This window comes from Papaver somniferum, unplaced genomic scaffold (assembly GCF_003573695.1).
Source record: "Papaver somniferum cultivar HN1 unplaced genomic scaffold, ASM357369v1 unplaced-scaffold_57, whole genome shotgun sequence".
Classification (NCBI taxonomy): Eukaryota; Viridiplantae; Streptophyta; class Magnoliopsida; order Ranunculales; family Papaveraceae; genus Papaver; species Papaver somniferum.
The window spans coordinates 1,463,209-1,607,387 of NW_020648415.1; the positions used below are offsets into that span (position 1 = coordinate 1,463,209).

Here is a 144,179-nt window from a genome sequence, read left to right on the forward strand (position 1 = left end):
AATCTCCCAGCACTCCGACATCCAAACTCTGTTCTGGAAATGTCATAGTTAATTCATGAAATGGCAAATCCATGAACTTTTCACTGTTAATATCGAAGCAAATTATAGTTTCTACACGAGTAGCGGTATCACCTGACCAATGAGTAGCTTCACCTAACCAATGAAGAACGCCATTCAGAAGCGCACCAGCAGTTTCATCAGAACACGCATAAGGGATGTTTTGGCCTCTACTCCATGAACCATCTGTGTATGAATAAACTTCAGAAAAATCGTTAAGCTTGCCGTCATCACTAGACTCACCAGTTCCAATGCATACCAACTTGTAGTTATCAGTTTTGGCATCGTAACCAAACCCATAGGAAAGGTGTTTTACGTCCGCCGGTGCTCTTACGATTTCCTTGTACTCTCTTGTTGATGGGTTCCAAAGAAATAATTCTTCACTAGGAGTGGTCAATAATAAAATCAAGCCATTGCAAGATCCCATAATCCAATGGTTATTAATGTCGTTATTGTCGTTTGGGTAATCCAGCAGAACAGCTCCATCGTGACAGAAACTGTCATGGCATAGATTAAACTGAATCGAATAGATTGATTGAATTAATTGAGTGCATACAATTACATGAGACTGTTCTTATATACAAGAACTGAAGATACAAAACAGGAAAGATCTCTAACTTGGTCAGAAAGAAATATACAAGAATATACACAGAAGATATACAGTAACAACCTATCTATATCTGGAAAGAAAGATATCTTGGATATCTTGTAACACCCCCCCGCAAACTCAACATGGGATAGAGGACATGTTGAGTTTGGAGAGCAAAAGCTTGAGACGCACAGAGGACAATGCCTTAGTGAAAAGGTCAGCAGGTTGCAACTCAGAAGAAACAAAGGATAAGGTTATAGTCCGTTTCTTGTACTGATGACGAACGAAGTGGCAGTCAATCTCAATGTGTTTAGTACGTTCATGAAAGACATCATTATGAGCGATGTGAATAGCAGCCTTATTGTCGCAATATAGTGGAGTGGGTGCTGTCAGATGAACTCCCATATCCCCTAGAAGCCAGCACAGCCAAACTATTTCTGAAGTTGAATGTGCAAGAGATCTATACTCTGCCTCAGCGCTAGAGCGTGAAACTACATTTTGTTTCTTACTGCGCCAGGATATCAAAGAATTACCCAGAAATAAACAATACCCTGTAGTTGAACGTCGATCTTGATGTCTCCTGCCCAATCTGAATCTGAATATGCACGAAGACAGAGGTCAGAAGTGGATGAGAATTTAACACCTTGATACAAAGTGCCTTTGATATAGCGTAGGATCCTGAGAACAGCTGCATAATGAGTTGATCGTGGAGCTGCCATGAACTGGCTAACAATATGCACTGCATGACTGATGTCTTGTCGAGTAATGGTTAAGTAATTAAGGCTTCCCACAATCTGTCTGTACAAAGTAGGATTAGGAAGGAGTTTCCCATCAAAAGGACTAAGCTTACTATTCAATTCAAGAGGTGTAGCTGCAGTTTTATTATCCGTTAATCCAGCACGCTGAAGAGTATCTGAGGCATATTTCACTTGAGAAATAAAGCACTCATCAGATGAGCGATTAACCTCTAAGCCAAGAAAGTAACATAAAGGACCCAGATACTTCATTTCAAAACATGAGCTAAGATGAGTCTTAAGAGCAGTAATACCTTTCATGTCATCACCTGTAATAACCAAATCATCTACGTATAAGAGAAGAATGACCATACCCTGTGCAGTTGAACGAGTAAACATGGCTGAATCGTATGCACTTTGAGTGAATCCAAATTGTAGAACAACGTTGGAAAATTTCTCAAACCAAGCACGAGGCGCTTGTTTGAGTCCATACAGTGGTTTACGAAGCTTACACACTTGGTTAGAAGGATGGGTCATTCCAGGTGGAGGTCGCATATACACCTCCTCTTGAAGATCTCCACGAAGAAAGGCGTTTTTCACATCCATCTGATGTAAATTCCATTTACGAGCAACTGCAACTGCAAGCAGAGTACGAACTGTAGTCATACGAGCAACAGGTGCAAAAGTTTCTTCATAGTCGATACCATATTCCTGAGTGTATCCCTGTGAAACTAAACGAGACTTGTACCGAATAATCTTACCTTCTGAATCAGTTTTGACCTTATATACCCATTTTCTCCCAATGACAGACTTTCCTGGGGGAAGCACAACCATATCCCAAGTGTGTGCTTCCTTGTGTGCAACTAATTCTTCGTCCATAGAGTTTTTCCAAACTGGAACTATAGATGCTTCCCTGTAAGATGTTGGTGCATGCACAGATAAGATGGAAGATAGAGAACAGTGATAGTCTGCAAACCTTATTGGTGGTCGACGATTGCGTGTTGGTAGAGTATCATTAGCAGGATCCCCTTCTTGAGAAGCAGTGTCAGGATGAGCCATAAAGTGATCTGGTGTAGCCTCTAGATTTTCAAGAAACATGATATCTGTGGTGGGATTGGGAATGACAGTGGACTGAGGAGTGAACTGAGGATTGGGAATGATAGTAGACTGAGAATTGGGTGACTGAGAGATAGTTGAGGACACATCCTCAAAGGGATCCAGGTAAGAGAACTGCTCGAAGCTGGAGGATTTACTAATTGGAAGAGACCAAAAGGGTATACTTTCCCAGAAGGTAACATGTCTAGAAACACGTAGCCTTTTACTCTCTGGATCATAACAACGGTAACCGTTCTGTTCTATGCCATAACCTAGGAATACACATATAGCATTCTTCTTGCTTAGTTTGGTTCTTTCTCTCTCAGGAAGGAGGACAAAACACGTTGATCCAAACACACGAAGCTCAGAATAGTCTGGTTTCTTGTTGTATAAACATTCATATGGAGACATTCCTTCTGTAATTATGGATAGAATACGATTGATTGTGTAGACTGCAGTCAATACTGACTCACCCCAGAAATTAGATGGAACTGATGCTGACAGAAGTTGTGTTCTAGATGTTTCTACGATATGGCGGTGTTTTCCCTCAGCTATGCCGTTTTGCTGTGGAGTTTCAGTGCACGATAACTGAAGAAGGGTACCTTCTGTTGCGAGAAATTATTTGAAAGGAGTTGAGATAAACTCTCCCCCTTGATCAGCTCTGAAGGTCTTGATGGTTTTTCCGAATTGAGTTTTGATCATTCTAGAGAAGGTTGTGTATAATTTTAAGAAAATCTGATCTAGAACTGAAAAGATATATCCATGTGAAACGAGAAAAATCATCAATGAAGATAACATAATATAGTGCTCATCCCTTGGAGGTAACAGGAGATTTTCCCCAGACATCTGAGTGAATGAGATCAAAAGGTTCCACAGAATGAGTGATTATGTTATTGAAAGGTAGAGCAGATTGTTTTCCGAGCTTACATGAGATGCAATAAGGTTCTTTATCAACCTGAGTTGTTCCCAATAATCCATTATTGATCATATAAGTGAGACGAGAGAAAGAAACATGGACTAACTTAGAATGCCATAACATAAAATGAGACACAGATGGAGATGCAGTTGAAGAGAGGGAATTGGCAGTTGTAGTGGAGGCAAGCTCACTCTTTGACAGTTGAGGAGAGATCAGTGTTTCAAGGAGGTACAATCTTCCTACTCTACGGCCTATCCCAACAAGCTTCTCTGTCTTGGGATCCTGTATCACACAACCAGAAGAGAAGAAATATTTGTTAAGTCCTTGATTGCATAATTGTCCAATTGATATAAGGTTCATTCTTATCTTTGGGACAAGTAACACATCAGAAACATGTATCTTATCAGAGATTTTAATCTGACCAATGTGACTAACATTTAGTTCAGATCCATCTGCAGTTTGAATTGTTGGTGTAATAATAGGACTCTTGTGCTCAAATATGCTAGAATTGAATGTCATATGGTTAGAGGCACCTGAGTCAAGGAACCATCCATTTGAGAAGCTACCTATGGAAGCAGATAATACAGATGCTGTTGTAGCATTATTGTTACCCATTGAGAGTGCTTGCTTGAGCATTTCTTGTATGTCAGCTAGATTGTTTGGTGTGGATGCAGCTGCGTAGCTGGATGGTGCAGGTGCTGTGTAACTGGATTGTGCAGGTGCTGCATAACTGGATGGTGCAGATGTGTATCCAGTTCCATTAAACTTTCTTCGTTCTCTCATATTTCTGGAAGTAGGGGATGTACAGTTTCCTACTGTATGCCATGGTTCCTTGCAGTAGTTGCACTGGATTGGAAAGCTTGATCCTTGCTGGATTATTTGTGTGTTTGAGCTTTGTGATCCACTTTGCACTGATGGCACGGTGCAGTTCTTGGCTAGGCGGCCTGGTTTCTTACAGTTGTAGCACTGGATTTGTGAGAAATCACGATGAGTTTTCTGAGAGTTGAGATGAGTGTTAAAGTTTGCACGTGAATTAACTGCAAACACTGGTGGTATATCTGGTTTGATTCTTTTCCGAGTTTCTTCAGTGATGAGTTCTGACAGTCAGGCTTCGATAGACGGAAGAGGTGATCGATGGAGGATTGAGGCTCTCACAGTCTCAAATTCATCTCTTAATGCCATTAAGAGCTGAACTAATCGAGACTCTTCTCTGTAATTTTGCCATAACTCCATATCAGCTGTCCAGTTCGGTTCCATTGGTGTTAACTGGTTCCATATGATTGACATCTCAGAGTGAAAATCTGAGACAGATTGTTCCATCTGTTGTTTCATAGATCGAATATCCTGTTCTAGCTTATAACGTTGAGAAAAGTTTATCTGGGTATACCTTTTTTAGAGAAACTCCCATGCATCTTTGGCAGTCTCAAAGCTTGTAAGTTGCATGCTTATAGATGTTACAACTGTGTTGCTTATCTAGGTTAATATTTTGTGATTATTGATCTCCCAGCTCTCTGCAGTTTCTTCTCCTGCATCTTTTCCTTTGTCAGTGATAACGACTCCGTTTGCAGGCTTCTTAGCTTTGCCGTCAATATATTTCCACATGGCTTTTCCCTTAAGGAAACTTCTCATTAAGAAAGACCAATGATTGTAGTTTGTTCCATCAAACTTCACAGTAATGGGTTGATAATCTTCACGTGACATGTTGGGCTATGATGAAGAAGATATGACACTAGGGTTTGAGTTTTATGATTCTGATACTGGTTACTGGTTATCATTTGTTTGTTGCAGCGGAAACACGGTTTGATTTAGATCTTGATCAGCTCTGATACCATGACAGAAATTGTCATGGCATAGATTAAACTGAATCGAATAGATTCATTGAATTAATTGAGTGCATACAATTACATGAGACTGTTCTTATATACAAGAACTGAAGATACAAAACAGGAAAGATCTCTAACTTGGTCAGAAAGAAATATACAAGAATATACACAGAAGATATACAGTAACAACCTATCTATATCTGGAAAGAAAGATATCTTGGATATCTTGTAACACGTCGCACCTGCTTGACGTCGGTGATAATATTGAAGCATAATCTATGGAGTAAAATATATCATCAGCCTATTCGGACTTAGCATCATTGACTCCGATCATAATTTTTGTGTTTGTAAGGTGGTTTTTGTTGATAAGATTAAGATGATCCTTTGCGAACTTACGGCTAGAAAGTAATTCACACCAGCTTTTGCATACGGACTTGAAACATAACATGGATTTCACAGGTAACCTTAATAAAATCTCTTCTTGGATCTCCTCCGGAAAGCATGATCTTGACATTGTTGTTTGCAAATTGTTCAATTGCTCGCTTTAATAGGGTGCTCGCTTTAATAGGTGATTTAATAGGGTGCTCGCTTTACGTAGTTTACCCGAAATCTCTTCCAGTCAATTGCTCCGAAACTTTAAGCAAATCGAATTTACTTGTGGCAAAAGTTAACTATCAAACCCACTTTGTTTGTGGCGAAAGTAAATTGTCGAATCCAACGTAAGTACGTAACCCCTTGAAAAAGAGTGATTTGTGAGTCTCGGCCACTTACATTCGAATCCCATTATTGAGGATTAAAAAGGCTTGGTTTTTTTTGGGCTTCATTGGGTCATCAAATAGCAATAGCCAATACCCCTATCCGGATATTTTCAACAATACCTAATATCCCCTCATTTGATTTGAAATAATAAACTTGATTAACATCACTAATCATGATTAGTGATTCAATTAAGACTAATTCATTTATTTAAGTTAAGTGATGGAGATGAAAATCAAAATAACAAAAAAAAAAAATTAGACGGAAGAGGAGAAGAATAAGAAGAAGAGAAGAAAAAATTTGGGGATTGGAAATGAGTGATTCAAATAAGACTTTTGATCATCTTCTAAATAGATAACATATTAATACCCATCAACAACGATCAATTCTTTGCCGATTTTGCACAAAACCATGCAATTTTTTCTCAAACTCAACATGACCAACCCAAGAAGAAGAAAAAATCCAAGAAATAAATACTCAAGATAACCAGGTATACCTCTAATCTAACTCCAATTTCAGTTTTGAAGGCTAGAGTTGCAAGAAGTTTCGATTTTTTCCTTCCGAAAACCCTACGTTTCTAACCGTCAGGTCTAAGCACAGCTTGAAAACCATGAACTCCTGGCCATTATTACATTCAACGGCTAGTTCTTGATGAACTCCCAGCCGTTACTAAATATTTACGGATGGAACGATAAAAGGTCCTGACCGTAAATATAAATTTACGGCCAGATTTTTCGTATGTGCATGGGAATTATTAAGTGTTATATAATATTGTCGGCGACGACTGGGTTTCCTGGCCGTAAACATCGAATGCTATTTAATGTTAACGGCGCCGGTTGGTATACCCAACTGTAACTCTTTCAACGGACTGGTTACCTGGAAGTTTTCTTTTCACGGCTCGTTTTCTAGGCCATAAGTTGAACCATCCAAACATTGACCCATATAACTCCTTTTCCTTCAATCTTTCTCTTTGAGTTGAGTTGATGTGAGGAGATGCCTCAACAAACTTGTAGCTTCCAATTAATTTTGGGTAGATTTTGTAAGTATTATAGAGAAGAACTTTGATTTTTTTTTTCTTCCTTATTCTAAGGGTAGAAGAAGCTTAAATTGAAAGGTTAGTAATTCTATTTCATGGTTTTTTTGATTCAATTTTACATTATTATTGCAAGTAGAAGTTTCACTTTACATTAGATGGTATCAAGAGTTTTGGTTTCTTTTTTTGGGGAAATTGTGGAGAAGATTTAATTATTAGCTTGGGGGTTTGAATATTTGTGTGTGCTATTGTCAAATTGGGTTCATTCTCCTTGTGATTTTCATTATGGCTCCAAGGAAAAGAGTTAATCAAGGTGAAATTTCTATGAAAAAAGAATTAGAGGTCTTTAAGCATGAAGTGTTTGATGAAATGAAACAAAGAATGGATGCAAAATTTGAAGATTTTTTTTCAAGATTTGGTAACTTAAATATCATCAAGATCAATATAGAACTCAACATCATCATTATGAAGAAGAAGTGACGGGTGAGGAGACCACTTCTTTTCATAGTCATGTTCACCCACAAGGGAGACGATAAAAGTTTGAAGAAAGACCGAGATACCACAATGTTACTACTTCAAACCGATGGGAAGGTGGACTCAAAGATGATATTCAGGAATTCCAAGGGGGTTTATCTCCGGAAGAAATTGTTGATTGGTTAGCAACGGTTGAAGAAATCTTGGAGTTCAAGGAAGTGCCCCAAAATAAGAAGGTTGGGTTGGTTGCAACTAGATTTCGAGGAAGAGCCGGCGCTTGGTGGCAACAACTTCAACAAATGAGGTTGATAAGAGGTCAAGCTAAAATTGAATCTTGGGTGAAGCTTAAGAAACATACGAGACTTGCATTTCTACCCCATAATTATACAAGACTTATCTATCAACAACTTCAAAATCTTAGGCAAGGGTCCAAGTCGATTAATGACTACACCAAAGAGTTCTATCAATTGATTGCAAGGAACGATATTAACGTAATGGAAGAACAACCATAGCAAGGTATATATGATGTTTGAGAATGCAATATCAAGATACTTTAAACTCATTTTATATTTATTCGGTGTCGTAAGCTTATCAAAGGGAATTATCTTTGGAGAAGCAATATCCAAGGAGAGTTTCACATACCAATTGGAGTACTCACACTCAAGGAGGTATTAAAAATACTATTTCTCCAATTCCAACAAATCGATCTCCAACTACTAACATTCCATCAAAATCCAATACTTATAAACAAGTCTTTCAACGTAAATGTAACAAGTGTGGAGACGAAGGACATAAAGCATATGATTTTAGGAAGAGTGATCGTCCGGGGAAGAACTTACTTGTTCAAGGTGATGATGAAGGTGATGCATATTTGGATCTTATGGAGCCACCAATATTTGATAAAGAACCAAACGAAGAAGTGGAAGATTTGGGATGAACAGAAGAAGATGCAGGTGATGTATGCAATGGATTTTTAACATATTGAACTGAATTATCATAAGAAGCAAAGAGTGAATTAGCAGTTGATTCATCAGAGTTTGGGGATGCAAGGTTACCTAAGGAATCTTCAAAGGGATAAGAAGAAAATGATAATCTCCTATTCACTAATACTGGTTCTTCCCCAGTAGTTTGATTAGTTTGAACCGTTTCCAATTCCCTTTCATGTTCCATAATAATATCAGCTGGAACTATTGAGTTTAAAACCCTTCTAGTTTCCTAGTTACCAGACTCACCCGATTCAGAACTCTCACCATGGATCGTTATAAAATTTTCTGGCAGATTAAACGGGTAAGTTCTTTTTCCCAAGATAGAAGCTTCCGGCATATCATCGTCATATACAGGCCTTAAGACCTCACAGTTATGATCAGAGTGCAATGGTACATTAATAGTAGGTACGACAATAGAATGAGGTTCACCAAAGAGCTCCAAAAGGGTTTCCCTATTTCCTGGTATGGACAAGAAGGGTTCTACAGGTTGCATAATGCCATGAGCATCTGGGTTGTCTTGTGGGTTCCATATCTGAATGGGAGTGTCGTCTAGCCAGTAGATATCATCAGAAGGACCCGGGGAATGCATTGAGATATCGTAAATATCTTCTAACGGACGTTTTGACGAATAACACAGTTGAAGATTTTGTGTCCTAAGCGAAAGCAGAGGGTACAAAACTTTGATGGTAGGTGAAAGTAAGCTCTCGAATCGGGAAGTGATCAACCTTTATCAAAAGTTTCATGATTAAGGGTCTCTCAATGTTTACCCATACTAGTACTCTTGGTTCGCAATCGAAACTCCCATTTTCAACTCTACTCACTATTCTTATTCTTCTGACTATTAAACCTATGCGTTCTCCTCGTCTGTGTTCCTGTTTGGAGTTTGATCAGATACTAGCCCAAAGAGGTATTTCCTTTACAATATCGGAAGAGATTTGCATTCCTGGATATGCTGATCTTGCAGATAAGACATTTCCATAAGGATACCACGACCCATTGAGTGCTATCCATTTTAAATCCTCCTCAGCTCGGAAAATGATAATAAACAAGTTCGGATCTACATCAAGAATTTGAAAACCAATGTTGAGACCCCAGAAGTGACGAAAACTCCTCTTATATCTTCAGTTGTATAGATTTGAGTGGAAAAAACTCTGGCCAAAATACTGTTCTCTTTAATACCAAATTCTCTCATTAAGGTAGGTGGAGTTGGTAGAATACCCGCATTCGTGTAATTAGCATATTTCTGAGCTACAGAGAGACCACTTAAATGTTTGTATAAATTGTAACTACTCATAATGACTTAGAAGTAAGCTAGGAGAAAGAATAAGGGAAGAGAGCATGCAAAGAAAAATGAAGGAAGATAAGGTTAGAGGAGGGTATGCAGGCATTTATACAAACCATTATGTTGTTGTTTTTGTTTTATTATTTTTTTTTAAAGAAAGAAGTTGTCCATTTTCTCCTAACAACAAAACAAACCTCGAACAACTAACCTTAAACAAGTGAAAAAGAAATCTGTTTCTACACTACCTCGAACAATCAAAACACGATAACCACATTTAAGATAAATCATTCAGAGATTCCATCAGAATACAATTAATACCTTGGTCTCTACAGCAAGAGTCAAAAATACGAAAACTAAGACAACATTTATAAGTTATGTAACTAGGTCAATGTCTAAGTTTGCAATGATGAACACTGAATTGCATCAGTACAAAAATTGTCTTAGGCTTACGTCACAATGACGAAGTAGAGCTCTAACTAATTTACTTCATCTCTATCCTAATTAATAATTCGGCGAATCATTCACGAATTTTTAGGGTACGTATATTTTATGTGATATCTGAATTATTCGCGAATAATTCGAATTCGCGGTTTATTCGGTAATGTAATTCGATAGTTGTCTGTAGCTATCCGTTTCTAAACTACCTCGACCAATCAAAACACTATTTTATGAGATATCCGAATTATTCGTGAATAATTCGAGTTCGCGATTTATTCGGTAATATAATTCGGATAGCTGTCTGTAGCTATCTGTTTCTAAATTATCTCGACCAATCAAAACACGACAACCGCATTTAAGACAAATCATTGAGAGATTCCATCAGAATACAATTAATACCTTGGTCTCAGTTGGACTGAGTCCACCCGATTCACACCGTCCATCCCGTTCCCTTCCTTTCTGAATTCCTCAGGCGCACTCCAACCACTAGGCTAGCTGCTGTTTGGTGTCTTATACTTCATATATTACACATATAATCATATTCTTTGCATAAATCCAATTTTTTACACCACATAAAAAATTATCATATTCTTTGTATTTTATGTTGATTTGCTATATTCCGAACTTGCAGTGACGAATTAATATCCTTAAAACGAATTATACACGTAGTATGTCATTCCGAATTACTGTCGTATCACGAACCGTTGACCGGATTGTTGACCGAATTTGATATTTACAAATCCGAATAATACTCTTACGTATCATGTTCCGTACATTTCCCGAACTACGAATTGCTAACTAGGATCTCTATTGCATTTCATGACGAATGTTACTCCTCATTTGGGCTAATTTATGAACTTATTTTAGGGACAGGATCCGTTGACATGATTATAATGACATAATCTGTTGACATGGTTATCATTTTGTCTACTAAACCCAACCAACAATGAATTTGAAGCTAATAATTTGGCGACATGTTCGTCGTATAAAACTCTACGTTCCTATTAGAAATGAGAGTATTCTGAAATCCAAAACTTCACCATCCACAAATTTTAATTTCAACCGTTAATTATCAACGATTGATATTCAAAATAGTAGATGGTGGTCTTATACATCTCGTAGTGCTCTCATTTTTGGCGGGGGTGTAGAGACTTATAAGAAAAACATGTCATCGAAAAATTAGCTTCAAATTCATTGCCGTTCGAATTGGTAAAGAAAATGATGCTAAAATGTCAAGATTATGTCATTATAACCATGTCAACGGATCTTATCCGATATTTTATGTATTTGTTTTTGAGGAATTGATGATCTTTTTTCTTCTTTTTATGCGTGTTACAAAATCATTGAGTAGGTGGGCACCATTGAAGTTTGTACCTCTATACATACAACCCCGTGTGTAAGCAATTACATCCTTTTTCATTTTGAGAATCACTAGATTCACTTCTTGAGTCTATATTCAAAGTGGGAAATGAAGCTTTTGGTTGGCTATTTGACTTGGGTAGTTGGGTTCATACTTAGATGTATCCCGGAGATTTGTTATTGGCACATGATAATATTTTGTATAGTTTGTATTTCGATTTTTAATTTGTCTGGCGGATAAAAGTCTTTGCTTGTGATGTGACATTATTCCAGAGAGACCAGAAATATTCTTCAAACCTTAGCGGACCAAATGTTGATTGATATTACAAGACTATGTCCAAGGATAAGGGGTAACTCCATTACTTAAATACACCCAAGAAGAAAACAGCCTTGAGTCGCAAATGGCAATTGCTTCCTGAAAGTAAACACCAAAACCTCCCTTAGTTTCATTTAGTACTTTGGACGTAAACAACCCTGACCTGATATTTAAACCTCTCTCAGTTATTGACAATGCCTTGTTGTGAAGTCATCTTCTACTACTTCGACTTTGGTTTTTATAGTCCACAGTTGCTGCTTCCTAGGCTAGCCTCATCTTCAGTACATTCATTTACTATTCGCCAAATCCGTTTAAACACAAATTGTTAGAAAAATCGGCTGTTCTTGGCACAAAAGAGCTGAATGAAAACACCGGCTTCGACCAGAAGGCAACAGTGGTTGAAAACACCGGTTGCACAGTTAGAAGATTTTGGTCCCTCATAGCATCCATCTTGATTTTATTGTTAGATTAATATATAGTTTAATTTCCATGTAAATTCTAAGCAGCTTGATCTGTTATAGTCGCGTGTTCTACTGACAAAAATGATTTCTCTAGTCCAGTCTTCATGTACCGTTGAAATTTGTGGTTGGGTTAAAGCAAGAATTCAACAAAAAAAGAAGGATCATCAGGAAAAAAAACATGGGTTGTCATAACCTAGTACTTATCATCTTCATCTATTTGTGTTGTTTTTCAAACTTACTGATCACCATAAAATACACAAGTGCACAGGATTCTACTCAACTTTGTTCAGGAAATAATTACACAGCTGGCAGTATATTTGAAGCTAATCTCAACCTTGTTTTCCCTGCAACCATCAGTAAGAGATACTATAACGCCACCGTTGGCCAAAGCCCGGGTACGATTTATGGGTCTGTACAGTGTAGAGGTGATGTTACATTAGATGCTTGCCAAAGTTGTGTTCAAATGGGTGCTCCAAAGATAATAGAAAAGGGTAGATGTTCAAATTTTAAACAGAACTCATCTAAACAATCAATTATTTGGTATGATAGATGTATGTTAAGGTATTCAAATGAATATTACTTCAATATTATGCAAGACTCTCCAGAAGTTCGTCGGTGGGATGTTACTAATGTTTCCAATCCGGATCAGTTCGTCGGTGGAATATTACTTCAATATTATTCAAATTTAATAAATGATTTAGTAGGAGAAGCTGCTTGTAGTTTTTCTGCTAATTTTGCTACTGGAGATAGAAATATCACTAATCGTACCAAAGTATATGGATTTGTAGAGTGTGCTGCAGATGTACCTTCAAGAAATTGTAGTAAATGTCTTTTTGGAGTTATATCTAACTTGCCAAGTTGTTGTGATGGAAAAATTGGTGGAAGAATTCTTAGACCCAGTTGTAATATAAGATATGAAATATATCCCTTCCTTCAATCTATGAATGCTCCTCCTTCACCACCTTTATTATCATCTCCTGCTCCTCTCGCGTCACTGCCTCCGTTGTCAAGTACTTCACTAAACTGTAAGTATTACCGCTTTCCTCGGTTGTTTCTCATGAAAATTATGCGGAATATTGTTGCTTCCCATGAAAATTATCAAATCGAAACTTTCACTCTGCTCCTAATTGAAAAATGGTCATATTCATGCAGCAAGCTTCAAGCCAGCCATGCTTGTGATTATTATAGTCGTTGTTTCTTTCATGGGTGAAAAACAGATATAGGCTTTTTTCAGGGTGACAGCCATAGGCCCATTTTTTTGAAAATTACAAATCTAGGCCGATTTTGACCGTTTTATTGAAAAAACGGTTAACGGTGGTTATCCATCTTTTTTACACCGTTAGTGTAAGATAAAAAGACTTATAAGTCCTTCAACTCTTTGAGTTTATTGTTAACTCGTGAGTTTCTTATTGACTCGGTTTGGTTACACATCATCATTACACGTCACCATATGTACACGGTACCATCTAAATCAGTCACCTGGATTTCTCGGTCAACTCGCCTGAACCGGATTTCTTTCTAGTTCTGACCGTTTCCTGGTAATTTCCAGGCCATAATTTAAGGCCATTCTTTCAGATCTCAGGCCTGAACTCGCCCCTGTATAACCACCAATATCATTTCTGCAACAGCCAACCAACATAAATCTGATGCAACTATTCAAACATCTCCTTTCAGACCATTGTAGCATTCGCTGCATCTCAGCACTATCTGTAACTGCACATCACCACCAGTTCGAGATACCCACCACATCTGAATTCTCTTCCTTTCTTCCTAACTCAATAGCACATCAGCCTCACCTCAACTGCAACCACAAGAATCTATCTGCAGTCCCATTTCAGCTTCTTATTCCATAACCAACACCATTTTCTTGTTCATCTGAGTCAATCAACAACAACATTATTCGTGTTGTCTTGCACCTGCAACTTACACTCCAACTTAGTTCACAACCAGCACACAAGCAACACATTGCGATCTCAGTACCATCATCTCAATTCTCTGTTCTTCATTTACCAGTCCATTGCAGCATCACCATCCTACAAGCTCAACAACACAAACCCACTGCAACATAAACTAACTCCTCTAGATGCAATTGCAAATATGTAGCTTCAGTTCATACTTTTAGCAGAGGAGCAACATACATCTTCTCATCTCATTCCAATAACACCAGTGTCATCTTCTATACAAGCCAAAATTCATCTCAGAACAACTCAAACCCCAATCCTCATTCTGTTAAAAACCAGAATCACTGCCAAAATCTTCTCAGCAGAAAATACAACATCAATATGACCCATACTTTCCACTTCCGACACAGATCTGTGCTCTAACTTATAAATTCACCACAATAGCAGCAACAGCTCAATCTGGTTCATCCTTGTCCTTGGCTTCAGAAATTATCAAAACCCCAAATCAACTCTTTCACATACCCATCCATTCATATGTTGAGCTTCAAATTCATAAAAGATTCAGACCCTAACTGTGATTCTCAATAGCAAACACGTTTACGAGAATCCTCAATCCGCACTTAACTCTCCCATTTGAAAACAACCCTAATTCTTATTCTGATTCTAAACAACACCTTCAATTCCTTCGAATGGATATCATAGAGACGGATCATCGATTGAACAGAAATAATGAAACACAGATAAAGAAGACAAAGATTTAAGTAGTTCGGCACTAACGCCTACATCCACTGACAGAACCCCGAAGGGTGATATATATTGATCTCCAGACTATATGAAACTGGGATACTTTTACATATACATTAGGATTCCTATTTATAGGAATGACTAGATGATTAGTAAACCTAAACCTAGAAGATAATAACAAACTCATTTGACTTGACTAGGTAATCTGACTATACAAACAGATTTACTTGCTTGACTACAATGACTTGGCCTTCTTCTGACTTTATCTTCACTCTACGTGAATACAAGATGCACGGTAACCTCGGCTCTTGTATATGACGAGATATTCCAACACCCCCCTCAAGCTGAACACAGAAAGTCTTTGAAGTGTCCAACTTGAAAAATCTTGAGTAGAAATGCATAATCTGGTAGCATAAACTTCAATTAAAGTCTTGTAACTTGGACTTCACTATCATTAAAATTCACTTAATATTCAATCACCAACATTAGTGAAATACAACAACAAGCAGCAAAGGACTTCCATAACTCCAGCTTCAAATACTCAGTGTGTTGAAAACTGATTTGATTGCCCAATAGGCTTAAAAGCTCTGACGTTAAGCAACAAACTCGTCTTAACGGACCTTGATCTTGGAAGAAGCCTTTAACTCCACCGTTCAACATTGACAAAATACTACAGACGATAAAACTCCATGGGAGATACTTAAAAGAGTTTGAGAACAATAATTTATTGGAAGCATGGGCTTGATTCGAAAAGCAATCATGCCCACCGAAATGGATTAAAAATCTAATTTTAGCCTTGACGAGAAATTTGATCAAGTCAGTCAATAGATAAGAAACTGACTAGTAGAAAGAAAATATAACACGATCATATGTTGTAAAAGGGATCGACCATACTTGATGTATTCTGGAGTAGCAAGAAGCTTGCAGGAAAACGTTGATTGGTCGTCGAGATAAGAACACGAAAATTGAATTGTTCTCAAAATTTATGTTGGATTAATACCCAAAGAAACAATGATTCTTGAGATGATAAAACATCAAAAATGATGATGAGATTTAATAAAACTCAAATAACAAGTTTAATTATAAGAAATAACAGTCAGTCATCGAAATATAATGATAGACCTCCAACTGTTTAAGAGAGTTTTCTTGAATGAAAACTAATTTCTCAAATGTTCCGAGAAAATCCATATAGTGATTAATGGGGATAAAAATGGAAAGTTCCTAATTTGCATCAAAAATCAAAAAAAGGAAACTGAGTCTGAATCATACAAGCTAGTCCAAAAAAATGTTAAAGGTCAACTATGAATGTAGAAAGTTATGTCTAACTTCAGTAATTGCTGAGCTCATTACCAAGATAGGGAATAGATAGATGCCTGAAGTGGAATAAATGTATCATGGATGACCAAATTAGGCTGCAACAAAAACACAGAAGGTAGATTCAGTGATCTCCTTGCTTAGAGAAAAAAAAGGGAAACTGTGAAGCAAAATGAATGATTCTATTTTAACATTGCTTTCATGTGACAAGAATCTATGTAGAGAGGAAGTCCATTATGATCACACTAGCATCCTAACAAAATAAGCTGAAAGGCAGAAACTTATGAAACAACATTGGGCAGAGATGCAACTCAACAATGATAGGAGATGTAAGCTTTTAGTTATAGCAAAAAAGTAAACTGAATAACGTATTGTGTATATAAGATTTAGCTTACAATAGGTTCTGATTCAGAATTAAAAATAAACATATTTGGTGACCAAGTAATTCACATCTAACAGGATAAAATTCAGGTTACTGTTAAGAGATTACTAAAATATTCCTTCAAAAGAAAAGCACTCCAACGATAAAGAAAAAGTAAATGCTACTCACATTGGCACCACGATCCAGAAGAACTTTAACATTATCGTGTTCACCAGCAGCGGCAGCATGATCTAGCGGTGAGCAAAAATCATTTGTATCATCCACATTAGTACCTTTTTTAAGTAACAAGCGTATGACACCTTTATGCCCTGCCACACGAAAAAACATCAGGACCTCGTTTAAGTTATTGTGTCCAAATAACACATTTGGAAAGTTACCAGATCAGCTGGACGCAACCTACCTTTCATAGCGACGAGAAGCAAAGGACTTTTATTTGAATCATCTAATATTTCAGGATTAATGGCAACTGCAAGATGAAACTTAGCTTATATAAAGACAACTCTCTTTATTGATGTTTAGAAAATCTCTCAAAACTAAACACAAGCTCTAATCTTGCTCATATGATCAACCACAACTTTGGTGATCATATATATATAAAACTATGAATTCTTTTTCCTAGTCCTATTACCTTATTACATGTCTTTCCTTTTCTTAGAACTAGATGACTTCTAATTCCCTTATGATTACATCAATTTCCTAATCTTGTCCTAACCAGCTTGTTAGTGACTTCTATGTTTTGAATTTTAACCAACATTCTCCCCGTTAAGCTTCAACCTTACCCGTGACATATCTTGTACTCCAATTAGTTGTATCATTTCTTCAAACTTGATCCGAGCTAATGCCTTTGTCAATATATCTGCTTTCTGCTCAGTTCCAGGTATGTGTTCTACGTTAATGACCTCCTTCTCGATGCATTCTCGTATGAAATGATACCTTTTTTGAATGTGTTTCGTCTTCCCATGAAACACTGGATTTTTAGTGAGTGCAATTGCAGACTTATTATCAATTTTAATGAGAACTTTTTCAGGTTCTCTTCCTTTGATTTCACCCAACAGTTCTTGAAGCCATATTGATTTTTTAGCTGCTTCTGTTGCAGCCATAAACTCAGCTTCACAGGATGAGGGGGCAACAGTGTCTTGCTTCTGTGAACACCATGTAATTGATGCTTCTCCTAGATAAAATATATGACCAGTTTTACCTTTTCCATCATCTTGGTCAATATTATGACTGCTGTCACTATACCCAACAATTCCTTTTATTCCTCCTCGACCATACTTCAATCCACAATTGATTGTTCCTCTTAGATATCTCAATATCTGCTTTATTACATCACCATGAGACTTGCGTGGACTCTGCATATGACGGCTTGCTACTCCCACAGAGAAAGCCAAATCTGGTCTTGTGTGTAATAAGTATCTTAGGCATCCAACATTTCTTCTATAACTCGTTGAATCAATCTCTGCTTCTTCTTGTGCCTTTGAAACTTTAAGTCCAAACTCCATTGGTATCTTAGTTGGATTACAAGTTTCAAGTCCTGCTTCTTTCAGAATTCTCCTTGCATAAGATTCTTGTTTAATCTTAATCCCATCTACTCCTTGATGGACTTCTATGCCAAGCTAATAAGTGAGATTTCCGAGGTCTGACATCTCAAACTTTGATGACATTTCTCTCTTGAACTCATTCATCACCTTAAGGTAGTTGCCAGTCAAAAATAGATCATCTACATAGACTGCAATCACAAGAAGCGTTCCCTTTTCTTCTCTTCTGTATACAGAAGTTTCTTTAGAGCACTTAACAAATCTGATTTCTCTTAAGATTTGATCTAACTCTGTATTCCAGGCTCGAGGAGCTTGTCTTAGACCATATAGATCTTTTGATAACTTATAAACCTTATGCTCTTGTCCTTTTACTTCAAAACCTTCTGGTTGTTCAACATACACATCTTCTCGCAATTCACCATGTAAGAATGTTGTCTTAAAGTCTAAGTGGTGAATTTCCCATGAGTTTGATGTTGCTTCTGCTATTAAGAGACAAATTGTCTCTAGTCTAGCCACTGGTGCGAAAACTTCATCAAAGTCTATGCCTGATTCTTGAACGTATCCCTTAGCTACAAGTCTTGCCTTATATTTGTTAATAGTTCCATCAACATTTCTTTTAACCTTGAAGATCCACTTGAGGCCAATCACTTTTACCCCACCTGGATTATCAACTAGAAACCAAGTCTTATTTCTGTTGATTGAAATAATTTCTTCTCTACATGCTTGTGTCCATTTAGTCGAGACCTTTGCTTCCTAAAAATTCCTTGGTTCATCATTAACAGAAAGTAGCATAACCTCACATTCTTCTGCAGCTTGAAGAACATAATCCTCCAGATACTGTGGCTTTTGAGTCTGTCTTGTTGATTTTCGCAATGGTGGGATAGCTTGAGCTTCTTGGTTTTCTTCTTCTTCTTCTACGTTATTCTCAGTGTTTTCAATATTCTCTTCTTCTTCTTGATTATCAGTGTTGATGGTTATGGGTCATTCTCCTTCATCAATTACTTGACCCCATCTCATGTGAAGCATTCATGGATCCCTACTTGGTCCATCATTAGTTTCTTTCCAGTTCCAGTTTGCTTTTTCATCGAATACCACATCTCGACTCACTATTACTCTTTTCGTTGTTGGATTGAATAATCTGTAAGCTTTGGATCCAGGATCAATTCCTAGATGCACAAGAGTCTGAGATCGATCATCTAGTTTCTTAAGAGTTGCAGAGTCAACTTTTGCGTATGCTTTGCAACCAAACACTCTTAAATGATCTATGTTTGGTTTTCTATTTCGCAAACTTTCATACGGAGTCATGTCTTTCAGAGCTTTCGTAGGTATCCTGTTTATTAGGTATTTGGAGTGTCGTACAGCTTCTCCCCATAGATAATTAGGTACCTGCATAGCCTTTAAAGAACTTCTTGTCATCTCCATTAGAGTCATGTTTCTCCTCTCCACCACTCCGTTTTGTTGTGGTGTAATAGGACCACATAAATCAGCATGAAGAAGCTCTAATGGCTTTGAGGCTCTGAATGTTGTTTCTTTTGGAAAACCTTGACGCGTTTGTTTCCCAACTAAAAATGATTCACAGATCCTTGATTCATCGTTTATCTGTGGTATCCCTCGAACCATCTTGTTCTGAGACATAGTTTTTAAGGTTTTGAAACTTATGTGTCCTAAACTTGCGTGCCACTTCCATGTCTGATCTTCCACTCTCATATTCAGACACAATGGCCTTCCAATCATGAGACTTATCTTGTAAAGTCTATTCTGTGAGTGTGATACTCTAACTAAAAGTCTTCCACTTGGGTCATGAACTGTTAGATAATCTTGTCGCATTCTAACATCACATCCAACTTCTGTAGCTTGTCCTAAACTTAGAATGTTGCTTTGTAAGTTTGGGATGAAGTAGATGTTTGTGACAAACTTAGAATGTTGCTTTGTAACTTAGAAGATCCATCCCCAAACTTCACTTGTCCTTTGATTTTCTCATTGAGTTCAGAAAAGTAGTGTCTTTTACCAGTCATGTGATTGCTGGCTCCATTATCTAAATACCAGATTCCTTCTTCTCCATCCTTTGATTTGTAGTTCTTTGGTATTAGTTTCCCTTTGTTTAAGAATACAACTTCGTGCATGAAAAGAGTTGTATCTGCTTCCCTTGTTTCATTCTTATTTGCTTCTTCCATCTTTTGTATTCTTTCAAGGCATACATAGGAGAAGTGTCCTGGTTTATCACATCTGTAACAAATAATGTTTGATCTATCCTTCTTTTCTTTCCCTTGGTTTTGATCATTCTGACTTGTTGTTCTATCTTGTGAGTTAAACCTTCCTCCCCTTCCTCGGCCTATGTTTACTCTACCACCTCTTCCACGACCTCTTCCTCTTGTCGCAGAGTTTTGTTGGTAAGAGTTTGTGTACAAGAGTTTTCCTTGAGTTTCTCCATTGTTTTCTTCATCAAGGATTCTCTCTTCATATGCTTTCAATCTTCCAATTATATCTTCATAACTAGTCTTCTTTAAATCTAAGACTTGTTCGAGAGAAGGTATGATATGAATATAGTTGGATCTTGGTAAACTATTGAGAAACTTCTTTACCAGTTTATCTTCATCAATGTATTTTCCAAATGACGCATCTTTTGAGGCTATCTCTGATAGCTTTCCTGCAAAGCTATCAATAGTATCAGTGTCTTTCATCTTCACTCTTTCAAATTCAGACATTAAGGTTTGCAGACGGGGTTCTTTAATTCGATCAGCTCCGAGATTACGTGCCTTTATTACATCCCAAATTTTCTTTGAAGTTTCCTGGTCACCAACTTGTAGAACAAGACATTGTGGTATTCCTTGAAAGAGTAATCCTATAGCGATGTTGTTCTTATCTGGGTCCAATGTATCAGGATCAATTGTTTTCCAAACTTTGTAGATTTTCATCAGTACCTTCATTCTCATGTCCCATACTGTGTAGTTTGTGGCGTTGAGGATTGGCACTTGTATTGATGGTGGCGTGAATTGTTTTGCACCCACAATGGTGGTTTCGTTTTCCATGGCTCAAAAACAAGCTCTGATACCAATTAATGGCAACTGCAAGATGAAAGTTAGCCTATATAAAGACAACTCTCTTTATTGATGTTTAAAAAATCTCTCAAAACTAAACACAAGCTCTAATATTGCTCTTATGATCAACCACAACTTTGGTGATCATATATATAGAACTATGAATTCCTTTTCCTAGTCCTATTACCTTATTACATGTCTTTCCTTTTCTTAGAACTAGATGACTTCTAATTCCCTTAGGATTACATCAATTTCCTAATCTTGTCCTAACCAGCTTGTTAGTGACTTCTATGTTTTGAAGTTTAACCAACAAGGATTGACACCCATTTCAAGAAGATATGCCACAGCGGCCAATCCCCTTCTATGGCTGCATAGGACGGGGGAGTTTCACCTGCAAAACACATCACGGCAAAGTGGTTACCGATTTTTTAAGATATGAACTTTAACTTTAATTAGTACTAGAAGTCACTATTAAAGTAATGACGTAGGTCATACATTCGCACCGCCTTTTGTTACTTAAAATTACGTTAAGCCACTGAGCAATGTGTTAACTTAGACACTATCCAATCTAAAACCCCCACCTCATTTTCATTAGTCGTAGACATGAAAGAAAACAGAAACAAAAACTCAAAAAAGAACATCGTTTGGATCCATTTACTCAGATTTACCCATTATTATTCTTATCAACTCCAATTTCCATTAGTACTAAAGATTATGCAGTAACCATTGAAAATCTAATGAAATAACATAATTAAAATCATACCTATCTCTTGAATTAGTACTCCCTCCAGCAACATCATAATAGATAGATACCAATGCTGGAATTTCATCTCTAAGAACATGATGTAGTGGTGCTGTACATTCTGATCCAAATCAAGATCATTAAAAAAAAATCAACTATACAAAAGAAATCCTTCGAAAAAAAAAGATTAGAAAAAATAAATTAATAAAAAAATCATACGTATGAGTTTCCTGAGTTCGCCAACATTAGCAGCATTGATAAGAGTTTTCTTACTTCTTATCCGCATTCCGATTTACTTGATCGGTGTGTTTCCTCTTTGTTTATACATCTAAGATCTTTCTTAGGGACATAGGAGGAGAAGAATAAGAGGAGGAGAGGAGGTAAGAGGAGGAGAGAGGGTTTTAACAAAAGGGGCGCCAAGGATATACTCCTATTAATTAAAGATTGCAGAGGGGCGACTGAGAGTTATCCAAAGAGTTATGGAGTACTCCACACGTTACTATGAAACGCGACTGACTAGACTGACCTAGGTTGAGATCTATTTAGAGTAGACTCACACCCTATTAACTCTCAGTCGCCTCTCTGCAATCTGTAATTAATATATCCTTGGCTCAATTCCTAGCTCATGCTGGTAGGTCTATGTTGGCAAAGCATGTAGGCCGAGCTATGTTACTCTACCAAATGGATACTTTCTTGATTCCTAAAAGCATGTGCAATAAAATCGACTATGACCTCAGAAGATACTGATGCGTGGAGGATTTGAATTCAAATAAGAGAAAATTACATATCATTGTTTGGGAAAGTATCTGCAATACAAAGAAAAAGGGCGGATTGGGTTTTAGAATAAGTGAGATAAACAATTTATCCATGATGGCTAGAAGTGTATGGATATTAATTGAAAATCCAACATCTCTTCTAGCACAAGTTCTAAAAGAAAAATATTATACAAACTGTGATGTCTTGAATTCTAATTGTCCTGATAAAGCTTTATGGGTATGGAAATGCCTTCGTACCACAATGAACAAAATAAAACCTTTTATTTCATGGGTTGTGGGTAAAGGAAATTTCATAGACTCTTGGTGTGATAATTGGATACCAGGGAAAAGAGTTGATACACCAAAAGCAAACTCAATCCCTGACAAGAACCTAAAAGTGAGTGATCTAATTAATCATGACACGAGAAAATGGGATATAGCAAAATTAAATGTTGTTTTTGATTAATCTTCAAAAGAGATGGTTGAAAAAATCCCACGTAGCTCAGATTCCTCTATTGACAGAAGAATTTGGACTCCTTCAATGTTTCTTACAAAGTCTGCTTATTCAGTCCTAAGTGTGAGGGGGGATGACTCTAAATGGAAAGCAAGCTGCAAGGATCCAATTATTTGTATGGAAGGCTCTAAAAGTTGCACTATGATAATGTTTTTGATTGTCGTTGTTGTAATAAGGATTCAAACTCTAAGACTTGTGAAGACTAAATTTAACGGTTTAAATAAAATAATAAATAAAAGAGAGATTCATTAGGACTAGGATTCCACCGAATTCATAACACATGGTTCAATTTATTTATTTTCAACAATTAAAGTTCAATAAATTAATAAAACATCGACTCTTGTTTTGCCAAAGTAGATCCTCAAAACATTAGTTATAAACGTAAGCATGGGACATCAAACATCTAAGCAAGCTTGACTCATCTAATAAAATGATAACTAATTAATTCGAATCATAAATCAATTTAAAATAAGTGCAAAAGTCATGCAGAAAATAATAAAAATTCACCCATGTGTGAAGTTCGGCTTCCTCCGTCGACCCAATGTTGGGGTTTAGCTTCTCATGATGAAAACACACGCAAAAAATATAATTAATAGCTCAAATGGTGTTTACAATGGTGAAAATGAAGAAAAATTAAACGCAACAATTTTGCTCTACCAAAACTCCCCCTCTTTTCCCCTTGTTTGGTCCTATTAGCACCCTATTTATACTCAACAACCCATTACTCAAACATCTTTTCAAAATATTCTTCCATAACTCCACCATATCTTATCTTTGATAAAAAATATCTCAGGAATAATTTCTTTCTCCACTATCACACATCTTCCTCTATTTGCTATAATAAAATTCTGGGGATATTATTATTTTTTTATTTATAAATACAACCACATATTTTCTTTCTCCTTTTTAATAAAAACAAACTCATCAATATATTATCTCTTTTAACTTCAAGATATGAAAACTTCTTGTATAATAGGCAACAAGATATCTTTGCCTTAAATCTTTGAGATATCCCATAAATTATGTGAATCTGTTTCAAATGAAGAAGAAGAGGGTGCCTCTATCCATTTGTTCATTTGTTGGGTGTCTTTAACAAGTTGGGTGACTGTATCTGAAATGATGGGTTCCTTTATCAGTTACTCTGGCTGCTTTTACACTTTTTTCGATCTATTTTTCCAAAAGAGCTTATTTCCTTGAAAAGACTTAAAACAAGTTTGTTAGTGATAAAATGAGTCCCAGCTAATGTATTTATGGGTGAAAATGCGTCGCACTTTCGTGATTATCAATTTCCCCCACACTTACATTTTGCTAGTCCTCGAGCAAAACATAAAAATTGACCCGCTACACAGCTAGTCATATAATAAGATAGAGAGAGAGAGACCCGCTACACAGCTGGTCATAATTTTTTTTTTAAAGACCCGCCACACAGCTGGCCATAACATGTAAGAAAAAATGGAAAGACCCGCTACACGGCTGGTCATATAATAAGATAGAGAGAAAGAGACCCGCTACACAGCTGGTCATAATATGCAAGAAAAAAAGAAAAGACCCGCTACACAGCTGGTCATAACCCTAACAACTACAAAAAAAATTTTTTTTTTTTATACCCGCTCAACAGCTGGTCATAAATTACCTACAAACCTTCAATAGACCCGCTCAACAGCTGATCATGATTTGCAATGAAACTCCTGAAACACTAAAGTAAAAAGTTAACCACTCCCTCAGACTTAAACTTTACATTGTCCTCAATGTAATTGAGTCATCCAATGCAAAACTTAAGATGGGAAATTCATAATGGAGAAAGTAAACAAAATATAAAAATAAATAAGATAAAAGTACACCTACTGGAATATACAAAAAGGATCCCCAAAAATTGACTGTCTGAAAATTTGGGGATCAACCCAAAATACAGTATTTACAAACGACAGCTTCATAATTATGCTATGAAAATATGGTGACATTGAAACTGTCAAAAACCAAGATTTACCCCTAAATCAAGTTTTTACTGCACAAGGAAGTGCGTAAAGAACAAAATATGGGGACTCTATTGAGACTGGGGAAATATCAATTGATTCATGCACGATATCAGGAATAGGCAAGTCCTTTGGGTACTTAGATGCAAATTAATCCAACAATACTTTAGAAGCACAAAATTCTAACCCTAAATTAGGCAACTTTTGGAAGTTTAGGGGTCTAGAAACAACCTCTAAGTCGGGTGAATGATCTTGTGAGGTAGACTCATCTATGGAATTAGGCAAATCATCCACATAATCATCCACAGGGTCATCTATATGTTCTGTTTGGAACAGAGAGTCACTACCAGATTCATCATCATCAGTAAATAATCTTTGACATTCAAGAACTCTCAATCTTTGTTCCAAACTAGGCGGTGTGTGTTTGTAATACTTCTCATATATCTCTAGAGGATATTCTTCACTTACCTCATGTAGAGTAGAAACTCCATACCATTGCCTACTCATATATTCAGCAAGCGTCATCTCAGATGAGGTTTCCTGATAATTTGACTTTTTACGCATATATACCGCCAGCGTCATTGTAGGTGACGTCTCCTCAGAAGAAGTCATCATTCTCAAAAATTCCCTGAACAGAAATACAAAAACAAACGCATAAAAATGAGAAAAAAATCTAAAATGAAATGAAAATACTATACAAAATAAAAATAAATAAACCTAAAAAATTAATCTAAAGACAAATCCGTGTCGGCGCCGCCAAAATGATAATGTTTTTGATTGTCGTTGTTGTAATAAGGATTCAAACTCTAAGACTTGTGAAGACTAAATTTAAAGGTTTAAATAAAATAATAAATAAAAGAGAGATTCATTGGGACTAGGATTCCACCGAATTCATAACACATGGTTCAATTTATTTATTCTCAACAATTAAAGTTCAATAAATTAATAAAACATCGACTCTTGTTTTGCCAAAATAGATCCTCAAAACATTAGTTATAAATCGTAAGAATGGGACATCAAACATCTAAGCAAGCATGACTCATCTAATAAAATGATAAATAATTAATTCGAATCATAAATCAATTTAAAATAAGTGCAAAAGTCATGCAGAAAATAATACAAATTCACCCATGTGTGAAGTTCGGCTTCGTCCGTCGACCCAATGTTGGGGTTTAGCTTCTCATGATGAAAACACACGCAAAAAATATAATTAATAGCTCAAATGGTGTTTACAATGGTGAAAATGAAGAAAAATTAAACGCAACAATTTTGCTCTACCAAAACTCCCCCTCTTTTCCCCTTGTTTGGTCCTATTAGCACCCTATTTATACTCAACAACCCATTACTCAAACATCTTTTCAAAATATTCTTCCATAACTCCACCAGATCTTCTCTTTGATAAAAAATATCTCAGGAATAATTTCTTTCTCCACTATCACACATCTTCCTCTATTTGCTATAATAAAATTCTTGGGATATCATTATTTTTTTTATTTATAAATACAACCACATATTTTCTTTCTCCTTTTCAATAAAAACAAACTCATCAATATATTATCTCTTTTAATTTCAAGATATGAAAACTTCTTGTATAATAGGCAACAAGATATCTTTGCCTTAAATCTTTGAGATATCCCATAAATTATGTGCATCAGTTTTAAATGAAGAAGAAGAGGGTGCCTCTATCCATTTGTTCATTTGTTGGGTGTCTTTAACAAGTTGGGTGACTGTATCTGAAATGATGAGTGCCTTTATCAGTTCCTCTGGCTGCTTTTACACTTTTTTCGATCTATTTTTCCAAAAGAGCTTATTTCCTTGAAAAGACTTAAAACAAGTTTATTAGTGATAAAATGAGTCACAGCTATTGTATTTATGGGTGAAAATGCGTCGCACTTTCGTGATTATCAAATTCCCCCACACTTACATTTTGCTAGTCCTCGAGCAAAACATAAAAATTGACCCGCTACACATCTAGTCATATAATAATATAGAGAGAGAGACCCTCTACACAGCTGGTCATAAATTATTTTTTTTAAAGACCCGCCACACAGCTGGCCATAACATGTAAGAAAAAATGGAAAGACCCGCTACACGGCTGGTCATATAATAAGATAGAGAGAAAGAGACCCGCTACACAGCTGGTCATAATATGCAAGAAAAAAAGAAAAGACCCGCTACACAGCTGGTCATAACCCTAACAACTACAAAAAGAAATTCTTCTTTTTTTTTTCTTTTTTTTTATACCCGCTCAACAGCTGGTCATAAATTACATACAAACCTTCAATAGACCCTCTCAACAGCTGATCATGATTTGCAATGAAACTCCTGAAACACTAAAGTAAAAAGTTAACCACTCCCTCACACTTAAACATTACATTGTCCTCAATGTAATTGAGTCATCCAACGCAAAACTTAAGATGGGAAATTCATAATGGAGAAAGTAAACAAAATATAAAAATAAATAAGATAAAAGTACACCTACTGGAATATACAAAAAGGATCCCCAAAAATTAACAGTCTGAAAATTTGGGGATCAAACCAAAATACAGTATTTACAAACGACAGCTTCACATTTATGCTATGAAAATATGGTGATATTGAAACTGTCAAAAACCAAGATTTACCCCTAAACCAAGTTTTTACTGCACAAGGAAGTGCGTAAAGAACAAAATATGGGGACTCTATTGAGACTGGGGAAATATCAATTGATTCATGCACGATATCAGGAATAGGCAAGTCCTTTGGGTACTTAGATGCAAAGTAATCCAACAATACTTTAGAAGCACAAAATTCTAACCCTAAATTAGGCAACTTTTGGAAGTCTAGGGGTCTAGAAACAACCTCTAAGTCGGGTGAATGATCTGGTGAGGTAGATTCATCTATGAAATTAGGCAAATCATCCACATGATCATCCACAAGGTCACCTATATGTTCTGTTTGGAACAGAGAGTCACTACCAGATTCATCATCATCAACAAATAATCTTTGATATTCAAGAACCCTCAATCTTTGTTCCAAACTAGGCGGTGTGTGTTTGTAATACTTCTCATATATCTCTAGAGGAGATTCTTCACTTACCTCATGTAGAGTAGAAACTCCATACCATTTCCTACGCATATATTAAGCAAGCGTCATCTCAGATGAGGTTTCCTGATAATTTGACTTTTTACCCATATATTCCGCCAGCGTCATCGTAGGTGACGTCTCCTCAAAAGAAGTCATCATTCTCAAAAATTCCTTGAAAATAAATACAAAAAGAAACGCATAAAAATGAGAAAAAAATCTAAAATGAAATGAAAATACTATACAAAATAAAAATAAATAAACCTAAAAAATGAATCTAAAGACAAATCCTTGTCGGCGCCGCCAAAATGATAATGTTTTTGATTGTCGTTGTTGTAATAAGGATTCAAACTCTAAGACTTGTGAAGACTAAATTTAAAGGTTTAAATAAAATAATAAATAAAAGAGAGATTCATTGGGACTAGGATTCCACCGAATTCATAACACATGGTTTAATTTATTTATTCTCAACAATTAAAGTTCAATAAATTAATAAAACATCGACTCTTGTTTTGCCAAAATAGATCCTCAAAACATTAGTTATAAATCATAAGCATGGAACATCAAACATCTAAGCAATCATGACCCATCTAATAAAATGATAACTAATTAATTCGAATCATAAATCAATTTAAAATAAGTGCAAAAGTCATGCAAAAATAATACAAATTCACCCATGTGTGAAGTTCGGCTTCCTCTGTCGACCCAATATTGGGGTTTAGCTTCTCATGATGAAAACACACTCAAAAAATATAATTACTAGCTCAAATGGTGTTTACAATTGTGAAAATGAAGAAAAATTAAACGCAACAATTTTGCTCTACCAAAACTCCCCCCTCATTTCCCCTTGTTTGGTCCTATTAGCACCCTATTTGTACACAACAACCCATTACTCAAACATATTTTCAAAATATTCTTCCATAACTCCACCAGATCTTCTCTTTGATGAAAAATATCTCAGGAATAATTTCTTTCTCCATTATCACACATCTTCCTCTATTTGTTAGAATAAAATCCTGGGATATATATTTTTTTATTTATAAATAAAACCACATATTTTCTTTCTACTTTTCAATAACAACAAACTCATCAATATATTATCTCTTTTAACTTCAAGATATGAAAACTTCTTGTATAATAGGCAACAAGATATCTTTGCCTTAAATCTTTGAGATATCCCATAAATTATGTGAATCTGTTTCAAATGAAGAAGAAGAGGGTGCCTCTATCCATTTGTTCATTTGTTGGGTGTCTTTAACAAGGTGGGTGACCGTATCTGAAATGATGGGTGTCTTTATCAGTTCCTCTGGCTGCTTTTAACACTTTTTTTGATCTATTTTTCCAAAAGAGCTTATTTCCTTGAAAAGACTTAAAACAAGTTTATTAACGATAAAATAAGTCCCAGCTAATGTATTTATGGGTGAAAATGCATCGCACTTTCGTGCTTATCAAATTCCCCCACACTTACATTTTGCTAGTCCTCGAGCAAAACATAAAAATTGACCCGCTACACAGCTAGTCATATAATAAGATAGAGAGAGAGAGACCCGCTACACAGCTGGTCATAATTTTTTTTTAAAGACCCTCTACATAGCTGGCCATAACATGTAAGAAAAAATGGAAAGACCCGCTACACGGCTGGTCATATAATAAGATAGAGAGAAAGAGACCCGCTATAAAATGAGTCCCAGCTAATGTATTTATGGGCGAAAATGCGTCGCACTTTCGTGCTTATCACACTACCAGTAAATAAAGTCCTATATGATAAAATTAAAAATTCACATCTCCGAATACATTTGTCCTAAATGTAAATTGAAGTCAGGATCAATTATGCATGCGTTAGTTACATGTAAAAAGTTAACAAACCTGTGGCAACTTATGAACATCAAAGTGGTCAATTCCAAGATTTTATCTTTATCCAGTGGGTCAAATTCTGGTTGCAGCTGAATCCTTATCAAGATCAATCTTCAACACTGGAGCAGTTTCCTTTGATCGCTGCTATTACATGGTCCATCTAGACAAACCGAATTGGAATTGTTCATGGTGATAATCAAGAAGAACCGATCACAATAATTTCAAGAGCTAAATCTATGATGTTAGATATCCCTAAAATACCTTTCATCAATCGAATCTCTGCAATAAATCAAAGGAAACTGCTCCAGTCAGTTAAAAACATCAGGACCTCGTTTAGGCTATTGTGTCCAAATAACACATCTGGAAAGTTAATTACGAGATCAATTGGAACGCAACCTACCTTTCATAGCGACAAGATGCAAAGGACATTTATTCGAATCATCTAGTATTTCAATTTTCAGGATTGGCACCCATTTCAAGAAGATATGCTTCGCGGCCAAGCGCCCTTCCATGGCTGCATAGGATGGGGAGTTTCACCTGCAAAACATGCCATGACAAAGTGTATAATTGCACAACCTCATGTTTACCGATTTTTAAGAATATAAACTTTAACTTTTCAATTTATGTACTAGAAGTCATTATTAACGTAATGTGGTCAAACACTCACACCACCTTTTGTTACAATAAAATTACATTAAGCCACTGAGCAGTGAGTTAACCTTGGACCTACTATTCAATCTAAAACCCCCACCTCATTTTCATTGGTCATAAACAAGAAAAAAAAAACAGAACAATACCAAGTCAATAAAGAACATCGGTGGGAGCCATTTACTCATATTACCCATTATTAAGCTTATCAACATCAATTTCCATTAGTATTAATGTTTGGATCCTCTTACTCATAGGTAATCGGATTTACAAAAGCCAGAAAACAGAAAACTGAAACCCCCGAAACAAAACTAACATTTTTGAAGATCATCCAATAATCATTTCATAAAACCCCTAATTACACTTTCATCAACAATCTCTAATTAATCAACTCTTAAAACCCTAACAGAGACATGGGGGAAAATAGAGAAATCAAGCATCAAGAAGCATCAAATCTAATGAAAGAAGACAATTAAAAGTATACCTGATCCATTTTTGACATCAAGTACTCCCTCCAGCAGAAGCATAATGAATATGTTGGATTTGTAATCCAAACACGGTTTACCTTAATCCTGATATTTAGGAATTTTTGAACAAGTGTATGTAGAGTCCCATGACGTTGGACGTGTGAAGAAGGTGTCCTACTCTTTTGGAAGTGATTTACGTATCATGAATGTGGAATGTGGATCCTAATAAATAGGAGTTTAGTTATTGGGTCAGTGTTAACGTGTTCTTATAAACCTATAAAAGGCATAGTATGTTGGTTACAAAAATGGATGCAGAAAGTGTTTAACCAATGTAATTCTTATGAGTTTTGTGTGTGATCTCTCTCTCACTCCTTTCTTGATCCTTGATGGGAAATTCATCATGGTATCAGAGCTGGGGTTGAGAGTTGAGTTGAGGGAGAGGGTTATAGAAAAAGAAGTTTAAAAAGTGTTTAAAGTTTTAAGAAATGTTGAGAGAGGGGTTAGAAAAATTATTTTAAAAATTTTCTTTTTAGAATGTATTCATTTATTTGGTGAGAAAAGTGAAGTTTGAGAAATCGTTTCGGGAAAAGAGAAAAAAATTGGGTTTAGTTGATAAAAAAAATTGTTTTTTGTGTGTTTTGAAAATAAGGGTTTCCAAGTGAAAAAAAAGTTTTTGGGGTTAGAAAACATGGGTTTCTAGCTGTGATGAAAAAAAGTTGAAAACAAGATTTCTAACACAGAAAAAAAAAATCCTACGAATTAGGTCTTTGGATAACATGGGTTTCCATCGAAAAAAATGGTTTTTTTGAGAAAAAAATACTTTTTTGATAAAAAATATTTGATTACAGTTTTCTGTTGAGAAGAGAAAATTGTGAAGATTTTTTGTTCAGAATATGAAGAGGGATTCTAAAATTTTGTTAAAAAAAATTATAGTTATGCGGGAAGATGCCCAGCTAACGATGATGATAATGGTGACCGTGATGAAGATCGGTGATGGTTATGATGATGATGATTGTTGGTGACAAACAATTGTTGCTGAAATTTATGATGATGATGACGATGATGATGATGGATGATGCAAGAATGAATATGATGATCTAAAAAAGACGATCATTATTGTAAGGAGCCTCAAGCTTGTCAACATTATTAGACCGGTCAAGAGTTGATCAAGAGAAGATTTAGCCGTTTATGACTCGATTTGTTTAACACGAACGTTAATTATTAGAAATTAATCTAACAACGAACTAGATACGAAACTAGTACTGTTAGATATAACTCGAAAAGTTATGCGGAATGGATTACTCGAACGTGTCATTCGGACACCGGTCGAAGAAGATATCAACATTTGAGTTTGAAGGGTAAAATAGTCTTTTTGTATTAAGAGCGACCTGGCTACCCTTAACGTTTGGGTGGGTGCATGTATCATGGGTTGCTGGCCTCATCATCAGAAACGTGTGGAGAAGAAATCGACCCACTATCTTTCTCATCTTCTTCTTTATTCTTCTCGTTCTTTCTTCTTCTTCTCCTCTCTTCTTCTGTTCGAAGCCGAGAGACGAATTTTGGGGAGATTTGAGAGATCAAAACTAGAGATTTGTGATCGGTAGAAGGTGGAGAAGATGATGGGGTAGTTGATGGTGATGGTGTTATATCTAGTTTATCTTCGAGCAAAGAAGAAATGATAGATTAAATGGAACTAGAAGCTAGGGTTTTTAGAAAGATGAGTTGATTGAATAATTTTGTAGATCTGAGGGTGAAATCGATCAATTGAAGATGGGTTCTGTGTATCGAAAGAAAAAGAGATGATTTGGGATCCGATCTTTGGATCACAAAGAGGAATTGAGGGATTAAGTTTGTTCTTGAGATGAAGAAAACAAGGGGGTTTGAGATCGAGAAAAGGGAATCAATACTGGATGATGGTGTTGGTGTTGATTCGGTTATTGGTTCAACTCAGGAAATTGAAGAAAGATGTAATTAGGGTTCTTCTCAAGACAGAGAATTAGGGTTTCATGAAACTAAACTCAGAAGATGATTGAAGAACTGGATTCAACTGATGGAGTCAAACTATTGGATTGAGATGGTTTGAGGTTGGTAAGTATGGAGATGGAGTCGAGTTTATGTTGATGCTGTTGATTGAGTTGCTGATTAGAGGAGATTATATTGAAGATAGTGACATGGGGTGCCAGGATTGTGATTCTAGAACTTGGAGTTGGATTCAGTTGGAGATGATGAAGATGAATGTATGTTAATAACAAAATTGAGACTAGAAATAGATTCAGTTGGTCGAGTAAGCTATACAACTGTGGATGGAAGCATCAGTAGTACTTATGGGGTATGGTGGTGTTAGTATGGTTGCAAGTGGTGATTGAGAAGAGAATAGTAATATATTTGTAGCTGAAATTGGTGATGATATGAAGTTTGGATCGGTATAGGTTGGGATAATATGGGGATTGAGTTCTGTTTTAGAATGAACAATGAGATGGATGGCAGGGAAGAAGACTTCAATGGCTTGAAATGAAGAGCATGTATGAGACTTGCCTATGGTGATGGTTTGTTAAGTTCTGAGTTTAAAAGGGGGTGTTAGACTTGAACTAGTGGTGTTGTGCGTGGTCTGAGTTAAGTCGACTTGAAGATTGCAGCTACTGCATTGCAGGTAAGCTAAATTTAGTTTTGTAAATAGGTTACGGGTCTTTGTTTTGAATGAATGTTTTAAAATGGTGTTGTTTGTGAAAGTGGAGTTTGGGTTGAGATGAAAGTCGAAACAAGTGAAGATGTAGTTGTTTGTGTTGCAGATTGAAGTTGAATTATGAATTGTTGTAAGTGAAGTGAGATAGAAAGGAGTAGTTGTATTGTTGAAATGGCAGTAATTTGAGAAAGCCTGCAATTACAGTTCAAGGTAAGCTGTAATTGTATTTGTAACTGATTCTGAAGTTTGTTTAAGAATGATTGAACAGAAGTTGTTTATAGTGTTGTTATAGCAATGGCCTTAATGAGAGCCTGCAGCTGCAGATTAAGGTAAACATATCTTGTTATTGTAAACCAATTTTGAGTTGTAAATTGTAATGAATGAATAGATTGAAGTTAAACTTGAATAGAGTTGTAGAGTTAGAAAGTTAGAGTTACATATGGGTGAGAAGGACCCTTGAATTGTCTGACTGAGCTTATTCAGTCTGATTCAGTCGACTCAGTTAATCTGACTGAGTCGAATCGGCGTTAACTCGCTGAGTTACAGATCATGACCCGAGTTGACTTAGTTGCCCGAGTTGACCTTGACCGATTTGATTACCCTGGACTTTGACCTTTGATTCACTAGTGGAGAATGAGATTTTAACCACTTCCTGGGCTTTGTAAAACCGACTTCCATGGTCCAGGATAAATATAAGTTCTGTGAGACCCAGTTGTTTTTAAGAGAAAAAGGAAAACATGTTTCTTTCACAGTCGTTTTATGAATGGGTATTTCCGTAAAAATTCATGCTTTCCTATGGACTTAAGAAACCACTGTGAGAATCAGAATTTTCTATGACAAAAAAATTGTAAAAAGAAATTTCCCCATCTCTGTAAAAATCTTCTTCTTCTTATCCATTCACTCACCACATCAATCTCTCAGAAAAACCAAAAATTCCCAAATCTCAAGGGACCTTCTTCCATGGTGTCCAGAACTGAGGCTTATTTTGATGAGTGAAAACTTGAATGCAGAACTCTTTTTGACCTACTTTGGTGGGGCACCAATGATTTATATTCCGGTATGTTTGACCACTTACTATTCCAGGGTTCAGTATTGTTTGTATATAAATGTTACAGTTTGGATAGTTCATCATGATTTTGTTTGTATGTGATGAAACCATTTGATCGACTTTACAACAATTAACATTACAAGATTTACGTGACATAGGACCGTTCTAGAAAACTTACTTCCTAGAGAATTATAGACTGCTACGGTCTACTTCCTTTTTATACTAATCTTTAGTTTTCTGTTTCCTTTTGTCTCAGTGACGGCCTTGGGAAAACACCATTATATGGTTGGAACACCATTGAAGATTTGTAAGCGCGGTTGTGACGCAGGATCAGCATTGCCAAGTGTTGTTTGTGCAGCTCCTGCATCTGCTGTTATGCATGTGCTCTTCTTGGTTTCATAAATAGGTATGTTCACTTGTTTTCTACTCAGACCCATGATAACCTTGTAGGTTATAATCAATTTCTTGGATTAACTAGAGGAACTTACCAAAAAGTTTGCATTTGTAGCCTGAATCCTAAACGGAAGAAAGATCCACGAAGAAGTAATCGGGTGTAAGCTTTGGTGTTTGGGGTCATCGGGTACTGTGGTATACGCTTCTCTTCCAATTTTTTTTTTGATCTTTGAACTTTTACTCTATGATTCCAGGAACACCAACGTTTAGTATATTGTTAACAATATTGATATTTCATGTCTAAAAGTGTATCTAGTATCACAAGAAGAATGACATCTTGTGTTTCAACCTTTTTCTCTTGGATGTGGTGACTTTCTTAGTGCAATCTGATTTGCAGTAATTAAATGTAAGACTTCTTTATGAGCCTGATCTTTGTATGCTTAAATAATGGCAAGATGGTAGCGGATTAACCAAGTTCAGAAATGTTTTAGTTGCCTGGAATTAATGTGGTCGTGTGTACCAAGCTAATTTTAGGTGGATACTGCTCATGGGTGCCATTCATCTTTTAAACTTATTTTCCAAAGGTACGCCTTGCGAAAACTTGTGAACTGCTCATGGTTATAAACAATAACATTTGCCAATGCCACTTGTATAGGTAGTATTTGATTTTACAATATGACTTGAGATATTGATTGAGCTATAAGACTTTCAATTGATAAATTTGGTCTATTTTCGATAACATTTATGGATTTAGAATTGATAGATTTGTGAAATGCATGTTCGGTAGAATGTCAACGAACATTTATAATTACTACGCGGACAGCCTTTTTAGAGGCTAGTTTCGACGCGTATAGATGGGGTTTTAGCTAATAGTTTCTTCTCGAGAAATGTATTTTATAGTGTCCTCTACGGTTTTTTAACAGGGCATGTTGTTTGGACTTCTAGTTTTGAAGATGGAGCTTGGAACGTACCGGCAGTCAAGTCAATTTTCTGAATGCAGCACCTGTGCCTGTTTTGCCATCTAATTTTGTGCCATTTAGACTCTGAATTTGGTATGGGTTTTTTCTAAGAATATGTGTAAGGTTGTTTGTTTTTTCCAAAATGATATAATATGTTTGATTTGCATAATTGATTTTCACTTATTATTTCCGTAGTAGTTTTAACATTGGGAACTAGATTTTTAGAAGATCCAATTAAATATATACATCTGGATAAATATGCCATGAACTGTGTGGTAAGTTTACTAGTTTATGTGGTACTCCATTTCTGTTCTGGGAACTGAAACTATATGATGGATTTGGTTTGCTTACTAATTAAATGGAAAATTATAAATGTGAACTATGGATCAAGTGTACTTATTAGTTTGCATTTTAAATCAGATGCAACAAAAAGGTGCTTTGAATCAAATTAACAATCTTAGTTGGACGTAGTAATGTGGGTGTTTGAATTTGGACTTGGAAGGTCTGTAGCTTTTCCATCCATAAATAGTGTTGAATTAACATCCACCTTGCAACTGAATACTAGTTGGATTACAGATATTGACAGACGCCTTGTAGTGCTAAACAAAATGATGATCGACCTGCTGCCAGTATAATTTTTGTTTCGGATTTTGAATTGTGGTTCTTGTAGTAAATGTTGTTGTCTTTGTGATTATTGGTTCGTAGTAGTACTATGAAACATGTAAAAGAATCTATGAAAAAAAATTATCTTTTTTTTTCCATAGATTCTTTTCATTGTTTTTAATTATAATATAACACCTTCATAAGAAGAAGATTTCAGTCCCTAACGTGATTGCATGAAACTTGTAACCTTGCACTTTTTCATCTTAACTGAATCAGGAATCATAACTATGTTTTACTTCTTGTCTGTATAAGTTTCTGAATGCGCTAGATTTAAAACTTACTATCATTGTTTATTTACAGGAAGTTTTAAGGAAAGATGATGCTGGTAATGTGATTGTCTAGTGCAAATCAAATTGGTTGCATTTCATCACTGTTTATTTGCAGGAATTTAATGGAAATATGATGCTCTTGGTAATGAAGATTGCTCAGATAACATAATTTGAATCCATTTCGTAAGCTGCTGGAACTGCTTATATTAAAATGAACAGATTTTAGGCTAAATGAATTTATACTAATAACCTTCCTAATATTTTGATTATTTTCAGGTGGTTGACATTCCAAGAGGGAGCAGGTGGAACTAAAGCTTGATTATATATGGGAATGGATGCAGATATGGACCTCCCTACGAGTTTCAATTGGCAAGTATGCTCGGTAAGGATCTCAATTTGTGAAGTTTGTGGATTTTCTCCTAAGACTTCTACCAATTTACTGTGTATGCTTTTGATCAGGAATTCAGGATCTCAATTACTTAGTGAGTTATGGACGGGATATTTTACATATGAAAATTGAACGTTTGCCTGACACAGTCGTTTTGTGAAAAACCAATCCTAGAATACTGCTGATGGACACAGTCGTTTTTAGTGATATTACTTATTTTCCTGACAGTGTTTTAACTTCCATTTTCCACTAGTGATTGACGTTGACTGTTAGATTGGCCGTTAGATTGACGTCAGTTGACCCAGTTAGACCAAGCCTTAGATTAATGGGCCGGGTTGTTGGACTTGGGCTTAGTACCCTGTATTCCTAGTTTAATGTTTGGACCACTTATGGTCCGATTTAGACTTCGACTTCTTCTACAAAGTTAATTAGACTTCGACTTCTTCCACAAAGTTGTATATATTTTTAAGACTTTGCTATGGACTTTAGAATCAACCTAATTGAATTAGGGAACCATTAGATATGCAAGAATTGGATAATGAAGATGTGTAGAACCATAAATGGGGTTAGAACCATTAGATAAATTGTATGATTCTTGTTTGAGCCATTTTGGCTAGAATCTTAGAGTTTTTGTGTGATTAACAGTTGGTTATTAACAACGATCGATTCAAAGGATGAACCAGTGGATCGTGGATTTCGAGGTAGGCGTGGCTTGTCTTCAAAAGAGGTGGGAATACGTTTGACTCTTTTGTAATCATTATTGTTGTTTTTATAAAAGTTTATGCTTAACAAATTCGTGCATTGTCTGTCCGTGCATTCCATGCTTTGTTTAAAATGCATTATGATAATCCTGTTGATTCTGTGAATCTTTCCACGATTTGGAAAGGACTTGTAATGTGTTTGTTGTCAATATGAATTGTTATGGGAAATGAGAATTTCCACTTGTGGTATATAGGATACGCTCCTTCACATTTATACCTACATTAATTCATTTTTTATTGTTTAGAGTTGGTCATCATGGTCTTGGTGACATCCATAGCTATTGAGTGTGGTTAGCACGAATATTATACATTGTTTGAAAGAAGGAGTTTGTTCCATATACATGTATGTTTATTTCAGTGACTTAGTCACTGTTCAATGTTTCGGAAAAACATGTATTGTTTACCAAATCTTGCCTATGGTTACTTAGAAGTTAAATGTTAATTATTCCCACTTTCAGTTTCAGAGACAGATCAGAGTTGCGCAGCCAAAACTCCGAGAAGTTGACTTCGTTACTTGATTATATTTTAATATGTTTGTTTTGTTGTATATTCTACTTGTAAACCAAATGACTATTTTATATGTATCATTTGAGAGGAGTTCTTATATATATATTTCTGAGCGGGGTTAGTTTTGGGTTAAGTCTTTGTAGAAGATTTCTAAATTGAACGTTTAAATAAATGATTTAGATTTTTAGTACCTCTTCTTTTAGCTAATTTCTTGGATTAGTTAGCTGCTTGCTTAGGGGGCGATAAAAGTTGGTATCAGAGCTCACTATTAAATCTTATATGGGAAAAGATAAAATTAGCCAGTGCCAGTTAGTGAACTAGATTAGTTTAGAACTGGGTGGGTTTCTGAGATGAATCTTAATAACTAAAAGCTACCAATAATTAAAAGGTTTATTTGATTGATTGATTTGTTAGTTTGGTTGTCTGCATTTGTAGTGAAGTACAAGTCGTAGGGTACACCAGTAGATCTATTAATAAAATTAGGGAATAATTAATCTAAAAAGTATGAACTCGTACATAATCGAATATTAGAAAAATAATGAGATTAATATTAGTGATAAATTTTGAAAGTCACATAGGAACTTATTGAGTACATCTACATACACATAGAGTCGACAATTTATAATCACATAAATGTTAGTAATATTTTTGGGACTTAATAATTGTAAGAGTATTTTAAATAATAGTTTAACCATCAGAGTTAATAACAAAATTATTATAATAGTAACTATAGATGATAATAAAGATAATAATAATAATTTAATATAGTAATGTTAACATTTATCAATTAGTGTCATATTGAACTTAACTTAACTAAAACCTAATTAAAGGCGTATAACTAAAGAAATAATAATAATTATGATAAAATAGATATGGGTTAAATTTTATAAATTGAACTAATGACAAATTAGGAATAGATGTTTTCCGTCTAAACTAGTTAGTTAGTGCAATAATTATAAGGTGTTAGACTTAAGAAAACGATGATATGATATATGAATTAAAAAGACTTGCTTTGTTAATAATCTTACACCGAAATTATTTTAATTTATCAAATGACTTAGTAACTCTTTAAAATGAAACAAATATACATGAAGTAGTAATAATAGTATTCAGATGCTTAGGGAAATATTAGAATTAAAAGAAAAATAAATTTGTATAAGAATAGGATCCTTCTTCGTAAATAGATTTAATCATCTTTTGAAATAGAAAATTAGTATGACGAACTTAAACTGGTAGAATTTAAATTAGTATTATGTTGAGCATAACTTAATTAAAATCTCATCAACAATTGTATAGCGATAAAGTAATGATTAGGATCAATTAGCTATGGAAATTATTAGTGCTTATCTGCGGTTTAAGTTCTACAAAGTTAATTAACAAACAAATTAGAAAACATATATTATGCGTTTAAACCAGATAGTTAGTATATGACTTATCAAATATAATTAAGAACATGAGAACACATAATGCATAACATAAAGACTAAACGTGTTAACGATTTTATACCCGAATATCTTTAGTTCAATACATGATTCAGTAAATCACTAAATTTTTCACATTAAGTGATATTTATAATACTTGGATGCTAGGTACAAAATTAGACTTAAAGGAGAATAAATTTGCCTATTAATAGGATGCGTTATATAATAACAATATCTAAAGACTATTAAAGGCATATTAAGATTTTATGAAGACTCAAATTTAGATTTATTAAATTACCAACGCCAATATTTAACAAGTTATAATATACAAATTCAATATGAACAAATAAAATCTATTATATCAATCCTTACGTGGAAGTAGAATTATATTTACAAGATTAAGGCTTAGTAAAATTAAGCTAAGTAGCTATTCTGGTCATATTTTAGTTATGCTAGTAATCAAAGAAGGGAAATTTTAATAAAAGCTTATGGGACAATCTTTATAGTGAAACTGATAATATAATTGAGACAATAATTTTTGAGAAGATAAGAAAATAATACTATTGCATAATACCAATTATTATAAAATTTAGAATTATTGTAAATATCATTTGGATAAGAATTATAGGATGGTATTAGCAAAATGTAATTTTTACTGGTAGTACAACTTAAGGATTATTTAACAATAATATAAATGTAAGGAAATAAATTTAGATCAAATCAAGCCTAGTGTTATTAATAAAATTAAACTTGATATTAAGATTAATTGCGATTAACTTTTATCGGCCTAAGAATGCCAAATGACTATGAAAAATTGTTAGCGGCTGTTCACTTATATCAAGTCACATAATGAAATAAACAAATAGATACATTGAAAATAGTAAATTAATCCATAATATAATAGTGACATTTGGATAATCGTTATACCATTAAGTTATTCTTAAATATTCCCTCCGTCCCACTAATAAGTGACCCAGTGTATAACTAAATTTAGTGGGACGGAGGTAGTAGTACATAAATCTATGAAAAAAACGGTAACACGGCAAAGTTAAAAAAATATTGGATGTTATAAATTAGCTTGAATTCGAGTTTGGATTATTTATATTGATAAAATAAATAATAATAAAATAAAGTCAAATAAAATAAATTTTGAGGATTAAATTGTCTAGAATGATGTGAACTATTTATATAATTCATCCAGTAAATTTATTGGTTTACACCAGATAAGATAAAAGTTTACAGACTAATTAATCTTAATAAGTTAATAGTTAGTTAATCCAGCACTGGGGAATAATGAAGGTTGTGTTTTCTCTGTTCGTAGGAAGGCATTGTCGGGACTGGCCAACCTTGACAGGGCAACTGCATTCAGAGATGACCGACCATAGAAGTTTGGTATAACCCTTTTGAAAACCGATAGATATAATTCCACTTAGAAAGATTCGTAGGATTCGTCCTTGAAGTTAGAGACATATATCTTAAGAAATAGAACTTAGTCTAAGAAAATTAGACTTCCTTACTTGATAGATTTAAATCGGTGTAATTGAACCTAGAGCCACAAATTTTAGTTGTAGGAAGTTGTTTAGTTTTGTGTTTTGTTTTATGTCGTTTGTGCTTAGACAAGAGATGGTATTATTCTATAAGGTGGAAAGTTTTGAAGACTAAAAGGATGGTTTGATTTTCGAGGACGAAAATGAATAAGGTGGGGAGAATGTAAGGACCCTCAAGTTCGTCAACGCTATTAGACCGGTCAAGAGTTGATCAAGAGAAGATTTAGCCGTTAATGACTTGATTAGTTTAACACGAACGTTAATTATTAGAAATTAATCTAACAACGAACTAGATACGAAACTAGTCATGTTAGATAGAACTCGAAAAGTTATGCGGAGTGGACTACTCGAACGTGTCATTCGGACACCGGTCGAAGAAGATATCAACATTTGAGTTTGAAGGGTAAAATAGTCTTTTTGTATTAAGACCGACCTGGGATACGCTTAACGTTTGGGTGGGTGTATGTATCATGGGTTGCTGGCCTCATCATCAGAAACGTTTGGATGAGTGTTAGATTAACCGTTAGTTTGACGTCAGTTGACCCAGTTAGACCAGGCCTTAGATTAATGGGGCGGGTTGTTGGACTTGGGCTTAGTACCCTGTATTCCTAGTTTAATGTTTGGACCACTTATGGTCCGAATTAGACTTCGACTTCCTCTACAAAGTTGTATATATTCTTAAGACTTAGCTATGGACTTTAGAATCAACCTAATTGAATTAGGGAACCATTAGATATGCAAGAGTTGGATAATGAAGATGTGTAGAAACATAAATGGGGTTAGAACCATTAGATAAATTGTATGATTCTTGTTTGAGCCATTTTGGCTAGAATCTTAGAGTTCTTGTGTGATTAACAGTTCGTTATTAACAACGATCGATTCAAAGGATGAACCAGTGGATCGTGGATCTCGAGGTAAGCGTGGCTTTTCTTCAAAAGAGGTGGGAATACATTTAACTCTTTTGTAATCATTATTGTTGTTTTTATAAAAGTTTATGCTTAAAAAATTCATGCATTGTTTGTCCGTGCATTCCATGCTTTGTTTTAAAATGCATTATGATAATCCTGTTGATTCTGTGAATCTTTCCACGATTTGGAAATGACTTGTAATGTTTTGTTGTCAATATGAATTGTTATAGGAAATGAGAATTTCCACTTGTGGTATATAGGATACGCTCCTTCACATTTATACCTACATTAATTCAGCTTTTATTGTTTAGAGTTGGTCATCATGGTCTTGGTGGCACCCATAGCTATTGAGTGTGGTCAGCACGAATATTATACATTGTTTGAAATAAGGAGTTTGTTCCATATACATGTATGTTTATTTCAGTGACTTAGTCACTGTTCAATGTTTAGAAAAAACATGTATTGTTTTCCAAATCTTGCCTATGATTACTTAGAAGTTAAATGTTAATTATTCCCACTTTCAGTTTCATAGACAGATCAGAGTTGCGCAGCGAAAGCTCCGAGAAATTGACTTCGGTACTTGATCATATTTTAATATGTTTGTTTTGTTTTATATTCTATTTGTAAACCAAATGACTATTTTATATGTATCATTTGAGAGGAGTTCTTGTATATATATTTCTGAGCGGGGTTAGTTTTGGGTTAAGTCTTTGTAGCAGATTTCTAAATTGAACGCTTAAATAAATGATTTAGATTCTTAGTACCTCTTCTTTTAGCTAATCTCTTGGATTAGTTAGCTGCTAGCTTAGGGGGCACTACAATTATAATGAAGACCGTGACGACGATAATAGTTACAATGATGATGACGTTTTCTTTCATGTTTTATTTGCTGATGTATATGCGGTGAAGAAGAAAACAAAATATTAAACGTGTTTGAATTAAGGGAGGGTGTTGGATTTGTAATCCAAACACGGTTTACCTTAATCCTAATATTTAGGAATTTTTGAACAAGTGCATGTTGAGTCCCATGACGTTGGACGTGTGAAGAAGGTGTCCTAGTCTTTTGGAAGTGATTTACGTATCATGAATGTGGAACGTGGATCCTAATAAATAGGAGTTTAGTTATTGGGTTAGTGTTAACGTGTTCTTGTAAGTCTATAAAAGGCATAGTCTGCTGGTTAAAAATGTATGCAGAAAGTGTTTAATCAATGTAATTCTTATGAGTTTTGTGTGTGATTTCTCTTTGACTCCTCTCTTGATCCTTGATGGGAAATCCATCATGGTATCGGAGTTGGGGTTGGGAGTTGAGTTGAGGGAGAGGGTTATAGAAAAAGAAGTTTAAAAAGTGTTCAAAGTGTTAGTTATTGAAGACTAATTATTATTTCCTAAAGTTAGCCGTGGTTATTTAGGGAAGGGGGTTCCTAAACCGACTATAATTCTTGGTGGCCAAGTTTGTAACCCATATGAATAGGTAATTAGGCCTTGTAAAATTGTATTGTGTAGAAAACGATTAAGAGATCGGTAAGATATTTCTTGTATAGCTTTTAGGGCTAAAGATAGGGTTTCGTTGTGAGAGCATATTGGTGAGGAACAAGAGACAAGGTTATCGTCTCGGATAATTGTTGCAGTGTAACCAAGAGTTTGTTGGGATTCACACGATGTTGTAATCGTTTTTCTTCATAGTGGATTTGAGTTGGTGCGGCTCAAAGTGGACGTACACAATATATACAAGTTGTATGTATTGGTCAAACCACTATAAATCTTGTGTATTGTGAGTTGATTTATCTTTCTCGTATTATTATGGTTGCTTGTGCTTGGTTTACTTATTATTCATCATAATATCTCAAGATCCGTTATTCTTCTGTTGTCAGTGATTATTCCCTAAGAAAATCCTGATAACTGGTATCTGAGTTCGGGGTTAGAGCTTTAGGGTTTATCATAGTACGATTGGAGTGGGAGTTATCGGTGATAATAACGAAAGTACGATAGCTAGGGTTAAAAATTTTAATGGGAAGAACTTTACGTTTTGGAAGTCTCAGATGGAAGACTACCTATATGAAAAAGACCTTGTTGATCCATTGGGTAGAATTGTGATAAAGGGAGCACGCAAAGACGATGAAAGTGTTTAATCAGTGTGGAACGTGGATCCTAATAAATAGGAGTGGAACGTGGATCCTAATAAATAGGAGTTTAGTTATTGGGTTAGTGTTAACTTTTTTTTGTAAGCCTATAAAAGGCATAGTCTGTTGGTTATAAAAATGTATGCAGAAAGTGTTTAATCAGTGTAATTCTTATGAGTTTTGTGGGTGATTTCTCTCTCACTCCTTTCTTGATCCTTGATGGGAAACCCATCATCATCTGGTACTCCATCTTTAGAGAAGAAGAAGAGGAGGAAGAAGGGTTCTAGGGAAATGCGGAGGAAGTGAGAGGAGGAGAGAGGGGTTTTAAAGGATTTGTTTACAATTAGTCTTGGTTTGATCCGTTGACTCACTACCAAGTAATGATAATTTAAGACCTTTAAATAGTTTCATTGGTTTTCTTTTAGCTGTATGTACTGTGCCCTATATGATCAATGAATATGAAAAGACTGAGAGTTGCACTACTGAATATTAATATTCTAACCACAAATCTTATCATTTGCAAGTCCAGTGCAGTTCATTATTCAATAATTAAGTTTCTTCATTATCGATTAGTACCAAATAGCTAGCTAGTGAAAAATTATTTGAGAAATGCTGAACCTCTTCGTATTAGCTGAAAATTATTTGATAAAAATCCCATAAAGTTAAAGAACTGTAAAGACAGAAGGAGTCTATAATTAATGCAGGTCACTCACTACTACTAATTATACTTAAAAACTACTTCGGTGATACAGCTAGCCTTGCACCTACAGCCTGATGACCATCCGTTTGTCAGAGAAGAAGGAAGTCCACCAGTGCCTTGCAATAAACCAGCGGCATTCCAGCAAGACGCTATGCTTTATGCTTCCTCATTACTCGTACAGGAACCAAAACCAAGCCACACGTCCTTGCTCTTTCAAGAGATTCGTTTCAGCTCGGATATACTTCGACAGGGCATCTTCATAGTCCTTCATTGCCTGGCGGATATCTGCTGTTTCAGTTGGAGGCCTCTGTTTTGCTTCCGTAAAGATTGCGAGCTTATCATAGTAATTTTCTTTAGCTAGTGACTACAGTTCTTGAAGCTGACTCACCTGGTCTGATATTTCTTCGACTTCTTCTGTGTTTCTTCAGACGAAGGATTGTAGATAGCTGTCTCACTGCTACCACCTTCTTCAGCAGTACTCCACTTGTTGTTTGCAACTTCTGAGGCGTCTTTGCCCTCCATTTGAGATGCTGATTTTCTTTGAATAGTCCTTTTGTTCCTTTTGCCAATTGGTTTCACGTATGCAAATTCTGAGGTGTCTTTGCTCTCCATTTGACAAGTTGATTTTCTATGAGTAATCTTTTTGTTCCTTTTGCGAATTAGGTTCGTGTTTGCAACTTCTGAGGTGTCTTTGCCATCCATTTGAGAAGCTGATTTTCTTCGAATAGTCTTTTTGTTACTTTCGCGAAATAGTTTCGTGAGTTGAAGCCCCAACTTTTTCCTCTCTATCCATTTTTCTCCTCTAACTCTAAGTGATGGATTTAGGGTCTTCATGAAGAGGGAGTTGGAGGAATAAGTATTTAATTTATGGGACGTAAAGTTTTACCAAAAGGATTTAAACAAAATAGCGTAGCAACTGGAGAAGAATAACTAAGAAAATAATGTTGATGAATCAAAGAATAACTTGGACGTAGAAATTCTACAACTTCTTATAGCTTATATGTATATGCTTAAATATTTCCTAATATCGAAAACTAGAAAAAGAATTCAGACTAGACTAGGAAACCAACTGAACTAGGAAACCAACTGTAGAAAAGGAAAACATAAACTAGATATAGAAAGATGTTTGACTGAGTCAAAATAAGTTGACATGGCCAGTTAGGCGTCCTGCATCACCGTTGATGGGCGCTGCTGAAAATCTAAAAATAACTAGTCCATACTAAACTCACCGTTAAGAGTGGTCCAACTCTATGTACTTTTCCTTCAAGCCTCTTCGAAAAAGAAGAAGCCTTCATTTTCAGGTACTCACCAAACGGATCAACCAAATATTTGATGAACTTAAGAATGGTCGGGCGAAACCGTAGCAAATGTAAATCACCATAGCAGAGCTTACAGAAGCATATGTCTAGGACAATGACTCACCATAGCCTACTATTTACGGTAATAAAAACGTTTCCCCAAAATGTCAATCATTCGAGACTTTTTCCATAAGCAAAGATTTAGGTGACGGAAAATGTATCCCAACTCAGAATGATTGATTTAGAAAATAGACTTAAAGAGGTTCAATTCAACGGTTCTTACCCACTAGAAACAATAGTTGATACTTATTTGATTTGTTTAATCCTAATTTCTTCAATATGCACAGTCAAACTCACCAAACTTGTAACCAACCAATAGTTGTGCGCAGTATAAATAAGTCATGGAATTCTGGGTTCATTCTAAGTAACGATTGCAAAAGAGAATGTCGAAGTCATTCATCGATAATGCATGCACCGCTATCTTCTTTGTTCTTCTGATTCAGTTTGCTTTTGCTCACAGTAACAGGGTATTCTTAAACGAGAAATTACCATGCAAAACTTTTACACTATACCTTCACGACACCCTGTTTAATGTTACGAATGCGGATAACGCAACATCGTCTGCAGTAACTAATGCCACGGGTATTAGCAACTTTCAGTTTGGAACACTTATAGTCTTTGATGATCCGTTAACCCTGGATCAACATATTTTATCTAGCCCGGTGGCTAGAGCTCAAGGTTTCTTCTTCTATGATATGAAGACTAGATACAACGCTTGGTTTGCATTTTCGGTAATCTTCAATTCTTCCGACTATGTGGGAACTTTGAATCTTATGGGTGCGGATATGATGAATCAAAAGACTAGAGATATTTCCGTCGTTGGTGGCACTGGTGATTTTTTTATGACGAGAGGGATAGCAACGTTGAAAACGGATGCGGCCCAAGGATTTGCATATTTTAGTCTCAAAATGGACATCAAACTCTACGAGTGTTACTACTAGTCGTTTTCCTGCGCATATCGTTTCATTTTGATTTTCCTTTTGCATGCATGATTACTACTAGTTTATCTTATTGTAATTTCTTATGAATAAGTGCTGATCACTAGTGACTATTTTTCCTTTTAATTTTGTTCCCTTTCTATGGTGGTGCTCCGCCGGGGAAAGAGGTCCAGATACTTGAAAGAGAAGCTTCACAATTGCCAAACACTAGCTAGGATCGACTGGAAAGAAATCCAACCTGATACGTCTTCAAGATGATTTACCAGTTTTCGGGTGTTCTTTTTATTTCCTGCTTCTTTTTTTGGTGGGTTTGCCTTTATGTGCTCTACGTGTATTTCTTCTTTTTTTAATTGAATCTTTTTCCCAGTAGTAAATTTCAATAAAATAAGAAATAAAAAGAAAATGTATTGCAGTGTGGACAAGACAAGCTTGTCAAAACCATCACTATAAAGTTTTTTTGTTTTACACATACTATGACGTTGCAAAAACCTGGTCATTTAGAAGAGACTTGTTATAGGGGCTTCACATACTAATAGAAAGGTTTGACTAATTGGACATGTTGAAGGGTGAATTTGATTTTTGATCATACCGGTTCTAGTCACACCAAATGACCTCACACTTCCAAATATGGTAAGAGAGAGAGTCCTCCTTCCATTGTACCTTTTTTTTTGGTGAGAAAAACTACCTGGGATTAACTTAAAAGTGAAGTACAAACATCAATTAGGGGATCCTTCCTTACAAGACCATCCAAAAAAGGAGGAAAAGAAACCCAATTGTTCTTAATACAGTACTTTCTAGCTCGACGAACAAGCTTATCAGCTAGATTTTTTTTGACACGATTAATATACATAAGTTTAAAACTATTATTACTAGACAACAAACTCATACAATCCTTAAGAACATCACTGCTCCACCAACCCACTTTTGAACAGTCTCCATTCAAAAAATCCACCATTTGAAGACAGTCGCTAAGAAAAATGACTCTAGACAGATTCATCTCTATAGCCCAAGAGATACCCAAAAAAAAGTGCATTTGATTCAGCTCCAACCGCATCTGGAATCAGCCCAAAGTCAGCACGAGAACCCTTTATTATTCCTGCCAAATCACACCAGAAAATACCAACAACCATATTAAAATCCTTGTAAGAGCCATCAATAAACACAAAATTTTCCACCTCAGTTCTGCAGATCTTTTTATGTAAGTTACTATCTCTCACAGGAATGAAAGGTTTAATATATGAGTTTATCATTCTTTTCACATCTAGTATAACTTTATTTAGATCAATAGCAATCTTTCTGAAAACTACATCACACCGCAACTTCCAGATGCACCACATTATAATAGCAGTAATACTTGGCCAGGTAACATTATAAGGAGAGTCACCCAAACCGTTTTCAAACCACATAAGAAAATAATTATCTATCCCTTGCGGATCAGGCGAAATTAAATGCTGAAACGACATACCAAACCAAACATGTGAAGCAATCAGACACTGGGCTAGTAAATGTAACTCAGTTTCAACTTCATTCTTACGAAGAGGGCATATATCATCAATACAAGGATTATAAACACTAAGTAGGGAATTAACAGGCAGCGTATGAGAAAAAAATTTCCACATAAAGAACTTAATTTTGGAAAGACACTCCAAAGACCAAACCTTGCGCCAGAAAGAAGCTTCTTCCCTAGTACAACTTTCATTCATATAAGCCTTATACGCCGATTTGATAGTAAACATACCATTATGCGTATGAGCCCACATAACTTTATCACTTTGATGCAAATTAATCTTAATAGCTCTAATTCTAATAACATCCTCCGGAGAAAATAAACTATTCAACAAATTTAGATTCCAACAGTTGTTGTTCACATCAATAAGATCTTTCACATAACCATAATCTTTATAATTTATATTATTAGAAACAGGTGGAGAAGTAGCATAAGATATCCAATTATCAAGCCAGATATTAGTAGAAACACCATCATTAATTTTTCTAAGTATGTTTGCTTTAATAAAAACTAAGCTCTTTATTATACCTTTCCAAATCCAAGAAGAAGAGTCTGCTGCCATAATCTTTCTGTGAAGAGTGGTCCTTCAACTCTATGTACTTTTCCTTCTAGCCTCTTCAAAAAAGAAGAAGCCTTCATTTTCAGGTACTCACCAGACGGATCAACCAGATATTTGATGAACTTAACAATGGTCGGGCGAAGCCGTAGCAAATGTAAATCACCATAGCAGAGCTTACAGAAGCATATATCTAGGACAATGACTCACCATAGCCTACTATTTACGGTAATAAAAACGTTTCCCCAAAATGTCAATCATTCGAGACTTTTTCCATAAGCAAAGATTTAGGTGACGGAAAATGTATCCCAACTCAGAATGGTTGATTTAGAAAATAGACTTAAAGAGGTTCAATTCAACGTTTCTTACCCACTAGAAACAATAGTTGATACTTATTTGATTTGTTTAATCCTAATTTCTTCAATATGCACGGTCAAACTCACCAAACTTGTAACCAACCAATAGTTGTGCGCAGTATAAATAAGTCATGGAATTCTGGGTTCATTCTAAGTAACGATTGCAAAAGAGAATGTTGAAGTCATTCATCGATAATGCATGCACCGCTATCTTCTTTGTTCTTCTGATTCAGTTTGCTTTTGCTCACAGTAACAGGGTAGTCTTAAACGAGAAATTACCATGCAAAACTTTTACACTATACCTTCACGACACCCTGTTTAATGTTACGAATGCGGATAACGCAACATCGTCTGCAGTAACTAATGCCACGGGTATTAGCAACTTTCAGTTTGGAACACTTATAGTCTTTGATGATCCATTAACCCTGGATCAACATATTTTATCTAGCCCGGTGGCTAGAGCTCAAGGTTTCTTCTTCTATGATATGAAGACTAGATACAACGCTTGGTTTGCATTTTCGGTAATCTTCAATTCTTCCGACTATGTGGGAACTTTGAATCTTATGGGTGCGGATATGATGAATCAAAAGACTAGAGATATTTCCGTCGTTGGTGGCACTGGTGATTTTTTTATGACGAGAGGGATAGCAACGTTGAAAACGGATGCGGCCCAAGGATTTGCATATTTTCGTCTCAAAATGGACATCAAACTCTACGAGTGTTACTACTAGTCGTTTTCCTGCGCATATCGTTTCATTTTGATTTTCCTTTTGCATGCATGATTACTACTAGTTTATCTTATTGTAATTTCTTATGAATAAGTGCTGATCACTAGTGACTATTTTTCCTTTTAATTTTGTTCCCTTTCTATGGTGGTGCTCCGCCGGGGAAAGAGGTCCAGATACTTGAAAGAGAAGCTTCACAATTGCCAAACACTAGCTAGGATCGACTGGAAAGAAATCCAACCTGATACGTCTTCAAGATGATTTACCAGTTTTCGGGTGTTCTTTTTATTTCCTGCTTCTTTTTTTGGTGGGTTTGCCTTTATGTGCTCTACGTGTATTTCTTCTTTTTTTAATTGAATCATTTTCCCAGTAGTAAATTTCAATAAAATAAGAAATAAAAAGAAAATGTATTGCAGTGTGGACAAGACAAGCTTGTCAAAAACATCACTATAAAGTTTTTTTGTTTTACACATACTATGACGTTGCAAAAACCTGGTCATTTAGAAGAGACTTGTTATAGGGGCTTCACATACTAATAGAAAGGTTTGACTAATTGGACATGTTGAAGGGTGAATTTGATTTTTGATCATACCGGTTCTAGTCACACCAAATGACCTCACACTTCCAAATATGGTAAGAGAGAGAGTCCTCCTTCCATTGTACCTTTTTTTTTGGTGAGAAAAACTACCTGGGATTAACTTAAAAGTGAAGTACAAACATCAATTAGGGGATCCTTCCTTACAAGACCATCCAAAAAAGGAGGAAAAGAAACCCAATTGTTCTTAATACAGTACTTTCTAGCTCGACGAACAAGCTTATCAGCTAGATTTTTTTTGACACGATTAATATACATAAGTTTAAAACTATTATTACTAGACAACAAACTCATACAATCCTTAAGAACATCACTGCTCCACCAACCCACTTTTGAACAGTCTCCATTCAAAAAATCCACCATTTGAAGACAGTCGCTAAGAAAAATGACTCTAGACAGATTCATCTCTATAGCCCAAGAGATACCTAAAAAAAGTGCATTTGATTCAGCTCCAACCGCATCTGGAATCAGCCCAAAGTCAGCACGAGAACCCTTTATTATTCCTGCCAAATCACACCAGAAAATACCAACAACCATATTAAAATCCTTGTAAGAGCCATCAATAAACACAAAATTTTCCACCTCAGTTCTGCAGATCTTTTTATGTAAGTTACTATCTCTCACAGGAATGAAAGGTTTAATATATGAGTTTATCATTCTTTTCACATCTAGTATAACTTTATTTAGATCAATAGCAATCTTTCTGAAAACCACACCACACCGCAACTTCCAGATACACCACATTATAATAGCAGCAATACTTGGCCAGTTAACATTATAAGGAGAGTCACCCAAACCGTTTTCAAACCACATAAGAAAATAATTATCTATCCCTTGCGGATCAGGCGAAATTAAATGCTGAAACGACATACCAAACCAAACATGTGAAGCAATCGGACACTGGGCTAGTAAATGTAACTCAGTTTCAACTTCATACTTACAAAGAGGGCATATATCATCAATAGAAGGATTATAAACACTAAGTAGGGAATTAACAGGCAGCATATGAGAAAAAAAATTCCACATAAAGAACTTAATTTTGGGAAGACACTCCAAAGACCAAACCCTGCGCCAGAAAGAAGCTTCTTCCCTAGTACAACTTTCATTCATATAAGCCTTATACGCCGATTTGCTAGTAAACATACCATTATGCGTATGAGCCCACATAACTTTATCACTTTGATGCAAATTAATCTTAATAGCTCTAATTCTAATAACATCCTCCGGAGAAAATAAACTATTCAACAAATTTAGATTCCAACAGTTGTTGTTCACATCAATAAGATCTTTCACATAACCATAATCTTTATAATTTATATTATTAGAAACAGGTGGAGAAGTAGCATAAGATATCCAATTATCAAGCCAGATATTAGTAGAAACACCATCATTAATTTTTCTAAGTATGTTTGCTTTAATAAAAACTAAGCTCTTTATTATACCTTTCCAAATCCAAGAAGAAGAGTCTGCTGCCATAATCTTTCTGTGAAGAGTGGTCCTTCAACTCTATGTACTTTTCCTTCTAGCCTCTTCAAAAAAGAAGAAGCCTTCATTTTCAGGTACTCACCAGACGGATCAACCAGATATTTGATGAACTTAACAATGGTCGGGCGAAGCCGTAGCAAATGTAAATCACCATAGCAGAGCTTACAGAAGCATATATCTAGGACAATGACTCACCATAGCCTACTATTTACGGTAATAAAAACGTTTCCCCAAAATGTCAATCATTCGAGACTTTTTCCATAAGCAAAGATTTAGGTGACGGAAAATGTATCCCAACTCAGAATGATTGATTTAGAAAATAGACTTAAAGAGGTTCAATTCAACGTTTCTTACCCACTAGAAACAATAGTTGATACTTATTTGATTTGTTTAATCCTAATTTCTTCAATATGCACAGTCAAACTCACCAAACTTGTAACCAACCAATAGTTGTGCGCAGTATAAATAAGTCATGGAATTCTGGGTTCATTCTAAGTAACGATTGCAAAAGAGAATGTCGAAGTCATTCATCGATAATGCATGCACCGCTATCTTCTTTGTTCTTCTGATTCAGTTTGCTTTTGCTCACAGTAACAGGGTAGTCTTAAACGAGAAATTACCATGCAAAACTTTTACACTATACCTTCACGACACCCTGTTTAATGTTACGAATGCGGATAACGCAACATCGTCTGCAGTAACTAATGCCACGGGTATTAGCAACTTTCAGTTTGGAACACTTATAGTCTTTGATGATCCATTAACCCTGGATCAACATATTTTATCTAGCCCGGTGGCTAGAGCTCAAGGTTTCTTCTTCTATGATATGAAGACTAGATACAACGCTTGGTTTGCATTTTCGGTAATCTTCAATTCTTCCGACTATGTGGGAACTTTGAATCTTATGGGTGCGGATATGATGAATCAAAAGACTAGAGATATTTCCGTCGTTGGTGGCACTGGTGATTTTTTTATGACGAGAGGGATAGCAACGTTGAAAACGGATGCGGCCCAAGGATTTGCATATTTTCGTCTCAAAATGGACATCAAACTCTACGAGTGTTACTACTAGTCGTTTTCCTGCGCATATCGTTTCATTTTGATTTTCCTTTTGCATGCATGATTACTACTAGTTTATCTTATTGTAATTTCTTATGAATAAGTGCTGATCACTAGTGACTATTTTTCCTTTTAATTTTGTTCCCTTTCTATGGTGGTGCTCCGCCGGGGAAAGAGGTCCAGATACTTGAAAGAGAAGCTTCACAATTGCCAAACACTAGCTAGGATCGACTGGAAAGAAATCCAACCTGATACGTCTTCAAGATGATTTACCAGTTTTCGGGTGTTCTTTTTATTTCCTGCTTCTTTTTTTGGTGGGTTTTCCTTTATGTGCTCTACGTGTATTTCTTCTTTTTTTTAATTGAATCTTTTTCCCAGTAGTAAATTTCAATAAAATAAGAAATAAAAAGAAAATGTATTGCAGTGTGGACAAGACAAGCTTGTCAAAACCATCACTATAAAGTTTTTTTGTTTTACACATACTATGACGTTGCAAAAACCTGGTCATTTAGAAGAGACTTGTTATAGGGGCTTCACATACTAATAGAAAGGTTTGACTAATTGGACATGTTGAAGGGTGAATTTGATTTTTGATCATACCGGTTCTAGTCACACCAAATGACCTCACACTTCCAAATATGGTAAGAGAGAGTCCTCCTTCCATTTTACCTTTTTTTTTTGGTGAGAAAAACTACCTGGGATTAACTTAAAAATGAAGTACAAACATCAACTAGGGGATCATTCCTTACAAGACCATCCAAAAAAGGAGGAAAAGAAACCCAATTGTTCTTAATACAGTACTTTCTAGCTCGACGAACAAGCTTATCAGCTAGATTGTTTTTGACACGATTAATATACATAAGTTTAAAACTACTATTACTAGACAACAAACTCATACAATCCTTAAGAACATCACTGCTCCACCAGCCCACTTTTGAACAGTCTCCATTCACAAAATCCACCATCTGAAGACAGTCGCTAAGAAAAATGACTCTAGACAGATTCATCTCTATAGCCCAAGAGATACCCAAAAAAAGTGCATTTGATTCAGCTCCAACCGCATCTGGAATCAGCCCAAAGTCACCACGAGAACCCTTTATTATTCCTGCCAAATCACACCAGAAAATACCAACAACCATATTAAAATCCTTGTAAGAGCCATCAATAAACACAAAATTTTCCACCTCAGTTCTGCAGATCTTTTTGTGTAAGTTACTATCTCTCACAGGAATGAAAGGTTTAATATATGAGTTTATCATTCTTTTCAAATCTAGTATAACTTTATTTAGATCAATAGCAATCTTTCTGAAAACCACATCACACCGCAACTTCCAGATGCACCACATTATAATAGCAGCAATACTTGGCCAGTTAACATTATAAGGAGAGTCACCCAAACCGTTTTCAAACCACATAAGAAAATAATTATCTATCCCTTGCGGATCAGGCGAAATTAAATGCTGAAACGACATACCAAACCAAACATGTGAAGCAATCGGACACTGGGCTAGTAAATGTAACTCAGTTTCAACTTCATACTTACAAAGAGGGCATATATCATCAATAGAAGGATTATAAACACTAAGTAGGGAATTAACAGGCAGCATATGAGAAAAAAAATTCCACATAAAGAACTTAATTTTGGGAAGACACTCCAAAGACCAAACCCTGCGCCAGAAAGAAGCTTCTTCCCTAGTACAACTTTCATTCATATAAGCCTTATACGCCGATTTGCTAGTAAACATACCATTATGCGTATGAGCCCACATAACTTTATCACTTTGATGCAAATTAATCTTAATAGCTCTAATTCTAATAACATCCTCTGGAGAAAATAAACTATTCAACAAATTTAGATTCCAACAGTTGTTGTTCACATCAATAAGATCTTTCACATAACCATAATCTTTATAATTTATATTATTAGAAACAGGTGTAGCATAAGATATCCAATTATCAAGCCAGATATTAGTAGAAACACCATCATTAATTTTTCTAAGTATGTTTGCTTTAATAAAATCTAAGCTCTTTACTATACCTTTCCAAATCCAACAAGAAGAGTCTGCTGCCATAATCTTTCTGTGAAGAGTGGTCCTTCAACTCTATGTACTTTTCCTTCTAGCCTCTTCGAAAAAGAAGAAGCCTTCATTTTCAGGTACTCACCAGACGGATCAACCAGATATTTGATGAACTTAAGAATGGTCGGTCGAAACCGTAGCAAATGTAAATCACCATAGCAGAGCTTACAGAAGCATATATCTAGGACAATGACTCACCATAGCCTACTATTTACGGTAATAAAAACGTTTCCCCAAAATGTCAATCATTCGAGACTTTTTCCATAAGCAAAGATTTAGGTGACGGAAAATGTATCCCAACTCAGAATGGTTGATTTAGAAAATAGACTTAAAGAGGTTCAATTCAACGTTTCTTACCCACTAGAAACAATAGTTGATACTTATTTGATTTGTTTAATCCTAATTTCTTCAATATGCACAGTCAAACTCACCAAACTTGTAACCAACCAATAGTTGTGCGCAGTATAAATAAGTCATGGAATTCTGGGTTCATTCTAAGTAACGATTGCAAAAGAGAATGTCGAAGTCATTCATCGATAATGCATGCACCGCTATCTTCTTTGTTCTTCTGATTCAGTTTGCTTTTGCTCACAGTAACAGGGTATTCTTAAACGAGAAATTACCATGCAAAACTTTTACACTATACCTTCACGACACCCTGTTTAATGTTACGAATGCGGATAACGCAACATCGTCTGCAGTAACTAATGCCACGGGTATTAGCAACTTTCAGTTTGGAACACTTATAGTCTTTGATGATCCGTTAACCCTGGATCAACATATTTTATCTAGCCCGGTGGCTAGAGCTCAAGGTTTCTTCTTCTATGATATGAAGACTAGATACAACGCTTGGTTTGCATTTTCGGTAATCTTCAATTCTTCCGACTGTGGGAACTTTGAATCTTATGGGTGCGGATATGATGAATCAAAAGACTAGAGATATTTCCGTCGTTGGTGGCACTGGTGATTTTTTTATGACGAGAGGGATAGCAACGTTGAAAACGGATGCGGCCCAAGGATTTGCATATTTTCGTCTCAAAATGGACATCAAACTCTACGAGTGTTACTACTAGTCGTTTTCCTGCGCATATCGTTTCATTTTGATTTTCCTTTTGCATGCATGATTACTACTAGTTTATCTTATTGTAATTTCTTATGAATAAGTGCTGATCACTAGTGACTATTTTTCCTTTTAATTTTGTTCCCTTTCTATGGTGGTGCTCCGCCAGGGAAAGAGGTCCAGATACTTGAAAGAGAAGCTTCACAATTGCCAAACACTAGCTAGGATCGACTGGAAAGAAATCCAACCTGATACGTCTTCAAGATGATTTACCAGTTTTCGGGTGTTCTTTTTATTTCCTGCTTCTTTTTTTGGTGGGTTTGCCTTTATGTGCTCTACGTGTATTTCTTCTTTTTTTAATTGAATCTTTTTCCCAGTAGTAAATTTCAATAAAATAAGAAATAAAAAGAAAATGTATTGCAGTGTGGACAAGACAAGCTTGTCAAAACCATCACTATAAAGTTTTTTTGTTTTACACATACTATGACGTTGCAAAAACCTGGTCATTTAGAAGAGACTTGTTATAGGGGCTTCACATACTAATAGAAAGGTTTGACTAATTGGACATGTTGAAGGGTGAATTTGATTTTTGATCATACCGGTTCTAGTCACACCAAATGACCTCACACTTCCAAATATGGTAAGAGAGAGAGTCCTCCTTCCATTGTACCTTTTTTTTTGGTGAGAAAAACTACCTGGGATTAACTTAAAAGTGAAGTACAAACATCAATTAGGGGATCCTTCCTTACAAGACCATCCAAAAAAGGAGGAAAAGAAACCCAATTGTTCTTAATACAGTACTTTCTAGCTCGACGAACAAGCTTATCAGCTAGATTTTTTTTGACACGATTAATATACATAAGTTTAAAACTACTATTACTAGACAACAAACTCATACAATCCTTAAGAACATCACTGCTCCACCAACCCACTTTTGAACAGTCTCCATTCACAAAATCCACCATCTGAAGACAGTCGCTAAGAAAAATGACTCTAGACAGATTCATCTCTATAGCCCAAGAGATACCCAAAAAAAGTGCATTTGATTCAGCTCCAACCGCATCTGGAATCAGCCCAAAGTCACCACGAGAACCCTTTATTATTCCTGCCAAATCACACCAGAAAATACCAACAACCATATTAAAATCCTTGTAAGAGCCATCAATAAACACAAAATTTTCCACCTCAGTTCTGCAGATCTTTTTGTGTAAGTTACTATCTCTCACAGGAATGAAAGGTTTAATATATGAGTTTATCATTCTTTTCAAATCTAGTATAACTTTATTTAGATCAATAGCAATCTTTCTGAAAACCACATCACACCGCAACTTCCAGATGCACCACATTATAATAGCAGCAATACTTGGCCAGTTAACATTATAAGGAGAGTCACCCAAACCGTTTTCAAACCACATAAGAAAATAATTATCTATCCCTTGCGGATCAGGCGAAATTAAATGCTGAAACGACATACCAAACAAAACATGTGAAGCAATCGGACACTGGGCTAGTAAATGTAATTCAGTTTCAACTTCATTCTTACGAAGAGGGCATATATCATCAATAGAAGGATTATAAACACTAAGTAGAGAATTAACAGGCACCGTATGAGAAAAAAATTTCCACATAAAGAACTTAATTTTGGGAAGACACTCCAAAGACCAAACATTGCGCCAGAAAGAAGCTTCTTCCCTAGTACAACTTTCATTCATATAAGCCTTATACGCCGATTTGATAGTAAACATACCATTATGCGTATGAGCCCACATAACTTTATCACTTTTATGCAAATTAATCTTAATAGCTCTATTTCGAATAACATCCTCCGGAGAAAATAAACTATTCAACAAATTTAGATTCCAACAGTTGTTGTTCACATCAATAAGATCTTTCACATAACCATAATCTTTATAATTTATATTATTAGAAACAGGTGGAGAAGTAGCATAAGATATCCAATTATCAAGCCAGATATTAGTAGAAACACCATCATTAATTTTTCTAAGTATGTTTGCTTTAATAAAAACTAAGCTCTTTACTATACCTTTCCAAATCCAAGAAGAAGAGTCTGCTGCCATAATCTTTCTGTGAAGAGTGGTCCTTCAACTCTATGTACTTTTCCTTCTAGCCTCTTCGAAAAAGAAGAAGCCTTCATTTTCAGGTACTCACCAGACGGATCAACCAGATATTTGATGAACTTAAGAATGGTCGGGCGAAACCGTAGAAAATGTAAATCACCATAGCAGAGCTTACAGAAGCATATATCTAGGACAATGACTCACCATAGCCTACTATTTACGGTAATAAAAACGTTTCCCCAAAATGTCAATCATTCGAGACTTTTTCCATAAGCAAAGATTTAGGTGACGGAAAATGTATCCCAACTCAGAATGGTTTATTTAGAAAATAGACTTAAAGAGGTTCAATTCAACGTTTCTTACCCACTAGAAACAATAGTTGATACTTATTTGATTTGTTTAATCCTAATTTCTTCAATATGCACAGTCAAACTCACCAAACTTGTAACCAACCAATAGTTGTGCGCAGTATAAATAAGTCATGGAATTCTGGGTTCATTCTAAGTAACGATTGCAAAAGAGAATGTCGAAGTCATTCATCGATAATGCATGCACCGCTATCTTCTTTGTTCTTCTGATTCAGTTTGCTTTTGCTCACAGTAACAGGGTATTCTTAAACGAGAAATTACCATGCAAAACTTTTACACTATACCTTCACGACACCCTGTTTAATGTTACGAATGCGGATAACGCAACATCGTCTGCAGTAACTAATGCCACGGGTATTAGCAACTTTCAGTTTGGAACACTTATAGTCTTTGATGATCCGTTAACCCTGGATCAACATATTTTATCTAGCCCGGTGGCTAGAGCTCAAGGTTTCTTCTTCTATGATATGAAGACTAGATACAACGCTTGGTTTGCATTTTCGGTAATCTTCAATTCTTCCGACTATGTGGGAACTTTGAATCTTATGGGTGCGGATATGATGAATCAAAAGACTAGAGATATTTCCGTCGTTGGTGGCACTGGTGATTTTTTTATGACGAGAGGGATAGCAACGTTGAAAACGGATGCGGCCCAAGGATTTGCATATTTTCGTCTCAAAATGGACATCAAACTCTACGAGTGTTACTACTAGTCGTTTTCCTGCGCATATCGTTTCATTTTGATTTTCCTTTTGCATGCATGATTACTACTAGTTTATCTTATTGTAATTTCTTATGAATAAGTGCTGATCACTAGTGACTATTTTTCCTTTTAATTTTGTTCCCTTTCTATGGTGGTGCTCCGCCGGGGAAAGAGGTCCAGATACTTGAAAGAGAAGCTTCACAATTGCCAAACACTAGCTAGGATCGACTGGAAAGAAATCCAACCTGATACGTCTTCAAGATGATTTACCAGTTTTCGGGTGTTCTTTTTATTTCCTGCTTCTTTTTTTGGTGGGTTTGCCTTTATGTGCTCTACGTGTATTTCTTCTTTTTTTAATTGAATCTTTTTCCCAGTAGTAAATTTCAATAAAATAAGAAATAAAAAGAAAATGTATTGCAGTGTGGACAAGACAAGCTTGTCAAAACCATCACTATAAAGTTTTTTTGTTTTACACATACTATGACGTTGCAAAAACCTGGTCATTTAGAAGAGACTTGTTATAGGGGCTTCACATACTAATAGAAAGGTTTGACTAATTGGACATGTTGAAGGGTGAATTTGATTTTTGATCATACCGGTTCTAGTCACACCAAATGACCTCACACTTCCAAATATGGTAAGAGAGAGAGTCCTCCTTCCATTGTACCTTTTTTTTTGGTGAGAAAAACTACCTGGGATTAACTTAAAAGTGAAGTACAAACATCAATTAGGGGATCCTTCCTTACAAGACCATCCAAAAAAGGAGGAAAAGAAACCCAATTGTTCTTAATACAGTACTTTCTAGCTCGACGAACAAGCTTATCAGCTAGATTTTTTTTGACACGATTAATATACATAAGTTTAAAACTACTATTACTAGACAACAAACTCATACAATCCTTAAGAACATCACTGCTCCACCAACCCACTTTTGAACAGTCTCCATTCACAAAATCCACCATCTGAAGACAGTCGCTAAGAAAAATGACTCTAGACAGATTCATCTCTATAGCCCAAGAGATACCCAAAAAAAGTGCATTTGATTCAGCTCCAACCGCATCTGGAATCAGCCCAAAGTCAGCACGAGAACCCTTTATTATTCCTGCCAAATCACACCAGAAAATACCAACAACCATATTAAAATCCTTGTAAGAGCCATCAATAAACACAAAATTTTCCACCTCAGTTCTGCAGATCTTTTTATGTAAGTTACTATCTCTCACAGGAATGAAAGGTTTAATATATGAGTTTATCATTCTTTTCACATCTAGTATAACTTTATTTAGATCAATAGCAATCTTTCTGAAAACCACACCACACCGCAACTTCCAGATACACCACATTATAATAGCAGCAATACTTGGCCAGTTAACATTATAAGGAGAGTCACCCAAACCGTTTTCAAACCACATAAGAAAATAATTATCTATCCCTTGCGGATCAGGCGAAATTAAATGCTGAAACGACATACCAAACCAAACATGTGAAGCAATCGGACACTGGGCTAGTAAATGTAACTCAGTTTCAACTTCATACTTACAAAGAGGGCATATATCATCAATAGAAGGATTATAAACACTAAGTAGGGAATTAACAGGCAGCATATGAGAAAAAAAATTCCACATAAAGAACTTAATTTTGGGAAGACACTCCAAAGACCAAACCCTGCGCCAGAAAGAAGCTTCTTCCCTAGTACAACTTTCATTCATATAAGCCTTATACGCCGATTTGCTAGTAAACATACCATTATGCGTATGAGCCCACATAACTTTATCACTTTGATGCAAATTAATCTTAATAGCTCTAATTCTAATAACATCCTCCGGAGAAAATAAACTATTCAACAAATTTAGATTCCAACAGTTGTTGTTCACATCAATAAGATCTTTCACATAACCATAATCTTTATAATTTATATTATTAGAAACAGGTGTAGCATAAGATATCCAATTATCAAGCCAGATATTAGTAGAAACACCATCATTAATTTTTCTAAGTATGTTTGCTTTAATAAAAACTAATCTCTTTACTATACCTTTCCAAATCCAACAAGAAGAGTCTGCTGCCATAATCTTTCTGTGAAGAGTGGTCCTTCAACTCTATGTACTTTTCCTTCTAGCCTCTTCGAAAAAGAAGAAGCCTTCATTTTCAGGTACTCACCAGACGGATCAACCAGATATTTGATGAACTTAAGAATGGTCGGTCGAAACCGTAGCAAATGTAAATCACCATAGCAGAGCTTACAGAAGCATATATCTAGGACAATGACTCACCATAGCCTACTATTTACGGTAATAAAAACGTTTCCCCAAAATGTCAATCATTCGAGACTTTTTCCATAAGCAAAGATTTAGGTGACGGAAAATGTATCCCAACTCAGAATGGTTGATTTAGAAAATAGACTTAAAGAGGTTCAATTCAACGTTTCTTACCCACTAGAAACAATAGTTGATACTTATTTGATTTGTTTAATCCTAATTTCTTCAATATGCACAGTCAAACTCACCAAACTTGTAACCAACCAATAGTTGTGCGCAGTATAAATAAGTCATGGAATTCTGGGTTCATTCTAAGTAACGATTGCAAAAGAGAATGTCGAAGTCATTCATCGATAATGCATGCACCGCTATCTTCTTTGTTCTTCTGATTCAGTTTGCTTTTGCTCACAGTAACAGGGTATTCTTAAACGAGAAATTACCATGCAAAACTTTTACACTATACCTTCACGACACCCTGTTTAATGTTACGAATGCGGATAACGCAACATCGTCTGCAGTAACTAATGCCACGGGTATTAGCAACTTTCAGTTTGGAACACTTATAGTCTTTGATGATCCGTTAACCCTGGATCAACATATTTTATCTAGCCCGGTGGCTAGAGCTCAAGGTTTCTTCTTCTATGATATGAAGACTAGATACAACGCTTGGTTTGCATTTTCGGTAATCTTCAATTCTTCCGACTATGTGGGAACTTTGAATCTTATGGGTGCGGATATGATGAATCAAAAGACTAGAGATATTTCCGTCGTTGGTGGCACTGGTGATTTTTTTATGACGAGAGGGATAGCAACGTTGAAAACGGATGCGGCCCAAGGATTTGCATATTTTAGTCTCAAAATGGACATCAAACTCTACGAGTGTTACTACTAGTCGTTTTCCTGCGCATATCGTTTCATTTTGATTTTCCTTTTGCATGCATGATTACTACTAGTTTATCTTATTGTAATTTCTTATGAATAAGTGCTGATCACTAGTGACTATTTTTCCTTTTAATTTTGTTCCCTTTCTATGGTGGTGCTCCGCCGGGGAAAGAGGTCCAGATACTTGAAAGAGAAGCTTCACAATTGCCAAACACTAGCTAGGATCGACTGGAAAGAAATCCAACCTGATACGTCTTCAAGATGATTTACCAGTTTTCGGGTGTTCTTTTTATTTCCTGCTTCTTTTTTTGGTGGGTTTGCCTTTATGTGCTCTACGTGTATTTCTTCTTTTTTTAATTGAATCTTTTTCCCAGTAGTAAATTTCAATAAAATAAGAAATAAAAAGAAAATGTATTGCAGTGTGGACAAGACAAGCTTGTCAAAACCATCACTATAAAGTTTTTTTGTTTTACACATACTATGACGTTGCAAAAACCTGGTCATTTAGAAGAGACTTGTTATAGGGGCTTCACATACTAATAGAAAGGTTTGACTAATTGGACATGTTGAAGGGTGAATTTGATTTTTGATCATACCGGTTCTAGTCACACCAAATGACCTCACACTTCCAAATATGGTAAGAGAGAGAGTCCTCCTTCCATTGTACCTTTTTTTTTGGTGAGAAAAACTACCTGGGATTAACTTAAAAGTGAAGTACAAACATCAATTAGGGGATCCTTCCTTACAAGACCATCCAAAAAAGGAGGAAAAGAAACCCAATTGTTCTTAATACAGTACTTTCTAGCTCGACGAACAAGCTTATCAGCTAGATTTTTTTTGACACGATTAATATACACAAGTTTAAAACTACTATTACTAGACAACAAACTCATACAATCCTTAAGAACATCACTGCTCCACCAACCCACTTTTGAACAGTCTCCATTCAAAAAATCCACCATTTGAAGACAGTCGCTAAGAAAAATGACTCTAGACAGATTCATCTCTATAGCCCAAGAGATAGCCAAAAAAAGTGCATTTGATTCAGCTCCAACCGCATCTGGAATCAGCCCAAAGTCAGCACGAGAACCCTTTATTATTCCTGCCAAATCACACCAGAAAATACCAACAACCATATTAAAATCCTTGTAAGAGCCATCAATAAACACAAAATTTTCCACCTCAGTTCTGCAGATCTTTTTATGTAAGTTACTATCTCTCACAGGAATGAAAGGTTTAATATATGAGTTTATCATTCTTTTCACATCTAGTATAACTTTATTTAGATCAATAGCAATCTTTCTTAAAACCACACCACACCGCAACTTCCAGATACACCACATTATAATAGCAGCAATACTTGGCCAGTTAACATTATAAGGAGAGTCACCCAAACCGTTTTCAAACCACATAAGAAAATAATTATCTATCCCTTGCGGATCAGGCGAAATTAAATGCTGAAACGACATACCAAACCAAACATGTGAAGCAATCGGACACTGGGCTAGTAAATGTAACTCAGTTTCAACTTCATTCTTACAAAGAGGGCATATATCATCAATAGAAGGATTATAAACACTAAGTAGGGAATTAACAGGCAGCATATGAGAAAAAAAATTCCACATAAAGAACTTAATTTTGGGAAGACACTCCAAAGACAAAACCCTGCGCCAGAAAGAAGCTTCTTCCCTAGTACAACTTTCATTCATATAAGCCTTATACGCCGATTTGCTAGTAAACATACCATTATGCGTATGAGCCCACATAACTTTATCACTTTGATGCAAATTAATCTTAATAGCTCTAATTCTAATAACATCCTCCGGAGAAAATAAACTATTCAACAAATTTAGATTCCAACAGTTGTTGTTCACATCAATAAGATCTTTCACATAACCATAATCTTTATAATTTATATTATTAGAAACAGGTGTAGCATAAGATATCCAATTATCAAGCCAGATATTAGTAGAAACACCATCATTAATTTTTCTAAGTATGTTTGCTTTAATAAAAACTAAGCTCTTTACTATACCTTTCCAAATCCAAGAAGAAGAGTCTGCTGCCATAATCTTTCTGTGAAGAGTGGTCCTTCAACTCTATGTACTTTTCCTTCTAGCCTCTTCGAAAAAGAAGAAGCCTTCATTTTCAGGTACTCACCAGACGGATCAACCAGATATTTGATGAACTTAAGAATGGTCGGTCGAAACCGTAGCAAATGTAAATCACCATAGCAGAGCTTACAGAAGCATATATCTAGGACAATGACTCACCATAGCCTACTATTTACGGTAATAAAAACGTTTCCCCAAAATGTCAATCATTCGAGACTTTTTCCATAAGCAAAGATTTAGGTGACGGAAAATGTATCCCAACTCAGAATGGTTGATTTAGAAAATAGACTTAAAGAGGTTCAATTCAACGTTTCTTACCCACTAGAAACAATAGTTGATACTTATTTGATTTGTTTAATCCTAATTTCTTCAATATGCACAGTCAAACTCACCAAACTTGTAACCAACCAATAGTTGTGCGCAGTATAAATAAGTCATGGAATTCTGGGTTCATTCTAAGTAACGATTGCAAAAGAGAATGTCGAAGTCATTCATCGATAATGCATGCACCGCTATCTTCTTTGTTCTTCTGATTCAGTTTGCTTTTGCTCACAGTAACAGGGTATTCTTAAACGAGAAATTACCATGCAAAACTTTTACACTATACCTTCACGACACCCTGTTTAATGTTACGAATGCGGATAACGCAACATCGTCTGCAGTAACTAATGCCACGGGTATTAGCAACTTTCAGTTTGGAACACTTATAGTCTTTGATGATCCGTTAACCCTGGATCAACATATTTTATCTAGCCCGGTGGCTAGAGCTCAAGGTTTCTTCTTCTATGATATGAAGACTAGATACAACGCTTGGTTTGCATTTTCGGTAATCTTCAATTCTTCCGACTATGTGGGAACTTTGAATCTTATGGGTGCGGATATGATGAATCAAAAGACTAGAGATATTTCCGTCGTTGGTGGCACTGGTGATTTTTTTATGACGAGAGGGATAGCAACGTTGAAAACGGATGCGGCCCAAGGATTTGCATATTTTCGTCTCAAAATGGACATCAAACTCTACGAGTGTTACTACTAGTCGTTTTCCTGCGCATATCGTTTCATTTTGATTTTCCTTTTGCATGCATGATTACTACTAGTTTATCTTATTGTAATTTCTTATGAATAAGTGCTGATCACTAGTGACTATTTTTCCTTTTAATTTTGTTCCCTTTCTATGGTGGTGCTCCGCCGGGGAAAGAGGTCCAGATACTTGAAAGAGAAGCTTCACAATTGCCAAACACTAGCTAGGATCGACTGGAAAGAAATCCAACCTGATACGTCTTCAAGATGATTTACCAGTTTTCGGGTGTTCTTTTTATTTCCTGCTTCTTTTTTTGGTGGGTTTTCCTTTATGTGCTCTACGTGTATTTCTTCTTTTTTTTAATTGAATCTTTTTCCCAGTAGTAAATTTCAATAAAATAAGAAATAAAAAGAAAATGTATTGCAGTGTGGACAAGACAAGCTTGTCAAAACCATCACTATAAAGTTTTTTTGTTTTACACATACTATGACGTTGCAAAAACCTGGTCATTTAGAAGAGACTTGTTATAGGGGCTTCACATACTAATAGAAAGGTTTGACTAATTGGACATGTTGAAGGGTGAATTTGATTTTTGATCATACCGGTTCTAGTCACACCAAATGACCTCACACTTCCAAATATGGTAAGAGAGAGAGTCCTCCTTCCATTGTACCTTTTTTTTTGGTGAGAAAAACTACCTGGGATTAACTTAAAAGTGAAGTACAAACATCAATTAGGGGATCCTTCCTTACAAGACCATCCAAAAAAGGAGGAAAAGAAACCCAATTGTTCTTAATACAGTACTTTCTAGCTCGACGAACAAGCTTATCAGCTAGATTTTTTTTGACACGATTAATATACATAAGTTTAAAACTATTATTACTAGACACCAAACTCATACAATCCTTAAGAACATCACTGCTCCACCAACCCACTTTTGAACAGTCTCCATTCAAAAAATCCACCATTTGAAGACAGTCGCTAAGAAAAATGACTCTAGACAGATTCATCTCTATAGCCCAAGAGATAGCCAAAAAAAGTGCATTTGATTCAGCTCCAACCGCATCTGGAATCAGCCCAAAGTTAGCACGAGAACCCTTTATTATTCCTGCCAAATCACACCAGAAAATACCAACAACCATATTAAAATCCTTGTAAGAGCCATCAATAAACACAAAATTTTCCACCTCAGTTCTGCAGATCTTTTTATGTAAGTTACTATCTCTCACAGGAATGAAAGGTTTAATATATGAGTTTATCATTCTTTTCACATCTAGTATAACTTTATTTAGATCAATAGCAATCTTTCTTAAAACCACACCACACCGCAACTTCCAGATACACCACATTATAATAGCAGCAATACTTGGCCAGTTAACATTATAAGGAGAGTCACCCAAACCGTTTTCAAACCACATAAGAAAATAATTATCTATCCCTTGCGGATCAGGCGAAATTAAATGCTGAAACGACATACCAAACCAAACATGTGAAGCAATCGGACACTGGGCTAGTAAATGTAACTCAGTTTCAACTTCATTCTTACAAAGAGGGCATATATCATCAATAAAAGGATTATAAACACTAAGTAGGGAATTAACAGGCAGCATATGAGAAAAAAAATTCCACATAAAGACCTTAATTTTGGGAAGACACTCCAAAGACCAAACCCTGCGCCAGAAAGAAGCTTCTTCCCTAGTACAACTTTCATTCATATAAGCCTTATACGCCGATTTGCTAGTAAACATACCATTATGCGTATGAGCCCACATAACTTTATCACTTTGATGCAAATTAATCTTAATAGCTCTAATTCTAATAACATCCTCCGGAGAAAATAAACTATTCAACAAATTTAGATTCCAACAGTTGTTGTTCACATCAATAAGATCTTTCACATAACCATAATCTTTATAATTTATATTATTAGAAACAGGTGTAGCATAAGATATCCAATTATCAACCAGATATTAGTAGAAACACCATCATTAATTTTTCTAAGTATGTTTGCTTTAATAAAAACTAAGCTCTTTACTATACCTTTCCAAATCCAAGAAGAAGAGTCTGCTGCCATAATCTTTCTGTGAAGAGTGGTCCTTCAACTCTATGTACTTTTCCTTCTAGCCTCTTCGAAAAAGAAGAAGCCTTCATTTTCAGGTACTCACCAGACGGATCAACCAGATATTTGATGAACTTAAGAATGGTCGGTCGAAACCGTAGCAAATGTAAATCACCATAGCAGAGCTTACAGAAGCATATATCTAGGACAATGACTCACCATAGCCTACTATTTACGGTAATAAAAACGTTTCCCCAAAATGTCAATCATTCGAGACTTTTTCCATAAGCAAAGATTTAGGTGACGGAAAATGTATCCCAACTCAGAATGGTTGATTTAGAAAATAGACTTAAAGAGGTTCAATTCAACGTTTCTTACCCACTAGAAACAATAGTTGATACTTATTTGATTTGTTTAATCCTAATTTCTTCAATATGCACAGTCAAACTCACCAAACTTGTAACCAACCAATAGTTGTGCGCAGTATAAATAAGTCATGGAATTCTGGGTTCATTCTAAGTAACGATTGCAAAAGAGAATGTCGAAGTCATTCATCGATAATGCATGCACCGCTATCTTCTTTGTTCTTCTGATTCAGTTTGCTTTTGCTCACAGTAACAGGGTATTCTTAAACGAGAAATTACCATGCAAAACTTTTACACTATACCTTCACGACACCCTGTTTAATGTTACGAATGCGGATAACGCAACATCGTCTGCAGTAACTAATGCCACGGGTATTAGCAACTTTCAGTTTGGAACACTTATAGTCTTTGATGATCCGTTAACCCTGGATCAACATATTTTATCTAGCCCGGTGGCTAGAGCTCAAGGTTTCTTCTTCTATGATATGAAGACTAGATACAACGCTTGGTTTGCATTTTCGGTAATCTTCAATTCTTCCGACTGTGGGAACTTTGAATCTTATGGGTGCGGATATGATGAATCAAAAGACTAGAGATATTTCCGTCGTTGGTGGCACTGGTGATTTTTTTATGACGAGAGGGATAGCAACGTTGAAAACGGATGCGGCCCAAGGATTTGCATATTTTCGTCTCAAAATGGACATCAAACTCTACGAGTGTTACTACTAGTCGTTTTCCTGCGCATATCGTTTCATTTTGATTTTCCTTTTGCATGCATGATTACTACTAGTTTATCTTATTGTAATTTCTTATGAATAAGTGCTGATCACTAGTGACTATTTTTCCTTTTAATTTTGTTCCCTTTCTATGGTGGTGCTCCGCCAGGGAAAGAGGTCCAGATACTTGAAAGAGAAGCTTCACAATTGCCAAACACTAGCTAGGATCGACTGGAAAGAAATCCAACCTGATACGTCTTCAAGATGATTTACCAGTTTTCGGGTGTTCTTTTTATTTCCTGCTTCTTTTTTTGGTGGGTTTGCCTTTATGTGCTCTACGTGTATTTCTTCTTTTTTTAATTGAATCTTTTTCCCAGTAGTAAATTTCAATAAAATAAGAAATAAAAAGAAAATGTATTGCAGTGTGGACAAGACAAGCTTGTCAAAACCATCACTATAAAGTTTTTTTGTTTTACACATACTATGACGTTGCAAAAACCTGGTCATTTAGAAGAGACTTGTTATAGGGGCTTCACATACTAATAGAAAGGTTTGACTAATTGGACATGTTGAAGGGTGAATTTGATTTTTGATCATACCGGTTCTAGTCACACCAAATGACCTCACACTTCCAAATATGGTAAGAGAGAGAATCCTCCTTCCATTGTACCTTTTTTTTTGGTGAGAAAAACTACCTGGGATTAACTTAAAAGTGAAGTACAAACATCAATTAGGGGATCCTTCCTTACAAGACCATCCAAAAAAGGAGGAAAAGAAACCCAATTGTTCTTAATACAGTACTTTCTAGCTCGACGAACAAGCTTATCAGCTAGATTTTTTTTGACACGATTAATATACACAAGTTTAAAACTACTATTACTAGACAACAAACTCATACAATCCTTAAGAACATCACTGCTCCACCAACCCACTTTTGAACAGTCTCCATTCAAAAAATCCACCATTTGAAGACAGTCGCTAAGAAAAATGACTCTAGACAGATTCATCTCTATAGCCCAAGAGATACCCAAAAAAAGTGCATTTGATTCAGCTCCAACCGCATCTGGAATCAGCCCAAAGTCAGCACGAGAACCCTTTATTATTCCTGCCAAATCACACCAGAAAATACCAACAACCATATTAAAATCCTTGTAAGAGCCATCAATAAACACAAAATTTTCCACCTCAGTTCTGCAGATCTTTTTATGTAAGTTACTATCTCTCACAGGAATGAAAGGTTTAATATATGAGTTTATCATTCTTTTCACATCTAGTATAACTTTATTTAGATCAATAGCAATCTTTCTGAAAACCACACCACACCGCAACTTCCAGATACACCACATTATAATAGCAGCAATACTTGGCCAGTTAACATTATAAGGAGAGTCACCCAAACCGTTTTCAAACCACATAAGAAAATAATTATCTATCCCTTGCGGATCAGGCGAAATTAAATGCTGAAACGACATACCAAACCAAACATGTGAAGCAATCGGACACTGGGCTAGTAAATGTAACTCAGTTTCAACTTCATACTTACAAAGAGGGCATATATCATCAATAGAAGGATTATAAACACTAAGTAGGGAATTAACAGGCAGCATATGAGAAAAAAAATTCCACATAAAGAACTTAATTTTGGGAAGACACTCCAAAGACCAAACCCTGCGCCAGAAAGAAGCTTCTTCCCTAGTACAACTTTCATTCATATAAGCCTTATACGCCGATTTGCTAGTAAACATACCATTATGCGTATGAGCCCACATAACTTTATCACTTTGATGCAAATTAATCTTAATAGCTCTAATTCTAATAACATCCTCTGGAGAAAATAAACTATTCAACAAATTTAGATTCCAACAGTTGTTGTTCACATCAATAAGATCTTTCACATAACCATAATCTTTATAATTTATATTATTAGAAACAGGTGTAGCATAAGATATCCAATTATCAAGCCAGATATTAGTAGAAACACCATCATTAATTTTTCTAAGTATGTTTGCTTTAATAAAATCTAAGCTCTTTACTATACCTTTCCAAATCCAACAAGAAGAGTCTGCTGCCATAATCTTTCTGTGAAGAGTGGTCCTTCAACTCTATGTACTTTTCCTTCTAGCCTCTTCGAAAAAGAAGAAGCCTTCATTTTCAGGTACTCACCAGACGGATCAACCAGATATTTGATGAACTTAAGAATGGTCGGTCGAAACCGTAGCAAATGTAAATCACCATAGCAGAGCTTACAGAAGCATATATCTAGGACAATGACTCACCATAGCCTACTATTTACGGTAATAAAAACGTTTCCCCAAAATGTCAATCATTCGAGACTTTTTCCATAAGCAAAGATTTAGGTGACGGAAAATGTATCCCAACTCAGAATGGTTGATTTAGAAAATAGACTTAAAGAGGTTCAATTCAACGTTTCTTACCCACTAGAAACAATAGTTGATACTTATTTGATTTGTTTAATCCTAATTTCTTCAATATGCACAGTCAAACTCACCAAACTTGTAACCAACCAATAGTTGTGCGCAGTATAAATAAGTCATGGAATTCTGGGTTCATTCTAAGTAACGATTGCAAAAGAGAATGTCGAAGTCATTCATCGATAATGCATGCACCGCTATCTTCTTTGTTCTTCTGATTCAGTTTGCTTTTGCTCACAGTAACAGGGTATTCTTAAACGAGAAATTACCATGCAAAACTTTTACACTATACCTTCACGACACCCTGTTTAATGTTACGAATGCGGATAACGCAACATCGTCTGCAGTAACTAATGCCACGGGTATTAGCAACTTTCAGTTTGGAACACTTATAGTCTTTGATGATCCGTTAACCCTGGATCAACATATTTTATCTAGCCCGGTGGCTAGAGCTCAAGGTTTCTTCTTCTATGATATGAAGACTAGATACAACGCTTGGTTTGCATTTTCGGTAATCTTCAATTCTTCCGACTATGTGGGAACTTTGAATCTTATGGGTGCGGATATGATGAATCAAAAGACTAGAGATATTTCCGTCGTTGGTGGCACTGGTGATTTTTTTATGACGAGAGGGATAGCAACGTTGAAAACGGATGCGGCCCAAGGATTTGCATATTTTCGTCTCAAAATGGACATCAAACTCTACGAGTGTTACTACTAGTCGTTTTCCTGCGCATATCGTTTCATTTTGATTTTCCTTTTGCATGCATGATTACTACTAGTTTATCTTATTGTAATTTCTTATGAATAAGTGCTGATCACTAGTGACTATTTGTCCTTTTAATTTTGTTCCCTTTCTATGGTGGTGCTCCGCCGGGGAAAGAGGTCCAGATACTTGAAAGAGAAGCTTCACAATTGCCAAACACTAGCTACGATCGACTGGAAAGAAATCCAACCTGATACGTCTTCAAGATGATTTACCAGTTTTCGGGTGTTCTTTTTATTTCCTGCTTCTTTTTTTGGTGGATTTGCCTTTATGTGCTCTACGTGTATTTCTTCTTTTTTTAATTGAATCTTTTTCCCAGTAGTAAATTTCAATAAATAAGAAATAAAAAGAAAATGTATTGCAGTGTGGACAAGACAAGCCTGTCAAAACCATCACTATAAAGTTTTTGTGTTTGACACATACTATGCCGTTGCAAAAACCTGGTCATTTAGAAGAGACTTGTTATAGGGGCTTCACATACTAATAGAAAGGTTTGACTAATTGGACATGTTGAAGGGTGAATTTGATTTTTGATCATACCGGTTCTAGTCACACCAAATGACCTCACACTTCCAAATATGGTAAGAGAGAGAGTCCTCCTTCCATTGTACCTTTTTTTTTGGTGAGAAAAACTACCTGGGATTAACTTAAAAGTGAAGTACAAACATCAATTAGGGGATCCTTCCTTACAAGACCATCCAAAAAAGGAGGAAAAGAAACCCAATTGTTCTTAATACAGTACTTTCTAGCTCGACGAACAAGCTTATCAGCTAGATTTTTTTTGACACGATTAATATACATAAGTTTAAAACTATTATTACTAGACAACAAACTCATACAATCCTTAAGAACATCACTGCTCCACCAACCCACTTTTGAACAGTCTCCATTCAAAAAATCCACCATTTGAAGACAGTCGCTAAGAAAAATGACTCTAGACAGATTCATCTCTATAGCCCAAGAGATACCTAAAAAAAGTGCATTTGATTCAGCTCCAACCGCATCTGGAATCAGCCCAAAGTCAGCACGAGAACCCTTTATTATTCCTGCCAAATCACACCAGAAAATACCAACAACCATATTAAAATCCTTGTAAGAGCCATCAATAAACACAAAATTTTCCACCTCAGTTCTGCAGATCTTTTTATGTAAGTTACTATCTCTCACAGGAATGAAAGGTTTAATATATGAGTTTATCATTCTTTTCACATCTAGTATAACTTTATTTAGATCAATAGCAATCTTTCTGAAAACCACACCACACCGCAACTTCCAGATACACCACATTATAATAGCAGCAATACTTGGCCAGTTAACATTATAAGGAGAGTCACCCAAACCGTTTTCAAACCACATAAGAAAATAATTATCTATCCCTTGCGGATCAGGCGAAATTAAATGCTGAAACGACATACCAAACCAAACATGTGAAGCAATCGGACACTGGGCTAGTAAATGTAACTCAGTTTCAACTTCATACTTACAAAGAGGGCATATATCATCAATAGAAGGATTATAAACACTAAGTAGGGAATTAACAGGCAGCATATGAGAAAAAAAATTCCACATAAAGAACTTAATTTTGGGAAGACACTCCAAAGACCAAACCCTGCGCCAGAAAGAAGCTTCTTCCCTAGTACAACTTTCATTCATATAAGCCTTATACGCCGATTTGCTAGTAAACATACCATTATGCGTATGAGCCCACATAACTTTATCACTTTGATGCAAATTAATCTTAATAGCTCTAATTCTAATAACATCCTCCGGAGAAAATAAACTATTCAACAAATTTAGATTCCAACAGTTGTTGTTCACATCAATAAGATCTTTCACATAACCATAATCTTTATAATTTATATTATTAGAAACAGGTGTAGCATAAGATATCCAATTATCAAGCCAGATATTAGTAGAAACACCATCATTAATTTTTCTAAGTATGTTTGCTTTAATAAAAACTAATCTCTTTACTATACCTTTCCAAATCCAACAAGAAGAGTCTGCTGCCATAATCTTTCTGTGAAGAGTGGTCCTTCAACTCTATGTACTTTTCCTTCTAGCCTCTTCGAAAAAGAAGAAGCCTTCATTTTCAGGTACTCACCAGACGGATCAACCAGATATTTGATGAACTTAAGAATGGTCGGTCGAAACCGTAGCAAATGTAAATCACCATAGCAGAGCTTACAGAAGCATATATCTAGGACAATGACTCACCATAGCCTACTATTTACGGTAATAAAAACGTTTCCCCAAAATGTCAATCATTCGAGACTTTTTCCATAAGCAAAGATTTAGGTGACGGAAAATGTATCCCAACTCAGAATGGTTGATTTAGAAAATAGACTTAAAGAGGTTCAATTCAACGTTTCTTACCCACTAGAAACAATAGTTGATACTTATTTGATTTGTTTAATCCTAATTTCTTCAATATGCACAGTCAAACTCACCAAACTTGTAACCAACCAATAGTTGTGCGCAGTATAAATAAGTCATGGAATTCTGGGTTCATTCTAAGTAACGATTGCAAAAGAGAATGTCGAAGTCATTCATCGATAATGCATGCACCGCTATCTTCTTTGTTCTTCTGATTCAGTTTGCTTTTGCTCACAGTAACAGGGTATTCTTAAACGAGAAATTACCATGCAAAACTTTTACACTATACCTTCACGACACCCTGTTTAATGTTACGAATGCGGATAACGCAACATCGTCTGCAGTAACTAATGCCACGGGTATTAGCAACTTTCAGTTTGGAACACTTATAGTCTTTGATGATCCGTTAACCCTGGATCAACATATTTTATCTAGCCCGGTGGCTAGAGCTCAAGGTTTCTTCTTCTATGATATGAAGACTAGATACAACGCTTGGTTTGCATTTTCGGTAATCTTCAATTCTTCCGACTATGTGGGAACTTTGAATCTTATGGGTGCGGATATGATGAATCAAAAGACTAGAGATATTTCCGTCGTTGGTGGCACTGGTGATTTTTTTATGACGAGAGGGATAGCAACGTTGAAAACGGATGCGGCCCAAGGATTTGCATATTTTCGTCTCAAAATGGACATCAAACTCTACGAGTGTTACTACTAGTCGTTTTCCTGCGCATATCGTTTCATTTTGATTTTCCTTTTGCATGCATGATTACTACTAGTTTATCTTATTGTAATTTCTTATGAATAAGTGCTGATCACTAGTGACTATTTGTCCTTTTAATTTTGTTCCCTTTCTATGGTGGTGCTCCGCCGGGGAAAGAGGTCCAGATACTTGAAAGAGAAGCTTCACAATTGCCAAACACTAGCTACGATCGACTGGAAAGAAATCCAACCTGATACGTCTTCAAGATGATTTACTAGTTTTCGGGTGTTCTTTTTATTTCCTGCTTCTTTTTTTGGTGGATTTGCCTTTATGTGCTCTACGTGTATTTCTTCTTTTTTTAATTGAATCTTTTTCCCAGTAGTAAATTTCAATAAATAAGAAATAAAAAGAAAATGTATTGCAGTGTGGACAAGACAAGCCTGTCAAAACCATCACTATAAAGTTTTTGTGTTTGACACATACTATGCCGTTGCAAAAACCTGGTCATTTAGAAGAGACTTGTTATAGGGGCTTCACATACTAATAGAAAGGTTTGACTAATTGGACATGTTGAAGGGTGAATTTGATTTTTGATCATACCGGTTCTAGTCACACCAAATGACCTCACACTTTCAAATATGGTAAGAGAGAGAGTCCTCCTTCCATTGTACCTTTTTTTTTGGTGAGAAAAACTACCTGGGATTAACTTAAAAGTGAAGTACAAACATCAATTAGAGGATCCTTCCTTACAAGACCATCCAAAAAAGGAGGAAAAGAAACCCAATTGTTCTTAATACAGTACTCTCTAACTCGACGAACAAGCTTATCAGCTAGATTGTTTTTGACACGATTAATATACATAAGTTTAAAACTACTATTACTAGACAACAAACTCATACAATCCTTAAGAACATCACTGCTCCACCAACCCACTTTTGAACAGTCTCCATTCAAAAAATTCACCATTTGAAGACAGTCGCTAAGAAAAATGACTCTAGACAGATTCATCTCTATAGCCCAAGAGATACCCAAAAAAAGTGCATTTGATTCAGCTCCAACCGCATCTGGAATCAGCCCAAAGTCAGCACGAGAACCCTTTATTATTCCTGCCAAATCACACCAGAAAATACCAACAACCATATTAAAATCCTTGTAAGAGCCATCAATAAACACAAAATTTTCCACCTCAGTTCTGCAGATCTTTTTATGTAAGTTACTATCTCTCACAGGAATGAAAGGTTTAATATATGAGTTTATCATTCTTTTCACATCTAGTATAACTTTATTTAGATCAATAGCAATCTTTCTGAAAACCACACCACACCGCAACTTCCAGATACACCACATTATAATAGCAGCAATACTTGGCCAGTTAACATTATAAGGAGAGTCACCCAAACCGTTTTCAAACCACATAAGAAAATAATTATCTATCCCTTGCGGATCAGGCGAAATTAAATGCTGAAACGACATACCAAACCAAACATGTGAAGCAATCGGACACTGGGCTAGTAAATGTAACTCAGTTTCAACTTCATACTTACAAAGAGGGCATATATCATCAATAGAAGGATTATAAACACTAAGTAGGGAATTAACAGGCAGCATATGAGAAAAAAAATTCCACATAAAGAACTTAATTTTGGGAAGACACTCCAAAGACCAAACCCTGCGCCAGAAAGAAGCTTCTTCCCTAGTACAACTTTCATTCATATAAGCCTTATACGCCGATTTGCTAGTAAACATACCATTATGCGTATGAGCCCACATAACTTTATCACTTTGATGCAAATTAATCTTAATAGCTCTAATTCTAATAACATCCTCCGGAGAAAATAAACTATTCAACAAATTTAGATTCCAACAGTTGTTGTTCACATCAATAAGATCTTTCACATAACCATAATCTTTATAATTTATATTATTAGAAACAGGTGTAGCATAAGATATCCAATTATCAAGCCAGATATTAGTAGAAACACCATCATTAATTTTTCTAAGTATGTTTGCTTTAATAAAAACTAATCTCTTTACTATACCTTTCCAAATCCAACAAGAAGAGTCTGCTGCCATAATCTTTCTGTGAAGAGTGGTCCTTCAACTCTATGTACTTTTCCTTCTAGCCTCTTCGAAAAAGAAGAAGCCTTCATTTTCAGGTACTCACCAGACGGATCAACCAGATATTTGATGAACTTAAGAATGGTCGGTCGAAACCGTAGCAAATGTAAATCACCATAGCAGAGCTTACAGAAGCATATATCTAGGACAATGACTCACCATAGCCTACTATTTACGGTAATAAAAACGTTTCCCCAAAATGTCAATCATTCGAGACTTTTTCCATAAGCAAAGATTTAGGTGACGGAAAATGTATCCCAACTCAGAATGGTTGATTTAGAAAATAGACTTAAAGAGGTTCAATTCAACGTTTCTTACCCACTAGAAACAATAGTTGATACTTATTTGATTTGTTTAATCCTAATTTCTTCAATATGCACAGTCAAACTCACCAAACTTGTAACCAACCAATAGTTGTGCGCAGTATAAATAAGTCATGGAATTCTGGGTTCATTCTAAGTAACGATTGCAAAAGAGAATGTCGAAGTCATTCATCGATAATGCATGCACCGCTATCTTCTTTGTTCTTCTGATTCAGTTTGCTTTTGCTCAGAGTAACAGGGTATTCTTAAACGAGAAATTACCATGCAAAACTTTTACACTATACCTTCACGACACCCTGTTTAATGTTACGAATGCGGATAACGCAACATCGTCTGCAGTAACTAATGCCACGGGTATTAGCAACTTTCAGTTTGGAACACTTATAGTCTTTGATGATCCGTTAACCCTGGATCAACATATTTTATCTAGCCCGGTGGCTAGAGCTCAAGGTTTCTTCTTCTATGATATGAAGACTAGATACAACGCTTGGTTTGCATTTTCGGTAATCTTCAATTCTTCCGACTATGTGGGAACTTTGAATCTTATGGGTGCGGATATGATGAATCAAAAGACTAGAGATATTTCCGTCGTTGGTGGCACTGGTGATTTTTTTATGACGAGAGGGATAGCAACGTTGAAAACGGATGCGGCCCAAGGATTTGCATATTTTCGTCTCAAAATGGACATCAAACTCTACGAGTGTTACTACTAGTCGTTTTCCTGCGCATATCGTTTCATTTTGATTTTCCTTTTGCATGCATGATTACTACTAGTTTATCTTATTGTAATTTCTTATGAATAAGTGCTGATCACTAGTGACTATTTGTCCTTTTAATTTTGTTCCCTTTCTATGGTGGTGCTCCGCCGGGGAAAGAGGTCCAGATACTTGAAAGAGAAGCTTCACAATTGCCAAACACTAGCTACGATCGACTGGAAAGAAATCCAACCTGATACGTCTTCAAGATGATTTACTAGTTTTCGGGTGTTCTTTTTATTTCCTGCTTCTTTTTTTGGTGGATTTGCCTTTATGTGCTCTACGTGTATTTCTTCTTTTTTTAATTGAATCTTTTTCCCAGTAGTAAATTTCAATAAATAAGAAATAAAAAGAAAATGTATTGCAGTGTGGACAAGACAAGCTTGTCAAAACCATCACTATAAAGTTTTTGTGTTTGACACATACTATGCCGTTGCAAAAACCTGGTCATTTAGAAGAGACTTGTTATAGGGGCTTCACATACTAATAGAAAGGTTTGACTAATTGGACATGTTGAAGGGTGAATTTGATTTTTGATCATACCGGTTCTAGTCACACCAAATGACCTCACACTTCCAAATATGGTAAGAGAGAGAGTCCTCCTTCCATTGTACCTTTTTTTTTGGTGAGAAAAACTACCTGGGATTAACTTAAAAGTGAAGTACAAACATCAATTAGGGGATCCTTCCTTACAAGACCATCCAAAAAAGGAGGAAAAGAAACCCAATTGTTCTTAATACAGTACTTTCTAGCTCGACGAACAAGCTTATCAGCTAGATTTTTTTTGACACGATTAATATACATAAGTTTAAAACTACTATTACTAGACAACAAACTCATACAATCCTTAAGAACATCACTGCTCCACCAACCCACTTTTGAACAGTCTCCATTCAAAAAATCCACCATTTGAAGACAGTCGCTAAGAAAAATGACTCTAGACAGATTCATCTCTATAGCCCAAGAGATACCCAAAAAAAGTGCATTTGATTCAGCTCCAACCGCATCTGGAATCAGCCCAAAGTCAGCACGAGAACCCTTTATTATTCCTGCCAAATCACACCAGAAAATACCAACAACCATATTAAAATCCTTGTAAGAGCCATCAATAAACACAAAATTTTCCACCTCAGTTCTGCAGATCTTTTTATGTAAGTTACTATCTCTCACAGGAATGAAAGGTTTAATATATGAGTTTATCATTCTTTTCACATCTAGTATAACTTTATTTAGATCAATAGCAATCTTTCTGAAAACCACACCACACCGCAACTTCCAGATACACCACATTATAATAGCAGCAATACTTGGCCAGTTAACATTATAAGGAGAGTCACCCAAACCGTTTTCAAACCACATAAGAAAATAATTATCTATCCCTTGCGGACCAGGCGAAATTAAATGCTGAAACGACATACCAAACCAAACATGTGAAGCAATCGGACACTGGGCTAGTAAATGTAACTCAGTTTCAACTTCATTCTTACAAAGAGGGCATATATCATCAATAGAAGGATTATAAACACTAAGTAGGGAATTAACAGGCAGCATATGAGAAAAAAAATTCCACATAAAGAACTTAATTTTGGGAAGACACTCCAAAGACCAAACCCTGCGCCAGAAAGAAGCTTCTTCCCTAGTACAACTTTCATTCATATAAGCCTTATACGCCGATTTGCTAGTAAACATACCATTATGCGTATGAGCCCACATAACTTTATCACTTTGATGCAAATTAATCTTAATAGCTCTAATTCTAATAACATCCTCCGGAGAAAATAAACTATTCAACAAATTTAGATTCCAACAGTTGTTGTTCACATCAATAAGATCTTTCACATAACCATAATCTTTATAATTTATATTATTAGAAACAGGTGTAGCATAAGATATCCAATTATCAAGCCAGATATTAGTAGAAACACCATCATTAATTTTTCTAAGTATGTTTGCTTTAATAAAAACTAAGCTCTTTACTATACCTTTCCAAATCCAACAAGAAGAGTCTGCTGCCATAATCTTTCTGTGAAGAGTGGTCCTTCAACTCTATGTACTTTTCCTTCTAGCCTCTTCGAAAAAGAAGAAGCCTTCATTTTCAGGTACTCACCAGACGGATCAACCAGATATTTGATGAACTTAAGAATGGTCGGTCGAAACCGTAGCAAATGTAAATCACCATAGCAGAGCTTACAGAAGCATATATCTAGGACAATGACTCACCATAGCCTACTATTTACGGTAATAAAAACGTTTCCCCAAAATGTCAATCATTCGAGACTTTTTCCATAAGCAAAGATTTAGGTGACGGAAAATGTATCCCAACTCAGAATGGTTGATTTAGAAAATAGACTTAAAGAGGTTCAATTCAACGTTTCTTACCCACTAGAAACAATAGTTGATACTTATTTGATTTGTTTAATCCTAATTTCTTCAATATGCACAGTCAAACTCACCAAACTTGTAACCAACCAATAGTTGTGCGCAGTATAAATAAGTCATGGAATTCTGGGTTCATTCTAAGTAACGATTGCAAAAGAGAATGTCGAAGTCATTCATCGATAATGCATGCACCGCTATCTTCTTTGTTCTTCTGATTCAGTTTGCTTTTGCTCACAGTAACAGGGTATTCTTAAACGAGAAATTACCATGCAAAACTTTTACACTATACCTTCACGACACCCTGTTTAATGTTACGAATGCGGATAACGCAACATCGTCTGCAGTAACTAATGCCACGGGTATTAGCAACTTTCAGTTTGGAACACTTATAGTCTTTGATGATCCGTTAACCCTGGATCAACATATTTTATCTAGCCCGGTGGCTAGAGCTCAAGGTTTCTTCTTCTATGATATGAAGACTAGATACAACGCTTGGTTTGCATTTTCGGTAATCTTCAATTCTTCCGACTATGTGGGAACTTTGAATCTTATGGGTGCGGATATGATGAATCAAAAGACTAGAGATATTTCCGTCGTTGGTGGCACTGGTGATTTTTTTATGACGAGAGGGATAGCAACGTTGAAAACGGATGCGGCCCAAGGATTTGCATATTTTAGTCTCAAAATGGACATCAAACTCTACGAGTGTTACTACTAGTCGTTTTCCTGCGCATATCGTTTCATTTTGATTTTCCTTTTGCATGCATGATTACTACTAGTTTATCTTATTGTAATTTCTTATGAATAAGTGCTGATCACTAGTGACTATTTTTCCTTTTAATTTTGTTCCCTTTCTATGGTGGTGCTCCGCCGGGGAAAGAGGTCCAGATACTTGAAAGAGAAGCTTCACAATTGCCAAACACTAGCTAGGATCGACTGGAAAGAAATCCAACCTGATACGTCTTCAAGATGATTTACCAGTTTTCGGGTGTTCTTTTTATTTCCTGCTTCTTTTTTTGGTGGGTTTGCCTTTATGTGCTCTACGTGTATTTCTTCTTTTTTTAATTGAATCTTTTTCCCAGTAGTAAATTTCAATAAAATAAGAAATAAAAAGAAAATGTATTGCAGTGTGGACAAGACAAGCTTGTCAAAACCATCACTATAAAGTTTTTTTGTTTTACACATACTATGACGTTGCAAAAACCTGGTCATTTAGAAGAGACTTGTTATAGGGGCTTCACATACTAATAGAAAGGTTTGACTAATTGGACATGTTGAAGGGTGAATTTGATTTTTGATCATACCGGTTCTAGTCACACCAAATGACCTCACACTTCCAAATATGGTAAGAGAGAGAGTCCTCCTTCCATTGTACCTTTTTTTTGGTGAGAAAAACTACCTGGGATTAACTTAAAAGTGAAGTACAAACATCAATTAGGGGATCCTTCCTTACAAGACCATCCAAAAAAGGAGGAAAAGAAACCCAATTGTTCTTAATACAGTACTTTCTAGCTCGACGAACAAGCTTATCAGCTAGATTTTTTTTGACACGATTAATATACATAAGTTTAAAACTATTATTACTAGACAACAAACTCATACAATCCTTAAGAACATCACTGCTCCACCAACCCACTTTTGAACAGTCTCCATTCAAAAAATCCACCATTTGAAGACAGTCGCTAAGAAAAATGACTCTAGACAGATTCATCTCTATAGCCCAAGAGATACCTAAAAAAAGTGCATTTGATTCAGCTCCAACCGCATCTGGAATCAGCCCAAAGTCAGCACGAGAACCCTTTATTATTCCTGCCAAATCACACCAGAAAATACCAACAACCATATTAAAATCCTTGTAAGAGCCATCAATAAACACAAAATTTTCCACCTCAGTTCTGCAGATCTTTTTATGTAAGTTACTATCTCTCACAGGAATGAAAGGTTTAATATATGAGTTTATCATTCTTTTCACATCTAGTATAACTTTATTTAGATCAATAGCAATCTTTCTGAAAACCACACCACACCGCAACTTCCAGATACACCACATTATAATAGCAGCAATACTTGGCCAGTTAACATTATAAGGAGAGTCACCCAAACCGTTTTCAAACCACATAAGAAAATAATTATCTATCCCTTGCGGATCAGGCGAAATTAAATGCTGAAACGACATACCAAACCAAACATGTGAAGCAATCGGACACTGGGCTAGTAAATGTAACTCAGTTTCAACTTCATTCTTACAAGAGGGCATATATCATCAATAGAAGGATTATAAACACTAAGTAGGGAATTAACAGGCAGCATATGAGAAAAAAAATTCCACATAAAGAACTTAATTTTGGGAAGACACTCCAAAGACCAAACCCTGCGCCAGAAAGAAGCTTCTTCCCTAGTACAACTTTCATTCATATAAGCCTTATACGCCGATTTGCTAGTAAACATACCATTATGCGTATGAGCCCACATAACTTTATCACTTTGATGCAAATTAATCTTAATAGCTCTAATTCTAATAACATCCTGGAGAAAATAAACTATTCAACAAATTTAGATTCCAACAGTTGTTGTTCACATCAATAAGATCTTTCACATAACCATAATCTTTATAATTTATATTATTAGAAACAGGTGAAGTAGCATAAGATATCCAATTATCAAGCCAGATATTAGTAGAACACCATCATTAATTTTCTAAGTATGTTTGCTTTAATAAAAACTAAGCTCTTTACTATAACTTTCCAAATCCAAGAAGAAGAGTCTGCTGCCATAATCTTCCTGTGAAGAGTGGTCCTTCAACTCTATGTACTTTTCCTTCTAGCCTCTTCGAAAAAGAAGAAGCCTTCATTTTCAGGTACTCACCAGACGGATCAACCAGATATTTGATGAACTTAAGAATGGTCGGGCGAAACCGTAGCAAATGTACCATAGCAGAGCTTACAGAAGCATATATCTAGGACACTGACTCACCATAGCCTACTATTTACGGTAATAAAAACGTTTCCCCAAAATGTCAATCATTCGAGACTTTTTCCATAAGCAAAGATTTAGGTGACGGAAAATGTATCCCAACTCAGGATGATAGATTTAGAAAATAGACTGAAAGAGGTTCAATTCAACGTTTCTTACCCACTAGAAACAATAATTGATACTTATTTGATTTGTTTAATCCTAATTTCTTCAATATGCACAGTCAAACTCACCAAACTTGTAACCAACCAATAGTTGTGCGCAGTATAAATAAGTCATGGAATTCTGGGTTCATTCTAAGTAACGATTGCAAAAGAGAATGTCGAAGTCATTCATCGATAATGCATGCACCGCTATCTTCTTTGTTCTTCTGATTCAGTTTGCTTTTGCTCACAGTAACAGGGTAGTCTTAAACGAGAAATTACCATGCAAAACTTTTACACTATACCTTCACGACACCCTGTTTAATGTTACGAATGCGGATAACGCAACATCGTCTGCAGTAACTAATGCCACGGGTATTAGCAACTTTCAGTTTGGAACACTTATAGTCTTTGATGATCCATTAACCCTGGATCAACATATTTTATCTAGCCCGGTGGCTAGAGCTCAAGGTTTCTTCTTCTATGATATGAAGACTAGATACAACGCTTGGTTTGCATTTTCGGTAATCTTCAATTCTTCCGACTATGTGGGAACTTTGAATCTTATGGGTGCGGATATGATGAATCAAAAGACTAGAGATATTTTCGTCGTTGGTGGCACTGGTGATTTTTTTATGACGAGAGGGATAGCAACGTTGAAAACGGATGCGGCCCAAGGATTTGCATATTTTCGTCTCAAAATGGACATCAAACTCTACGAGTGTTACTACTAGTCGTTGTTCTGCGCATATCGTTTCATTTTGATTTTCCTTTTGCATGCATGATTACTACTAGTTTATCTTTTTGTAATTTCTTATGAATAAGTGTTGATCACTAGTGACTATTTTTCCTTTTAATTTTGTTCCCTTTCTATGGTGGTGCTCCGCCGGGGAAAGAGGTCCAGATACTTGAAAGAGAAGCTTCACAATTGCCAAACACTAGCTACGATCGACTGGAAAGAAATCCAACCTGATACGTCTTCAAGATGATTTACCAGTTTTCGGGTGTTCTTTTTATTTCCTGCTTCTTTTTTTTTTTTTGGTGGGTTTGCCTTTATGTGCTCTACGTGTATTTCTTCTTTTTTTAATTGAATCTTTTTCCCAGTAGTAAATTTCAGTAAATAAGAAATAAATAAAAAAATGTATTGCAGTGTGGACAAGACAAGCTTGTCAAAACCATCACTATAAAGTTTTTTTGTTTGACACATACTATGACGTTGCAAAAACCTGGTCATTTAGAAAAGACTTACTATAGGGGCTTCACATACTAATAGAAAGGTTTGACTAATTGCACATGTTGAAGGGTGAATTTGATTTTTGATCCTACCGGTTCTAGTCACACCAAATGACCTCACACTTCCAAATATTGTAAAACAGAGTGTTTCCCTTCCATTGTTCCTTTTTTTTTTTTGTTGAGAAAAACCACCTGGGATTAACTAAAAGTGAAGTACAAACATCAACTAGGGGCTCCTTCCTTACAAGACCATCAAAAAAGGAGGAAAAGAAACCCAATTGTTCTTAATACAGTACTTTCTAGCTCGACGAGCAAGCTTATCAGCTAGATTGTTTTTGACACGATTAACATACATAAGTTTAAATCTACTATTACTAGACAACAAACTCATACAATCCTTAAGAACATCACTGCTCCACCAGCCCACTTTTGAACAGTCTCCATTCACAAAATCCACCATTTGAAGACAGTCACTAAGAAAAATGACTCTAGACAGATTCATCTCTATAGCCCAAGAGATACCCAAAAAAAGTGCATTTGATTCAGCTCCAACCGCATCTGGAATCAGCCTAGAGTCAGCACAAGAACCCTTTATTATTCCTGCCAAATCACACCAGAAAATACCAACTCCCATATTAAAATCCTTGTAAGAGCCATCAATAAACACAAAATGCTCCACCTCAGTTCCGCATATCTTTTTATGTAAGTTACTGTCTCTCACAGGAATGAAAGGTTTAATATATGAGTTTATCATTCTTTTCACATCTAGTATAACTTTATTTAGATCAATAGGAATCTTTCTGAAAACCACATCACATCGCAACTTCCAGATACACCACATTATAATAGCAGCAATACTTGGCCAGTTAACATTATAAGGAGAGTCACCCAAACCATTTTCAAACCACATAAGAAAATAATTATCTATCCCTTGCGGATCAGGTGAAATTAAATGCTGAAACGACATACCAAACCAAACATGTGAAGCAATCGGACACTGGGCTAGTAAATGTAACTCAGTTTCAACTTCATACTTACAAAGAGGGCATATATCATCAATAGAAGGATTATAAACACTAAGTAGGGAATTAACAGGCAGCATATGAGAAAAAAAATTCCACATAAAGAACTTAATTTTGGGAAGACACTCCAAAGACCAAACCCTGCGCCAGAAAGAAGCTTCTTCCCTAGTACAACTTTCATTCATATAAGCCTTATACGCCGATTTGCTAGTAAACATACCATTATGCGTATGAGCCCACATAACTTTATCACTCTGATGCAAATTAATCTTTATAGCTCTCATTCTAATAACATCCTCTGGAGAAAATAAACTATTCAACAAATTTAGATTCCAACAAATTTTGTTCACATCAATAAGATTTTTCATATAACCATAATCTTTATAATTTATATTATTAGAAACAGCTGGAGAAGTAGCATAAGGTATCCAATTATGAAACCAGATATTAGTAGAAGCACCATCATTAATTTTCCTAACTATGTTTGCTTTAATAAAAACTAAGCTCTTTACTATACCTTTTCAAATCCAAGAAGAAGAGTCTGCTGCCATAATCTTTCTGTGAAGAGTGGTCCTTCAACTCTATGTACTTTTCCTTCTAGCCTCTTCGAAAAAGAAGAAGCCTTCATTTTCAGGTACTCACCAAACGGATCAACCAGATATTTGATGAACTTAAGAATGGTTGGCGAAACCGTAGCAAATGTAAATCACCATAGCAGAGCTTACAGAAGCATATATCTAGGACAATGATCACCATAGCCTACTATTTACGGTAATAAAAACGTTTCCCCAAAATGTCAATCATTCGAGACTTTTTCCATAAGCAAAGATTTAGGTGACGGAAAATGTATCCCAACTCAGGATGATAGATTTAGAAAATAGACTGAAAGAGGTTCAATTCAACGTTTCTTACCCACTAGAAACAATAATTGATACTTATTTGATTTGTTTAATCCTAATTTCTTCAATATGCACAGTCAAACTCACCAAACTTGTAACCAACCAATAGTTGTGCGCAGTATAAATAAGTCATGGAATTCTGGGTTCATTCTAAGTAACGATTGCAAAAGAGAATGTCGAAGTCATTCATCGATAATGCATGCACCGCTATCTTCTTTGTTCTTCTGATTCAGTTTGCTTTTGCTCACAGTAACAGGGTAGTCTTAAACGAGAAATTACCATGCAAAACTTTTACACTATACCTTCACGACACCCTGTTTAATGTTACGAATGCGGATAACGCAACATCGTCTGCAGTAACTAATGCCACGGGTATTAGCAACTTTCAGTTTGGAACACTTATAGTCTTTGATGATCCATTAACCCTGGATCAACATATTTTATCTAGCCCGGTGGCTAGAGCTCAAGGTTTCTTCTTCTATGATATGAAGACTAGATACAACGCTTGGTTTGCATTTTCGGTAATCTTCAATTCTTCCGACTATGTGGGAACTTTGAATCTTATGGGTGCGGATATGATGAATCAAAAGACTAGAGATATTTCCGTCGTTGGTGGCACTGGTGATTTTTTTATGACGAGAGGGATAGCAACGTTGAAAACGGATGCGGCCCAAGGATTTGCATATTTTCGTCTCAAAATGGACATCAAACTCTACGAGTGTTACTACTAGTCGTTGTTCTGCGCATATCGTTTCATTTTGCTTTTCCTTTTGCATGCATGATTACTACTAGTTTATCTTATTGTAATTTCTTATGAATAAGTGTTGATCACTAGTGACTATTTTTCCTTTTAATTTTGTTCCCTTTCTATGGTGGTGCTCCGCCGGGGAAAGAGGTCCAGATACTTGAAAGAGAAGCTTCACAATTGCCAAATACTAGCTACGATCGACTGGAAAGAAATCCAACCTGATACGTCTTCAAGATGATTTACCAGTTTTCGGGTGTTCTTTTTATTTCCTGCTTCTTTTTTTTGGTGGGTTTGCTTTTATGTGCTCTACGTGTATTTCTTCTTTTTTTAATTGAATCTTTTTCCCAGTAGTAAATTTCAATAAATAAGAAATAAAAAGAAAATGTATTGCAGTGTGGGCAAGACAAGCTTGTCAAAACCATCACTATAAAGTCTTTTTGTTTGACACATACTATGCCGTTGCAAAAACCTGGTCATTTAGAAGAGACTTGTTATAGGGGCTTCACATACTAATAGAAAGGTTTGACTAATTGGACATGTTGAAGGGTGAATTTTATTTTTGATCATACCGGTTCTAGTCACACCAAATGACCTCACACTTCCAAATATGGTAAGAGAGAGAGTCCTCCTTCCATTGTACCTTTTTTTTTGGTGAGAAAAACTACCTGGGATTAACTTAAAAGTGAAGTACAAACATCAACTAGGGGATCCTTCCTTACAAGACCATCCAAAAAAGGTGGAAAAGAAACCCAATTGTTCTTCATACAATACTTTCTAGCTCGACGAACAAGCTTATCAGCTAGATTGTTTTTGACACGATTAATATACATAAGTTTAAAATTACTATTACTAGAAAACAAACTCATACAATCCTTAAGAACATCACTGCTCCACCAGCCCACTTTTGAACAGTCTTCATTCAAAAAATCCACCATTTGAAGACAGTCGCTAAGAAAAATGACTCTAGACAGATTCATCTCTATAGCCCAAGAGATACCCAAAAAAAAGTGCATTTGATTCAGCTCCAACCGCATCTGGAATCAGCCCAAAGTCAGCACGAGAACCCTTTATTATTCCTGCCAAATCACACCAGAAAATACCAACAACCATATTAAAATCCTTGTAAGAGCCATCAATAAACACAAAATTTTCCACCTCAGTTCTGCAGATCTTTTTATGTAAGTTACTATCTCTCACAGGAATGAAAGGTTTAATATATGAGTTTATCATTCTTTTCACATCTAGTATAACTTTATTTAGATCAATAGCAATCTTTCTGAAAACCACACCACACCGCAACTTCCAGATACACCACATTATAATAGCAGCAATACTTGGCCAGTTAACATTATAAGGAGAGTCACCCAAACCGTTTTCAAACCACATAAGAAAATAATTATCTATCCCTTGCGGACCAGGCGAAATTAAATGCTGAAACGACATACCAAACCAAACATGTGAAGCAATCGGACACTGGGCTAGTAAATGTAACTCAGTTTCAACTTCATTCTTACAAAGAGGGCATATATCATCAATAGAAGGATTATAAACACTAAGTAGGGAATTAACAGGCAGCATATGAGAAAAAAAATTCCACATAAAGAACTTAATTTTGGGAAGACACTCCAAAGACCAAACCCTGCGCCAGAAAGAAGCTTCTTCCCTAGTACAACTTTCATTCATATAAGCCTTATACGCCGATTTGCTAGTAAACATACCATTATGCGTATGAGCCCACATAACTTTATCACTTTGATGCAAATTAATCTTAATAGCTCTAATTCTAATAACATCCTCCGGAGAAAATAAACTATTCAACAAATTTAGATTCCAACAGTTGTTGTTCACATCAATAAGATCTTTCACATAACCATAATCTTTATAATTTATATTATTAGAAACAGGTGTAGCATAAGATATCCAATTATCAAGCCAGATATTAGTAGAAACACCATCATTAATTTTTCTAAGTATGTTTGCTTTAATAAAAACTAAGCTCTTTACTATACCTTTCCAAATCCAACAAGAAGAGTCTGCTGCCATAATCTTTCTGTGAAGAGTGGTCCTTCAACTCTATGTACTTTTCCTTCTAGCCTCTTCGAAAAAGAAGAAGCCTTCATTTTCAGGTACTCACCAGACGGATCAACCAGATATTTGATGAACTTAAGAATGGTCGGTCGAAACCGTAGCAAATGTAAATCACCATAGCAGAGCTTACAGAAGCATATATCTAGGACAATGACTCACCATAGCCTACTATTTACGGTAATAAAAACGTTTCCCCAAAATGTCAATCATTCGAGACTTTTTCCATAAGCAAAGATTTAGGTGACGGAAAATGTATCCCAACTCAGAATGGTTGATTTAGAAAATAGACTTAAAGAGGTTCAATTCAACGTTTCTTACCCACTAGAAACAATAGTTGATACTTATTTGATTTGTTTAATCCTAATTTCTTCAATATGCACAGTCAAACTCACCAAACTTGTAACCAACCAATAGTTGTGCGCAGTATAAATAAGTCATGGAATTCTGGGTTCATTCTAAGTAACGATTGCAAAAGAGAATGTCGAAGTCATTCATCGATAATGCATGCACCGCTATCTTCTTTGTTCTTCTGATTCAGTTTGCTTTTGCTCACAGTAACAGGGTAGTCTTAAACGAGAAATTACCATGCAAAACTTTTACACTATACCTTCACGACACCCTGTTTAATGTTACGAATGCGGATAACGCAACATCGTCTGCAGTAACTAATGCCACGGGTATTAGCAACTTTCAGTTTGGAACACTTATAGTCTTTGATGATCCATTAACCCTGGATCAACATATTTTATCTAGCCCGGTGGCTAGAGCTCAAGGTTTCTTCTTCTATGATATGAAGACTAGATACAACGCTTGGTTTGCATTTTCGGTAATCTTCAATTCTTCCGACTATGTGGGAACTTTGAATCTTATGGGTGCGGATATGATGAATCAAAAGACTAGAGATATTTTCGTCGTTGGTGGCACTGGTGATTTTTTTATGACGAGAGGGATAGCAACGTTGAAAACGGATGCGGCCCAAGGATTTGCATATTTTCGTCTCAAAATGGACATCAAACTCTACGAGTGTTACTACTAGTCGTTGTTCTGCGCATATCGTTTCATTTTGATTTTCCTTTTGCATGCATGATTACTACTAGTTTATCTTTTTGTAATTTCTTATGAATAAGTGTTGATCACTAGTGACTATTTTTCCTTTTAATTTTGTTCCCTTTCTATGGTGGTGCTCCGCCGGGGAAAGAGGTCCAGATACTTGAAAGAGAAGCTTCACAATTGCCAAACACTAGCTACGATCGACTGGAAAGAAATCCAACCTGATACGTCTTCAAGATGATTTACCAGTTTTCGGGTGTTCTTTTTATTTCCTGCTTCTTTTTTTTTTTTTGGTGGGTTTGCCTTTATGTGCTCTACGTGTATTTCTTCTTTTTTTAATTGAATCTTTTTCCCAGTAGTAAATTTCAGTAAATAAGAAATAAATAAAAAAATGTATTGCAGTGTGGACAAGACAAGCTTGTCAAAACCATCACTATAAAGTTTTTTTGTTTGACACATACTATGACGTTGCAAAAACCTGGTCATTTAGAAAAGACTTACTATAGGGGCTTCACATACTAATAGAAAGGTTTGACTAATTGCACATGTTGAAGGGTGAATTTGATTTTTGATCCTACCGGTTCTAGTCACACCAAATGACCTCACACTTCCAAATATTGTAAAACAGAGTGTTTCCCTTCCATTGTTCCTTTTTTTTTTTTGTTGAGAAAAACCACCTGGGATTAACTAAAAGTGAAGTACAAACATCAACTAGGGGCTCCTTCCTTACAAGACCATCAAAAAAGGAGGAAAAGAAACCCAATTGTTCTTAATACAGTACTTTCTAGCTCGACGAGCAAGCTTATCAGCTAGATTGTTTTTGACACGATTAACATACATAAGTTTAAATCTACTATTACTAGACAACAAACTCATACAATCCTTAAGAACATCACTGCTCCACCAGCCCACTTTTGAACAGTCTCCATTCACAAAATCCACCATTTGAAGACAGTCACTAAGAAAAATGACTCTAGACAGATTCATCTCTATAGCCCAAGAGATACCCAAAAAAAGTGCATTTGATTCAGCTCCAACCGCATCTGGAATCAGCCTAGAGTCAGCACAAGAACCCTTTATTATTCCTGCCAAATCACACCAGAAAATACCAACTCCCATATTAAAATCCTTGTAAGAGCCATCAATAAACACAAAATGCTCCACCTCAGTTCCGCATATCTTTTTATGTAAGTTACTGTCTCTCACAGGAATGAAAGGTTTAATATATGAGTTTATCATTCTTTTCACATCTAGTATAACTTTATTTAGATCAATAGGAATCTTTCTGAAAACCACATCACATCGCAACTTCCAGATACACCACATTATAATAGCAGCAATACTTGGCCAGTTAACATTATAAGGAGAGTCACCCAAACCATTTTCAAACCACATAAGAAAATAATTATCTATCCCTTGCGGATCAGGTGAAATTAAATGCTGAAACGACATACCAAACCAAACATGTGAAGCAATCGGACACTGGGCTAGTAAATGTAACTCAGTTTCAACTTCATACTTACAAAGAGGGCATATATCATCAATAGAAGGATTATAAACACTAAGTAGGGAATTAACAGGCAGCATATGAGAAAAAAAATTCCACATAAAGAACTTAATTTTGGGAAGACACTCCAAAGACCAAACCCTGCGCCAGAAAGAAGCTTCTTCCCTAGTACAACTTTCATTCATATAAGCCTTATACGCCGATTTGCTAGTAAACATACCATTATGCGTATGAGCCCACATAACTTTATCACTCTGATGCAAATTAATCTTTATAGCTCTCATTCTAATAACATCCTCTGGAGAAAATAAACTATTCAACAAATTTAGATTCCAACAAATTTTGTTCACATCAATAAGATTTTTCATATAACCATAATCTTTATAATTTATATTATTAGAAACAGCTGGAGAAGTAGCATAAGGTATCCAATTATGAAACCAGATATTAGTAGAAGCACCATCATTAATTTTCCTAACTATGTTTGCTTTAATAAAAACTAAGCTCTTTACTATACCTTTTCAAATCCAAGAAGAAGAGTCTGCTGCCATAATCTTTCTGTGAAGAGTGGTCCTTCAACTCTATGTACTTTTCCTTCTAGCCTCTTCGAAAAAGAAGAAGCCTTCATTTTCAGGTACTCACCAAACGGATCAACCAGATATTTGATGAACTTAAGAATGGTTGGCGAAACCGTAGCAAATGTAAATCACCATAGCAGAGCTTACAGAAGCATATATCTAGGACAATGATCACCATAGCCTACTATTTACGGTAATAAAAACGTTTCCCCAAAATGTCAATCATTCGAGACTTTTTCCATAAGCAAAGATTTAGGTGACGGAAAATGTATCCCAACTCAGGATGATAGATTTAGAAAATAGACTGAAAGAGGTTCAATTCAACGTTTCTTACCCACTAGAAACAATAATTGATACTTATTTGATTTGTTTAATCCTAAATTCTTCAATATGCACAGTCAAACTCACCAAACTTGTAACCAACCAATAGTTGTGCGCAGTATAAATAAGTCATGGAATTCTGGGTTCATTCTAAGTAACGATTGCAAAAGAGAATGTCGAAGTCATTCATCGATAATGCATGCACCGCTATCTTCTTTGTTCTTCTGATTCAGTTTGCTTTTGCTCACAGTAACAGGGTAGTCTTAAACGAGAAATTACCATGCAAAACTTTTACACTATACCTTCACGACACCCTGTTTAATGTTACGAATGCGGATAACGCAACATCGTCTGCAGTAACTAATGCCACGGGTATTAGCAACTTTCAGTTTGTAACACTTATAGTCTTTGATGATCCGTTAACCCTGGATCAACATATTTTATCTATCCCGGTGGCTAGAGCTCAAGGTTTCTTCTTCTATGATATGAAGACTAGATACAACGCTTGGTTTGCATTTTCGGTAATCTTCAATTCTTCCGACTATGTGGGAACTTTGAATCTTATGGGTGCGGATATGATGAATCAAAAGACTAGAGATATTTCCGTCGTTGGTGGCACTGGTGATTTTTTTATGACGAGAGGGATAGCAACGTTGAAAACGGATGCGGCCCAAGGATTTGCATATTTTCGTCTCAAAATGGACATCAAACTCTACAAGTGTTACTACTAGTCGTTGTTCTGCGCATATCGTTTCATTTTGATTTTCCTTTTGCATGCATGATTACTACTAGTTTATCTTATTGTAATTTCTTATGAATAAGTGTTGATCACTAGTGACTATTTTTCCTTTTAATTTTGTTCCCTTTCTCCGGTGGTGCTCCGCCCGGGAAAGAGGTCCAGATACTTGAAAGAGAAGCTTCACAATTGCTAAACACTAGCTACGATCGACTGGAAAGAAGTCCAACCTGATACGTCTTCAAAGATGATTTACCAGTTTTCGGGTGTTCTTTTTATTTCCTGCTTCTTTTTTTTTGGTGGGTTTGCCTTTATGTGCTTTACGTGTATTTCTTCTTTTTTTAATTGAATCTTTTTCCCAGTAATAAATTTCAGTAAATAAGAAATAAAAGAAAAATATATTGCAGTGCGGACAAGAAAGCTTGTCAAAACCATCACTATAAAGTTTTTTTGTTTGACACATACTATGACGTTGCAAAAACCTGGTCATTTAGAAGAGACTTATTATAGGGGCTTCACATACTAATAGAAAGGTTTGACTAATTGGACATGTTGAAGGGTGAATTTTATTTTTGATCCTACCGGTTCTAATCACACCAAATGATCTCACTTCCAAATGTGGTAAGAGAGAGAGTTCCCCTTCCATTGTACCTTTTTTTTTTGTTGAGAAAAACCACCTGGGATTAACTTAAAAGTGAAGTACAAACATCAACTATGGGCTCCTTCCTTACAAGACCATCCAAAAAAGGAGGAAAATAAACCCAATTGTTCTTTATACAGTACTTTCTAGCTCGACGAGCAAGCTTATCCGCTAGATTGTTTTTGAAACGATTAATATACATAAGTTTAAAACTACTATTACTAGACAACAAACTCATACAATCCTTAAGACATCACTGCTCCACCAGCCCACTTTTGAACAGTCTCCATTCACAAAATCCACCATTTGAAGACAGTCACTAAGAAAAATGACTCTAGACAGATTCATCTCTACAGCCCAAGAGATACCCAAAAAAAGTGCATTTGAGTCATCTCCAACCGCATCTGGAATCAGCCCAAAGTCAGCACGAGAACCCTTTATTATTCCTGCCAAATCACACCAGAAAATACCAACACCCATATTAAAATCCTTGTAAGAGCCATCAATAAACACAAAATGCTCCACCTCAGTTCCGCAGATCTTTTTATGTAAGTTACTATCTCTCACAGGAATCAAAGGTTTAATATATGAGTTTATCATTCTTTTCACATCTAGTATAACTTTATTTAGATCAATAGCAATCTTTCTGAAAACCACATCACACCGCAACTTCCAGATACACCACATTATAATAGAAGCAATACTTGGCCAGTTAACATTATAAGGAGAGTCACCCAAACTATTTTCAATCAACATAAGAAAATAATTATGTATCCCTTGCGGATCAGGCGAAATTAAATGCTGAAACGACATACCAAAGCAAACATGTGAAGCAATCGGACACTGGACTAGTAAATGTAACTCAGTTTCAACTTCATTCATACGAAGAGGGCATATATCATCAATAAAAGGATTATAAACACTAAGTAGGGAATTAACTGGAAGCATATGAGAAAAAAAATTCCACATAAAGAACTTAATTTTGGGAAGACACTCCAAAGACCAAACCTTACGCCAGAAAGAAGCTTCTTCACTAGTACAACTTTCATTCATATAAGCCTTATACGCCGATTTGATAGTAAACATACCATTATGCGTATGAGCCCACATAACTTTATCACTCTGATGCAAATTAATCTTAATAGCTCTAATTCTAATAACATCCTCTGGAGAAAATAAACAATTCAACAAATTTAGATTCCAACAGTTGTTGTTCACATCAATAAGATCTTTCACATAACCATAATCTTTATAATTTATATTATTAGAAACAGGTGGAGAAGTAGCATAAGGTATCCAATTATCAAGCCAGATATTAGTAGAAGCACCATCATTAATTTTCCTAACTATGTTTTCTTTAATAAAAACCAAGCTCTTTACTATACCTTTCCAGATCCAAGAAGAAGAGTCTGCTGCCATAATCTTTCTGTGAAGAGTGTTCCTTCAACTCTATGTACTTTTCCTTCTAGCCTCTTCGAAAAAGAAGAAGCCTTCATTTTCAGGTACTCACCAAACGGATCAACCAGATATTTGATGAACTTAAGAATGGTCGGGCGAAACTGTAGCAAATGTAAATCACCATAGCAGAGCTTACAGAAGCATATATCTAGGACTTTGACTCACCATAGCCTACCATTTACGGTAATAAAAACGTTTCCCCAAAATGTCAATCATTCGAGACTTTTTCCATAAGCAAAGATTTAGGTGACGGAAAATGTATCCCAACTCAGAATGATAGATTTAGAAAATAGACTGAAAGAGGTTCAATTCAACGTTTCTTACCCACTAGAAACAGTAATTGATACTTATTTGATTTGTTTAATCCTAATTTCTTCAATATGCACAGTCAAACTCACCAAACTTGTAACCAACCAATAGTTGTGCGCAGTATAAATAAGTCATGGAATTCTGGGTTCATTCTAAGTAACGATTGCAAAAGAGAATGTCGAAGTCATTCATCGATAATGCATGCACCGCTATCTTCTTTGTTCTTCTGATTCAGTTTGCTTTTGCTCACAGTAACAGGGTAGTCTTAAACGAGAAATTACCATGCAAAACTTTTACACTATACCTTCACGACACCCTGTTTAATGTTACGAATGCGGATAACGCAACATCGTCTGCAGTAACTAATGCCACGGGTATTAGCAACTTTCAGTTTGGAACACTTATAGTCTTTGATGATCCATTAACCCTGGATCAACATATTTTATCTAGCCCGGTGGCTAGAGCTCAAGGTTTCTTCTTCTATGATATGAAGACTAGATACAACGCTTGGTTTGCATTTTCGGTAATCTTCAATTCTTCCGACTATGTGGGAACTTTGAATCTTATGGGTGCGGATATGATGAATCAAAAGACTAGAGATATTTCCGTCGTTGGTGGCACTGGTGATTTTTTTATGACGAGAGGGATAGCAACGTTGAAAACGGATGCGGCCCAAGGATTTGCATATTTTCGTCTCAAAATGGACATCAAACTCTACGAGTGTTACTACTAGTCGTTTTCCTGCGCATATCGTTTCATTTTGATTTTCCTTTTGCATGCATGATTACTACTAGTTTATCTTATTGTAATTTCTTATGAATAAGTGCTGATCACTAGTGACTATTTGTCCTTTTAATTTTGTTCCCTTTCTATGGTGGTGCTCCGCCGGGGAAAGAGGTCCAGATACTTGAAAGAGAAGCTTCACAATTGCCAAACACTAGCTACGATCGACTGGAAAGAAATCCAACCTGATACGTCTTCAAGATGATTTACCAGTTTTCGGGTGTTCTTTTTATTTCCTGCTTCTTTTTTTGGTGGATTTGCCTTTATGTGCTCTACGTGTATTTCTTCTTTTTTTAATTGAATCTTTTTCCCAGTAGTAAATTTCAATAAATAAGAAATAAAAAGAAAATGTATTGCAGTGTGGACAAGACAAGCTTGTCAAAACCATCACTATAAAGTCTTTTTGTTTGACACATACTATGCCGTTGCAAAAACCTGGTCATTTAGAAGAGACTTGTTATAGGGGCTTCACATACTAATAGAAAGGTTTGACTAATTGGACATGTTGAAGGGTGAATTTGATTTTTGATAATACCGGTTCTAGTCACACCAAATGACCTCACACTTCCAAATATGGTAAGAGAGAGAGTCCTCCTTCCATTGTACCTTTTTTTTTTGGTGAGAAAAACTACCTGGGATTAACTTAAAAGTGAAGTACAAACATCAACTAGGGGATCCTTCCTTACAAGACCATCCAAAAAAGGAGGAAAAGAAACCCAATTGTTCTTAATTTAGTACTTTCTAGCTCGACGAACAAGCTTATCAGCTAGATTGTTTTTGACACGATTAATATACATAAGTTTAAAACTACTATTACTAGACAACAAACTCATACAATCCTTAAGAACATCACTGCTCCACCAGCCCACTTTTGAAAAGTCTCCATTCACAAAATCCACCATTTGAAGACAGTCGCTAAGAAAAATGACTCTAGACAGATTCATCTCTATAGCCCAAGAGATACCCAAAAAAAAGTGCATTTGATTCAGCTCCAACCGCATCTGGAATCATCCCAAAGTCAGCATGAGAACCCTTTATTATTCCTGCCAAATCACACCAGAAAATACCAACAATCATATTAAAATCCTTGTAAGAGCCATCAATAAACACAAAATTTTCCACCTCAGTTCTGCAGATCTTTTTATGTAAGTTACTATCTCTCACAGGAATCAAAGGTTTAATATATGAGTTTATCATTCTTTTCACATCTAGTATAACTTTATTTAGATCAATAGCAATCTTTCTGAAAACCACATCACACCGCAACTTCCAGATACACCACATTATAATAGAAGCAATACTTGGCCAGTTAACATTATAAGGAGAGTCACCCAAACTATTTTCAATCAACATAAGAAAATAATTATGTATCCCTTGCGGATCAGGCGAAATTAAATGCTGAAACGACATACCAAAGCAAACATGTGAAGCAATCGGACACTGGACTAGTAAATGTAACTCAGTTTCAACTTCATTCATACGAAGAGGGCATATATCATCAATAAAAGGATTATAAACACTAAGTAGGGAATTAACTGGAAGCATATGAGAAAAAAAATTCCACATAAAGAACTTAATTTTGGGAAGACACTCCAAAGACCAAACCTTACGCCAGAAAGAAGCTTCTTCACTAGTACAACTTTCATTCATATAAGCCTTATACGCCGATTTGATAGTAAACATACCATTATGCGTATGAGCCCACATAACTTTATCACTCTGATGCAAATTAATCTTAATAGCTCTAATTCTAATAACATCCTCTGGAGAAAATAAACAATTCAACAAATTTAGATTCCAACAGTTGTTGTTCACATCAATAAGATCTTTCACATAACCATAATCTTTATAATTTATATTATTAGAAACAGGTGGAGAAGTAGCATAAGGTATCCAATTATCAAGCCAGATATTAGTAGAAGCACCATCATTAATTTTCCTAACTATGTTTTCTTTAATAAAAACCAAGCTCTTTACTATACCTTTCCAGATCCAAGAAGAAGAGTCTGCTGCCATAATCTTTCTGTGAAGAGTGTTCCTTCAACTCTATGTACTTTTCCTTCTAGCCTCTTCGAAAAAGAAGAAGCCTTCATTTTCAGGTACTCACCAAACGGATCAACCAGATATTTGATGAACTTAAGAATGGTCGGGCGAAACTGTAGCAAATGTAAATCACCATAGCAGAGCTTACAGAAGCATATATCTAGGACTTTGACTCACCATAGCCTACCATTTACGGTAATAAAAACGTTTCCCCAAAATGTCAATCATTCGAGACTTTTTCCATAAGCAAAGATTTAGGTGACGGAAAATGTATCCCAACTCAGAATGATAGATTTAGAAAATAGACTGAAAGAGGTTCAATTCAACGTTTCTTACCCACTAGAAACAGTAATTGATACTTATTTGATTTGTTTAATCCTAATTTCTTCAATATGCACAGTCAAACTCACCAAACTTGTAACCAACCAATAGTTGTGCGCAGTATAAATAAGTCATGGAATTCTGGGTTCATTCTAAGTAACGATTGCAAAAGAGAATGTCGAAGTCATTCATCGATAATGCATGCACCACTATCTTCTTTGTTCTTCTGATTCAGTTTGCTTTTGCTCACAGTAACAGGGTAGTCTTAAACGAGAAATTACCATGCAAAACTTTTACACTATACCTTCACGACACCCTGTTTAATGTTACGAATGCGGATAACGCAACATCGTCTGCAGTAACTAATGGCACGGGTATTAGCAACTTTCAGTTTGGAACACTTATAGTCTTTGATGATCCGTTAACCCTGGATCAACATATTTTATCTAGCCCGGTGGCTAGAGCTCAAGGTTTCTTCTTCTATGATATGAAGACTAGATACAACGCTTGGTTTGCATTTTCGGTAATCTTCAATTCTTCCGACTATGTGGGAACTTTGAATCTTATGGGTGCGGATATGATGAATCAAAAGACTAGAGATATTTCCGTCGTTGGTGGCACTGGTGATTTTTTTATGACGAGAGGGATAGCAACGTTGAAAACGGATGCGGCCCAAGGATTTGCATATTTTCGTCTCAAAATGGACATCAAACTCTACGAGTGTTACTACTAGTCGTTGTTCTGCGCATATCGTTTCATTTTGATTTTCCTTTTGCATGCATGATTACTACTAGTTTATCTTATTTTAATTTCTTATGAATAAGTGTTGATCACTAGTGACTATTTTTCCTTTTAATTTTGTTCCCTTTCTATGGTGGTGCTCCGCCGGGGAAAGAGGTCCAGATACTTGAAAGAGAAGCTTCACAATTGCCAAATACTAGTTACGATCGACTGGAAAGAAATCCAACCTGATACGTCTTCAAGATGATTTACCAGTTTTCGGGTGTTCTTTTTATTTCCTGCTTCTTTTTTTTGGTGGGTTTGCTTTTATGTGCTCTACGTGTATTTCTTCATTTTTTAATTGAATCTTTTTCCAGTAGTAAATTTCAATAAATAAGAAATAAAAAGAAAATATATTGCAGTGTGGACAAGACAAGCTTGTCAAAACCATCACTATAAAGTCTTTTTGTTTGACACATACTATGCCGTTGCAAAAACCTGGTCATTTAGAAGAGACTTGTTATAGGGGCTTCACATACTAATAGAAAGGTTTGACTAATTGCACATGTTGAAGGGTGAATTTGATTTTTGATCATACCTGTTCTAGTCACACCAAATGACCTCACACTTCCAAATATGGTAAGAGAGAGAGTCCTCCTTCCATTGTACCTTTTTTTTTTGGTGAGAAAAACTACCTGGGATTAACTTAAAAGTGAAGTACAAACATCAACTAGGGGATCCTTCCTTACAAGACCATCCAAAAAAGGAGGAAAAGAAACCCAATTGTTCTTAATTTAGTACTTTCTAGCTCGACGAACAAGCTTATCAGCTAGATTGTTTTTGACACGATTAATATACATAAGTTTAAAACTACTATTACTAGACAACAAACTCATACAATCCTTAAGAACATCACTGCTCCACCAGCCCACTTTTGAAAAGTCTCCATTCACAAAATCCACCATTTGAAGACAGTCGCTAAGAAAAATGACTCTAGACAGATTCATCTCTATAGCCCAAGAGATACCCAAAAAAAAGTGCATTTGATTCAGCTCCAACCGCATCTGGAATCATCCCAAAGTCAGCATGAGAACCCTTTATTATTCCTGCCAAATCACACCAGAAAATACCAACAATCATATTAAAATCCTTGTAAGAGCCATCAATAAACACAAAATTTTCCACCTCAGTTCTGCAGATCTTTTTATGTAAGTTACTATCTCTCACAGGAATCAAAGGTTTAATATATGAGTTTATCATTCTTTTCACATCTAGTATAACTTTATTTAGATCAATAGCAATCTTTCTGAAAACCACATCACACCGCAACTTCCAGATACACCACATTATAATAGCAGCAATACTTGGCCAATTAACATTATAAGGAGAGTCACCCAAACCATTTTCAAACCACATAAGAAAATAATTATCTATCCCTTGCGGATCAGGCGAAATTAAATGCTGAAACGACATACCAAAGCAAACATGCGAAGCAATCGGACACTGGACTAGTAAATGTAACTCAGTTTCAACTTCATTCTTAAAAAGAGGGCATATATCATCAATAGAAGGATTATAAACACTAAGTAGGTAATTAACTGGAAGCATATGAGAAAAAAAATTCAACATAAAGAACTTAATTTTGGGAAGACACTCCAAAGACCAAACCTTGCGCCAGAAAGAAGCTTCTTCCGTAGTACAACTTTCATTCATATAAGCCTTATACGCCGATTTGATAGTAAACATACCATTATGCGTATGAGCCCACATAACTTTATCACTCTGATGCAAATTAATCTTAATAGCTCTAATTCTAATAACATCCTCTGGAGAAAATAAACTATTCAACAAATTTAGATTCCAACAGTTGTTGTTCACATCAATAAGATCTTTCATATAACCATAATCTTTATAATTTATATTATTAGAAACAGGTGGAGAAGTAGCATAAGGTATCCAATTATCAAGCCAGATATTAGTAGAAGCACCATCATTAATTTTCCTAAATATGTTTGCTTTAATAATAACTAAGCTCTTTACTATACCTTTCCAAATCCAAGAAGAAGAGTTTGCAGCTTTATCAATTTCAAGAAGATTCTAGTTAGGAAAATATTTATCTTTCAAGAATATCGAAACAAGATGTTCCGGATTTTGCAATAATCTCCAACCTAACTTACTTATGAAAACCCTGTTAGTGGCATAGGTATTCCTTATACCCAGACCACCACAGTTTTTAGACTTACCAATATCCCCCCAAGAACGAAAGTAAGCAACATGTCTAGGGTCTTTTTTAGACCACCAAAAACTTCTTTGGATAGAATCAATCTTCGTAGTAATCTTCGTAGGTAAGGGAAAACAAGACATCTGATACACAGCAAGACTCGATAGAACATGTTTTGTAACTACAGTTCTACCAGCAATATTCAGATTGGTTCTTTTACAAGAGCTTAACCTAGAGTTGAAATTTTCAATAACAAATTGAAAAGATTTACTTTTTTTTCTGTTAATAAAAAGGGGTGTACCAAGATATTTCTCTGAATTACTCAGAAATTTGATCTTTAAGGTTTTAGCCAGAAGTTTAATATGTTTATGATGAGTTTTGGAACTAGTAATGAAATCCGACTTATCATAGTTTATGGCTTGCCCAGAAGCTTTTGCAAAGACATCTATAACTTTCATAAGATTCCTAGCATAAGTTAAGGAAGCCTTAGAAAGAAGCATGCCATCATCGGCAAAGAAAAGATCCGAAATAGTAGGCCTATCATTCGAAAATTTAAAACCCTGAATAAGATTATCATGCTCAGCTTTTATGAGAAGTTGCGATAAAACCTCCATACATACAATAAAGATATACGGAGAAAGGCAATCACCCTGTCTAATACGAAGGGAAAAACCACTCACCTGGAGAGCCATTCACCAGTACTGAGTAAGAGATAGTACTTATGCACTGATAAATCATTTGACACCAATCTTCAGAAAATCCCAGACACTTAAAAACTGAAACAATAAAAGTTTGTTCCAATCTATCGAAAGCCTTAGAAAGATCCAGTTTAATAGCCATATATCCATTCCTAACTTTTTTTCTTTCTCTTTTTAAAAGAATGAAGAATCTCCCGACTGATTATAATGTTATCATGAATTTGTCGACCTGCTATGAAAGCCGACTGATAAGGAGAAATAATATAGTCCAGGAGTGGTTTAAGCCTATTAGTTTTTGAAATAACTTTATAAATGCAATTAGACAAACTGATAGGTCTGAAATCATTAGGAGTAGACGGGCTGTTTACCTTAGGAATGAGAGTAATAAAAGAATGATTCATTTTCTTTTGAAGAAATTTAGTCTTGAAAAAATTTTGGACATGCAAGACAACCTCAGAGGAAACTTCTTCCCAATTATCCCTATAAAGACCAGCAGGAAAGCCGTTCGGGCCCGGAGATTTCCAAGGTTTCATGTTCTTTATCGTTTTAAAAATCTCCTCCTCAGAAGGTATAGCCACTAAAGACATATTTATCTCATCAGTGACTATAGGTTGGAGGTTACACAGAACTGCATCTAAATTAGAATTTCTTGGATTTGATGAAGTAAAGATTCTTTTAAAATGATTCGAAAAAAGAGAAACAACTTGTTTCCTACCTTCATTCCAGTTTCCTTGCCCATCTTTAACTGTGTGTATAGTACATATTCCTAAGTGTTATGGAAAAAATTTGTGTTTCTATCATACTTCGTGAAATAATCAATCCTAGCTTTTTGCTTATAAAAACTATTTTCTACTTCATACCAATAATCCAATTGTTTTGAATAATTAAGAATGAAATCACCAATAGTAGGGGAATACGACATACCTTGCAGTTTTTCAATTTCATCATTTAATCTTCCAGTTGTGGTCTTAATATGACCAATAGATAAAACATTCCAACGGTTAAGCTAATACTTAAGGTTCTTAAGTTTACCTGCAACTGCAAAACTTGGGGAACCTTTTACTTCTTTAGACCAAGCATTTGTGAGAACACCCTTAAACTCAGGATTTAATTGCCAGCATTTAAATAATTTATAAGGGATATTAAGGTGTTGTTCAAAATGAAAACATTTAAGCAAAATAGGAAAATGGTCTGAATAAATCCTAGCCATATTAGTAATACGAGTATGAGGTAACACTGAGAACCAATCATCATTAACAAAACCTCTATCCAATTTTTCAAATATCAAATCAGCAGGATTTCTAAATCTTCTATTGCACCAAGTATATGGATTTCCAAAAGCAAAAACTTCATTCATTTTCATATCAACCAGCTTAGATCTAATAAAATCTGGGGGAAAAGAATTGTCCATATTACTACCTTGTTTATCAGAAGCATGTAGAATAAAATAAAAATCTCCTAATAATAACCATGGTTGAGTATTTGTTTCATTCATGTCACTGAGAATGTTCCATTGATTTTTCATTCCACTAATGTTAAGAGCTCCATACATAAAAGTAACAATACATTTTTAATTACTGGAGTTATATCACACATGATATGAATCATATTATGAGAGCTGCTAATAACTTCTACACTAGATTTTGCAAAATACCCAAGAGCCAAACCACCAGATTTTCCAACAACAGGGATAATAAACCAGGAATCATATGGAAGGTGATGAGTATCCTAATTGTGTCTATATCTACCATTGTTTCTATAAGACATATAGCATCAAGTTTGTTTTTCTAAAGATATTCGACAGATGCAACCATTTCTTATCCGAGCAACACCCATTTATGTTCCAACAAAGAAATTTCATGATTCAAAGTAGAAAGAAAAAACTATAAAGCTTGCCCAAAAGAAAAGACTAGAGGTATTAAGTTCAGAGTAAAACTTACAAGGTCATGTGCCGAAGGAGGTTCTGCATCCATAGAGTCCGTCGAGTCCACCATCATGAGAATTACTTCTTTTTCAAAATCTTCTTCCGAGATCAAAGGTTCAGGAGGTAGAATTGCTGTAGGAGTAGGTTCAAGAACAATTTCCTTATCAAGACAGCTTCCAATATCTGGGTTACTGAAAACTGAACTCTTTGAAATTAGATTTAAGAAAAAAACTGAATAGAAGCTCATTTCAGTTGAGGAATACACCATAACACCAGAATTTGTGAACACCAGACTGCGAAACAGCAGTACATGAAGCAGACCAGAAAACATTAGACTCCAAATTTTGCATGAAGACCAATCAGTAAAGATAGAATTTGTGTTCGCCGGCCTGAACCAGGTCCTAAGTGCAAATGATAAAAGTTGAAGAACAAGCAGTAAAGATAGAAATTGTTTTCTGAATAACAAAGAGGACCACCATTCCAGATTATAAAGAAGATAATCAGCAAAACAAAGAAAGTAACCAAACTACTACACAATTCTCTCTAGCTGATCTAGACTAGTCCCTTACCCTAACTTAACTCAACAGACCAAAAAAAAACATCAGATATTACACTAACCCATCTCAAGATTACAAACCAAAAAGCGCAGTGTTGAATTAGTTCTAATCTAAACAATTCTCAAGAATAAAATTCACAAAAAATTCCGGGGATAAAATTAATATGCATATAACCAGTTCCTCAGTTTAATTCACTTAAATAATTTGGATTTAAAAGAGATTATCTTGGATATATTCAACCATGAAGAGCATCAATGAGAGACTATAAAGTCCATTATGGAGGTAATTATGAGACTCGAAAAAAACCCCAGAAACAAAATCATCTCAATAAAATCCAATGAATCAAGAGAAGAACAATAAATTAATGTATTTTTTTCTTCAATAACCAAATCCCTACAGAAGTAGGATCTCATAATGATAGAGTAGCATACCCAAACCAATCAATAGAGAAATAGTGACTATAACCAGAGTAAGAAATCTTTGAAATATGCAAGAACCATACTCATAAGAAACCTCCAAATCTGTTCCAAACCCTTTTCTATTCTCATAATCTCATGATGGTGAAACTCGGTACCCTATGTTGCTACCTCATTCATCCCATAACCTAATCAGAAAAAACAATAAAAGACAGTCAGTTAGAAATAAATTTGTAACTGGAAAAAAAAATACTTAAATCAATCAAACAAATTTGAACATGATAATATCAAGAAGAAATTAATTGAAAATAGCAAATAACAAAATTAATTGAAAAGACTAGACATCAGAAATTAGGATTTTGTAAAAATTTTAAAATTAGGTTAACTTTGATAAAACTAAATTACTAAAGAACATTGCAAAGATTTAGAAAACCATAAAGGATTGAGAAGAAACGAAGAGACAGGAGAGATTGATCGAAGAAGAAGATGAGAAAATTTGGGTATGACTAGGTCAGCGTCGCATGACTAATTTCCAGAGCTCTACCTGGAGAGACGGGTTAGATGTGATTTTTTTCCTTGTCCTTTGTTTTATAGGCTTTCCTAAAAACCCTTCTTTTTTACTACATCATGAGACATGTCCTAACACCTCTTAATTACTCTTAATGTCATTCTTTAACATAACCTTTCCCTTCTTCATTAATTCCTCCCTCGTCCTCCCACCTTTATGGGTATTTCCTACTTGGACTTGGGTTTAGTCTCCAAGTCCCCATACCGCAACCCAAGCTCACCTCTATTCTTAGGGGCACCCCCAACTTGTTAAGGGGGGTATTTTTTCATGTATCAACATTAGTTCCCTGACTATTGAATTAATTATCGGATAGTCCAATAGTCAAAGAATCTTTTTTTGGGCGCCTCCCTGTTTTCGCAGCAGATTTCGTTATCTCATTGAATCTGTGATTGTGGGCGACGTTTCGACTCCCCATCGTGCAAAACCTCTCTTATTTTTTCAGTTTCTGACGGTTAATATTCCCCATTAATAACTGCCACGTTCGACCTTGAAACCCCCTATATATAGAGCTGTCAATTTATTTCTCCTTCAATACCTCTCTTTCTTCCTTCCTTCTAAACGCACCCATACGCTTTCCATGTCTAGTAGTTCTTCTAGCAGTTCATCGTCTGACAAAATTAATGAGTCCAAATAGCCTAATAGCGCAGGATCTGAAGAGGAAGAGCGTCCTGATCAGGAAGAGGTCATCTTGCCCCCCCAGCGGATGGTAGGTTATATACGATCGCCGAGTTTACGAGTGGTCCTGCTTTAAAGCGCGCGCTAAGGTTAAGAGAATTTCGCGGAGGTAAGCGCGTTTTCCCTCTATAGGATATTTTTGTTTCTCGCCTTTTAAATCCTCCAGTGCTTCCTTACCCCGCTGCTCCTGGATGGCTTATACAACCTGAATCGAAGAGCATGGATGCTTTTGCATTCAAGATTGTTCCGCGGATGGCCATTCATCATGGCGATTACAACCTTCCCATTATTGATATTCAGTATAAGTCTAAGACTCATCCAGTATGGCCACATTGGGCGGCTCGTATGCGTTCCAACCCTGACCATGTTGCTGCACTGCAGAAGGCCGGCATCGAGGAAGCTATACACTCGTCTCTTAAGCGAGAGGTAAACAGGTGCATCCGCGATATAACGCGGCTCTTATATCGTTGCACCCCTCCTGTTCATACCCTTTTCACAGCATGGGGAGAAGCTACCATCGTTTTGGAGGACGTAGTCGCCCTTACAGGGTTGCCGATTCATGGTAGTCACTCATATGAGGAGGCGGCCGTTTTCGGAACGCTAAATGACGAAGACAAGGAATTGTGTACTTATTTGCTAAAATTCAAAGACGATTCTCGTCATGAACTGGTTCGGAAGACCCAAGTTCCCCTGAACAGGATAAAGGCGAGGAGGCCGCTCACAAAAAGGAGACGCCATCGTCCGCCAAGAAAGGGAAATCCAAATGGGTAGAGAGAGGAAGGCGCCTCCAAACACTCATCCGGTGATCCACTGCTGTCCGGCTCTTTTCGCGCGTATGAGGCGGCTCATGGCTTGTCCAATCCACCAGAAACTGATTCCGAGTGGGTTATCAAGGTTAACCGTCGTTGTTTTTTTCCCTCTGGTTGAACTATTGGGCTTTTGGATTTGTCATGATGTATTCGAATACATACCCCAGGATACCATTAAAAGTGAGCTTGTGCTGATGGCAGTGTTGTTGTCCCGCGAGATTTCTTTTCCACTCGCGCCGATGTTCTTAGGCAGCTTATACCACCACCTTGATCTTTTCTGTCGAGATCTACAGACGGTAGGTTCATCTCATAAGATTGAGACTTACATCCCGGCTTCCTTCATGCAGGATTGGTACTGGGAACATGTTCCTCCGTGAGCGCCAGAGCCTAATGACCTCGTCGTTCATCGTGAAGAAGATGTTAAACAGGATGACGGTTCAGTTAAGAAGCTTCCTGTTATTTATAGCTATCTACGAATGGCTCTATGGAACTTGAAAGGGAAGATACCGAAGGGTGATATAGGCAGGCATTTGGATATAGCCAAGGATTTTGAACCATTCCCTTACCAAGATGGTCGATCAGGTTCGGTGCATTACGATTTTCTCGCTCCTTTTGACACAGAATTGGATTCTTCAAGCCCTTATCGGAAGCATATTTTGGTTCGGCGATGGTTGTGTTACCCGGTTATCTTTCTGGTTTCTATGCCGGTAAGTTTATCTCCATATCATATAATCCTGAGCCCGTAGCTCGACAAGTAGGGTTCGATCAAGGGGTCCCTCATAGGTTCCCTCCTCCAGACAGTTCTAACGCTGAGGACATTGTCGCTAGCTTCAAACGTTACGTCTTCAAAGGGCCAACTCGTTTATCTGATCGAGGGATCGATTTTTCGTTCAAGCATCCCGTCTCCGCGCGGCCCTTGGCGGTTACTGAATGGGATCACGAGTATCATGATCTTTTAAGGTGTCGAGCTCTAAACTTTCTTTTGCGTGAATCATCTCCTCCTCGTGATTTTTTTGTCCAAGATCTTCGGGAACTCCATGCGTCTGGCAGGATCAAGCATGACGATGTTGTGGATGCTGAGCATCGCCTTGTTCCCGCTAACAAAGGTCGCTCGGATCCTGTGGTGACTTCTTGGGCCCCGCCCGAGGGTTATGAACATGTCAAGCCAAAGAAGGGGTCGTTCTCCGATCGAAAACCCCCCTGATGAATGTGAAGACGTCTGCTAGTCCTTCAGCGCCTCAGGTACTCGCTATTTCCTTCGCCTTGAATTTTCCTATTATTCATCATGTTTCCACACTTTATTTTGATTGAGATGGATGGCGGTATCACTTCCCCAGGGAGCCCCTCCTTCCAATCGCCTGGGGTGGAAATCCCCTTGTTACGTGATAAAGGAATACTTAAATATGACCGAGTGTGATTCGACGGAGAATAGTTTGAAGAAAAAGGCTAGACGGAGAATAGTTTGAAGAAAAAGGCTAGACGGAGAATAGTTTGAATCAGTCTTCTGTTCCTCGTCCTTATTCCTATGCTAATACTGCGCCTTTTCAGCCTCGTCAAAGCCATAGGAGGAGCGCGTCGCAGCCCCCGAGGAATGCGAGCGGCAGTCCAACTCCTTCATTTGTAAACCAGTTGAGAGATTTGGGAGTTAGCCTTCCTTCAGGGGCTGGCTGGGTGTCGTTGCGCCTTCGCATATCGTCAATTCACCTTTTTATGGTTGAAACCGTTCGTGGCCAGGGTGAACTTCCGGTGTCTCCCAGTGCCATTCTACAATCAATGAGTCCTTATGGGTCTAGTCGGTCAGTTTTTGGTGGGTCCTCATCCCACGTGGCGTTAGACGTCAATGATTCTGCAGGTAGTTTCTTATTTAATACGTGTCTTTCTTTTTGTTATTCCTCTCTCTTTGCCTTCCTCCTCTCTCTTATTTTTTTCTTATAAATCTAAGTTGGTCTTTCGCGATGGTGAATATTTCTCACTTGTCAGGTTCCACTAGTGACTCTGAGTCCTCTTCTAGTTCCTCAGCGTCTCTCCCTAAGGTTACCGATACTACGCTCGGCTCGTCAATTCCCGAGGTTAGTTTTTTCTTCTCTCCTCTCTTCCATTATTATTGTGTTGTTTCGTTTTTCTGTTTTGACTGATTGCTATCGGTGCTAGGATATGGGTAAGAAGCGGAAGGAAGCTGTGAAGCCCGATATGGACGGTGCTAGGCGCGTCGTTCCCAGTGGTGACGGATCTGTTAAGCATACTAAAGTGCACAGCGATACCTCGTATGTTCCCCCGGAGAAACAAGTTGATGCTCCCGTTACTAACACATCGAACACCCCCATTGTGACGGGAGACCCTGAGGACGCGCAGTTTCGTTTTTCTTTGGTGGTGAGCGTTGCCGAAGCTGAGGTGGATCTTTCTACTCATACCCTCGTCCACGGATTTTGGGTTCCGACTGTTTTGTTGCCAACTATAGGGACATCGTCGAGCGCGGAGGCGGTCATATGGTAAAGGCGGGTCTATTGGGTGTCCCTATCCTATGCTAGATGACTCGAAATCTTCTGGAGATCGCGGACCAGCTTACGCGCGTAGGATATGATCATGTCGATGAGGCGAAGCTACGTAGCTGGGAAGCTTCCGTGCAATCTGCGCTCAATGTTCAGTTTTCCATAGCATGGCTAAGGGAACTGTTGGTGAAGGTGAAGACCCGCAATGATCCTCGCGGTCGCCTTACTAGTCGAATTTATCGGTTGGAGGAGAGGATGCAGAGGTGCTCTAAGGCGACTTCTAGCAATAAGGTGGTGTTGGACCTGCTGCTTATCGACGTTGGTTCGGCAAATGACGAGGTATTGCGAGCCGATGCTGCCGAAGCGAAAGTCCGTGCTGAGCTCGAGGAGAAACGGTGGGAGTTGGAGAGGCTTTAATTTAGTTGCATCGCTCTTATGTTACTTGTTATTTGTTCTTTTATTTCTCTTTGTTGGACTTGATCTTTGTTAGACTTGATGTTTATTGTGGGATATTGGTGTTCAGATTAATTTCTTTTGCTGGTATTTCATTATAGGATACTCTGTTGGTGTTTATGTTAATTTCTCTTGTTGTTGATATTATATTGACTGTTTTATATTCGTGATTATGCATGTAGGGGAGTAGGTAGAATCGTTGTTTTTAGTTTGGGGGTTTTGTTATGTTTGTTTGTAGTAAAGGATTGATGGGTAGCAAAGGATCGCCATTTTTTTTGAAGATCTGTTTAGGGAGGACGTTGGTAAACGCGCCTATTCCTCCCTTATTTGTCTCTTTTTCTCTCTTCTCCCCCTTTTTTTTTGAAGGACTCTGGGTATTGCAGGCGTTTTTCAAATGTTCCTGCTTTCCTTCTCATAGGGGCTATGGGTGGGGCGGGCGTTTATTAAACGCGCCTGTTTTTGGGGTTTTGGGTAGAGCGGGTGTTTTTCGAACGCGCCTCTTTTTATTCAGAGGTGTTCTTAGTTGGACAAGCGTTTATTAAACGCGCCTACTCCTCTCCCTTTATTCCTTTCTTTTAGACGTGTTTGTCAGATGCGCCTTCATCTACTCTGAGGCTTTTATGAATCCGTCTGTCAGTCAGGCGCTTTTGCTTGTACTGAGACTAAAAGTCAGTCGACCAGGCGCTTTTAGCCGCCCGAGGACTGTTCGTTAGTTTGTCAGTCGATCAGGCGCTTTTGCCTGTCTTGAGACCTGTGAATTTGTCGGTCGATCAGGCGTCTTTAGATGCCCTGTGATCTTTTGTGAATTTTTCAGTCGATTAGGTGCCTTTGGCCTCCCTGAGATCTTTTGTGAATTTGTTTGCCCTGAGACCTTTTGTGAATTTTTCAGTCAATCTGGCGCCTTTGGATGCCCCGAGACCTTTTGTGAATTTGTCAGTCAATCAGACGCCTTTGGCTTACCTGAGACCTTTTGTGAATTTGTCAGTCAATCGGGCGCCTTTGGATGCCCTGAGACCTTTTGTGAACTTTCTAGCCAACCGGGCGCCTTTGGCTGCCCCGAGACCTTTTGTGAATTTGTCAATCAATCGGGCGCCTTTGGCTGCCCCGAGACCTTTTGTGACCTTGTCAGTCAATCGGGCGCCTTTGGCTGCCCCGAGACCTTTTGTGGACTTGTCAGTCGATCGGGCGCCTTTGGCTGCCCCGAGACCTTTTGTGGACTTGTCAGTCGATCGGGCGCCTTTGGCTTCCCCGAGATCTTTTGTGGACTTGTTAGTCGATCGGGCGCCTTTGGCTGCCCCGAGACCTTTTGTGAATTTTCCAGTCGATTAGGCGCCTTTGGCTTCCCTGAGACCTTTTGTGAATTTTCAGTCGATCAGGCGCCTTTGGCTGCCCTGAGACCTTTTGTGAATTTGTCAGTCAATCAGGCTTTGGCTTCCCTGAGACCTTTTATAAATTTTTCAGGCAATCAGACGCCTTTGGCTGCCCTGAGACCTTTTGAATAATCTGTTTGCCAAATCATGAGAAATTTTTGTTCTTACCAAAAAGGATAGCGTTTTACAGTTTGCGGAGTCATGCTCCGCGTTGTTCCTCTCTTTCTTTTTCAGGTTAGTGGCGAGGGAATGGGTCGTGCTCAATCGTTTGTTTTGATGTCTCAAGCTCTCTAGCCGCTCACTTGCGTTCGAATATGCTTCGAATGACAAAGCATTCCTCTGGCGGGTGTCCCATTCTTTGGTGGTAATAGCAGTATTTTGCTGAGTTTATATCCATTTTGTTGACATCTACTGTGGTTGGGGGTAGCTGAACTTCTCCTTCAGCGACCCAGCAATTTAGCAGCCTGATCGCGCGTTCCCTATCACAGGGGAGAGGGGGTGGCGTTCTATAATCACGCCTGCTTCCTCCGCTCCTCCCTTGATTTCTGTCGTTGGCGTAAGATTGGTTCCTCCCCTCGTTAGTATTGGGCTTCACGTTGTGCGGCGTTCCCGACACCATGCCAACTGTGGTGCGCCAAGCAGAATATGTAGGTATCTCTTCTACGGAGTCGGCAATCCTCTCAGCTGCCTCTTCTAGTTCAACGAAAGTCTGGAATCTGAAATTAATTAGACCCCTTCTGAAGGCTGGGACCATCCCGCGCACGCAGATTTTTACAAGCGCTTCTTCACTGATATCTTCATGGCAGTCCAGCGTTAGGCGTCGGAAACGCAAGATGTATTTTCCTACTTCTTCGCATGTTCATTGTCCATTCCTGCTCAGGTCTATTGTTGTTATCTTCCTTTTGGCTGAGTAAAACTTTCCAAGAAAGAGCGTGGACAAGGTCTGCCAGGAATCCACACTTTATTCTTTTAGGTTGTCATACCAAGTGAACACCGTGCCGGTGAGTGACTTAGGAAATTCTTTTAAACATAGCTTTTCGCATGTCGCTTTGTCGTTCACTGTTGATAGAAATTGGCTGAGATGTTCTCGCGCGTTTCCTTGACCCTCGTATGCCTTGAACTTCGAGAGACATAGTCTTCGGGGTACGCATATTCTCGAATGTGTGCTGGGTATGGGTTGTGTACCCGTCAAAGTATGTCTTGTTTTATCACGTGATAGTTCTGCTCAAGGTATTCGGCGATCTCTTTTTGTGATGTCATTGTTGTTTTGTCGCCTTTATGTTCTCCTTTTGTTGCCTCCTCGGGGGTGCTTTGGCCTGCTATTACCGCCTGTGTTATCCAGTCTTCAAGCTATTGTCTTATTCGTGAGCGCTCAATCAATTCTTCTTGCATATTTTGTAAGGTCGATGACGCGGATCCCGCTAGCCGAGCCGCCTGCTTGTTTTTTTCCTGTGTTGCTACTCTTTTCCTTTGGGGTTCGTGGCTTGTCGATTGCTTGATAACACCTAAAATTGGTGTTTCTTCCTCTCTATCATCATCTTCTATTATCACCTCATCCAGATCAAGGGGTCGATCAGCCGCTTGGTTTCTTACTACGCCTGAAGTATTCTTGGAACAAAACGACCCTGAACTCGCCGCCGCGGTTTGCAGTTTACAACATTGCCGACTTTTTGTTATACCCAACAGAAAATAGAATTTAGAAAGATGTAATCTTATTTATTATTCATGTGATATTTGTTACTACATTGATTGAAACATAAAATGTAACCCTTTTTCGTAGGAATTACGGATGCACTTAGCACGTGTATCAAGTCTTTGAAATCATAGGCGATCCTAGTGGACCAGTTATAGTCTCGTGAGGGTTTACATAGAGATTTACCCACAAAAACTTCTAAAACTATCAATCTTCGTCCGAGGAATCCAAGTCCGATCCACCCACCATGAAGTCAAGGGAAAACTCCGAGATTTTGGATACCATGAACTGATAGCTTGCATCAAATGCGAATGCTTCCCCCTTTTCCTCCAAGTAGGGAACTTTCACAACTTGATGCTACAAAAACACGACACAAACTTACTTTGTTGGTGGTGTTTAATAGGAAGATCAAACAACTTGGGTTACGTAAAATAAACCACAAAAATACTTATAAATTTTTCAGTGGAGTAGAAAAGTGGCTAGCGTTCAAAATCCGTTTTTGGATAGCTAAAACAGCAAGTATCGCATTTTCAATGAATAGGTGTCTAACATGGATTTGTTGAACACTTCTTCCATTCGGATTCCCAAAATCTTGCCGATATTTGTTGTATACCTTTTCCCAAAAGGTTTCGACATCTACCATTATATAGGACTGATTTTTAATACGAGTTTCGGCGTACCATGCTCTGGTGATGGATAGATCTTCATTTGAATTAAATGATGTCATCGTTGTGTGTATAGGTATTGGGAGAGTTAGAAATAATAGATGATGATTACCCTGGCGACCCTGGTAACTGCAGTCAGGGTAGGAAGTCTACCTATCTACAACCTTGCCGTCTCTGGATAGTCGGCACTGTGACTTAACAAACCATTCATTCTAGACCCTGCCGGCTGAATTATTGAAACTTAACATAGATAAACAAACCATTAATTCAACAACTAGAAATCCAACATTTGTCCAAAATAAGAAAACGTCAAGAATACAAAACAATTTGACTAAGTTAGCCTATGTAAGTGGAGGCCAAGATTTCATCTCCCAATAGATAAATTTATGGCTGTAATTTCTCCCATAAAACTAACATTTAATGACCCATTAATCACTACACCATTTTTTCCGAATCGCAACTAAAATTTGTAACGGCTCAGCAGCCGTTACAACCTAGTCGTAACAGGCCAAAGCCGTTACGAATTTTTTTCCTGATTCATAACAGGGTGCAGCCGCTACGAATCGTAACATGCTAATTTTTACGTGTATTAATCACACGCTTGGTCACACTAGAGCTAGTAACAGATATTAGTTATGCGTGTGCCACTTTTTTCCACCCAAGGTCACTTATGATAGAGGATTATTCCTCCCTTGAAGAGATAAGGGTTTCATCGAGTAAACCCATTTCTTATCTTCACTTTATCTTTCTATCCTCTTCTCATCTCATCGCCTCCACAAAAGATATCAAGACCGATCTCCACAGAAGATATCAGAAATCGACAACAGTTGTAGATTACTATTTTTCCCGTAGTGAGAATTATTGCGGACACCATTGTTACTTGGAGAATCATCAGCATGCACGTTATAATTACCATAAAGGGTCAACCAGGGAATGGGTATTGAGGGTACAATTGGACAGGTTGATGGTAGGTAGGTCTCCTAGTTTGGTAATTGGGGGAAAAAGATTAGGATAATCAGGTTCAGAGATATCACCTTGTTAAGGAATTACCACTATACTAGCTAAAGTAGGAGTACTAGCTCTTGTACGTTTTCTCAGATCAGCTCTTAGATTGATCTTACATTTTAGATTTGATAGAACATCATGCTCGGCAGCTGAAGATATGACTTCTTCTCTATTGATAGCAAGCATCTGAGCCGGAGCAGCAGCTGTTTTGAATCGGGCCCCGATTTGAAGACTCCCGCGGTTGGGATAATGTTGATGGTGGATTTTCGACAATGGATAAAATCGTAAAATCATGGTACTCCATGTTTCCGACCCGTCTTCAGGAACGCGTGTCACGATTCATATTTTATGATCCGTGACCATTTCACGATCTCTGACTGAGCGAGCATTCCTCTCAGAGCTATGATGAATATGTTTCTCCAAAAGCCTCCCCGGATGAGCATTCGATGCTACACACATTTCATCATGACCTCTACGTAGAATCAAATGATTGGGCGGTTCTCTGGACATAATTGTTTGTCGGAGAGCTTGACGCCTTCAGTACGTCGACGCTTCACGTTGTTCACTGATTACATAGAGAGACCCACCTCTACATAAAATAATGATTGGGCGGCTCTCTAGGTATAATTTTTTGTTAGAGGGCTTAACGCCTTCAGGACGTCACGATACTCGTTGTTCCCTGACTATGTAGAGAGACCGTGTATGGAATCTTGATGATTGGGGGGTTCTCTACACATAATTGTTTGTTAGAGAGCTTAACGCCTTCAGGACGTCACGCCATTCGTTGTTTCCTGACTATACACCCTTCAGAACGAATATTATGATTCAACTATCTCATATATCGATTCTGCAAATAGATTCATTCTATCGTGACATTCATCCACTGAGTTCCTAGAAAATAATTTATTATATCTCAGTACACCTTCCCCTGAATCCCCCCACCAGATTCATGGATTAGTAATAGATAACCATTTTATCTCATTACTCCGTTCCTTGAATTCCCTGGATGGATTTCATGGATTAGTAATAGGTACTCAATTCATTTTATTACTCCGTTTCATGAATCATTCTCCGCTGAACTTCATGAATTAGTAATAAGTACTCAACAATCGGGCGACTAGACTATCACCGAGTAAGCCCCAAGAAAATGGTGCAAGTATACTCAGCGATGATGCACGAACGAGCACCCAAATGCACGAATGAGCATTCAAAAATATGGAAAAACGAGGAATCCTACACAAAATAAGTGAGAGAAAATAATAATAATAAAATAGTAAAAAGAGGCGCCTAGCTAGGGACCAGGCCCACTGGACGGCCAGTCATGCCGCCGTGGCTGGTCCCCCACGCCTCTTCCTTTATTTTTTCTTATTTTATTATTTTCATAATCTCATGAAGACTCCTTCATTCGAGCAAATTTCCTTGTTTGAGCAAAACTCACGGTTTCTTCATATTTTCTCTCAAACGATGAAAAATAATAAAAATAGGGGGATCGGGCTACCTAGCCAGCCGGCCGTTCCCTAGCCTTTTCCGGTCCCACACTTTGCAATCCCTTGTTTTCATTATTATTATTTCCCTCATATCATGAAACTCCTCCGTTTGAGCAAAAACCTTGATTTCTTCATATTTTCTCAAATATTGCTCAAACCATGAAAAAACCAAAAAGTCAAATGGTCACATGACCGACTAGGATATTCACAAAAATATTAAAATATTATTATTTTAATATACTCAAAATATTGATCAAACGAGCAAAGTTCTACTTGCTCATTCAAGCAAAATCAAGGGTTTCAGTCATAGATCAAACTCTTCTGAAAATCCAAAATATTGCTCAAACGCATACCGAAAAATACCAAAACTCTCAAGACTAAGACATGGATAATATGTTTGCACGGGCATGCTTCCTTGACCGACCAAGTCCGGACCTAAGGCTTGCAAGGAGCCGATCCCACACATCTTTATAATTTTGACATAATTTGCTGAATTGCTCATATTGGGTCCAAAGTCTTTCCAACCAACTTGGAATTTGCTCAAACGACCATTAGCAGGTCCCACGACCACCAAGGGCCGGTCTCATTCCCTCTTGGTTGGTCCCTCACTTCTCCATAATTAGGTATCATCACCTAATAATCAGACGAGCACTAAATAAATGATTAAACCGGTATTTAATCATCCCTTCACCAATAGGCCAACAAAGGACTTTGGTGCATGCTCACACGAGCACCTGTGCACTACATGGTCTTCCATCATCCATGTAGCCGGTCCCTCCATCACTTAGTGTGTTGATAAAGCCTTTCACTTTGATCAGGTTTATCTTCACCTAGTGAAAAAAGTCATGAAAGTTTCAATCACTTTGAGAATTTCACTGACGTGAATCGGTCTGTGAATAACGTCTACATAGCGTCCTCTGAGAATGTCTCAATGATTGAAATGAGAGTTTAGATTACATAACCATGTATTCCTTGAACCGAAGTTTTCGAACTTTGTTGATCAAGAGAAATCAGAAGGATTGTTGAATTGGCTTTCCAAGTCCGCGAACCCAGTCCGCGAACTGTCGGAAGTTCTCGACTGAGAATTTCTGCTGGATTTTCGAAAACTTGTTTGTGTGCTAAGTCCACGAACCCAGTCCGCGAACTGGCGAAAGTTCTCTTTCCGAGAATTTCTGCTGAGTTTGGAAAACTCAACTGATTAACTTAAGTCCGCGAACTTGTTTGTGAACTTAAGAGGTTATGATCTAAAGATGTGCTCTGAACAAGAAATATTAAATTACTAAGGAATGCGTTATTCAAACCGTGGCTATAATGTTCATGAGACGATTCAACTGAATCAAATCATCTTTGTTTCAATTGTGTCTTTTGTAGTTACATAAGGTCTCATAACAATTGAATAACTCTTTAACTAGTTCATTTGAGTCAGTTGAACTAGTTATGGTGAAGAAGAACAAGGTTAATATGAAATGCTCATATGGTTGACCTTTTGGTTTACTATGTTGAACCAACATGAACGTACACGTTTGGGCATGGTTTTCACGAACCCAGTAAACGTTTACCCAAGTGTGTGTGACAAGCTAAGTTTTCGATCTAACGGTTGAGAAATATTATCTTGAATCTAAATCAGGTTTTCATCTAACGGTGAATAAGGATTGGTTTGTAACTAAGCAAAAACCCTGATTTGAAGGCTATATAAAGGAGACATCTAGCATTGAGAAAACCTAATCCCCACACGTCTGTGTGCTACTAGTGCGCTCGCTAGAGTCGATCTCCATTAACCTTTGATTTTATTCTCTAAAATCAGGTTAACGACTTAAAGACTTCATTGGGATTGTGAAGCCAGACCGATACTACTTTATCATAGTTGTGTGATTTGATCTTGCATCTTCTATCGTACGAGTACAATCGATTGATTGGCTTGAGATCATGGGAGTTCTCCGATAGGCAAGATAACGAAGTCGCAAACATCTTCATCTCACTGTTTGTGATTCCTCGACAATCCGCTTGTGTAGTCAGGAAGGATTGTAGAGAGGTGATTTATTAATCTAGGTTGTTCTTAGAGAATATAAGACCGGATTATCAATTGGTTCCTGTTCACCTTGATTTTATATCTTAAGACGGAACAAAATCTATGGTTTATCTGTGGGAGACAGATTTATCCTTTGATAGACTTTTCTGTGTGAGACAGATCTGTTTATTATCAAGTTTGTGATTTTGGGTTACAACAACTTTTGGTTGTGGGTGAGATCAACTAAGGGAATCAAGTGCGCAGTATCCTGCTGGGATCAGAGGCGTAGGAGTACAACTATACCTTGTATCAATGGGAGATTGATAGGGGTTCAATTATAGTCCAGTCTGAAGTTAGCTTGGAGTACGCTAGTGTCTGTAGCGGCTTAATAGAGTGTGAATTCAATCTGGACTAGGTCCCGGGGTTTTTCTGCATTTGCGGTTTCCTCGTTAACAAAATTTCTGGTGTCTGTGTTATTTCTTTTCCGCATTATATTTTATATAATTGAAATAATACAGGTTGTGCGTTCGTGATCATCAATTGGAAATCCAACCTTTGGTTGTTGATTGACATTGATTGATCCTTGGACATTGGTCTTTGGTACCGTCCAAGTTATTCCTTGTATTTGATAAAGACTCGTTATTGTTTTTAGCTTGAGTAAAAATCAAATCAAGAGAGAGATATTAACTCCTTGAGATATTTTTATCTAGATTGAGTCTGACTGTCTAGTTGATTCTCTAGCAAATTATTTCGAAGTTAGTCCATACAGATTGCTAAGCGAAATATTGGGTGGTGTTGTTAGACCCCCGCTTTTTCAATTGGTATCAGAGTAGGCAAACACGTTTAAGACCTCAGAAGTCTGTGTTTGTAGCGATCTGACTAGATGGACTATAAAGTCTCAATTAAAGCTTCACCAGGATTTAAAAAACTGCAAGAAGAAGTCTGAACTGGTATCTCTTCAAAAATGTTGGATGAACAAATCGGGATCAACCATGATGTTGTTGCAGAAATTGCAATTCTTAAGGATTTGATATCTGGAAATACTCCCTTTAAGAAGTCGAGAAAACACAGTTGTTCCTCTTTCCAGAAAACTCATAGGTCAGATAGTAATCAACGACAGGATGTTGAGAAAACTGATATTACAAGGAACCATGCAGACAATCTTCAAAGCATAAGCTCATGTTGTGATCAATCTGATCATATACAACAAGCGTGCATGTCCTTTCAAAAGAGTCTTAACGTTGCAAGTAATATTTGTAAGAAAGCTAAACAAATGGTTGATTCTCTTAAGGTCCATACAACACTACAAGGAAACTCTAAATCGAGAAGTACTAGTAGTATGGGTGCCTTTGCTTTAGGATCTACATCTCCCTTTCAATGGTTTCTTGATAGTGGATGTAGTCGACATATGACAGGTGATCTCACTTGGTTTGTTTCATCTGTTGACTATGAAGGAGGTCCTGTAACGTTCGGAGATGGAAGTTTTTGCTACATCAGCAAAAAGGGAACGATCAAGCTACCCGGTGTTCCAGAAATTAACGATGTGGTATATGTTAAAGGTATGACCGCTAATGTTCTTTCTATTAGTCAAATTTGCGACAAGGGCCATCGAGTTGTCTTCAATGTGAATGGATGTGACATTGTTTACAAATCCGGGAAAGTGATTTTTCAAGGAACTCGTGGTAAAAACAACTGTTATCTTCTTGATACTCAGTTCAGCAACCGCTGCAATTTGACTAAGGTGGAATCTACACATCTTTGGCATGAGTGTTTTGGTCACATGAATTATCGTCTTCTAACTAAGATCATTAATAAAGAACTTGTTAGAGGCATTCCCAATATCAATGCAAACATTAAAGGTGTATGTGGTGCCTGTCAAAAGGGTAAGCAAACGAAAGTTCACCACAAATCATCACGAGATATTCTCACTAAATCTCCACTTGATTTAATTCATATGTATCTCTTCGGACTAATTCAACAACCCACTGTTGCCGGTAAGAAGTATGCTTTAGTTATGGTAGATGATTACACCATATTTACTTGGGTTGCATTCCTATCTCATAAGAATGAAACCCTTGGTGAATTCAAGATTATTGTTAAAAGGATCCAGAACGAACAAGGTCGCAAACTAAAGAAAATTAGAAGCGATCGTGGCACTGAATTCAAAGACACCAAGGTATTTGAGTTCTGTGATGAACTGGGAGTCATTCAAGAATACTCACCACATATTACTCCTCAAGCTAATGGAGTTGCTGAAAGAAAGAATAGGAACATCTAGGAAATGGCCAGGGTAATGCTCCACAACAAAAACTTACCTTTTAAGATTTTGGGGAGAAGCTGTCTTTACAGCATGTTACTTGATCAACTGTGTGTATCTGCGGTCTAAAACTCTTAACACTCCTTATGAGTTATGGTATGGAAGAAAACCCAACCTACACTATCTCAGGGTATTTGGAAGTAAGTGCTATATTCTGAAAGATCGAGAACAGAAAGGGAAATTCGACACCAAAAGTGACGAAGGTATCTTTCTTGGCTATGCTTCTGATAGTCGTGGTTTTCGAGTTTATAATCTCAGAACACATATCATGATGGAATATGCTAATGTTATCATCGACGACATTAGCAATTTTCGTCAAGATAGCCCTCCTGCTGAATTACCTCCAACAGAGACAATTGAGAAAGCCAAAGAAATTCTAGAATTAGTTGAAGTTATTCCTACTGTTACTGATACTGACATTTCTAGTGACGAGGAGAAGAGTACTGATCAAGCCATTCCTGATGAACAAGAACATGTCCCTCCACGACATATTTGGGTTCAAAGGAATCATGACCCTGACAATATTATTTCGGGAAGGGATTCTACAACCAAAACAAGGGGTCAACTTCAAAATATATGCAATTTTGGATGTTATCTTTCGCACGTAGAACCAAGGAATATTGATGAAGCTCGGAAAGATCCCTTCTAGGTAAATGTGATGCATGAAGATTTAAATCAATTTGAAAGACAAGATGTCTGGGAACGTGTACCTTGTCCTCCAAACGTCAACATTGTCGGTACTAAATGGATATTCAAGAAAAAGTCTGATGAATTTTGCACAATTGTCAGAAATAAAGCTAGACTTGTCGCTCAAGGATATTCACAGATTGACGAAACCTTTGCACCTGTGGTACGTCTTGAGTACATTCGACTTTTATTGCCCCATGCCTTCTTTATCAAGATCAAGTTGTTTCAGATGGACATAAAATCAGCGTTTCTGAACAGAATTTTAAAATAGGAAGTCTATGTTGCTCAACCTAAGGGGTTCGAAAATCCTGATTTCCCTGATCATGTGATGAAGCTCAAAAAGGCATTATATGGATTAAAGCAAGCACCAAGAGCCTGGTTTGAGAAACTCACTACCTCTCTTATTAGAAAAGTATTTTCAAGAGGAGGAGATGATAAAACATTATTTACCAAATGGAGTGAGAAAAATGTTGTGATTGCTCAAATCTATGTAGATGATATCATCTATGGATCAACATCTGAAAATTTTGCAAAAGAATTTCAAGTCTCTCTTTCTAAAGAATTCGAAATGAGCAATGTTGGTGAATTAAAATTCTTCTTAGGTTTACAAATTCAACAACATAAGGAGGGTATTTACTTATCCCAATAGAAGTACGCACGCAACCTTGTGTCAAGATTTGGTCTGGATAAGTCGTCTCCTAAGTTGACTCCTATGCCTACTACTGGTAAATTGCACAGGGATGAGAAATGAGCAAAAGTAGATCAAAAATTATATCAATCTATTATAGGTAGCCTTTTGTATCTTACAACTACTAGACCTGATATTTCTTTCAGTGTTGGTTGTTGTGCCAGGTTTCAGGCGGATCCAAGAGAATCTCATCTTGCAGCTGCAAAGAGAATCATACGATATATAAATAACACTGCTGGGTATGGTCTCTCGTACACTTTTGATACTAATGCTGATCTTTCTGCTTATTATGATGCTCATTGGGCAGGTTGTATAGAAGACATAAAAAGTACATCATGGGGCTTCTACTATGTAGGTCTCAATCTTGTAGCATGGCATAACAAGAAGCAGAATTCTCAATCCCTGTCTACATGTGAAGCAGAATATATTGCTTCCGGATCATGTTGTACTCAACTCCTATGGATGAAACAGATGCTTGTTGATTATGGAATTGATACTGGAATAATGAGGATCTTTTGTGATAACTCCAGTGCGATTCAAATTATTGAAAATCCTGTTGAGCACTCAAGAACAAAGCACATTGACATAAGATACCATTTTATTTGTGATCTTTATGAAAATGGTATCATTAGTATGGAATTTGTGCCTTCCGAACAACAATTGGCTTATATTCTCACCAAACCCTTAGACACTGCAACGTTTCAACACCTGCGGCAGTCTATTGGTGTTGTTTTGGTTCATTAAAACGTTTCATTGACTCTTGCCCCTTTTGCTTATCCTTTTCTTTTGGTAAATTGAGTCTGAAACTCCAATAGGAACATTCTAGTACAGTTTCTATAGGATTGTCCTTTTTTTTGTCTTTTTATTTTCTCTAGTGCTTCAAAATCCTCTTTTCTTTCGAAATTAAGGTCGCCCTTGTTGTTATTTCGGGAATGACATCAAATGGGAGAGAGTTCTTTTGAACTTGTGCTTAATGGTAATATCTTGCAGGAGTGCGGCTGTGGAATTTTATAGGGTTTATCTTGTATCTTAAAACTCCTTGATGAATGCATTTAGCTTCGGCTTTATGATTGCATCTAAATTAAGTTGGTATGTATTTTTTTCTTTTAGTCTATGAAATGTCTCTTGTGGAAATTTCATTATGATCCCGTTCTTGTACCTTTGCCAATTTTATTGACAAAAAGGGGTAGAAATATTGCAGTTCACACTACAAATACATATGGTTTCCATGATCGAGATGGAGTATTGACTAAGAGGGAGTGATACATATCACCATAGTATTATTGTTAAAGTCGTGATACAATTGGACTTTGATGTTTCATAATAGTATTATGACACTGTATAATAATGATCGAGAATCTCGATTTCTCTCATTGTTATAGATACGGATCTTCAACAATGGTGATGGTAAAATTACAACCTTTGGGATCATTGGAGTACTTGGAAGGACGAAGATTTCAGGGAACGTTGAAGATTAGACTATGGAATAGGAGCCACTAAAGTTTATCTTTTTTGTATTCCATATGTATTAATAGTTTTGTCACTAAAATTGGCAAAGGGGGAGATTGTTAGAGCATAGCTCGGTCAACCTCGCATGCGTTGGTATCTCAAGCATGTTTGTCAATGTTAGTGATCAAAACTATGAGTCTTGATTTCTAGCCTACATAGCTAAGTCTCGGACTAGGATGGGAAAAGTGTAGCTGAGCTCAAGGAATTCATGGCGATTAATCATACAACGACGAATATATATACAACGAACCGTGGAACTTCATCAACAAAAGGTATGTGGATATTTGAACTTATCTATCACTCAAAAGTATATCTATTCTATGTCATACTTCTTATGAGAAAAAATTCGTATGCTATATAGACTAGATCATACACACTTGATATTTCGAGCTGAGCATTCATTGCTTATCTTTTATCTCTAAATCGTGTGTTGGTAAAGCGTTTCTCTTTGATCAGGTTTATCTTCACCTAGTGACGAAAGTCATGAAAGTTTCAATCACTTTGAGAATTGCTCTGACGTGAATCGGTCTGTGAATAACGGCTACATAGCGTCCTCTGAGAATGTCTCAGTGATTGAAATGAGAGTTTAGATTACATAACCATGTATTCCTTGAACCGAAGTTTTTGAACTTTGTTGATCAAGAGAAATTGGGAGGATTGTGGAATTGGCTTGCCAAGTCCGCGAACCCAGTCTGCAGACTCATTCCGCGAACTGTCGGAAGTTCTCGACCGAGAATATCTGTTGGATTTTCCAAAACTCGTTTGTGTGCTTAGTCCGCGAACTCAGTCCGCGAACTGGCGGAAGTTATTTTTCCGAGAATTTCTGCTGAGTTTGGAAAACTCAACCGATTAACTTAAGTCCGCGTACTTGTTTGTGAACTTAAGAGGTTATGATCTAAAGATGTGCTCTGAACAAGAAATATTAAATTACTAAGGAATGCGTTATGCAAACCGTGGCTATAATGTTCATGAGACGATTCAACTGAATCAAATCATCTTTGTTTCAATTGTGTCTTTTGTAGTTACATAAGGTCTCATAACAATTGAATAACTCTTTAACTAGTTCATTTGAGTCAGTTGAACTAGTTATGGTGAAGAAGAACAAGGTTAATATGAAATGCTCATATGGTTGACCTTTTGGTTTACTATGTTGAACCAACATGAACGTACACGTTTGGGCATGGTTTTCACGAACCCAGTAAACGTTTACCCAAGTGTGTGTGACAAGCTAAGTTTTCGATCTAACGGTTGAGAAATATTATCTTGAATCTAAATCAGGTTTTCATCTAACGGTGAATAAGGATTGGTTTGTAACTAAGGAAAAACCCTGATTTGAAGGCTATATAAAGGAGACATCTAGCATTGAGAAAACCTAATCCCCACACGTCTGTGTGCTACTAGTGCGCTCGCTAAAGTCGATCTCCATTAACCTTTGATTTTCTTCTCTAAAATCAGGTTAACGACTTAAAGACTTCATTGGGATTGTGAAGCCAGACCGATACTACTTTATCGTAGTTGTGTGATCTGATATTGCATCTTCTATCGTACGAGTACAATCGATTGATTGGCTTGAGATCGTGAGAGTTCTCCGATAGGCAAGATAAAAAAGTCACAAACATCTTCGTCTCACTGTTTGTGATTCCTTGACAATCTGCTTGTGTAGTCAGGAAGGATTGTAGAGAGGTGATTCATTAATCTAGAATGTTCTTCGGGAATATAAGACCGGATTATCAATTGGTTCCTGTTCACCTTGATTTTATATCTTAAGACGGAACAAAACCTAGGGTTTATCTGTGGGAAACAAATTTATCCTTTGATAGACTTTTCTGTGTGAGATAGATCTGTTTATTATCAAGTCTGTGATTTTGGGTTACAACAACTCTTGGTTGTGGGTGAGATCAACTAAGGGAATCAAATGCGCAGTATCCTTCTGGGATCATATGCGTAGGGGTACAATTGTACCTTGTATCAGTGGGAGATTGATAGGGGTTCAACTATAGTCCATTCCGAAGTTAGCTTGGAGTAGGCTAGTGTCTGTAGAGGTTTAATACAGTGTGTATTCAATCTGGACTAGGTCCCGAGGTTTTTCTGCATTTGCGGTTTCCTCGTTAACAAAATTTCTAGTGTCTGTGTTATTTCTTTTCCGCATTATATTTTATATAATTGAAATAATACAGTTTGTGCGTTCGTGATCATCAATTGGAAATCCAACCTTTGGTTGCTGATTGATATTGATTGATCCTTGAACATTGGTCTTTGGTACCGTCCAAGTTATTCCTTGTATTTGATAAACACTCTCTATTGTTTTTAGCTTGAGTAAAAATCAAATCAAGAGAGAGATATTAACTCCTTGAGATACTTTTATCTAGATTGAGTCTGACTGTCTAGTTGATTCTCTAGCAAAGTATTTCATAATTAGTCCATACAGATTGCTAAGCGAAATATTGGGTGGTGTTGTAGACCCCCATTTTTTCACTCTGCAAATCGTAATTTTGAGCAGGTTTAAACATTAATAATTTTATGTTTATTTAGCAATCAACATCTTGATTAATTATATAATATTCGGCCCATCTACCAATATTTTAATTAATATTTTATTTGACCATGTTACTAATAATTCATCAATCGAGCAATATTCGCTCAGACGAGCAATATTTTCTCAAACGAGGAATATTGATTTAACCATCAATATTCAATAATTTTATTTGGACGCAAGTAACGTTGCTCAGAGTGTTAATATTGGTTCGACTATCAATATTCAACGATTTATCATATGAGAAATATTTGCTCAAACTATCATCATGTTGATTCAATAACTATACGTCTCAACATACGTGTTCAATTCATGAATCACTGAGCATTCGTCAATCATCCTCGATTCAACAAAACTTAGACTCACTATCTAATCAAGTCAACGACTGACTAAACAGGTACATGTCTACTTTGCATATTCCACGTTCCTAAGACATCAATCACGTCACATGGGGGATACCAATTAGAGTTTTGGTATGGCGGCCTACAACACGTGTGTTCATCCACGATGAGAAATGTGATTAAGTCGTGCAAGCAGTTGAGGGAGTTAGCAAAGTAGTGGGTGGACAATTAACCAAGTCTCTGCACGACTTGGAACTAGTTAACACACGATTTCCCACTTTCACACTCTTTCACTCGAGCAACCGTCACACTTATTGGAGATCAATGTATCTACTATTCTGGCAATATAAATAAGTCTCTGAATTCAGGATTGAAGGACAAACAATTTTTCGAGTAATCACTCTCAAGAATTCCATCAATCGACCAGAACTTATTCGAACTCAACAGTTCACAAAAAACTTGTAGAAACCTTAAAAAATTCACGATCCTTGATCATCATTGATCTCACACACTTCTCAACTTCCCTCCTACAGATCAAACCATCTCCCTCTTTGTGGCAAAATTGACTATGAACGGCCATTGACTTGGTTTAGGCCGGAGTCCTACAGATTGATCTCTCGAACTCAAAAAACTTCTGTGCGCGGCGCATCTGTTTGAGGTTAAGCAGTTTGCTCGGTTTAGGAGTCTCGTCCGCACGATCGTCTCTTCACTTTCCTAAAAAACCAGTAAATCCTTTTCCCCCCATGAACAAATTGACGACTACAGTGGGAGATTAATCTCTCGGTTGGAATCTCAAATTCTCACAAAATATTTGATCGTAGGTCAGGTTCAGTCACAAATCCTAACCCAAACAACGCTAGCCCTAGCAATAATGGTGGTACTCCAGAAACTACTCACGTTTCCAAAAACGGCACTAGCGATACCACTCCTCCGTAAACCAACATCGGAGACAATCCTCTATTCGGCAGGTCTCCTGAAGAAATCATAAGAAATCCACCTACCATAAGTGATCTCATGAAGGTGCAAGAAACTCTTGCCAAAAATCAGATTGACATGGCTAACACTCAGAAAGAGTTATCCAATTATCTCAAGACTCTCACTGACAAGATGTCAGAGAAAACTCAGGAGAAGGGAAAAGCCAAAGAAAAGTCTTCGGTAGCTGATCCTGAAGTCACTCTGATCCATGTAGTAGATGATGATGAAGTCCACAACGCTGCAAACAACCCACCAACAAAGTAACCTGCAGACTTTATCACTCGTGAGGACCTGGAACGCTTCATGGAGGACCGAGGAGAAGACAAAACACCATCTATTCACCATCATCAACCTCCGTATCCTGCTGCTACGCAAAGAATTCCTCTCCCGAAGGGCTACACCTATCCAACGTTTAGGCTGTACGACGGAACGGGGAATGCTCGAGAACATGTCTCTCGATTCCTGGAGGCACTAGGTGAGCACGAACACAACCATGTCGTCCGTCTGAAATAATTCTCGAAATCTCTAGCAGAACGAACATACACATGGTACAACAACATTGCACCTGAGAGCATCGCTAGTTAGGGAGAAATGGTTAATGCCTTCTACAGGAAATACTTCTTCGTCTCAGAGAAGATTACTCTCTCTGACTTAAGAAGAATGGCTCAGAAGAACAATGAACATCCGAATGACTATGTGAAGAGGTTCAGAGTCCAAGCTTTGGATTTTCATGACTCTAATGTCACTAAACAACAACTGGTGGACTTGTGCATCAACAAAATGTTCCCAGTTTACAGATCTTTACTGGAGGATCTGCGATTCCAGACTTTCTCAGAACTTCATGAAGCAGCCAAGCGATCAGCAACTACTGCTCCAGCCTTACTGGAAAGAACAAGAACTGCAAAAGCTGAGGAACCACGAGAAACTCGAGGCAGTTCCTGACTCCTATCAACAAGCAGTACAATCTCCAACCTTCCATGAATATTGCTGAAGGAAGCAAGAGGAAAGCGAAGCACAACATCATAAGAATGCTTCAACATCCCATCCTACAAAAACTCTAAGGACAGTCAGGCCCAAAACACAAGAGCACCAGCTCAGCGTCAACAGAATGACTAGGAAGAACCAGACTTTCCTTTTCCTATTGAAGAGGTGATCGAGTTATTAGAAGTTTGGATTCAATACGGTGCGTTCAAACTACCTCCTGTCAGGAGAGAGACGACAGAGGAAGAAATAGAGAATCCGCGCTACTGCCGATTTCATAGGTATGTCATTCATCCAACAAGTGAATGCAGAACTTTGAAACGCATATTCAAAGAAAAGACCGATTCAAGAGAAATGGGGACTGAAGGAGTACACAAGAATCCTCTCCCAATCAGAACCTTCACACTCTATGAACAACCAGTCAAAGAAGCAGTTCAGTCATTGATCGAGCATATCTGCGAATTGCTTTATCTATCACAGGATCAAAGGATGGACATATTTGCGGTTTTGAACCATATATATTATCCGGGAAACTACTGTCCATTCCACAAACTCTCCTTAAGCCTCCAGTCACTGACAAAGAGATGTATGACTGGGGACTGCTCACCACAGTCAATCTCAAAGGAAATGAATTCAAGTGAGTGTTGGTCGATGTTGGCACTTCTATCAATATCATCCATTTGAAAACTCTCAGAGCTGCAGGCATCACTCGAAAAGAAGCCACTCATGCTCCTGTTTCAGTCAGATATCTTAAAGGAGTCTCTACAGGGATGTGTATGGTTACATCATTCTCAAGATGAAAACAGGTTCAACCTGGGCAGAAACCAAATTTCACATAATTAGGGAGGACACATGATATGATATGATCCTTGGACGAACATGGATTCATGCTGAAAAAGTAACTCCAACATATTTAATCGCACATTTCTCTGTTAAAGAAAGCTCCGATTCAGAAGAAAGGGAGGATACTCCATCATTCGAGCATATGGAGGAAGTCAAATCCTTGATGGAACTGACACAAAAACTTGAAGAAAATGTGCAAGCTTTCATTAAAAGGTTCCGCACTCAGGAAAGTCTTATTTCCCCTCATGCGTTCATATTATCAACTTTCAAACATGTTACCCTGCTCCGGGACTCAATCTTGCTAATAACCTAGCACTCACCAAACGCTATGAGTGGTTAGTCTCACCTCAACAATATTTTACTAAATGGTTGAATGTGGAGCCTCTCCAAGTTGAGCATCTCATCGAAAATTTTATTGCTGAGATGATTAACAAGTATGACAAAGAATACCTCGGATATCCTCCTGTAACTTTGCATGAGTGTCCATATGTGCCACAAAGTCAGAAAGCTTCGACCGCACGAGCATGGAACCCCATCATCAAAGGAATGCCGAATCAACAGAAGATATTCAGGGAACGAACGATCAAGCCTAACAAATTTCATGAAGGGGATTTAGTTCTTAAAGCAACTAAACACAATCTTCATTCTACAAGAAACTCTAACTGGGAAGGACCTTTTATGGTCGCTAAGTCCGTGGTTGGTGGATACTACAAACTGAACAACATGGATAGAAAGACCATCGTTCCAGTGATACATGAGAATTGTCTCAAAGCCTTTGACGCCTGAGGCATTCAACGTCTTCAGGTGTTATTTTCTCAAGGCACGAACAAATGCTCGAGACGCCTAATGCATTTTAGGATTTTCTTTCACCTGTATTTTTAATTCCTCCAAAATGTTTGCAGTACTATCATCCATTATTTGAATTTAGTAATTTATCAAAGTTCTTTTATTCAAAGAAAAATTTCTATCAAATCCAAAGGAAAATCCTCAATCACTCACTTATCCAATACAAATCAAAAATCAAAACCAAAGTAAAACCTCACATCTCTCAGAAGTTCAAGGTTCAAGAGATTATGGAAAGGAAACTAAAGGAAATCATCAAAGAAATATTTTTGCTCATTTGCAATCTTCAGGTCTCACAAGGCTGCTTTCTCCCACTCCAACTCTTTCATTAACTGGTCGAATTTAGCCCCCTTCTTCATCACAGCATCACTTGTCAGGGGTAAATTATTTTCGACTGCTTCCTTGATGGCTTCAATTCTCTCACGAAGCCATCCCACATTGAAACCCAGTTCCTTAGAATTCTTCAGGTTGTGCTCCCAATCAAAGAGTACATCTGGAGTGACGGTACTTCTAGCTCTGGTTCGTATATCGCAACGCGCAAGATGTTTCCCACTTGAATTTTCAAGTAACTTCATTTGGAATCTTTGTTAACAACAATGTGTACATACCTCTTCCATAGCTCCTCATACATGCCGGCATACATAGTAGGAATGCTAAATCCACCAACTGGTGTGTGATATGGGAGTAACTCGCCGAATGGAGGATCACAAACAATCCCTGCATTAGGGTATTCATGCACTATTTTACGGTTCTCAATCATCGGAACAACTTCAACATTTGTGCGAACATTTTCTTCTATTGTTGGAGCAACTTCTTCCATTCTGGGTCCGGTTTCATCTACCCCTGCAGTAATGGTGAGTTGAGCTTCATTCTCTTCGACAACATCACTAGCTACATTCTCATGGCATTGAATACAGAGATGGTAACATCATCAAATCGATTCCCCACATGGTTTGAATCACCATTGACTCTATTATTCTCTACTTCGACATTTGGCACCTAACATGAAGATTACTGGATTAGGACATTCCAACCATGAAAATCAAAAGGCAATCATAAAATACAGCACGTAAGTGAAGTAACACTATCTAAGTTCTTTACTATTAATTCAAGACATGAGCAAATAGCGTGAAAGTCATAAAACACGTTTTGCAACAAGATCGTCCTTGGGGATTTTACACTGCCATGTATAAGACGACTAACTGGGAGCAATTGGCAAGGAATCCAAGGTTGAGTCATATACCATTCTCCTCGTATGGATATTCTATACAACATATCAAAATTTCATAACAATTGGATAAACGAGCAAAGCGATGTGGCCAAAATATTGGACTACATGCCAGCTGAAAATTTTATGGAAGTCTCCTGAAAGTTTAATGTTTCTCCTATTCGGCCCCTAAACATGCTCAAAACTCAAAAAATATTCTTTAAAAAAAACTTGTTAATTTCCTGGGCATGAAAAAACATGGGTAGATCGCGAAAATCCGACATCGGACGAAGATTCTACAGTGTTTTTACTGAAAGACTGAAGTCTGGATTTTTCTGGTGACATATTTCGGCAAAATTTCTCATTCGTTCATGTGGGTTCTCATTTATTCATCCCAAAATCATCAATTTCATACTTCTATGAAGAAAGTACAGGGGAATACTTACTTGATGGGTCTCTAAGCCATTCGGAGGATCAATATTGTCGGAATCACTATTAGTAGAATTATTTCCTTTATTCGGTCCTAGGTTTTGAGAATTCTCTGTCTCATCATTTTCCAAGGAAGAATGAGCATTGTCAATACTTTGTTCATCCATGAAATCTCCTCCTGGATACATCAGTAACAATTATTAATATTTCATTCAAGGAGTGCTATATAAACGATTATACGAAGGGGTACTTACATCAACTTCTTCTTCAATGCTCGATTCAGTGACTGTTTGTTCAACAACAGTGAATTGAAGACCATCAAGGATCGATGGGGCAAAGTTCTGAGACGAAGTAACAAACATTGGTTCCATGATCCTAATTGCACGGACAAGAAAAATTCATGGTATAGGGAACGCTAACAACTCACCAAAAAAACAGTCGGGGACTTTACAGTGTTCGGTATCATTCTATAATACTTACTTCTGGATTCTCCGTTCCGAAGACTTACTGATATTTCTGAGTAATCCACATCGATACGAGTTCTCACAACACGATCGTCCTATGGATATTTCAATCTCGTCCGAGCGGAGACCATCTAAATAATAGGAGGTTCTTTTGAGGGAGTCTGAGAAGCTATTACAAAGTCATGAAGGTGTAGTGATCTACAGTATGAAACGGAAGATAATTGGAAATGAAGATGAAATTGAGAAGAGAAGAGAAGAAGATAAGAAGAGAGGAAAGTAGAAGAAGGAGAGAGAAATAGTTTTTGGATTAATAATTTATTGAGGAATCCAATGATGGGCCGTCTACAAATACCAACCCATTGGACCTGTCTTACACTACAACTGATAAAGGCACACAAACAATTAAACAGGGCACCCAAAGCACAAGTGGTCTATGAAAAATACCCCCTACTCCAATTGATTCTTGTCCTCAAGAATGAACTTAGGGAACTGCTTCTTGATGACATCCTTGTCCTCCCAAGTATCATCATCCTCTGTGGAGTGATTCCAATGTATTAAGACCTTCTCCACCTCATGTTGATGTTTCTTGACAGTTCTGGATGTGATCACCTGAAATGGAGTAACCTTTCTCCAAGTTTTGGCTTTAATTGAGACACATGAAACACTGGGTGGATATTGGACGTAGCAGGGAGCTGGATCTTGTATGCTACTTTTCCCATCCTTCTCATTTGCACTGAGGTCTGCCTGTAAGGTTGCAGTCTCAGATAAACCCAATCTCCAACTTGAAATTCCCTCTCAGTTCTATGCTTATCAGCTTGTTGTTTCATCCTGTGATGTGCCTCTTCAAGTGTGGATTTGAGAATAATTCCCATAGCATGTCTTTTCTGTAAATAGTCCTCCACAGCCCCATTGCTTGATGGATTATGAGAAAAAAGACCAAAGTGCTGAGGTTTGTACCCATATAAGGCTTGAAAGGGAGTGAGATTGAGGCCAGAATGATATGTGGAGTTGAACCATCACTCATCTAGAGGTAGCCAGCTAACCCATTAGTAGGTCTGTAGCTAGTCATGCATCGTAAATAGGATTCAAGACATACATTGACTCTTTCAGTTTGCCCATCAGACTGTGGGTGGTATGCAGAACTCATATGAAATGTTGTTCCCATCTTGGTAAATAACTCTTGTCAGAAATTACTAAAGAATATACTATCTTTGTCAGAAACTATTGTAGCAGGCAGTCCATGTAGTTTAAATATGTTATCAAGAAATACCTTAGCTATTGAGGAAGCTGTAAAGGGGTGGCTGAGTGATAAGAAGTGACTGTATTTGGTGAATCTATCCACCACCACCATAATGACCTCCCTTCCCTCTGACTTGGGTAAACCCGTGATGAAATCCATAGAAATGTGCTTCCATGCTTGGTCAGGAACTGGTAATGGCTGCAGCAACCCACTTGGAGAAGTATGTTGCATTTTGTGTTGTTGGAAGATGTCACACTCCTTAATATATTGGAGTAAGTTTTTCTTCATTCCCACCTAATGAAAATAAGTCTTTGCTCTTTGATAGCTGGCCTGAGTGCCTGAGTGACCTCCCACAGATGAAGAATGAATAACATCCATCACTTGCTGTCTTAAGTTTCCAGCTGAGCCACTGTATACTGTATCCGTTTATTTCAATACTCCTTGTATGAGAGTGTAGGGGTTTCTGCTGGAAGGAGACACTGTTAACTGTGGGATCAGCTCAGAAGCTAATTTATCTGAATTGTAGCTTTCTTGTACTTCTTCAAGCCATGTAGGTTGTAGCTGAGTGATGAGCTGACATTTAGGGGAGTCAGAGTGTGAGAATCTTGACAAGGCATTAACCACCTTATTCTGTACTCCCTTCTTGTAGCATACTGCATAATCATATCCTAATAGTTTGGAAAGCCACTTTTGCTGCACCATGGTATGAAGCTTTTGTTCCATGAAATACTTCAAACTTTGATGGTCTGTGTAAATGGTAAAATGATTACCTAGCAAGTAAGGCCTCCACTTTGATACTTCCATAACAATAGCAAGCAGTTCATTATCATAAGTGGACATGGAGAGAAATCTGGCCTTCATGCCTTTGCTGAAATAAGCAATTGGCCTTCTATTCTGCATCAGAACTGCTCCCACTCCTGTATCACAAGCATCAGTCTCCACCTCAAATGTTGAGAGAAATCCGGTAGAGCTAGTACCGGAGCAGTGGTGACAGCCTTCTTGAGGGACTCAAAGGAAGTCTGAGCCTCAACACTCCACTTAAAATTGTCCTTCTTTAATAATTCTGTCAATGGCCTACAAATGACTCCATATGCCCACACAAACTTTCTGTAGTACCCATCGAGGCCTAGGAACCCCCTAAGTTCCTTTAAGGTGGTGGATGTAGGCCAATTGAGCATGCAATCAATCTTAGCTAGATCAGTAGCTACACCTTCTCCTATGATGATGTGGCCTAGATACTCCACTTTGGTTTGGCCAAAGGTACACTTGATGAGTTTGGAAAATAATGTATGTTGTTGTAGAGTCTTGAGTGTAATCTCCAAATGTTCCAAGTGTGGCTCCATGTCAGGGTTGTATACCAAAATGTCATCAAGTTCAATATGAACTTTCTCAAATGTGGTCCAAAAACATCATTCATCAATGCCTGAAAGGATTCTGGTGCATTGGTCAAGCCAAAAGGCATAACCATGAACTCATAATGCCCTTGATGAGTCTTAAAAGAAGTCTTGTAAGTATCTGGAGGGTACACCCTAATTTGGTGATAACCAGCCCTCAAATCAATTTTATAAAATACCTTGGAACCAGATAACTCATCTAGCAATTCTTCAATTATGGGAATAAGATACTTTTCCTTGACTGTGGCTTCATTCAATCTTCTATAATCCACACAGAATATCCAACTACCATCTTTGTTTTTGACTAGAAGAATTGGTGAAGAGAATGGGCTATGGCTGGGCTGAATTATACCAGAATTCAACATTTCTTGTAAAAGTTTCTTTACTACCTCTTTTTGTATGTAGGGAATTCTGTATGGCCTTTGATTGGGAGGTGTAGTAAGAGGTTTCAAGGGTATGTGATGGTCACGAGCTCTAGGGGGTGGGGGTGGGTAATGACTTAGGTTCTTGGAAGATGGATTCATATTTGTGAAAAATGGGTTTAATGGTTTCAGGTATTTCAGTTTGCTTTTCACAAGCAGTAATGGCAAAAAGGCTACCAATCAACCCATGCTTGTTCTTCCTAAGCCATTTATGTAATTCTCTGCCTGACATCATGTAGATTTGAGATGATGGAGTGTTACCTTGTAATTTGATGCTTTTTCCATCCTTGTTGAAAGTTACAGTGAGCTGTTAGAAGTCAAATGACATTGGACTCATATTCCTCATCCAATCCACACCTAGTACCATGTCACAACCACCTAACTTGAAAAGTTTCATGTCCCAATGGAAGTCATGTCCATGCATTTGCCATGTGAAGGAAAAGCACTTAGCATCACTTACCATTTTGGTCCCATTAGCAACAGCTACTAATAAGGGAGTGGCAGGATTGATTTGGACTCCATATCTAGCAGCAGCTCTAGGATCCAAGAAACTGTGGGTGCTCCCACTGTCTATCAAGATAGTTAAATATTGTTTTCTGTTGATGCCCTCAATCCTGTTGGTGTTCTGTGACACATTTCCATCCAAGGCATGCACTGATATTTCCAGTTCCTCTTCAGTACCAGGTGACATGGGAGAATCACAAGGTGACTCTTCTCCAGAGTGAGTTGTATCTTCTTCATCAGCATCTAGCATATAAATTTGTTGCTTGATGCATTTATGTCCTGCTTGAAATACTTCATCGCAGTTGTAACACAACCCTTTCTCCATTCTTTTCCTCATTTCAACATAAGATAACCTTTTAATTTGTGGTGGGGACATTGGGGAGGTGGAGGGTACATTTTTGGTAAAGTTTCTAGGACTGGTAGCTAGAGATGGAATGGTTCTTTGAGGGTAGTGGTTGGGAACATGGAGTGGGGAGGGTCTATAAGAGCTTCTTGATTTTTTTGTTGCATTTTCAATGAGTGCTTCCTGCATTCTAGCTAGATAAACTGCATTGACCAATGTTTTTGGTGAAAACATTTGTACATGTAATCTTAGTTCTTCCTTGAGACCACTGATGAAGCTTGAAGTAAAATACTCCTTTGTTAGATGAGGATATTTTGCTAGTATTAAGGCCTTCAATTCTTCAAAAATTTCCTGATAATCCAGAACTGACCCTAATTGTTGAATCTTATTAAACTCTCCTACAACATCATCATGTCCTAACTCTTGGAAACGAAGACATATATCCCGAAGGAAATCTTCCCACAAAATGATTTGTCTACCAATTTGATAATCTTGAAACCGCACATATGTTTTTCCTTCTAAACACATAGAAGCCATATTCACCATTTGTAAGTCTGTCATATTATGCATAGTAAAGAACTTCCTACACTTACGAATCCATGAACGAGGGTTTGTACCATCAAATTTCAGAAACTCAACCTTAGTTTTGGTTTGGTGAAACTGATTATGATCTTGAGCTCCAAACAAATAACGAGGTTGGTTAAGAATGTTTTCACCTGAAGGAGAAGGAATGTGGTTGCTGGATGGAATTTGACCCAAAATAACTTCAGCTCCGTTGGTGGGGATGTCTCTGATGGCTTGATTTCGACTTGTAAGATCGATCAAACAATCTACCTGAGTAGCTAAGACTGTACTGATGGCCGTCATGAGCTCTGGAGTTGGTTTACCTTGATCTTCTTTGATCTCTGTAATTGATTACATCGCTGCATCATACTTTACTGAAGAATCACTCTGCGATTTGGTGAGCTCATCCATCTTCTTGGTGAAATCTGCTTGAGCTGAAGTAAGTTCTTCAATTTTTCGAGTTAGTTCTTCAACAACTGCTTTGTTAGCCATTTTTGGTCCAATGATAGATGCTTCTGATACCAATTTGTAGTGATCTACACTACAAAATGGAAGATAATTGGATCTGAAGATGAAATTGAGAAGAGAAGATAAGAAGAGAGGAAAGTAGAAGAATGAGAGATAAATAGTTTTTGGATTAATAATTTTTTGAGGAATCCAATGATAGGTCGGCTACAAATACCAACCCATTGGTCCTGTCTTACACTACAACTGATAAAGGAACACGAACAATTAAACATGGCACCCAAACACACAAGAGGTCTATGACAGAAGGCGTTCAAGTTGATGGGTCCAGAAACCGGTATAACCCGGAGTTTCTTACGTGGCTCGGTTAGATCAAGGAAACATATATTCAAGACCATTCATGTATGTGTAATATAAATGAGCCTAAAGTTGTTCAAGTGATGGTTTATTCCTTCGACCGTCTGAAACACATTGGTCAAATCCCATTTGGCGTGCTGCTCTGTCAATGTTATACTCTTCCACGAAGAACTCTCCATGTATTACTCATACTAAGTAACCAGGAGTACAACTCAGTATGAAGGATCTCTCACCATCACTTAGAGGTCCCAGAAGTACAATTTCTTGAAGTTGCATCCGTAGATATGTCACCTATGGAAACGTCATCTCTGGAAGTGTCATCATGGGAGTCAATCATTCTTGCAAAGTGGCTGTGACAGATGCATAACATTTCTACTTCAGCACATCGTTTATACAAAGCGCAGTATTAAACAATACAATGGATCATGGAATAAAGATGCTCACAACAGCGTCTACAAAAATGGTAACTTTCAACTCTTACATGTTTACGATTCCACTAACAGTGGTAGAATCAAAACATGGATTTTACAAAAATATATTTTAACGTGAAACTCACGTGAATTTGAAAATATATATATATTTGCTCCCTCACGCGAGCATATGTCTTTGAAATAAGAGTATATTTTCAAAAATTCATGAAATCTCATTGACAAATTTTTTATTACTAACAGACGCACATCTATTCAAAAAAAAATGAACTTTTCTCTCGTACGAGCATCCACCTTTGAAACGAGAGTTTATTGAAATCTCACATATTCAAAAAATAAAATTTTGGCTTCCGTGAAAGTGCATAGACAAATTTTCTATCATTAGACTCAAGTCTATTTTGTTTGATTCTTAGACTAACGAACGAATAAATGTTTGTTCCTAAAACAAGGATTTCCTTTTTTGGGATCGGGCCCGTAAATGCTAAACCGACAAAACTGGATGTCCGACCGTCCAAATAAGCAGTGCTTCGTCTCTATGTACTCGCGAGATGACACTAAATCATGCAGTCAGGGTCCTTACCTGAGCATTTGTTCGTACATGACATCATTGGAGCAAATCGGGGATTCTGAAAAATGCCTTTGTACGACTAAGTCCGACTGCTTATCTCGTCGACTGGAAAATCACCATCTAATGCTTACTGCGGAACATGACTGTCCCCCACTAAGCAGGGGACTTAATGTTGATGGTGGATTTTCGATAAGGGCTAAAATAGTAAAATCATGATACCTCATGTTTCCGACCCGGCTTTAGGAACGCAAGTGACGATTCGTGTTTTATGATCCGTGAAACGTTTCACGATCTCTGGCTGAGTGAGCATTCCTCTCAGATCCATGATGAATATGTCTCGAAAAGCCTCCCCGGCTGAGCGTTCGATATTACACATATTTCATCATGAACTCTATGTAGAATCAAATGATTGGGAAGTTCTATAGACATAATTGTTTGTCGGAGAGCTTAACGCATTCAGGACGTCGACGCTGCACGTTGTTCCCTGACTAAGTACGTAGAGAGACCCACCTCTACATAGAATAATGATTGGGTGGCTCTCTGGACATAATTGTTTTTTAGAGGGCTTAACGCCTTCAGGACGTCACGATACTCGTTGTTTCCTGACTATGTAGAGAGAGCGTGTATAGAATCTTGATGATTGGGCGGTTTTCTGGACATAATTGTTTGTTAGAGAGCTTAACGCCTTCAGGACGTCACGCCATTCGTTGTTTCCTGACTGTATCTCATATCTCGATTCTGCAAATAGATTAATTCTACCGTGACATTCATCCACTGAATTCCTAGAAAATAATTTATTATATCTCAGTACTCTATTCCCTGAATCCCCCTGCCGGATTCATGGATTAGTAATAAATAACCATTTTTTCTCATTACTCCGTTCGTTCAATTCCCCGACTGGATTTCATGGATTAGTAATAGGTACTCAATTCATTTTACTACTCCGTTTCATGAATCATTCTCCGCTGAATTTCATGAATTAGTAATAATTACTCAACAATCGGGCGACTAGAGTATCACCGAGTAAGCCCCAAGAAAATGGTGTAAGTGTAATCAACGATGATGCACGAACGAGCACCCAAATGCACGAATGTGCATTCAAAAATATGGACAAACGAGGAATCCTACACAAAATAGGAGAGAGAAAATAATAATTATAAAATAAAAAGAGGCGCCTAGGGATCGGGCCCACCGGCTGGCCGGTCCAACCACGGCTCTTCCTTTATTTTTTCTTATTTTATTATTTTCATAATCTCATGAAGACTCCTTCATTCGAGCAAATTTCCTTGTTTGAGCAAAACTCACGGTTTCTCCATATTTTCTTTCAAACGATGAAAAATAATAAAAATAGGGGAAGGTGTCACGGGACCTGGGTACCTAGCCAGCTGGCCATGCCCTAGCCGTGGCCAGTCCCACACTTTGCAATCCCTTGTTTTCATAATTATTATTTCCTCATCTCATGAAAGTCCTCCGTTTGAGCAAAAAACTTGATTTCTTCGTATTTTCTCAAATATTGCTCAAACCATGAAAAAGCCAAAAACTCAAATTGTCACATGACCGACTAGGCTATTCACGAAAAATATTAAAATATTATTATTTTAATATTCTCAAAATATTGATCAAACGAGCAAAGTTCTACTTGCTCATTCGAGCAAAATCAAGGATTTCATTCAAAGATCAAACTCTTGTAGAAAACCAAAATATTGCTCAAACGCACACTAGAAAATACCAAAACTCTCAAGATTGAGACACATACATTATGGTAACACGAGCATGATTTCTTGACCGACCAAGGACGGCCCTAAGCCTTGCAAGGATCCGGTCCCACACATCTTTATAATTTTGTCCTAATTTGCTCAATTGCTCATATTGGGTCCAAATTCTTTCCAACCAACTTGGAATTTTCTCAAACGACCATCAGCTGATCCCACGACCACCAAGGGCCAGTCTCATTCCCTCTTGGTCGGTCCCTCACTTCTCCATAGTTAGGTTTTATCACCTAATGCTCAAACGAGCACTATTCTAATAAATGATTAAACCAACATTTAATCATCCCTTCACCAATTGGGAAACAAAGGACTTTGATGCATGCTCAAACGAGTACCTGGGAAATACATGGTCGTCCATCATCCCATGTAGCCAGTCCCTCCTTCACTCAGTGATTGATCTTTAATAAATCACCAACTGATCAACAATTGATCAAAATTAGGGTTTTGAACTGAATGCTTTACAAATCGTAATTTTGAGCAAGTTTAAACACTAATCATTGTATGTTGATTCAGTAGTCAACATATCAATTAATTATATAATATTCGGTCCAGCTACCAATATTTTAATTAATATTTTATTTGGTCATGCTACCAATAATTCATCAAACGAGCAATATTCACTCAGACGAGCAATATATGCTCAAATGAGGAATATTGATTTAACCATCAATATTCAATAATTTTACTCAGACGCGAGCAACATTGCTCAGAGTAGTAATACTGACTCGACTATCAATATTTAACGATTTATCATATGAGTAATATTTTCTCAGACGAGCAATATTTGCTCAAACTATCATCATGTTGATTCAAGAACTATACATCTCAACAGACATGTTCAATTCATGAATCACTAAGCACTAACAATCATGCTCGATTCAACAAAACTTAGACTCACTGTCTAATCAAGTGAACGACTGACTAATCAAATACACGTCTTCTTTGCAGACTCCATCTTCGTGAGACATCAATCACGTTACCTGGGGGATATCAATTAGGGCTTTGGTCTGGCGGACTACAACACGTGTGTTCATCCACGGTTAGAAATGTGAGTAAGTCGTGCAAGTAGTTGAGGGAGTTAGAAAAGAAGTGGGTGGACAATCAACCAAGTCTCCGCACGACCTGGAACTGGTTAACACACGATTTCCCACTCTTTCACTAGAGCAACTGTCACACTTACTGGAGATCAATGTATCTACTATTCTAGAAATATAAATAAGTCTCTGAATCCGCTATTGAAGAACATACAATTTTTCGAGTAATCACTCTCAAGAATTCCATCAATCGACCAGAAATTATTCGAACTCAATAGTTCACAAAAAAAATTGTAGAAACCTTAAACACATTCACGATCCTTGATCATCATTGATCTCATACACTTCTCAGCTTCCCTCCTACAGATCACCCTTTTTCCTCTTTCTGACTGAATTGACTCTGGAACGGCCATTGAATTGGTTTAGGATGGAGTCCTACAAATTTATATGTTTGAGGTTAAGGAGTTTGCTCGGTTGAGGAGTCTGGTCCACACGGTCGTCTCTTCAGTTTCCTAAAAAACCAGTAAATCATTTTCCCCATCAATAGACAGATGCCACAACAGTAACATTCTGAGTAGTAACTTGTTTGAAGATGACTGGTAATCCATTATTAAACTGAGTCGAGTTTTGATGGATCAGACCAACATAAAAAAGAAAAAATTTAGAGTAGTGGATCTATTAGCAAAAGGACCCATTTCGATGTTACTCATCAAACCCTTCTGGACAGTTTTCTCAGTATTCTGAATACTATCTTTAGCTTTTCCTTTATCAAATAGAAAAGTAATTTGGATAATAATCTTGGGTATCTAGCACAATATCACTTGTATGCATGATTGTATAAGTTGCCAAAGAAGTGGAGGTAGAAACAAGACTTTGGCTAGTTGTCTTTGGTGGCATCGTGAGTTTCAAAAC

The 144,179-nt window shown here is 36.8% G+C and overlaps 15 protein-coding genes across 15 annotated transcripts; all 15 read left to right on the forward strand.

Annotated features, from left to right (window-relative positions):
- The first annotated feature begins 12,497 nt into the window (after nucleotides 1-12,497).
- LOC113343266 (cysteine-rich repeat secretory protein 38-like) lies at nucleotides 12,498-13,542 on the forward strand. The gene is made up of 2 exons (XM_026587512.1): nucleotides 12,498-13,344; nucleotides 13,472-13,542. The coding sequence occupies exons 1-2, from the start codon at nucleotides 12,498-12,500 to the stop codon at nucleotides 13,540-13,542; spliced, it is 918 nt and encodes a 305-aa protein (XP_026443297.1).
- A 33,818-nt stretch (nucleotides 13,543-47,360) lies between these two features.
- Nucleotides 47,361-47,918, forward strand: LOC113343267 (dirigent protein 5-like). Its single transcript, XM_026587513.1, has one exon. It carries the CDS (start codon nucleotides 47,361-47,363, stop codon nucleotides 47,916-47,918), a length of 558 nt encoding a protein of 185 aa, XP_026443298.1.
- A 2,589-nt stretch (nucleotides 47,919-50,507) lies between these two features.
- On the forward strand, nucleotides 50,508-51,455 carry LOC113343269 (dirigent protein 5-like). The gene has a single exon (XM_026587514.1). It carries the CDS (start codon nucleotides 50,508-50,510, stop codon nucleotides 51,063-51,065), a length of 558 nt encoding a protein of 185 aa, XP_026443299.1. The 3' UTR covers nucleotides 51,066-51,455.
- A 2,198-nt stretch (nucleotides 51,456-53,653) lies between these two features.
- Nucleotides 53,654-54,211, forward strand: LOC113343270 (dirigent protein 5-like). Its single transcript, XM_026587515.1, has one exon. It carries the CDS (start codon nucleotides 53,654-53,656, stop codon nucleotides 54,209-54,211), a length of 558 nt encoding a protein of 185 aa, XP_026443300.1.
- Nucleotides 54,212-59,937: 5,726 nt separating this feature from the next.
- Nucleotides 59,938-60,495, forward strand: LOC113343271 (dirigent protein 5-like). The gene has a single exon (XM_026587516.1). The coding sequence runs from the start codon at nucleotides 59,938-59,940 to the stop codon at nucleotides 60,493-60,495; it is 558 nt and encodes a 185-aa protein (XP_026443301.1).
- A 2,582-nt stretch (nucleotides 60,496-63,077) lies between these two features.
- On the forward strand, nucleotides 63,078-63,635 carry LOC113343273 (dirigent protein 5-like). Its single transcript, XM_026587517.1, has one exon. It carries the CDS (start codon nucleotides 63,078-63,080, stop codon nucleotides 63,633-63,635), a length of 558 nt encoding a protein of 185 aa, XP_026443302.1.
- A 2,582-nt stretch (nucleotides 63,636-66,217) lies between these two features.
- On the forward strand, nucleotides 66,218-66,775 carry LOC113343274 (dirigent protein 5-like). The gene has a single exon (XM_026587518.1). It carries the CDS (start codon nucleotides 66,218-66,220, stop codon nucleotides 66,773-66,775), a length of 558 nt encoding a protein of 185 aa, XP_026443303.1.
- Nucleotides 66,776-72,494: 5,719 nt separating this feature from the next.
- On the forward strand, nucleotides 72,495-73,392 carry LOC113343197 (dirigent protein 5-like). Its single transcript, XM_026587468.1, has one exon. The coding sequence runs from the start codon at nucleotides 72,496-72,498 to the stop codon at nucleotides 73,051-73,053; it is 558 nt and encodes a 185-aa protein (XP_026443253.1). The 5' UTR covers nucleotide 72,495; the 3' UTR covers nucleotides 73,054-73,392.
- A 2,241-nt stretch (nucleotides 73,393-75,633) lies between these two features.
- LOC113343204 (dirigent protein 5-like) lies at nucleotides 75,634-76,400 on the forward strand. The gene has a single exon (XM_026587472.1). It carries the CDS (start codon nucleotides 75,635-75,637, stop codon nucleotides 76,190-76,192), a length of 558 nt encoding a protein of 185 aa, XP_026443257.1. The 5' UTR covers nucleotide 75,634; the 3' UTR covers nucleotides 76,193-76,400.
- A 2,373-nt stretch (nucleotides 76,401-78,773) lies between these two features.
- On the forward strand, nucleotides 78,774-79,331 carry LOC113343276 (dirigent protein 5-like). Its single transcript, XM_026587519.1, has one exon. It carries the CDS (start codon nucleotides 78,774-78,776, stop codon nucleotides 79,329-79,331), a length of 558 nt encoding a protein of 185 aa, XP_026443304.1.
- A 2,581-nt stretch (nucleotides 79,332-81,912) lies between these two features.
- Nucleotides 81,913-82,470, forward strand: LOC113343277 (dirigent protein 5-like). Its single transcript, XM_026587520.1, has one exon. The coding sequence runs from the start codon at nucleotides 81,913-81,915 to the stop codon at nucleotides 82,468-82,470; it is 558 nt and encodes a 185-aa protein (XP_026443305.1).
- Nucleotides 82,471-88,195: 5,725 nt separating this feature from the next.
- On the forward strand, nucleotides 88,196-88,753 carry LOC113343278 (dirigent protein 5-like). The gene has a single exon (XM_026587521.1). The coding sequence runs from the start codon at nucleotides 88,196-88,198 to the stop codon at nucleotides 88,751-88,753; it is 558 nt and encodes a 185-aa protein (XP_026443306.1).
- A 2,583-nt stretch (nucleotides 88,754-91,336) lies between these two features.
- Nucleotides 91,337-91,894, forward strand: LOC113343279 (dirigent protein 5-like). The gene has a single exon (XM_026587522.1). It carries the CDS (start codon nucleotides 91,337-91,339, stop codon nucleotides 91,892-91,894), a length of 558 nt encoding a protein of 185 aa, XP_026443307.1.
- Nucleotides 91,895-97,632: 5,738 nt separating this feature from the next.
- Nucleotides 97,633-98,190, forward strand: LOC113343281 (dirigent protein 5-like). Its single transcript, XM_026587523.1, has one exon. The coding sequence runs from the start codon at nucleotides 97,633-97,635 to the stop codon at nucleotides 98,188-98,190; it is 558 nt and encodes a 185-aa protein (XP_026443308.1).
- A 2,589-nt stretch (nucleotides 98,191-100,779) lies between these two features.
- On the forward strand, nucleotides 100,780-101,337 carry LOC113343282 (dirigent protein 5-like). Its single transcript, XM_026587524.1, has one exon. It carries the CDS (start codon nucleotides 100,780-100,782, stop codon nucleotides 101,335-101,337), a length of 558 nt encoding a protein of 185 aa, XP_026443309.1.
- The last annotated feature ends 42,842 nt before the right edge of the window (nucleotides 101,338-144,179 follow it).

Excerpts from the sequence above, each read along its gene's own strand:
- LOC113343204 (XM_026587472.1), top strand. The coding sequence starts at position 75,635 with ATGTCGAAGTCATTCATCGATAATGCATGCACCGCTATCTTCTTTGTT.
- LOC113343281 (XM_026587523.1), top strand. The coding sequence starts at position 97,633 with ATGTCGAAGTCATTCATCGATAATGCATGCACCGCTATCTTCTTTGTT.
- LOC113343197 (XM_026587468.1), top strand. The coding sequence starts at position 72,496 with ATGTCGAAGTCATTCATCGATAATGCATGCACCGCTATCTTCTTTGTT.
- LOC113343269 (XM_026587514.1), top strand. The coding sequence starts at position 50,508 with ATGTTGAAGTCATTCATCGATAATGCATGCACCGCTATCTTCTTTGTT.
- LOC113343266 (XM_026587512.1), top strand. The coding sequence starts at position 12,498 with ATGGGTTGTCATAACCTAGTACTTATCATCTTCATCTATTTGTGTTGT. Across the intron at positions 13,345-13,471 it reads GTCAAGTACTTCACTAAACT|CAAGCTTCAAGCCAGCCATG; the intron begins GTAAGTATTACC and ends ATATTCATGCAG.
- LOC113343276 (XM_026587519.1), top strand. The coding sequence starts at position 78,774 with ATGTCGAAGTCATTCATCGATAATGCATGCACCGCTATCTTCTTTGTT.
- LOC113343277 (XM_026587520.1), top strand. The coding sequence starts at position 81,913 with ATGTCGAAGTCATTCATCGATAATGCATGCACCGCTATCTTCTTTGTT.
- LOC113343279 (XM_026587522.1), top strand. The coding sequence starts at position 91,337 with ATGTCGAAGTCATTCATCGATAATGCATGCACCGCTATCTTCTTTGTT.
- LOC113343271 (XM_026587516.1), top strand. The coding sequence starts at position 59,938 with ATGTCGAAGTCATTCATCGATAATGCATGCACCGCTATCTTCTTTGTT.
- LOC113343282 (XM_026587524.1), top strand. The coding sequence starts at position 100,780 with ATGTCGAAGTCATTCATCGATAATGCATGCACCACTATCTTCTTTGTT.
- LOC113343273 (XM_026587517.1), top strand. The coding sequence starts at position 63,078 with ATGTCGAAGTCATTCATCGATAATGCATGCACCGCTATCTTCTTTGTT.
- LOC113343278 (XM_026587521.1), top strand. The coding sequence starts at position 88,196 with ATGTCGAAGTCATTCATCGATAATGCATGCACCGCTATCTTCTTTGTT.
- LOC113343274 (XM_026587518.1), top strand. The coding sequence starts at position 66,218 with ATGTCGAAGTCATTCATCGATAATGCATGCACCGCTATCTTCTTTGTT.
- LOC113343267 (XM_026587513.1), top strand. The coding sequence starts at position 47,361 with ATGTCGAAGTCATTCATCGATAATGCATGCACCGCTATCTTCTTTGTT.
- LOC113343270 (XM_026587515.1), top strand. The coding sequence starts at position 53,654 with ATGTCGAAGTCATTCATCGATAATGCATGCACCGCTATCTTCTTTGTT.